Consider the following 122003-nt stretch of genomic DNA (forward strand, 5'->3'; position numbering starts at 1 on the left):
CTATTACTTGTACTCTTGATAATTGCCATTCCAACTGGAGTGAGATGGAATGACAGTGCAGTTTTAATTTGCATTTCTCTAATCTGTAGTGATATTGAACATTTATTTCATATATTTGTTGGCCATTTGCATTTCTTTTATGATGTGCCTGTTCATTTCCTTTGCCCATTAGGTGATTGGAATACTTGTTTGTACTGTGTTAAGTTTTATGATTTCTTTATATATCCTGGAGATGAACACTAAACCTGATGTGCAGGTGCAACAGTTTTTCTCCCAATGTAAGTTCTCTTCGTATGCTTGATTGTTTTCTTTTCTGTGAAGAAGATTTTTAGATGGGAAACTCATTTAACTCTTGAAGCAATTCAATGATAAGTGAAATATGGAAACCAAAATATAACTTACATGTGTGTCATGCTCATTTAAAGAGCCATAATACATTCAAGAGATAAAGGCAGTGATAATCCTATTTAAAATCATGAATGTAGGTTCACAAAATGTAGGCCCTTTAACCAAATCCCAGTGTCAGTAAGTCATAGAGTACAGATAGAAACCTAGTTCTCCTCTGTTATTTGTGTTTTCCCTGAGGCAATCTGCAGTAACAGGCCCAACAATCTAATAAATTCAGTTTGTTTGAATAGAGATAATAAGACATTCTTATTAAAACCCATCAGTCAAGATAATATGATGGTTTAACATTATGTCCTCTTTGCCAGTGTTAGATGTTGATGATTTAAAATATTGTTTAGCATTCATCACAGATTTTCTAAACACAGAAATGTGGGTGGATAAAGTAGGGGGAGAAGCTCTGCTAATGATCATATAAAACAACAAATTGATTCATTCAAAAGTTGACAGATGTTGCTGAAGGGTGTTAGAACAATCAGTGAAAGAAGCTCAAAAAACTCAGTGAAAAGTAAGCCTGTATTCTCATTTCAATTGATACATAATGTATAAATGTATTAATACAAACTGCCATTTGTTTTGCCTGCTTTATTTCCCCTTGTATTTCTTTACTTCAGAAGAAAAGATTAAAGGAGAAAATGCATAAAAGTACACAGGAACAGATAAGAGAAGCAAAATCCTTAGACAACAGGCATATGGAAAAGTAAGTAAAAAGGGTCTTCTTTCCTGTACCTTATACCTAGGAATAATTTTATTGTGCTTCAGAGTAACAGATTTATAACTAGACAGGGCTCTTCTGTGAATTTCTCCACTGATTAACTTTCTAAATGATCACTAAATTTAATAGAGCTCAATCATGGATACTTCAATAATAGTTTAGACACATGCAGTGCCTTCTAGATAAAAAAACATAAGAGCTTAGGAGATAGTTAAAGCACCACTATGTGAATTGGCCAAGATCATTAATTTAGATCACATGGTGAAAACAAAGCTTGTGTCCTGGAGGCACCTGACCTTTGTACAACAGCTGGCAAATAGTTTCCTCCTAAGAGTTGAAAGAATGTTGGGAGTTCATTTTGAAGTGTGAGGTTCCAGATTAGTTGGTATAATGATCTGTTGTTTCAAGAAGATAAAGATGGTCTGCTTCTGCACCCTGGAGGTGGTGCATCAAGAGTTATGTGGGCTCATGATTCTTTACACTCTTTACAAAACAGGTGAGCACTTTGTAAGCTTGTTGAAAACTTATGGCAGTAAATACCATGCCCTACTGTACCTTTTGATTACTAGCACCCTGCAGAGTTCCTACAGGTGTAAGCCCTCCATTATCAGTGTTTCTTCACAAACCACTATCTGTATAAAAAGGGTTACTCTGAAAATAGAATAATTTGTTGAAACAGAAGCCTTTAAACATGAGGTAACAGGCAGTTTTTTTTTAAAGAGTATTTGGAGTCATCATCAGTGATAGAGAAGACTTGCAGACTCCAGGTGTTACCAGACCCAAGTCCAGGCACCTCATCACTGGAAAACCAGTAGTCAAAAGATGTGAATTAGTGGGAAAGAAATCAGGTTTACTGAAGGTCCAGCACACTGGGGGATTATGGGGCTGTCATCTTCATAGTGCCCTCTTGGGGATCTCAGGGACACAAAGGGTTTTTATAAGGACAGAAAGATGGGACTGTGAGGTACTGAGAGGGAAGGTTTCTCTTAACAGGATTTTTGTCATCCAGGGTGTGTCTCCTTTTCTTCATTTTTAAATGGACCATCACAATGGAGCTTGACTTTCTGGGGCTAGTATCTGTACTTTCTTTAAATAGACAAATTTATTTCTGCATGTAAAAAGTCACAGAAATTTACTTGCTTTGTGTTGATATATAACTAAAGACTAAGAAGAGGCATGACACATTTGATTTTATCTGAGGATCACCAGATGTTCTGGGGTTTTTAAAGGTGGTTATTTAATTAGAGTGCCATGTGAGGGACAGATAAGCCTACTAGAGTGCAGGCGGTCATTGTTTGTGGTGATGGTAAGATCATCGATGTCTGCTCTTCACTTCTAAGGCTGACTGCTCAGCTAGAACCTTCCATCAAATACTCACTCTCCCTTCTTCTTCCTCCCTTTCTTCTTCCAGGAGAGAGATGCTAGTCTACATAGTAGAAAAGCAAAACAAAAAAAAAATTACAATAAAGATTGTCCTGAGTTTATGAAATGTATCATTTTGTTATCTTCTATTTGCAAATCACAGAAAATGCAATTAAAACAGGTTTAGACAAACAAGAAGGAATAATATTTTGTATAGCTGAAGTATTCAGGGGAAGAGTGGACTGCAGATCCAGTAGCATCTAGGGACTCATCAGGGTACAATTTCCCTTCACTTTCATTTTTGCTTTCTGCCCTGTGTGTCCCATGGTCAGACAGGCTCTTCCCTCATGGAAGCAGCTCGAGCCTCTGGGTTTAGAGCCAGAAGAACAGAACTTTCCTCAGGGAGTTATCCAGGCCTAGATGTGTTCTAATCTTATCCTGAGTGGAAGTGGAGGGGGCCTGGGTCTTCTGGACTCAGTCCTTCTTAGGCACTTATCTGCAGAAATGGCAGTGCACACAGTGGCAAGGTAACCAGCAAGTCCACTGCAGTACTCATGGACATGGGGGAGGCTGTCACTGCCAGCCTGGGAAGCAGCAGGTGAGAGGAGGAGGTGCTGTGTTCAACTGATGGCAGGTTTTTTATGTCTCCAGGAAACCATTCAGGGCTTTAGACTGATAGCACTGGGGAGAACAGAAACTTGGTGAAGCCTCTTACAAACCTTCAGGTGAACGAGCAGACCCAGCACAAAACCTACTCCTGCTGTGAACTTCACCTTCCATTAGATTTGTGCATGGCAGTGCCACTCTTCAGGACCACTGAGCTTATTTTCTGTGGGCTCTGAGGTCACATGGCCATTCCCCTAAAAACTCCTCTGGTTGGAATTGTGTGGCTGACTCACTACCTTTCTCCTCCTCAATACCCATGAAGCATTATGTACAGAGGATTTGCAAATGTGAAAATATGTGCAGACACCATGGAGAGCAGTGTGAAGGTTCTTTGGAAGAATAAAAATAGAACAACCATATGGCCCAGAAAGACCTCTTTTGTGTACATTTAAAAGAAATGAAATCAGCATGTGGAAGAGGTCTGTACTCATGGGTTTGCTGCAACACCCTTCACAATAGAAAGGGACATAATCCATCTTAATTTCCTGTGGGTGAATGGATGGATGGATAAGCAAATTGGCAGGTGGCCTGTGGAATATTATTCAACCCAAAAAGAAAGGAGATGCCAGCACTTTCAGAAACTTGAGTGATCCTAAAGGACCCTGTGCTGAATTACATATGCCAGGCACAGAGAAATCTGGCACAACCTCACTTACATGGGCAATCTAAAAATGTAAACTTACAGAGGCTGAGAATAAAGGGTGGTCAACAGGGGTGAGGGTGAAAAATAAGTGTTGGTCAAAGCTACGTGGGCACATGTATGCCAGGTGAGTGAGACTTAGAAATCTGCACCCTAAGTGCATGTAGTTAAGAATGTGGTCTTTTGCCCTTTAAAACCTGTTCAGAGGACAGCTCTCTGGTTCAGTATTTTTGCATTACAAAGCAAAGCTCACAGGGGAGCATGAGGAAATGGCAGGAGGACTTGTGGTCCCAGGGTGTTCCAGGTGTGTGTAGTGGCCAGCCCACTGAGGTGCCATTAGATAGAAGGAATTATTTGTTTTTCTTGTGCCTCCTACTAAGGAAGGGGTCACAAAGTGGCAGTGAAGGTGGCTTCTCCAGGGGCCAGGAGGCATCTCTTCCACCTGAGCTCCTAAGTGGACTCAGCTGCTCAGGCTGAACCCTCCTCACTGCCTGCATCTGTGGGAGATGTGCTGCATGTGCACATAGATCTTTGGCCAAGGGGCAAGGACTGGGAATGTAGCCCTGCCCTGCTCTTCAGTCCACAATGGAATTTGAAGGAGGGTCCCAGGACTGGCTGCTGCCCTCCTCTTCTTCTCTGCTTTTCTGCTCTGTTCTACTTGTTTTTATCATAAGTAGATTAGTAACAAATCCCCTGGCTTTTTGGTGTGTGTGTGTGTGTGTGTGTGTGTGTGTGTGTGTGTGTGTATGATAGGATGGCCTTAGGCCTGAGCTTAAGCTACTCCATTTTTAAAAACCTGCAGTTTCACCAGGCACACCCACAGATCCCTCCAGTATGGCCTCTAACAATTTCTTTCCCTTATCCTGATAAAAAGAGTGAAGCCCCTAGCAGGCTGTCCTCACCTGATAAGAGGGAAAGCAAGAAGATCAGGGTGGAGACCCAAAAAACAGATGTTTCTGACCCCAGGGCTAATGATGTCACTGAGAAATCTGGTGGTAGCTGATAAGGATTGAAAGGGAGATAAAAAAAAAATTAGTATAAGTGATAAAGCAAATGAACCGGGATTCAGCCAGCCAAAAACTGAAATCCCAGTGTCAATGGAGACCATCTGGATGTCTGGACTTTCCCCCTGTCTGGGGGTAACAAGGCTCTTTTTCCTTCCCAGTGAGTTGCTGCTAGATACAGCTAGTGGGGCAGGAGCAATATATCCCTGCTTAGAAATGACAACACCATCCCACAGCACAGCACCCCTGGGGACTTGTGAAGCTATAATGAGGCACCTCTGCCCCTCAGTTGAGCGTGTTTCTAGTGGAAGTGCAGTGGGCAGTTTGAACTCCACCCAAATCTATCAGTGATGAGCTTGCATTGAGAAAGCTGGACTTCCTCCTCCATTGGGTGAAAATGGAATGTGCCTCTCACCTCCCAAAGGAGTGGCACCAATGCGACCAATGAAAATAGGGGAAGTTGGTGCCTGCATCTTCATGATGGAGTGTTAACCCTCTGTTTTCTTCTAGAAGTTGCAAGGTTTCTATTCTAATTCCCAAGTTTTTGGTTCATTTAGACTTGACTTTTGTGCAGGGTTAGAGACAGGGGTCTAGTTTCATTCTTCTACATATGCACATCCAGTTTTCCCAGCACCATTTATTCACATGGACACAGAGGAATGGGCATGAGGGCTCACTGAAAGTGGAGTCCTCAGAACATGAGGTCCAGAGACAGCCCAGCCTCTGGAAGCACAGGCTGTAACTATAGCTTCAGGTGGGCACTGTACAGTGAGCCGGGAAGGATGGAGAGAGCAAACCTGTCACTGAGGGGCTTTCATAGCTCCTTATCCTGAAGAGCAAATCATGTATGAATTTTTGCAGAAAACCCTTATGTGTATGGTCAATATAATTATGTGCTGAGGTGTCCTGTCCAGCAGGACACATCAACCATGAGCAGCGAACCTGGATGGGGAGGAATGAAGGGACAAGAGACAGGAAAGGTGACAGCAAGACAAAAGTTCTGATCAAGCTGCAAACTTTTATTGTTCACACAGGGGTATTTATATGCTGGGAATGGGGAAGGTCTCTAATCAGCAATTGCTGGATGTGGGTGGTAAAACTGCCAGGTGCAAGATGTCTGATGATCCTGATAACCACAGGATGTTCCAGGGAGATAGGTAGCTGCAGGAAGCCTCCTGGGCAGGATGTCTCCCAGGGGGCTGTCAGGCTAATCTTTGAAGGAGAATTTCCTTGTAGTCCCTGACACTGAGGCATCACCAAGAATGAATGGGCATGTGAGAACAGAAAAGAATGGAGTCAGACTCCCTACATCACTTCATATACATCCATACACACACACACACACATACACACACACACACACACACACACACACCCTCAAAATATATCACAGAACTCAAAAATAGCAATCTGTTATTTTGGCCTTACATTTAGAAGTGGTTACTAATTTAAGGCACTAGCTATGCAACGAAAGAAGTAATAAATAAATTAAACTTTACTGAAAATTATAGCTTTTGAGCATCAAAGAATGCACTAAAAAATGAATTGACAACTCACAAAATGGAAGAAAATATTTGCAAATCATAGATCATAACTCAGAACTGATTGTTACCCCAAATATAGAAAGAACTGTTACAACTAAACAACAAAGAAAATCCAATAAAAAAGTATCCAAAGATTTGAATATGCACTTCTCTAAAGATCATTATGTTTGATAAGTAGTCATCATTTATCATTTATCATTAAGGAATTGCAAATCAAAGTTATAACAAGAGAACACTTTATGAGTAGAAGGATGGCAACAATCAATGACATGGACAATAGCATATGTTCTCAGGGACAAGGATACACTGTGACCTGGTGAAGAAATGTAAAAGATGTGCCTGCTTTCTAGCACAGTCTGGAAACTCCTTTCATGTTAAACACAGACTTACTAAATGACCCAGCAATACCACTCCTATGTGTACATCCAAGAGAAACAAAGTTATATGAGTGTTCACAGCAGCATTATTCAAATAGCCAAAAAGTACAAGTGACTAAGTCAACAAACAAAATAGTTTAATAAATAAGGCATATCCATCTAATGGAATGTTGTTCTGCAATAGAAAGGAATGGAGTACTGATGACATGCTATGACATGAATGAACCTTGAAAATATTATGCCAAGTCAAAGAAGCCAGTCACAAAAAGACAGGGTCTCACTAAGTTGCTTAAGGCACTGATTTTACCCTTGATGAAGGGAGGGTCACTTGGCACTTTGTCCCCCATGCAGACAGCCACACACCTCTCCAGGCACAGTTAGAAACATGCTTACTGAAAAGTTCCTGGGAGAAGCCAGGTTTCACAGCATGCTTTGCATGGTCCTCTCCCAAGTTCCTTGATGCCACAATTCCTTTCAACACCTGTTTCTCTACTAGGTCCTCCAGACAGAAGGCAGTATCTTCTGGAATATTCCTTGTCATGCTATGCCATTACCCTGCCTAGACTTTTCCATTCCTGCCTTCCTCCGGACCTCACCAGAGAGCCACTTTCAAGGTTGCTCAGGGCAGAGCACATTACTCTCAGGGAGCATGCCCTGCAGCCTCAGAAGATGCTCTCCTTAGAGGCATGGGATAATGGAAGAAAGGGGACTCAGGAAAAAGTGCATCATGTAATTTATATCAGAGAATTTTTCTATGGATACATAAAATATATTCATATTTTGAATAGAGGTTTACATGTTCCAAAGGAATTGTCACTTCTTATTTCCAGGAATCTGTCACTTTAAAACTCTAACAATAGGAGGCCACGTTTGTCATATTTTTGATCTTCATAAAGTTGTATGTTGAAAAAAAAAGTTGCATGTTGTCCTCTGACCCAATATTAATATAGCTAATGCCATAATGACTCATTCAACCAAAATTTCAGGCAAGGATTTATGAACAGCATGCCATCACCAACCAAGCCCTCCCAAATGAATCCTCAAATGGACGCCTCACCAGGCTGGGTATCCCGGGATGTGGAACCATCTAAAACACCTATTGAAATTAGGCCACCTGCCATCCTTACTGAGAACCCACCTGTCTATTTTCCTTTAGACCCACAGCTCCCTCACTGGTACCCCTGAGTTGTTTATTTCCCATTTTACATGTTTGATTGTGGTTAAAATATACATGACATGAAATTTGCTATGTTAACCATTTTAAAAAATATTTTTAGTTGTAGATAGACATAATACCTTTATCTTTTAATATGTGGTGCTGAGGCTTGAACCCAAGACCTCACATGTTCTAGTGAGTGCTCTATAACTGAGTTACAAACCCAGCCCTCATTTTTTTTAACATACAGTTCTTTTACTCAATATGAATACTCTCTAATCCATAGCATATTTGAGGAATATTGATATCCCTGAGTGTATAAATTTAATTCATTTCAACAAAATTCTACCATACCCATTTCCTCTATTGTAGAAAATTAGATGCTCACCAAGTGCAAGGAAATATTTCAGGCCTTTGGTAAAACCTCTATAGAATCAAAGAATCCCTGTAATGATTACAACATTAGAAAATAATTCAGGTCTAATTGTTATTGGTTATATATTTTTGGCTTGTATTTGTTTAATAATGGAGATATTCTCCTTTTCTTTTAGATTATTGTTAGTGGTTATTAAAATATGATCATGAGCTGGGATTGTGGCTCAGTGGCATAACTCCTGCCTAGCATGTGTGAGGCACTGGGTTTGATTCTCTTTATACATATAAATAAGTGAATAAAGTAAAGGTCTATCAACAACTAAAAAAAGTTTATAAATAAAACACTTAATCATATACCTATTAGTTTCATTCCCTTGTACTATATTTCTCCACATCAGTCATATCAAAAAGACTATTTCTTTAATTATGACAGTTCAAATATCAAGAGGATTCTTCTTAGTCATGGGAATTTTGATTTTTATAATAACAGCCCAATTATTTAGGTAAAGTACATATAAGTATGTACTGTATATATTTTTGTGATGCTCCATGAGTGTTTCCTGGAGGAGGTGGAGGAAGAAAAGGTCCTCTTCTCATGAACCGACACCTTGGATCCACAGAAAACAATGGACCTCTGATTGGAGGGTAAGATGAGAAAGAAAAGCCAGAGCCAGTTGCTTGGTTTTCAGCAGGGAGAGATGAATCAGGTACATCGGAATCACCTAGATCAACTTTAGTATCATTTCTACTAGATTCCCTTTCTGAATATGTAGGCCCATCCATTTTATCCAAAGGCAGCATAGTGGAACTTCTGAGTTCTGCTGATCCAGACGGTCTACCATATTTAGAATAACATCCATCTTGCCTTTGTAGAGGAAGATGTGGATCAGAATATGGTTGGCCTGGTGAAGGGATCATTATCCTATGGGCCTGTTCCCATGGATCTTCCAGGGGCCGTATGTCAGAAGGTGCTCTCTGAGGATAAGTTGACTTATCACAGTTTGATTCTCTTCTTTCATTGCTAGTTGGATGGTCCAGAGGATTCTCTGGGTCCCTTGAGCCTCTTTCTCCTCCTACTGGCACCAAAGTTGAGGGTATGAGTGTAGCCTTCTTTTCCAAATGAGAGGGTCTTATTTCACATGAAGGTTGACCCAATGGTGAGGGACCATTTGGAGAATTCTTTTTGCCAAAGGCTGTATTTGAAGCATCAACACAGAAGGATCTTTTTCTACAAGCTTAAATTATAACTCTATTTCAGTTAATTTTTGTATATTGTGAGCATTTTTTCCTTAAATTATTGAGGTATCTTTCAGCACTCCTAGCTGCCAACTCATTACCATGAGCTTTTTTCTCATAGTAAATAATGTGCCCCTGATAAAAACAAATGGTTCTCTCCAATTCTTCTTCAAGATCTTTTGATTGCTTTCTATTGGTCTCCAGCAGTTTAGTTGTATGGCTGATTTTTTCTTCCTCTTTGAAAAGTTTTTCTTATTGCTCTATCTGGTAATTTTTCTCTCCTATTTTCTTTGGAGTTTCATTACATTTTCTTGATATAATTCCATCACGACTTTTAAGTTTCTGCTGAAGATTCTGATTCTCACTTTCAAACTGTGTATTTTCTGTTTGCAAAGATGCTTGTTCTGTCTTAAGATTTCTAATATGTTCTATTAGGTCTTCCTTTGTTTCAATTACTTCAGATAATAAAGTAAAAATTTGATTTCTTTCTCTTTCTAAAGTTTTAAAAGAGGCCCTTAACTTCGCATCATAAACCAGTGTCTTCCAAGATCCTTTTGGCTGATCTTCTAAGTGAGCACTAATTTCTGATTAACTCTTCAATTCCAATTCCAAGTAACCATCATCTGTTAGGACTTTTTCAAGCATGGGAGCCAAATCTTTTATCTGCAGTAAGTGTTCAGTCAGAGAATTAATGTGATTTTGTCTCCTAGAATCTGTTCTGCATGTACTTTAGAGTGTTCAAATATAATTTTCTGTTTAGTAAGGCCATTCACTTTTTTTCCATTCTTCAACTTCTTGTAAAAGCTGTTTATGACTTTCCTGAAGTCATTCAAAGCCTCTTTTATTGCTACTATAGTTCTTTCTTTATTCATTTGAAATATTCTCAAGGTTGTTTTAGCTTCAGGTATTTGTGATTTAAGGGATTTTGATTCATCTTCTAGGAACTTAATCCTTTTTATATATCCATCATCAATTTATCCTGTTGAGAATATTTAGTTTTCTCTTCTTTTAGCTCATTTTCTAGAAAGAGTATTTCATCCTCAAGTTTAGATATGGACCTCTCCAGGATTTTATATATTGCCTCCAAGTTTTCTGTTTTTACTGACTCCTTCACCAAAATGATATCCTTTAAAGGTGACTCTAAGCCTTCCTATGCTTTTTGAACAAGGCTAACATTTTCAAGTAACTGACATTTTTCTTGAATTAGTCCAAAAAGTTTTAGAGCAAGTTTTTTTATCTTCTCATGTAATGCCTGCTTCTCACAGACTGATAACTTCTCCACAAAAACAAGAGAACAACAAAAAAATCCAATAGCTGTACATATCACCAACTCCCATGGACAGCCATAAGGACTAGGGTGTGTTTCCATGTCTTCAGTCAAGGTAGACCACAACCCTACTTACTTCTTCCAGGACCATCCCCAAGTATGGCTGAGAGATAGCTGTTGCCTCTCCATCGTGCTAAGGCTACTTTGGCTATTCCCTCCACAACCATACAATCCCCAGCCACACCAAAATAGGCTGCGAACACTCAGGCCTTTGGTCAGGAGAAAACCTGCACCAGGCAATGGAGCAGACCATTTTGTACCAGTGAGTGGTGGGGAGGGGCTGTGGGCATGGGCATGGGCATCCCTGGTCATGAGATCTCAGGGGCCTAGCACACTTACACTGTGTATCAGGGAAGTCTTGGTCCCTCAACTATGCTATAAATTCTGAACCAGTGAAGGTTCAAGACAGTCCAAATCAAGCCAGAGAGAAGTCCTCTCCAGGTCACCCACCCATTGATTTGGTTTAGGCCAGGCTAAGGCAGAACTTATTATGTGCCATTCTATATAGTCATAATATCACCCAGTTTGATGTAACTAAAATTCTACAGCTCTGTAAATTTTTTAAAGAGTTAGTACACCATATATTTATATTTATACCACTTGCCCTTTTGTTTTAATTACTCATTCTTTTCCCTCCCCTGCTGTCCCCTCTCTTTATCCTTCCTTCCTTTCTTCTTTTTCCCTTTCATTTCCTTTCAGTGTTGGGGGTTAAACTTCAAGGCCATGTACATGCTGGACAAGCTCTCTACCACTGAGCTACATCTTTAGCCTTGTTGACAATTTCTACAGAAGTCATCTGAATTATTCAATAGAAAAACTCTTGTGTTAGATATTTGAAAAATAATTTGAGAAGAGTTGCAAACATGGGAATAAATCAGTTTTGATAAGTTGTTTTAAAATAGTATATGATATGAAATGTTTCTAAAAATAAATTGAGTTGGTTTTCATGTCATTTTTTTGTAGACAACTATTTATTTAAGAGTCTTTGAAATCTTTTTTCATTGTGTCCCATAGATTCCGGTTTGTTGTATCTGTATTATCATTTGTCTCTAAGAATTTTTCATCTCCTCCTTTATGTCTTCTGTAACCCATTGATCATTCGGTAACATATTGTTCATTTTCCATGTGATGTAGGATTTTTCCTTCCTTCTTTTATCATTGATTTCCAATTTCATTCCATTATGATCAGATATGGTGCATGGTATTTCTCCATGCCTTTATATTTACTAAGAGTTGCCTTATGGCATAATATATGGTCTATCTTTGAGTAGGATCCATGTGCTGCTGAGAAGAACGTGTATCCACTTGATGATGGTTGATATATTCTATATATGTCAGTTAAGTCTAGGTTATGATTGTGCTGTTGAGTTCTATAGTTTCTTTATTCAGTTTTTGTCTAGAGGATACAAATCTGCAATAAACCAACAATGGAAACTGGAGAACAAGATGAGAAACAATCTCGAACAAGTAGCTCTTACAATACTCCATAGGTACTACTGCTAGAATCCTACTATGGTCTTAAAATGCTATTGTAAATTTCTGATATTAATGAACAGGTTATGGTAAATAACCCTACATTTTTACTACCTAATATAATAAAATAAAGTAAGAAACTTTTTACTGAAAACTTTTGATTTCAAAAATCTAGAAAGAGTAATATTTAGAATTCAAGAAATTTTCTTACAAGATTATTGTATAAAAGACTAGCTACGGTGAAAAATAAGCCAAATGTTTTTTTCTTTCTATTTTATGAAGGAAAGCTTCAGGGAATACTGCAAAGTCTAATATAGTGAAAAAGACAACAAGCTCTGAAGAAAAAAGGCCAGGCAGTGGCATATGTTCACTCACACATCATAAGCAACAACTTCTGTTTAGCTGATTAACACTGAAATGAAGAACAAGGCCACAGATAGATTCTGATGTAATTGGAGAATATGTGTAAGTTAAGGTAACCAAAAAGTCCACCAAGTTCACAGATTTGTTAGGAATCATCCTGATTGGAGGATCTGCAGTTCTGTCTCAATTGTTTTTGTTCTTTCAAATTAACAGGAATCTTTAAGTTACATAGTGATTTGGGCTCTCTCTTCTGTGTGCTGATTGCCATTGTTGATACTGGCTATAAGGAATTACTAAGCCAAGACAACCTTGTTTAGCATGTTTTTCCTCTCCCAGGGTGGTTGTGGAGGAAGACAGATTTCGTGGAAGTTCAGTGTGATGACTATGACTTTAAAAACAACTCCTAAGGGTTAGAGACAGAGGGTGCCTTAGTGCACAGTATTACAAAGGGCTGACATATACTGGTTTAATGCTAATCTGGCTCCTCTTCTTGGGATGGGGGCAGATGGTTTGCAGTTGATTAAATCACCCACTGAATTCCTCCCCACTGACGAGCCATCCAAATGACAGAGAAATAAAGGCTCTGATAAGGAAACATGGGTGACCATTGCTCTTGTATTCCATTAGGTAATTAGCCTCAGAGTGGTGTGTTCATTTATCACACTACCTGCCTTGGTGACTACTGGGTTTTGTTTTGTTCACTATAATCACAGCCTGAAAAATCATCTTTGTATTTTAAACGTATCTTGTGCTTACTTACAGCTAACACTTTACAAGTACTATATTATGTAGTACTTACTGCTTGGAAAACAAAGCAATTTCTAAAAAGTAGATTCTTCCCTTGTAATTTACACTTCTTGCTATTATTACAAGCTTTACTATGAAACCTAGAAGCTTGAAAAGTCTTGGTTATTATTAGAAATAAAACAATGTTTACTTGGGGGGAAAACCTAGGGGGCTGAAATTTCCCCTTTTAAAATCTTAGCAAGGCTATGGTCACAGATAGTCTCTGCTTACCACTATAAGGTGGATGTGCAGAGCACACAGGGCTGCATGGAGAATTCTGGACTGTGACCATAACTACTCAGATTCAAAGATCAAGTATAACACCCATGAAGAGAAAATAAAAATGAATGAAAAAATGAGAGCGAGAGAAATGCTATATCAAGTAATATTTTCCTATTTCATGGAAAACACTATTCATGTGGCAAAAGGATAGGAGAGGGCAACAAAAGACTTTTCCCTTCCTTTTTAAGACACTAATAGGTATGCCGGGAATGCTAAGGGCCAATGGTTGTCACTGCTTTGTCCTCTGCACGTGAACAGCTTTAACAAATGCTGGCATCAGCTGAGTATACATCAGCTTTCCACATTTAACTTTTTCCCTTTATATGTAGACCTTACAGTTCCATAACAATAAATAAAATTTGTAGTTACAATGCATTTGTCAATTCAGTTTAGGCACAAGGCAACTTCCACGGTGAGTGGAGGATCGAGACAGTTTCTGTGCAGAAGCGACATGCTGCTTGCAACAAAATGATATGCTGCAAACATCTCTTGGGCTGACATTCTATCCGATGAGCTTCCTATTTTCACTTCTGATGGAAGTGTTCACCAGTTGCTTTGAACATAGGATTACATTTGAGTTTCTTGCTTCAAGTGTTTTGTTTTATCTTCTCCCTCCTGTCAGGTCTGTGTCTTCAGATAATCTGAGTTGTCCAAGTCCTTATGAGGAGAGGTCACCTTCTATCTAGCCTACTGATAACTCTGGAACTGACTGATGTTTACATATGACCCATAGGGTTGGTAGATTCACTAAGCCCAGGATGGGTTCCTGGCAGCATGGTTGGCGGCTCTGCCGATAACGGCAGAAACTTTTTCTTCTTCCCTTCTCTTAAGGCAGGCTGCTTTAGGGTTCAAGTTCCTCTCTCTGACTTGCTGTTCTAGACTAAGGATGACTGCCACGGCCTGATGAAGAATAAGGAGTTTTGTTTGGGGTTTTTCACTCTTCAAATGAAGCTGACACATTCGGCCAAGCTCTTTGAATGCCTCATTAATATCCCACACACGCAAACGTTCCCTGGCATTGTTAGCCATCCTCCTTTCCTTCTCCCTTTCTATTTTCTGTTCTGGGTTCAAATCCTCATCTTCGTTAGTACTTCTTGTTCTGCCTCTAGATGAGACCTTGATATCTTTTTGGGAGGATTCATCATCTGATTTCATGTCATCTGATGAAGGAGGTTCATGAAGGTTTTCATCCTTTTCTTTGTTTTCAGTCTTGATTTCTGTTGGAACAACAGTTCCAGACTGACTTTGCAACCCACCTCTATAATTTACTTGTGTTTTATGGTTCAGGTCTGTGCTTGAAGCAGCAACGGTAGACAGGACTGAATGATTGCCATTGAGACTGACAGAATCTTCCCAGTGAGTTCCAACCATTGAAGTGGATCGATTGTTGGTAACAAGGCTTGATCCTCCATAGTTTGAATTGAGGCTTCCAATTGGTGCATTATGGGATGGTCCCAATAAACTGTAAATCACTGTGACCAGCAGGCAAACTGGTGGAAGGTCCCACAGCATGGTTCCGTAGCACATGAATAGCATCATCCAGTCTGTCTAAATGATCCTCCATTCGAGACTGCAGGAAGTGGAGTGAGTTTTTGTAGCTTGGGGATGAAGGAGCTTGCCCTCCAGGTCTGGGCCTCTGACTGGTACCTGTAAGAGGTGAAGGTGATCCAACCGGTGTTGATGGGTTTGATGGAAAACTACTGCTGGTATGATCAGGAGAATAAATAGATGCCAAAGCCTTTCCGAGTGCATCACCTGTCTGTGAGCTTCCAGCAGCATTCCCTCTAGTTCCTAGAATGTTGTCTGATCCATTGATGGGAGAGGTGTGTGAGGCAGCAACATAAGGTGAACTGCTGGTGCTGCCACGATAGAAGCTGGACATTGGTGGAAGACTTGTGTTTATGTCTGTTGGTGAAACTGAGTGTGGAGGATAACTCAAGCGGTCATGTGAATGAAGGCTGCCATAACTACTGGACTGAGACCTGTGAGAAGTGGAGGTCCCCAGAATTCCACCAAAACCAGGCTGGCTCATTTCATTTGATGAACTCCAAAGGTCAGAAGAATTGTGGGTCCCATCTTGCATAAAGAAAGTGCTAGCAAACATACTGGTTGGTGGCTTAGGAGACGGATAACTAGGAGATTCACGGTTGAAATCATCTGAATTTGGGGATGGTGCATACATAGAAGAAGGCAGCCGGGAGGCACCTTTCTGACTTTCTTTGCTTGCAAAGGATCAAGTGCTCCAGAGTCATGGAGTGGTCTTCTCCTAGAACTTGTGGTAGAGAATGAGTAGTAGGGTGTTCCAGGTTTTCCTGAAGAAGACAGCTGCACTGGACTCCCAAGTCCTAGATCTTGTCTCAGGAGACTAGATTGACAGCCTGGTAACCCGGTGTCTCTGCTGTACAGGGAAAATGAGCCTCTCTCTGATGTTTTCCCCATCAGATTTGAGTTCATGAAAGGTGTTGGGGACAAGCCTTCATGGGCCCCTAATCGACTGTCATTCAAGTGATCACTGTAATGAGGGCTGTCTGTAAAACCTCTAGATGGGTCATAGGAGGGGCTTGGTTGACCATCTGTTCCCCAAGATGTTGTACCTCCACGTTCATCCATACCTGATCCACTGAACTGACTGCTTCCCAGTGTTGTTGGTCTGGTTTTCCCACTATTAACAGGTGGGGAAAACATCGCACTGAAGTCCAGCAGGTGGCTCATTTCCTTGTCGGTCCCTATATCGGCCATGCACTGCTGCTGGGAATTCATCTTCGGCTAATTCTAGCAGGTTCTGCCACCCTGTCTCCACATCCAACCACCCGGATTAAAGTTCACTTTGGCCTGGAGAGCGGACTCGGGCTTCCCCTTGCACCACCCGGAGGCATGGCTCACTTTGGCCCACGTGAGCTCTCGGTCTGGGCGGGGGAGGCAGCTCTCGAGCCTGGCTGCCCCTTCCTGGGGGGGGGGTGCTGGCGGTCCCCCACCCCAATAGAACTTGTGGGTCTCCTCAGGCAGACATTTTTTTTTGCTGAGGCGGCCTCAGCACCGCGCTCCGCTCGTGAGGAAAAGGGTACACTTGTACACTGCTGGTGGGACTGCAAATTGGTGAGACCAATTTGGAAAGCAGTATGGAGATTCCTGGGAAAGCTGGGAATGGATCCATCATTTGACCTAGCTATCGCCCTTCTTGGACTATTCCCTGAGGACCTTAAAAGAGCGCACTATAGGGATAAGGCCACATCAATGATTATAGCGGCACAATTCACAATAGCTAGACTGTGGAACCAACCTAGATGCCCTTCAATAGATGAATGGATTAAAAAATGTGGCATCTATACACAATGGAGTATTATGCAGCACTAAGAAATGACAAAATCATAGAATTTGCAGGGAAATGGATGGCACTAGAGCAGATTATGCTAAGTGAAGCTAGCCAAGCCCTAAAAAACAAATGCCAAATGTCTTCTTTGATATAAAGAGAGCAACTAAGAACAGAACAGGAAGGAAGAGCATGAGGAAAAGACTAACAGTAAACAAAGTCGAATGGGGGGAGAGAAAGGGAAAGAGAAGGGAAAGCATATGGAAATGGTAGGAGACCTTCAATGATACACAAAATTATAAGAGGTTGTGAGGGGCAAGAGGGAGGGAAAAAAAGGGGAGAGAATTGAACAACAGCAGAGGAAGTAGAGAGGGAAGATGGAAGGGGAGGGGAGGGGAGGGGGGATAGTAGGGGATAGGAATGGTAGCAGAATACAACAGTCACTAATATGCCATTATGTAAAAATGTGAGTGTGTAACAGATATGATTCTGCAATCTGTATTTGGGGTAAAAATGGGAGTTCAAAACCCAATTGAGTCAAATGTATGAAAGATGATATATCATGAGCTCTGTAATGTTTTGAACAATCAATAAAAAAAAAGAAATCTTTTTTCAGATGTTCTTTTCACTTCTCACAGGATATAAACACTTCTAAGAAAGCTGGTCATTTTAAATACATATCAAAGAGAAGGATAAGATAAGTGAGATTCTGCCTCAAACAAAACAAAATAAAATGTTGTGTGGGATTCTCACACAGACAGGAGACACCAGAGTATTCAACAGGAAGCAGTGTTTATTTGTGTGCATCTAGCCTCAGTGGATTCTTATCTGAAGGCTGAAAATTTAGTGTAGAAAGTGATCTCTTATATATTCTAGTTAGTTTCCTTTTACATACTAGTCTTTGTCTTCATATGAGGTAATAGACATTCCTGATTGGACATTCTATTTCAATACTACAACGTAGCAAGAATGTTCAAGATTGATTTCTGGAGGGCTCACAATGATACAGATGGCATCATGTTCTTTTTCTTCTGAGATATCTCTACCATAAAATGTAGCTCAGTGGTAAAGCATCCCTGGTGTCTATTCCCAGTACCAAACCAAAGCAAACCAAATAAATGCATATGCACTTAATTTAGGGCAGAGAGTTTAGCATTATAATGAGTTATAGTGAGCAAAGTTTACTCTAGGTCACTTAAAAGAGCAGCTGTGTATCTTTGACTGGTTTAAGGCCTTTTCTAAAGAGCAGATTCTGAAACAAAGAAACAACTTCAAGTGAAGTTAGCTGTGAGCAACTCTCTGCCTGCAATCACAAGTGTTCCTAAGTTCCTGCATGTCAGCTGAACACTTTGTAGGCCATTTCCTAGTGGGGAGAAAAATCTGAAGGGGGAGAAAACTTGAATTCTTGGGTGATTCCCTTCTTATATGGTTATTCTAATCAATTTTCTGTCAGTACCTCCAGTATCTAACATGCAAAGAGGTTGAATAGCCTCCAAATCTGTAGCTTTGAGAACTGATCCTGGCCCTCACCTCACTCCACATTCCTTGGTTGTTTTCTGAAGCACCTCAATACCCGGGTTTTGGAGGATTTCATTTCCTTCCACCTCTATGGCCTCCAGTTCACTGAAATTCTATACAATTTCAGCACATTGTAGTACCTGAAATTGGGAAGGAGTTTCTCCAGGCAGGAGATTCAGCCTTTCTAGCAGACAATCTTGACCTTGAACCTACATAAGACAGTCACTTTAGGGCTACCCAGTAGACCACATTTGGGCTATTACTTTTGGGGTTGAGTGTTAGCAATTGTTGCCAGAAAGGCATTTCTCCCTTGTTCCTAGGATCTCCCTCACTGAGGTAGTACTTACTATTTAATGGAGGATGAAGGCTATCTAGGTGCTCACCACTCACTTTTCTTACCTCCTTTGCCAACTGGTATCAGAATCAGCTTTCTCTCACACAGCCCATTGCTCAAGGCCCCGATGACCCAGGAGGCTTTAGAGGCTAGTTCTGTAGGAGGGGTGAAGCCATTCTGCATTCTGCAAAGAGACACCTCTGTTCTTAGAGGCTGTAGTGATAGGAATCACCTGCATGTTTTCTTCTAGACCATCTTGACAGTGGGGTTTTGAGGGATGCAGTCAGGAATTCCTTTAAATCAGCTGTCAATTATAGCTAGAGATAGACCCAGGAGCCTGTAGTCTTGGGCTAGAGAGAAGAAAGCATATTGGTTCCTTCTATACAATTTCAGCACAACTTTTTATTTCTCTGGATGTACCCGATGTAACAAAGCACTATATGTGCATTCATATATGTACCTAGGTTAATGATGTCCATCTTATTCCACCATCTTTACTCTCCACATGCTCCCTTTCATCCCTCCCTCTCCTTTTCCTCATCATAGTTCCTCCATTACCCCCCCCATTATGGATCAGCATTCAGTTATCAGAGAGAACACTCAGCCTTTGGTTTTTGTTGTTGTTTGGAATTGGCTTACTTCACTTAGCATAATATTCTCCAGCTCCATCCATTTACCTACAAATGCCATAATTTTATTCTCTTTTAAAGCTGAGTAATATTCCATTGTGTATACATACCACAGTTTCATTATCATTTCATCTATTGAAGGGCATCTATGATGCTTCCACAGCTTAGTCATTGTAAATTGAGCTGCTATAAACATTGGCAGCATTACTAAGCCATAATCCCAGCCCACATTAACCATTTTTAAGTGCAAATAGACTTCAGAAGTGCTCAGTATATTCACTATCACTACCATCTATTGCTAGACTTCATCTTCATAACAGAAACTCTGCACCCATGAAATATTGCCACCCCATTGCCCATCATCCAGTCCCCTGTTTTCTGTTTCTGTGGGTTTGATGTCTCTATATACATCATCTAAGCAGAATTACATAGTAATTGTCCTTTTGTGTTTGTGTGACTACACTTAACATAGTGTGGGATGAATTATATTCCATTGTGTGGATGGACAACATGTTTATCCATTCCTCCATCAATGGATGCTTACATTGCTTCCACTCTTCAGTTTTGGGGAACTCCTACTTGGCATTTCTGGAAGCTTGAGCAGTAGAGGAGGTGGGGAATCTACAGGAAATGAGCTGTGGTTGGGATCTCATGAGTCCATTAATTCCACCTTGATGTAATCTGTAGGCAAGAGGAGACATGAGCTGATCCAGGTGAGGGAACCTGCAATTAGCACAGATGCTACAGGTAAGGCCAGAACAACCTCTTGACTCTTGACAGTGGGGTTGTGAGGGATTTACTCTTTCTTGACAACCCCACTGTCAAGAAAGAGTAAATTATGAAACTCAAAGACAGACTTGACAAGAGGGCCTACACCTAAGGAAATATGAACTTGTGCCACACAAAGAACACTAAAAAGAAATGAATGTGAGTGAAGGATGAGCAAAGCTCAGGTACACCCTTCTTCCCAACATCACAGGTTGCACTTGCCATCCTTTGTTGATCAGTTGGTAAGAAGAAAGCTTAGTGTCTACTAGGTTTGAGCACTCTAATTCCAAGATCAGTGTTACCTGCTCCATTTAACAGAAGGATACCATTTTACAGACTTTCCTTTTAAGGACTTAGAAGTTCCCTGAGTACAAGAGCTAAGTCTAATCTTTGCATGTTCCAAGGTGCCACATGCATAGTCAGCACTGGGCCTTTCTGCAGTGTCAGACTGAGGGCAGAGGTCAGGCCCAAGAAGCAAAATTTAGAAATCCATCAATTGAAAAAGATGCAAGTCACTGGGAATATTGGTCATCCATTATTTGGAGGTGGCAATAGCCTCTAACAAACCCCCAGGGGCATTTCAATATATCTTCTCAATATAAAGGCCAAACAAAGAAGGCACATTGCCAACAAGTTGGTGCATCCCCACAAGCAAAAGTTTGTGACCTTGATTATGAAGTTGCACCCCCTTTCTCCACAGAAAAGCCTTAACTGGTCTTCTCCAGAATCTTTACCATGGCTGATTTTAGGATCTCCAGCAAAAGAGTTCAATGTAGATAAACTATTTTTGTGTCACCTGTTTACTTGGCCACTGGCCAAGAAGATACCAGCACTTCAAGTGCTGGACACCCGCTTACTAGTTTTTCACAAACATATCCAATATAGCAGTTTGTAGAAATGTGCAAACAAAGCCTCTGGCCTTGAGCTGGGCTTCACAGAGATGTCTGCATTTTTAAGATAAGAGAAATTACTAATTGGGCTCTATAGTAACAGCTGGCAGGGGGAGGAAAGAAAGGGGAGAAGAAGAATCTCTCCACTTTTAAGGTGTTGTTCTTGAAGGGTTAACTTGCCCAAAACACTGAGAGAAAAAGCTGCTTTTATCTGAAGTTCTGTAGACTGCGAACTTCTAAGCCTCTTCCTTTACATGCTGGGTATAAAACTTTGAAACTACCTGAACTCAGGGTTTAGGGAATTGATTGATTACAGAAAAGCTGTGCCCTCTGAACCTGGCTGCAGCCAAATAAAACTGCTTCCTAATCTTTCCTGAAGATTCAGGGCCTCCATTCATCTGTTCCTACAACAATCCAGGCAGTCCTCTCTGTTTTGCTCTTGCAAATAAAACTCTTGTAGATAACTATAATAAGTCATATGTTGGATTATCTCTCACTGACCTTAGAGTATAGTTAATTCTACCTATAACCAGAGACTGCCCCATGGGAAATGCAAAAAACCCTTGCTACCAATGTACCCAACAATGCTTTTTGGAACATTCCCCTCTGATAATGATAACATCCCATAGAATTAATGTGTTACTGCCATACCTTCTCTGGGGAAGAACAACATCTATGTGTCTGGGCAAGTGCATCCCCCTGGAATGTAACTAATGTGCCCAAAAACCATATGGGCTACTTCAGTAACTGCTATGCAGAACAAGCCATTACCAATGGGTATGAAGAAAATCAGTATGGCATGATGAATATCACACCAATATTGCTAGCTGCTAGACCCATCAAATGGACAGCAGCCGGCTGGATAAATGGGTATATATTGAGTCCATACCCTGACCATGGATTTTGACAATTGCCTTGGTAAGGTTATGCATAGTCATAAAATAATTAGCATCCCAAACACCTTTAATATACTATATATTATATATACATGGATTTGTCTTTGTGCCAAATTATGCTTGTACCCACTATGCACTAGCTTGTGTTACACCACTCTTTGCCAGGCTAATAATCCATGATACTGATGGCATAAATATCACTAAGACATACATCCCTTATGCAGTAAATATATCCTGCTGGCTAACAAATTGTCTAACCAATGCTATGAAAGCTAAATGTCTATTTATTCTCAGAGTGTCCCCAGCAGTCTGGCTTCCAGTGAACCTGTCTGGAGAGTGAAGGAGTCCATGGGACATGGAGATGAAGAATCTTCTAAATGAGATACTACACTGGACAAGGTAGGCAATTAGACTTATCGTCACTGGGATTATTGCCCTGTTTGCCACCATTGCCGCCACAACCACTGCCGCCGCTTCACAAACTCAGAACATCTAGACTGCTCAGACTATAAACAATTTGTCTACTACAATGGCAGAAGCCTATACCATTCAAAATGACTAAATATATTGTCTCAAGCCACTATCTTAGTCATTCAGCAAGAACTAAACCTCTACCAGGAAAAACTAGATATTCTGTTTATGTTGCAAAGGCTCACTTGTGACTCTAAATTTTAGAGTATTTGTGTCACCCAATATGCTGTATCTGAAAATGTAACCTTACACTTCTCCAATTTTTCTTAGTATATTAACAGTGTTTGGGATGCTAACTATTTTATGACTATGCATAACCTTACCAAGACAATTGTCAAAATCAATGGACAAAGGTGTCTATCTTGAAAACCTTTTTTTGCTTCCATGAATTGACTGAACATTGGAAAAACCTCATAGCCGAATTAACTAATTTTTATAAAGCTATTACCCTGGCCCTACTGTTCATAATAGTGATAATATTTTCTCTTGTTGTGAGATGGTTATGTAACCATGTGAAGACAACACAACGAAAAACAGCAATGCTGGCTGAAATCTTTGCAGCAGAGGAAGAGTGGAAAGATGTGGGGAAAAGTGCATGGATTACTGCATACATGGCATGTGTTAACAGAGTCTGAGTGGCAGGCCACTCCCCTTGTGCTAGGCATGTGAGTTACAGGCCACTCCCTTCGTGCTAGGCTTGGCTTGTGAGAGGCACAGCCCCAGGCCATACGTTGCAGTTCCTGTGCTTGCTCCATGGCCCACTTATTGATTGGTTGCTGCAAGGAAAGTTAGCAGACATTGCATTGGTGGCTGCCTGTAATCTGCTTAGCTACTGCCTGAGTATAAATACATGGTAACTGTGCAATAAAATGAGACCTGTTTTCTGTTTGGTCTCTGGAGATCTTGATTATTGACTCTGAAGCCACACTCTCCTCGACCCTGTTCTGTGGACCTCCTTTTTGGATGAGGCCACACATAACAAAGAGAGTTAAACATTATTTTCAAAATCACACACTAGTAAATGGCTAGGATAAAACTTGCTTCTTGGTCTGTCATCAAAATAGAAAGAGCTACTTCTACTTGAAGCTATCTTGCTAAACTCTTGGTAGTCTCCCTAAAGATTAGGCAGTCTTTGAAAATAGACCTATACAGAGAGTTTGACATAGTAAAAACAAAAATAAAAAATAACAAAAAATTCAAAAAAAAAATTGCTGAGGGACCTGCCATTGTCCAGCATCGACTGGAAGCTTGAGGGCATGAAGAAACCACTTCAAAGACGGTTTCAGAGAACAACATCTGATTTATTGTACAGCAAAAAATAGCTTTTATAGTGGATATGTGCCAATTTACATATAACAGTCATGATAGACCAGAGATAATACATAACATATCATCTTATGGGAATCCAGACTAAGAGTCTAGAAATTGACATGTAGGCTGAACTTGCACCTACAGAGGAAATACTCCTTGTCAAAGAGGCAACAAAATTGGACTTGCCAATATTGTGACAGCATTTTGTCCCCAAACTTGGCATTCTATGTTAGCATTTCCCTGCTGATCAATGAGCAAGACCCCCAGGTAGGTCCAAGATCAGGGCCTGAAACAGTTCCCAACTCTAAATCTTGAACAACCTGAGTTGTTAAGACAATTTTTTGTTCAGCTTCAGGCATACAGTTAATAAGACTTTTGATAGCAAACAAGGTTAACAAGAGAAGTATACCTAATAGGTCATATGTTAACAGACTGTAGGGATTAAACCATGAAACTAACTTTTGTCATTGGTCAAGCAAGTATGTACCCCACCCTTAAAAGAAAGTGGAAACAATAGGCATCTTAATTTGAATAGAATTAGTTTTTACAATTTGGGCTGTCAGATTGAAGAGATTTTGTTGGAATTGATTGTCTCAAGTTCCATGAATATAATTTGACACAATAGTATAATTTTATAGAGAATCATTTCAGGAAAACTGAGTCCAATAAATGTGCATAAAATACACATCACAAAGCAGTCTTTAAGTTTGATGTAGAGATTTGATTTTTTTTTATTTATATATGACAGCAGAAAGCATTATAATTCTTACTACACATATATAGCACAATTTTCCATATCTCTGGTTGTATACAAAGTATATTCACACCAATTTTTGTCTTCATACATGTGCTTTGGATATTATTGATCATCACATTCCACCATTATTTATAGTCCCATGCCCCCTCCATTATCCTCCAAAATCTCTGCCTTATCTAGAGTCCAACTATTCCTCTCATGCACCCTCTCCCTATACCACTATGAATCAGCCTCCTTATATCAAAGAAAACCTTTGGCATTTGGTTATTTTGGATTGACTAACTTCACTTAGCATTATCTTCTTTCACTCCATCCATTTACCTGCAAATGCTGATTTTATTCTCTTTTATTGCTGAGTAAAATTTCATTGTGAATATATGCCATTTTTTAATACATTCATCTATTGAAGTGCATCTAGGTTGGTTCCACAATTTAGCTATTGTGAATTGTGCTGCTATAAACATTGATGTGGCTGTGTCCCTGTAGTATGCTGTGTTTAAGTCCTTTGGGTATATATCCAGGAGAATATAGCTGGGTCAAATGGTAGATCCCTTCCCAATTTTTTAAGAAATCTCCATACTGCTTTCCATACTAACTTCCAGATTGGCTACACCAATTTTAAGTCCCACTAGCAGTAAATAAGTGTACCTTTTCCCCCACATTCATGCCAACACTTAGTGTTGTTTGTCTTTATAATAGCTTGCATTCTTACTGGGGTGAGATGAAATATTAGATTGGTTTTGATTTGCATTTCTCTAATTGCTAGTGATGATGAACATTTTTTATGTATTGATTGTGATTGTACATAATCTTCTGAGAAGTGTCTTTCCAGATCCTTCATCCATTTATTGATTGTGTTATTTGAGTTTTTGGTGTTTAGCTTTTTGAGTTCTTTATTTACCCTAGAGGTGAGTGCTCTATCTGATATGAGAAGGGTAAAGACTTGCTCCCAAGATGTGGACTCTCTATTCACCTCACAGATTGTTTCCTTTGTTGAGAAGAAATTTTTTAATTTAAGTTCATTCCATCTATTGATTCTTGATTTTAATTCTTGTGCCACAGGAGTCTTATTAAGGAAGTTGAGGCCTGATTCCACATATGAAGATTAGGGCCTACTTTTTCTTCTATTAGTTGCAGGATCTCTGGTTTTATTCCTAAGTTCTTGATCAATTTTGATTTGAGTTTTGTGCATGGAGAGAGATAGGGGTTTAATTTTATTTTGTTGCATATAGATTTCCAGTTTTCCCAGCATCATTTGTTAAAAAGGCTATCTTTAATCCAATGCATCTTTTTGGCACCTTTGTCTAATATAAGATAATTGTAATTTTGTGGGTTAGACTCTGTGTCCTCTATTCTGTACCATTGATCTACCAGTCTGTTTTGGTGCCAATACCATGTTGTTTTTGTTACTATTGCTCTGTAGTATAGTTGAAGGTCTGGTATAGTGATGCCACCTGCTTCACTTTTTCTGCTAAGGATTGATTTAGTTATTTTGGGTCTCTTATTTTTCCAGATGTATTTAATGATTGCTTTTTATATTTCTGTGAGGAATACCATTGGAATTTTGACTGGAATTGCATTAAATATGTATATTGGTTTTGGAAGTATGGTCATTTTGATAATATTAATTCTGCCCATCCAAGAGAAAGATAGAACTTTCAGTTTTCTAAGGTCTTTTTTGACTTCCTTCTGTAGGGTTCTGTAATTTTCATTACATAGATCTCTCACATTCTTTTAAGTTTATTCTCAAGTATTTTATGTTTTATGAGCCTATTGTAAATGGGGTAGTTTTTCTTATTTCAGATTTCTGAGGATTTATCACTGGCATAGAGAAATGCTTTTGATATAGGGTTGTTGATATATATATATATATATATATATATATATATATATATATATATATATATATATATATATTACTTTGCTGAATTTATTTGCTAGTTCTAGAAATTTTCTGGTGCAACATTTAGGGTCTTCTAAGTATAGAATCATATCATCAGCAAATAGTGCCAATTGAATTTCTTTTTTTCCTATTTATATTTTTTCAATTTCTTTCATTTGTTTGATTGCTCTGACCAGTGTTTTAAGAACTGTGTTAAATAGAAGTGCTGAAAAAGGGTACCTCTGTCTTGTTCCAGTTTTTAGAGGGAATGCCTTCAATATTTTTCCATTTAGAATGACATTGGCCTGAGGCTTAGCATAGATAGTCTTTATGATTTTGAGATATATTTCTGTTACCCCAAGTTGCTCTAGTGTTTTGAATATAAAGGGGTACTGTATTTTGTCAAATGCCCTTTCTGCATCTATTGAGATGTTCATATGATTTTTATCTTTAAGCCTATTGATATAATGAATTACATTTATTGATTGTATATGTTGAACCAACATTGCATATCTGGGATAAATCCCACTTGATCATGGTGCACAATCTTTTTGATATGTTTTTTATTTGATTTGCCAGAATTTTATTGAGAATTTTTGCATCTATGTTTATTAGAGATAATGGCCTGAAGTTTTTTTTCTTTTTTTAATGTATCTTGGCCTAGTTTTGAAATAAGGATGATATTGGCCTCATAAAATGAGTTTGAAAGTTCTGCCTTTTTTTCTATTTCCTGAAATAAATCGAAGAGTATTGGTACTAGTTCTTCTTTAAAGGTCTTTTAGAACTTGGCTGTGTATCCATTCAGTCCTGGGCTTTTGTGACTTTAAAAATTATATTTTTATTTGGTATGCTGGACATTTTTATTATAATGTGCCTTGGTGTAGATGGGTTGTAATTTTGTATATTTGGTGTCCTGAATCCTCTCGTATTTGGTTTTCCAATTCATTCTTCATGCTTGAAAAATTATCTGATATTATCTCATTGAAAAGATTGTGCATTTCTTTGATTTGAAACTCTGTGCCTTCCTCTATACTAATAACTCTTAAATTTGGTCTTTTGATGCTGTCCCATTATTCTTGGATGTTCTGTTTATGATGTCTAACTATCTTCACTGTGTGATCAAATTTATTCTCTAGATTGTATACTTTGTCTTCATTATCTGACATTCTTTCTTCTAAGTGATATAGTCTATTCGTTATGCTCTCTGTTGAAATTTTTATTTGATTTATTGTATCCTTCATTTCAAGGACTTCTGTTTTTTTTTCTAGAGTCTCTATCTCTCTCTTAAAGTAATTTTGTGCTACCTATATTTTTTTCTCTTATTGTTGAAGTGATCAACTTCTGCCTGTATTTGCTCCTTTAGGTAATTTACAAATTCACAGATCATTTTAATTATAACATTTTGAACTCCTTCTCTGACATTTCATCAACTTCACTTTCCATGGGTTCTGTTATTATAGTGTCCTTGTTTGTTTGGGGCACTTTCCTCCATTAGTTTTTCAAGTTGTGTTTGTGTCTTCCTTTATTGCAGTGTGGATACGAGATATTACATTTTTACCTATATTCTTGTTGTACCTGTGCAGATTATCTGTACCTTGACTCGATGTTGGGCTTTCAGACTCTACTGGTATCCCTCAATGAATGCTTCTGCATACTGAATCTGGGTCCTGCATAAGTTGGCATGGGTAAATGTGGGCAGCCAGTCTGAATGTTTCACATTCTCCTCCCTGGAGCAGAGAGGCTCTCACCATCACTACATTATGAAGTGACCTGGACATTGCCCCAGTCCTGGAGGTTAAGGATGCATCTTCAGAAGTAGGCATGTCACCCCATAGATTGAGCTATGCTCACTTGTTCTTTTGTGATATTACCCCTTAGCTCAGTTTGGGATAGAATGTTCCATGGAAATGCCTTTGTGTGTCCATTTCTCTTGCTCTGGTTTTGGGTGTGGCCTTCTTATATGTTAGCCAACCTACTGACAGCAGGCTTCAGAAAAATAAACTCAATCCCTGAAACCAGATCCCTTGCCTCATTTGAATGGCTTCTCCTCAACAAAAAGGTTCAGTATGCACGTACTCTTTCTCTCTGAAGACACTTAAGGTCAGAGGAGGCATCACAGGACCCCCCCCCCAAAAAAAAGGTGTTTCTGTCTCTTGTGTGGTTATTTCATGAAGCCCAGTTGACCTGGAGTTACCCTTGGTGTTTTTATCATGAGAAACATGACAGGTGAATCTGGGCCACTGGGCTTGACCTCTCTTGGCAGTCAGGTGACTGTGGTAGTCTGGGCTGAAATTTGGCTCCCACAGTACTCTGCTGGTCAGAAGGGGTTGTCCTGCACCTGAGGCTAGGCTCTGGTGGGTGTCTGCCCCACCAGGGTAGGGTGGAATGGGATTGCTGTGAGCCTGGGACCACCAGGCCAGTGTTGATTTGTTCTTCTTCAAGTTTATTTTGTTTCAGGAGAACCAAGATGGCAGCATGTAATTTTTCATTGATTTTTTTAATCTCAAAAACAGTGCTTATTTGTTTTATTATGTTGTTTTGAGCAAAAAGTAAATAAAAACAACCATGCGCCAAACTTAACTCAAAATTGAACAAGGACCCAGGAATTAAACCAGAGACTCTGTGTCTAATAAGAGAAAAAGTAGGTTCTGATCTTCTTCATGTGGGATTAGGACACAACTTTCTTATAGCTCAAGAAGTTAAACCAAGAATCAATAAATGAGATGGAATCAAACTAAAAACTTTCTTCTCAGCAAAAGAAATAATCTGTGAAGTGAACAGAAAGCCTACACCTTTTTACTCCTCACACATCAGATAGAGCACTAATCTCTTGAGCATACAAAGAAATCAAAATGCTAAGCACCAAAAAAAAAAATAATAACCCAATCAACACATGGACTAAAAACTGGAACAGGTACATATAAGAAGAGGATACACAATCAATCAACAAATATATAAAAAAAAATGCTCATCATCTCTAGCAATTTGAGCAATGCAAATCAAATCTACTCTAAGATATTATCTCACATTAGTCAGATGGCAAGTATTATGAAGACAAACAACAATAAGTGTTGAAGAGGATGTGGGGGGGGGAAGGTACTCATCCTTTCCTGGTAGGACTACAAATTGTTGCAGCCCATATGGCAAATAGTATGGAGATTTCTTGAGAAGTTGGGAATGAAACCACCATGTAATCCACCTCTCCCTATCCTTGGTCTACACCCAAAGGACTCAAAAAGAGCATACTTCAGGGACACAGCTACATCGATGTTTATAGCAGCACAATTCACAATAGCTAAAGTGTGGAGCCAACCTAGATGCCCTTCAGTGGATGAATGGATAAAAAAAATGGCATATATACACAATGGAATTTTACTTAGCAATAAAAGTCAATAAAATCATGGCATTGGCGGGTATATGGATGGCATTGGAGAAGATAATGCTAAGTGAAGTTAGCCAATCCCCCATAAAACCAAATGGTTAATGTTTTCTCTGATATAAGGAGACCGACTCATAATGGGATAGGGAGGGGGTGCATGGAAGGAACAAATGAATTCTAAATATGACAGAGGGGTGGGAGGGAAGGGAAGGAGACAGGGAATTAGCAAGGATGATGGAATGTGATAGACATCATTATCCAAAATACATGTATGGAGATACAAATTGGTTTTCATCATACTTTATATAAGAACAGAGATATGAAAAATTGTGGTATATATGTGTAATAAAATTTTTTATGCATTCTGCTGTCATCTTTTATTTTAAATCAATTTAAACAAACAAACAAAACAACAACAACAAGAAAAAGAGCTCTGTCTGGCAAGGGAATGGAGAAGTTCCAGGGTACTTTGGAGAAACCTATTGGATAATCAATATCTGCAAACAGTTGAAAATTATTGCTAAAAATTTTAGGAAATGGTCCATCCCTTTCTACACCTATAAGGAAAGAAGCATGATCCATGAAGATCCACAAAGAAATAGTCTGTGTACTATTGATGATTAAATTAAGAATATAGAAGGCTGGGAGACATTTTGATGTGAATTTATCTCATCTGTTCAGATTGTTTGACCAACACTTTGACATCACCACAGGTTTTTGGATATTGTGGTTTATTGTCATTGATGATGCTTTCTCATCTTGAGAGTCAGTTTCTGCATCTGGGGAATCAGACATCAAGTGTTGCACAAGTCTTGCTGGGATCCATATTGGTCTACATATTCTGGAAAAAAAAAAAAGCAAAAGCTTTCACTAGGGTTAATAAAGAAGCTCGTGGTTGCCATTGTTGTTTTTGAGGATATTTCCAGACCACTTATGGTAACTTGAGGGACTTGTTAATGGCTCCTAGTATTTCTGTATTGGGTTATGGTTAACATCATCAAATTTCAAAAAACATAAGGTAAATAAAGCCATATTGGTTAACATATGAGGAATTGCATCAGTTAGCAAGGGATTCTAGCTCTAATTTTTGTGTTTTGAGCCATAAAATTTTGATGGGCTGTCTCAAAAATGGCTTGTGATTGGGGGGTTAAAAGGAATTCTTGGAAAATATTTAATGTTCTATTTTGCACAGAATACAGCAAACATTTTGAAAGTATAATCTGAACCATTGTGTGCTGTTACATTATGTGGAAAACATTTTGTCACAATGCATTTGAGCATATGTTGAATGAGATGATTAGTTTTTTCCCCAACCATAGGAGTAGCTGTAAGTAGTCCAGAAGATGTGTCAATTGTGACATATAAATAGTTTAATTTACCAAGCAAGGGTATGTGTATGACAACAATCTTCCATAAAGACAATGCCTTTAAACCCCATGAAATGACTCCTTGAGGTTATAAGACACCCCACCCCCCAAAAAAAGAAGCATAACTTTTACAAGTTTTCACTATCTGTTTAGTTTGTAGGATACTGAGTGTAGAAAAAAAACTGTTTAAGGGAGTGGAATGAATGATGGAATTAAGCTTGTAACTTTTGCAGATTCCCAATCAGTGCCATATTCACTTCACATGGCTTGATCTGTTAAATTATTAAACTTTGAGATAAATCCAGGTAAAACAGTATGTGATGAATCCAGCCTAATTCCATCTTAAGACTGGGAGCCATCTGTCACAAGGTCATGAAAAGTTCATTTCTGTTTTAATGTAAAGTACTAATATTTCTATTTGGCCTGATCACACTTTGGTGTTTTAAACTTGCTTGGAACTCCTGCCCAAGCTTTGAACTTACTTATACCTGGCTCTCCCTCACCAGGTAACAATGCTTCCTAAAAATCTCAGCTGCTCCTCATTAATTCTGATGGTGGAATCTGAGTTTACTCCCTACCTTGAGATGTTAAGATATGTGGATTATTAACCTGCTATCTGCCTTTGCAATATGCTTCCCAGGATCCTGTCAGCTGTAAGCTGCCTAGACATCTATCTTTGTAACTTTTTATGTTATAAAAAACTTCCCCGCTCTTAGACCAGGCATTGTCCTCTGGCCCTACTCTTGGGTGAGGCAATTCACTGATCAGCTCTCTTGTGAACTCAATATAAGCTTGTTTTAATTTGGTTTAGAATTAGCATCAGTGGGCTTTGCTTTGCGTTATGGGTTCAACATAAGAGCTCTGATATGAGTGATGAACAGTGAGTTAGTATATTTTTGGAGCACTCTTTGAGAAGAAAGAAGGAGTATATCCAAAGCTGATTTTGCTTTCCCTTTAATAAAGAAACAGGGAAACCTGGCTATAAGTTAGGCACAATAAACACTATCAGTGACTTAGCTTCAATGACCCAAGTGGTTGCCTGTAACTCTAATAATTGGGGTGAGGCAGGTAGCTCCTTGTAAGTTCAGGTTTTGTATTCATCCCTGGTAAGATTATAAATAAGAATTAATAGGCCACCAGAATAACTGGCATCAGTACTGATAAGGTCAGCTCCAGGAATTTGTTTATCACAAATTATCTTTAAAACATAAACTGTTTTATCAAATAAATCTTGGATAGGTTTGCAACAAGTAAATGATTAACCAATGAAAAAGTCATAATTGAATGTTGAAACAGGATATTATTTTTCAAATGGAGGTTTACTTCCTGTTTAATTAATGGCAAGACAAATTTATCAGGTTTTAGACCAAATAATTGAAGAATCCTAGTGTGTAGTTGTAATACCATTAGACAAAACATACTAATTTGGGGGTAATTTTGAAAGAAAAAGCAGCAGAAAGATGCACTGATTCTACTTTATTCCTGGAAAAGAAGACCAGTGGGAATAGGTGAGGTGTATAAACTATAGTAATAGTGTCCTTGTCAGGATCCCATTGGCTAAGATGCAAATCAGCAAGCTGATTATTAACCTCTTATAAGGCTTTGTAAGCTTCAGGAGTTAATCTTCTTAAAGACAAAGAAGATAGATCATTCTCCAAACATTGGAACAGAGGTAGAGCCCTTCAAAGAACCTGTTGAAATGTAAGCCAATTTCTGTTTCCTAAAATCTTTTGTAAATCATTTAATGTAATGAGAGATTTTATGTAAATGTTGAGAGCCTGTACTAAGATCTCTGCAAGAGTTAATAAATGATTCACAAAAAGTGAAACCATGGATTTGTAGCTAAAAATTTTTGCCACAAACTTTCTAATTCCTCATAGTTTACTTTTATACCCTGGGCATTTAAAAGCTGTTGTGTAATTAGCAGATGAGCATGTTTATGTTAACCAGGTAAATTACCCAATGCCCTGACCGCTTATGTTTTGAGCTTTGCGTTTCCTTATGGCCAGGGATCCCTCAGGCAAAATCATCTGATTATACAATGTTTGAGCATCAGAATGCTGAAGGGCCTACCCTTCCAACATCTACTGTGGGAGCTTGAGGGCATGGAGAAACCCCTCCAGAGATTGTTTCATAGAACAACATATGCTTTATTTCACAGCAAAAATAGCTTTAAGAGTGAGTATTTGCCAATTTACATATAATAGTCATGATATGCCAGAGGTGATTCACAACAGACCATCTTATGGATGTCCAGACATCAAGAGTCTAGAAACTGACATGTAGGCTGACCTTTCACCAACAGGGCAATAACTCCTTGTCAAAGGAACAAGGAAGTTGCACTTGACAGTGTTCTGACAGAAATTTGTCCCCAAACATAATATTCTATGTTAGAATTTCCTTGCTGAACAATGAGCAAGATAAGCATTCCTCCGTGTAGTTCCAAGGTCAGGTCCTGCAACAAAAACTGAAACTAAAAATCTATAAAGTCTTACTTAAAATTAAGGCCTGTTTATCTAAACCTTTATGCTAGTGTCTCTTGAGTACCTGGAATCGTTTCTTGTAACAAAATCAGTAATTCATGTATATTGGTCATGGCACACACTACCTTCAAATAGTTAAAAAGAAAATATGATTTGTAAAGGGTGAAAAGTACACTAGTGAATGAGAAAAACTATACTAACCTCCTATCTTGAACATCACTATACACATATTTGCATAATTTCAGTGCAAAGTCCTTTACTATATGCTGGAATACTTGTTCTTGACCTCTCTTGGCCTTCTACCTCTCTGTAATGACTTTTAAATGAGTGCCCTACCACTCTGTTCTGTCTAGTAAAACCTTATGCATCCCTTCCAGACCTGGAGTAGATTTTCAGACTTAACCCATTAAATTTCCAGAAACTCAATTCTATGACTATTTCAATGAAATTGATACAGGTGCATTAAAATAGGTTTGAACTTATCATTGAGAGCTTATATATTATCATGTTGCTGCTAATCAACATTATATTTATTTTAATGTACTTATAGTCTTATAACCATTACATATCACATAATTATGTCATATACTGTATTTAGGTTTTCATACGTGTTCCACATCTGGGACGATGGGACACAGTTTCTCTTCCCATGGCTGCATCTCACACAAAGAAAAAGGGCTAACATCAGCCATTTGAGTACATATGCATAAGACACCTCTTGGGTCACAAATAACATTCAGAAGTAGGTTCTGCACAGATCCACCTTGGCCAGAATAAAGGCATGGAATATGAGATCTCAGAGATGGCAATAGCCAGAGGTTCTGGAACATTGTGCTGAGTGAGAGGAAATGTCTGCTCAGTATCAGTGGCATCAGGAACTTCCCTAAGCAATATGCAGTATAACTTCATGGTTTCTCCCAATCGTATAGTTTCCAACCCAGATTCTCAGACCCCTTTAGAAAATCTGTAAGCTACCTAATGCCCTTTAATAAATGTTTAAGTCCTGCAACTAAGTATTTCTGGCAGATACATAAAGTTCAAAATTGGCATCTTATTCCAAGATATTTTAAGACCATTAGTGGATCATGCATAACTTGGTTCTTTTAGAATACACAGGGACTTACACATTATAGTGATAGTTTAAGACATCAAAATGTAATGAAGAGTGGAGTCACAGGGCTTTTTGATGTTTTAACAACTTTAGGCAGAGTGAGCAGTCTGTTTGACCACTTCTTACCTGCCCACTAAGAATTAGGTAGTGTGTTTTCTGTATTGAATATGGGCAGGACCATGACCAATTGCATCAGTGTTAAAGAAGCTTTGTGACTTCCAAGAATAAATCAAATGACACAATAGACAAGCCTCTGCCTTATATCCTGAGATACCCCAAGCCATCATAAAAAAGTCTGGCTACCCAAATACCACATGCTGAAGGTAGCTGAGACCATATTGATGAGCCATATTAGGTGATCTCACTGACAGACCCAGCTGAGGAATCAGTTGTGAGACACAGTCTGATGTTTTTTTTTGTTGTTGTTGTTGTTTTTAACTGATACTTCTATTGTCTGGTCTTCCCTTGACTTTCTTGCCAAGATTTGATTATTGGAGAAAGACTAACTCTTGCCTGGTCTTGCTTTATCTGGCCTTGCCTTGCCTCTTCGTGGCATGGCTGCTGAGAAGTTAAGACTTACTTGGCCTTGCCTAGCATGACCTTGACTTGTCCTTCCAGCTTTGTCATGGCTTGTGCATCAGGAGAAGCCAAAGCTTGCCCTAACTTGAGTTTGAATTGGTGGCTCTCTTCATTGGCCGACCATGGTTTAGCTATGAAGGGGAAAACCAGTCTTGCCTTGCATTATTATTTCTTTTTTCTTTGATATACCTTGCTGTGATTGAGCTATCTAAGAAAAGCCAAATCTTCCCTGGTCTGGCCCAAACTTTCATGGCTTGGTCATGAGGGAAGCCAGGCTTTGCCTGGCCTGACCTTGCCTTCTGTATCAGGAAAGCCAACCCTTGTTTGCTTTTCTTCCTCACCTTACCTTTCTTCTCTTGTATTGCTATGGCTTGGCTACTGAGGGGAAAACAAGCCTGGCCTTTCTGCATTTTTCCATGCATTGTCTTGAGATGGCTGTCATTGGGAAGCTAAATTTGTCTCATTGTTCCTGTCCTTGCCCTTAGCTTTGCTATGAAGAGGAAGCCAAGCCTTTACTTTCCTTGCTGTTTTGTCTTTTAAAGACTTGACTGTAGAGGGGAAGCTGAGCTCCCCTTGCCCCATGCTGCTTTGCTTTCACTTCACTGGGCTGTCAGAAGAAAGCCTCACCTTGCCTTCTTTTCCTTTCCAGGTCTAAGAAACCTCTGTATTGTCAGATATTAGTATGAAGGTTCTTATTCCAGCTGCCAAGAAGGGTAATAACATGGATGGTGGAAGGAGACAGACATCATTATACAAAATACATGTATGAAGATGTGAATTTGGTGTCAACATATCTTATATATAAACAGAGATATGACAATTTGTGTTATAAAGATGTATTAAAAATTGTAATGCAAAAAAGAGAGCTCATGTATAATGGCATAATTTGGCATGAACATGATTTATATACAGAATTATGAAAAATTGTTCTGTGAATGGGTAAATATGAATGTAATGAATTCCACTATTGTCATGTATGTAAGAAATAAATAAGTAGATAAATATATAAATAAAATAATACCATGTCACATTCATTCTTTTATGTTTTAATACTCAGGAAATACTCAGAAATATTCATTTGTGTTTTTTTTCTTTTATTGAGTGATTTCCTGCTTGCTTAAGACACCCCTATATTAACTAGCTCATAAAATATACATTATTTTAGAATCCATTAAAGATAATGTACCCATTTTTATAGTCTCTTCAGCATTGTTTTGGCCATACTGACCTCTACATTATTTGCAATGAATAATATATATATATAATATATTTAGCATTAAAAACATATATATATATATACACTATGGCTCATCAATATTTTATATATATATATATAATTTATATATGAAATATTTAAAATACTTTATATATAAATTATATATATATATGAAATACTGATGAGTCATATTATATTTGTTTATAACAGGATGATAGTGTAGTGTATATATAGCATTTTTTTTCTGGGTGCTACTAGGGACTGAACCCAAGATTGCATTACTTCTGAGCTGTACCCTGCAGCCTATTTATTTATTCTTATTTTGAAACAGGGTCTAAGTTTCTGATGTTCTTAATGAGTTGCTGAGGCTGGCTTTGATTTTGTAATCCTCCTGATTTATTTTCCCATTACTAGGATTTCAGGCCTGCACCATTATAGCCAGTCACTATTTTTTTTAAACATTATATGCATGTGGCCCAGAAACCACATTAGACCAAGATAGTAATAAATTCAAAAAGATATAAATTAACTAAAAGACCCCTTGAATATTTATTTTTTAAAGAGAGAGTGAGAGAGAGAGAGATGGAGAGAGAGAGAGAATTTTAATATTTATTTTTTAATTTTCGGCGGACACAACATCTTTATTTGTATGTGGTGCTGAGGATCGAACCCGGGCCGCAGGCTACTGCTTGAGCCACATCCCCAGCCCTTGAATATTTCTTAGTAATATATTATAAAAGCTAATTTTAAAATTTTGTTCATATGTGCACATAAAAGCTCCATGAAGAATAAATATTTCAAAGACAATATTTCTTTGTAAACACAAATTAGCTTATTCCAGGATATTCAAATATACAAATTGGTCATATGGATTAATTGAATTCAAAAACAGAAATAAAAGTGGAGAAAATTTTTAAGTAATGTCATTTAGAAATCTGAATTTTTGAAAATTTTACATAGTCACTTGAAAAATATTGTGTAAGCATATTGAGATATGCTTACAAAGGAGCAAGAGAGGTACATAAAGTACCTTTAAAGTGATTTGCTACATTAGCAGAAAATTGGATATTGCATGAAGACCATCAAATTAATGCCTGTAGACCAATCCACAGCATGTTCATATGTGTAAATAAAGGCACCTTTTTGACTCTTTTGTTTTATTTTATAGCTGCTAGGCATCAACCTCAGGAACTTTCATGCACACTCATAGTAGGCAATCACCCTGCCACTATTCTAGTAATAAACAGATTTGGAATGAGTCCACTCCCATTCATTTATTGTCTATTATAGATTTCAGACAATAGCAACAGAAATTTATTGCGTCCCAATTCCTAACATAAATAAAATTATTATTTTCCAAATTTATCTCTTATTCATATCTCATTGTGATTTTAAGATATTGAGGATTTTTTTACAATATATCAGGTTTTCTAAGTGAAAAATTATAAGATTAATAATAAAGAACTTTTAATCTTTCTTGTGTATATGTCATTTATCTCCTTTCTTTGCTTAAATGTTTCTATTTTCTATTTAAGTATATAAACAGCATTAGCTGGCATGCCTCAGGTTCAAGATTTTAATTGAAAAAATTAAGTGTTTTGCCATCTAAAAATGGCACTATCTCCTGATTTGCAAAATCACTTTCAGTGCTGTTTTAATTAGAAGTACTCACCAAGATGCATCTTTATCTGTACTCCTCAAAGTGTTGATCAGACATGAGAATAATCTCTTTAACTTATGGATTACTATATCTAGAATGTATTTTTCTTGTTTTATAGATTCTCTTTACAGATGTTCTAATTAGATTTTTCCACTTCCATTCATTTGTAGAACTTTTATGCCATTGAGTTTATATTCATGTTTTTTGATATTAATAAAACACCAAGATTTCCATGATAAAATTCTGCAGTCCAGAACATATTGAAGCACCTTAGAATCTAATGATCTGATCCTTAAATTTACCTAGAACTCAGTTATTAACCTATACTGTCTGCATGCCCACCTAATGGTAGCTTATAGTCCGCTTTCTGATATAATTTATCCATTCATATTTGTTACTTACTGAGTTATTTTTATTTGTTTGAAATTTATTTTAAAAATAATCCTCCTTCTTGATTCTCAAGTAAATTGCTATTAATTACCTGACATATTCTTTTGTGATTTTGATTAATTTATTCATTGGTATAGGAGATTGAACTCAGTGGTAGTCTTTCACCAAGCTCCATTCCAAACTTTTTCATATACTAATCTGACAGAGTCTCATTGTTGCTTAGGGCCTTGCTAAATTGTTGCAACTGGCCCTGAATTTGTGCTCTGATTTAGCCTCCCAAGTAAAATCATTTGGAAAAATGTACACTTCAATCTCCTGAACTTTTTGTTAAATTCTCTTTACTGGACTGTGGTTATTATTCTTTTTCAATACTAGTATTAAAGTTTCGCTTGCCTTATTTTTTCCCTTTATTTAAGGTTGAGAAGCTTGGTACAGTGCCTCATGCCCTTAATCCCAGCATGGTAGAGGTGGAAGGAAGCAGAGCATCCTAAATTGGAAGCCAGCCTGGGCACTTAGTGTCTCAAAATTAAAAGTGGTCATTTAAAAAGGATGGTGTGTACAGCTCAGTGGTGGAGTACCCCTGGGTTCCATCCCCAGTACTGGGGGTCAGGGAGATTGAGAACCACAAATTTAATGATCATTTGTATTTTCAATTATATATTTGATAGATTTTTTCCTAATATTTAATTTATTGTCATTTATTTTTTATTGTTTAGTATTTCTTAATACTTTTAAAACTGTAGTTTTTGACATTCTTGTTTCTTAACAGAAACACTAAGAAACTTAATTTTCTAGGCCCCATAGATTTTACAGGATAGCATGGCTCTGTGTTATGGCTTTTCTTGATGTGCTCCTTGAACTAGTTTGCCTTTGGTTGAGAATTTTAGTTTCAAACTTCTCTCTCCTGGTGGCTGCACACAGGGGAAGATCTTCACCAGCAAGCCCAGTTAAGTATTTCAGGGCTTTGTCACCCTTGCTGTGAATACACTCTCTCCAAACACTTAGCTTTCTAGGAAGAAAGCTGTGGAATTATATCAAAAGTACATAAACTTTTTTTCCACCTGGTTTCTGCACTGTAGGTTCTTTGATGTTCAACGGTGTTTCCTTTCTCAATGTGACTAATTATCAAAATATGCCACCAGATCTGTGTCACAGTAGACAGAAAACAGTTCCCTAAAAATCCAGAATATTGGAGCTATGTTCTCCTTTCTCTGACACCAAAAGGGGAAAACTGAGAATTGGGCAGTTTCTCCTGATCATACTGGTGTGTCAACTTGGGGGAAAAGCTGATCTGTGAGAAAGGCAAAAGTTTTCCTTTACCATTTAGTGAGGCTATTCTTGGTTTTGCCCTCTATCTCCAGTTCTTATTAGTTTTACTACAACTATTTGGCTGGGTATTGAGGCTGTTTATATACATTTATGTGTGGTTGTGGGAAAGAGAAATCATTTGTATAGCTGTTTTGGTGGAGTCTAAACTCCCTTCATCCACTTGGGAGTTCTTGTTATTAGAAGTGGAAATGTTCCATTGATGAATGAGTAATTGTAAAATTAAGTGCATGAAATTAAGTGTAGATGTGTTAAAAGTTAAATTCAATGGTAACTTTGGAAAAAGTAATTCTTGGAGTTATGCAGGAAGAGAAAAACACAAGAGTGAGATTCACAAATGAATGGAAGACTTGGGATATGGCTTAGGGTAGAGCATATTCTGGATTAGATTGGAATATCATCAATCAATCAATCAATCAATAAAATAAAAAAACGGATTTTAATTTAGTGTTTGCAGACCCTCCTTTTGAAAGACATTGTATCTAAGTGGAATAATGGAGAATAATCTTTGTTCTTCTTTAACTGTATTTTTCAATCTTTACATAATGATCATATGTAAAACTTTGAACATTTTAAAAATTACATATGTAACACCAAAAATGCTAAAAAATAAATTCATAAAAATTTAATCTACAGTCACCATGAAAATTTCTTCCTGATTTATTAAATAAACTGAGTATTAATTTTTCTCATTCTTAATGATAACACAGGGCTGGGGTTGTTTTTCAGTGTAAGAGAATTTTTCTAGCATGGATGAGGCATTGTTTTTGATACTCAGCACTACATATAAATAAATAAATAAAATAAAGGTCTATCAACAATTAATATTTTTAAAAGATAAGTTTCAAGGGCAGATATGCAAAGTGCTTATTAATATTGAAATGGTGAAATCAATAACAAAACCTGAGGGCAAATTCAGAAAATATTCTTATTTCATAAACTGAATTGTACAGGAAATCTGTAGAAGAATGATTATTATATTTGCAGATTTTAGGCTGTGACCACAGAGAACTTCTGGTCCACAAAGCCTAAAGTCTTCATGATGTGCTCCTCTAAGGAAATATTTGCAAATTCCATTGGTATTAATTTTAATATCACCAAATATATTGACATATTGATAGAACAGGGATCCCTATGTGCAATCTACCAGCAGCATTCAGGTTAACTTGAGAGTCAAATATTTGAGCATTTATCCACTGGTTATGAAAATTAAAATCTAATTATAAACTGAAGAAAAATCTATAGAACTACTACTGAAATACATCATTCAAAAATCAAAATCAAAGATATCATGAATAGCCCAGAAATGCTAAAGGAACCATCCCAGATTAAAAAAAAAAAAAAAAAAACAGAAGAAACAAGACCACTGGACACAGTGAATAATTGATATTAAAATTTCCCCAAATTGGATTTATTTTGGTTCAAAGACAATTGTTAAAATAATTGTCAAATTTTGAATAAGATTTGTAGAGTAGATATTCACAATATAGTTTACTTATTTTGATCATTGCACCATAGTTACAGAGATAATTTCTCATTTTTAGATAATGTGAGTTTTTTTATTTACAAATAAAAAGACATTGTGTGCATCTTGCAAATGTTTCAGAGATAAAAACTGTTATGTACGTAGACTTATCTAGAAATAAAGAATAACATTTAGGGAATGTTTCTTATGAATTCCTTTCACTGCTGTCTTAAATCTTCTATAAATCTGAGATTATCAAAATAGAACATTTCTGAAAGAAAAATAAATTCTTAAAATATTAACAAGTAACAGCAAACACAATAAAATAAACCATGAATCTGTATAGATATAATAAATGAACAAATTTAGTGGTGAATGATACACATTTATATTTATATTAATATGTATAGTCTCAAACTATCTTCACACAAATAATAATTACAAAGTAAAATCCTGCAAATACCACATTAATGACCAATATTAACATCAGCAGTAATGAGGATATTATAGGTCACAAGATGTGATTCAAAGTGAAAATCATAGAATTGATTTCTGTGGTACTCTTGCCAAAAATATGTAATCTAGCTCCAATCGATTTTAAGCACATTCTACAAGCTTTCCCTCTGAAAAATTTAAGGTCATGAAGGTTAAGAAAAGACTAAGGAATATTTAATTCAGAAGGCATCTATAAAATAAAACAATTAAGTTCATTTCATGTCTCTGAAGGAAATATTTTTTTATAAAGAACAATATTAGGCTACTAGAAAAACATGAAAATAATCTGAGGATTAAGTGGTCCAAGGCATTATGATAGAATGTATAAGTGTTGATTTGAGAAACAGCATTTTAATGTGTGGTGTTTTTTTTTTTTTTTTTTTTTTTTTTTGCTTTTTTTCTTTATACAATCTTGGAAAATATTAGTGAAGTTGCAGGTTCTAATGCAAAGTACTTTTTCCCACTGAAGCATTTTAAAATGAATTGTTAACTATGCCATCTTTCATGATAGGTTTAGTATTTCCTACAAGTCAGAACATGCTAGATAACAATATAACCTTTATAATGAAACTGATACAATTAACAACTATGCTGTTACCTGTTAATATTTGAAAAATATACTCATAATAAATGAATGTTGAATTGTAGTTATCTAGCATGTTCTGACTTGTACAAAATACTAAAAATATCATAAATGATAGCATTATGTAAGCAATTCAATTTAAAATGCTTCAGCAGACAAAAGTACTTTATATTAGAACCTGTAAATTTACTATTATTTCCCAAGATTGTATAAACAAAGAGAAAAGGAAAAAAAAGAAGATAAAACACTAAGCAAATATTCTTATTAGAAAAATTAATAAGTCAGTGCCTGAAATATAAATTTAAAGATGGCAGTATAATAATTGCAATACATTAATCCATTATGAATATAGTAACCAGCATGTAAAAATAATGTTGCCTAATTCTCTGGACCCATATTCACTGATATAATATAAATAATCCATCATTAATGTGATATTTAGATCTTCCAAATTAGTGTTGACTTGGTTGCTGAATTGAGCTTAAATGTTAACATTTAGATAGTCTGAAAACACATCTAATAAAAACTGGTTTGCACTTGCACTTCACATTTTCTTACAGATATAAACAATTTTCATATTTTGATAATTTCATTATATGTTACACACATCCATTTCAATAAAGTATTTACATCATACATTTCATAAATATGTAAATATTATATTAACAGTCTGAAAAACACAATATTAGCTTTCATATTTTTTTTCTTAAAATCTCTGTATATCTTTATGATGTTTCCAAAAGTAAATCTTGTCTTGTCTTATTAGTAATTCTTAAGGCAGAAGCTTCCATGGTCAGGATTCAAATCCTGCAGCAAGAGAAAAAGAATTATATTTTTTCTCAAACATTTTATAAGTATAAGTCAGTGAAGAAGTTTAGAACTTTTCATTGTTTATAAGAAGAAAAAAAGATATGTCCACAATACAAAATCACTATGGAATGCAGTACGCCCATATTTTCATACACAATTGTCATTATGACTGAGTATCAGAGCTTTGGGTTTTCCACCCCTTATGCATAAATTTGACAACCATATGCTAGGGTATTCTGGCAAGAACTGGGATGACAACATGGAGATGATAATGGACACCTCTCAACAGTCATATACAATAGCTTCAAAAGCAGACAATCGGGCAATTTCCATACAGAGTCATTGGCATTAGGACAAGGATAAAACAGGTTACCACTGGAACACTTAGAAGGGACTTCTGTCCCAAATTTGTGTCAGTGTTTGAGGTCCTTCAATGGAAGTGATACATGAGTTAACACCTGAAGTAAAAGGAGAAATTGTGAGAGAAAGGGAAGAGGTGCATGCAGACACTGCAGACACCGAGATGAGAAAGAACACTTGTGGAATCACAGTGGTCCAGTGTCACTATAATCTAGAGCAAAGTGCCATAAAGCAAGTGAGATGAGATAGCCTGAGTAACCTGACAAAAATCCAGTTGTTTGGATATTTTAATTTTTGGCTAAGAAATTTCATACTTTTATTGAGGCAAATGTAAACTAATGACAGAGTCATGAAAGGGTATTTTAAATGTGTGACTGTTACTTAGTCAGTCTGGGATTTTGGCCATAAACCACAGAAAATGGGTGATGCCATTTTTTCCCACAAAAGAATGTCAGTGTATAGGCTGACAGTTTCATAGTGGGGCAGAAGTGGGAAAAAAGCAGTTTCACACTTAAGGTCTTTAATTTGTTGATATTCAGAATTGGAAAAAATACATAGCTCTTTAATTGTAATTGATTTCAGAAGTTATGACCAGCAGTTTTTAAACATTTGGCTCATTATAGATGTGCACTTGATGAGTTATGTGGTAAATACTTCCAACTCTTATATAAATATCACCATGTAGAGTGTTCTTTGTATAAAACTCTTCTCTTACTAATTCCCCAAATAGGGTCTAAAATATATTATTGAACATAGTAAGTATGTTGTAGTGATAACAATAAGGTGGTGTCTAATGCCTTTACACATTTGATGTGAAAACAAATGATTTTGACTGACAGAATTCCCATTCCTGTCTTCATGTTCTATTTTTAAAGAAAATTATTTTAAACAAAAATTTTTACTGGTGGATTTGACTATATATAATAGAGGAATTGATTATGACATATTCACAGATGCACATAAAATAATTTGATCACTCTTCCTCTCTAGTAGTTTTTTCCCTCTCCTTCTCCCTTCACCTTTGAAGGCATTCTGCAGTGATTACGGAGACATATCTTTGAAACGTGATGAAAGAGTTTAAAAAACACTCTTCTATTCAGGCTAGCATGATATGGCAAACTAATGTTCCACAAGGAAATGTAGAACTATTACATTAAGTTTTAAATAAACTAGCTTAGGCATAAGTAAAAAAGAAACACCACTTTCTCCCAGAAATACATTGGAAAAAGAGTTGCCTCCCAAATCCCCTTTGCATTGTGTCTACATTCATACACAATTTATCATTGTTTTGTAAATGGTAAATTATCTCATTTTTTTTCTGGTAAGAACTAATAAGAACAACTTATACTTGCATCCTGCATAACAACTAACTTTCATTCTCTTTTTGTAAACAGTCATCCAATTTCATGACTCTGAAGCACTTCAAACCCCATTCTCTCATTTTTTTTCAGAAAGTTATTCATATAAGCTAAGAAACTGAAAAAAATATATCAGCTATTAAATTAAATTGTAATTTATATGTTAAAATTATTTCTTTCTGTCATAACTATTTAACTTCAGCATTGTTTTATAAAGCTTAGATTTGTTCTCCTGTGATTTTTTAGGTCAAAATGCCAAATAAAAGAATAAGGTTGAGGCCACATTTAATATAGATATGCATGGCTTTACTATGTGTTAAGAAGTTCATCAAAACACCATTGAAGCAGGGTGTGATGGCACATGCCTGTAATCACAGTGGCTTAAGAGGATGAGACAGGACAGTCTTGAATTCAAAGCTAGTTTCAGCAACCGTGAGGCCTAAGCAACTCACTGAGACCCTGTCTCTAAATAAAACATGAATAGGTTTGGGGATGTGGCTCAGTGGTCAAGTGTCCCTGAGTACAATCCCTGGTGCAAAGAAACAAACAACCAAAAATAAATAAATAAATAAATAAAACCATGGAAGCTCTAAACCAAGGTGCAATGAAAGCAAGATGGTATCTTTTATTTGTTCATTTTCAAGCAGATATTTCATTATTGTAATAATACCCCTGATAAAAAAAATTGTCAAATATTATAGAAATATCTTCAAATGGGTTCAAAATAGCTCGACATTGTTTTGCTTATTAGCTCTTAAAAATATAGCTCATCATTTTTGGACTAATATTTGACTCGCTCAAATGAAGTCTTAGTATGAAGGAAATCACTGGGTTATACTGAAGGGCTCCTGTTCTACAATGCAACTCTAACCCTAACCTAACCCTAACCCTCACCCAACCCACGCCAGGGAGTTGGGGACAGCACTCAGTGTGGAAAAGTGAAATGAATCTGATCAAATTTTTTTGTGAATCCATATGAAGATATCACAGTGGATTACACCTTCATGTATATTCATAATGCATAATTCAAAAAGAAACTTAAAAACTACAAATAAGTATAAGATCAGTATCGCAGAAGAAAGAGAACACAGGGAGGAAGAAGGGGAGATAAAGTGGAAGTACTGGTCACTGAATTAGAGCACATTATATTTCATGCTTGTTTAATTATTGCAAAATTAACCTCAATATTATTTATGTCTAAATGCACTTTCAAAATTTTCATCAAATAAAAGAATAATTTAAATTTTCCATAAGAGTAAGTGGAGGGATCCTTGCTCAGTGGTAGAGTAATTGCCTACACATGTGAGGCACTGGGTTCAATCCTCAGCACCACATAAAATAAAGAAAATATATAACTAAAAAAATATTTTAAAAAGAGAGTACTTAGAAATTCTCCATATGTGGGCACAACACTAAAAGAATCAGAACAGAGACAGTGTATGCAATTATGGGTTTGTAATTTCTCTAAAGAAGTGTACATATTTCTAGGGGGCTTCAAACTTCCAATTAAAGCAATGTTGGTGGAAGAGAGACAGAAATCAGCGATGTATGACTTTGCAGGTAACAATGCTGCCTTCTTGAAAGACTCTCCTTGGAAGATTCTTGAGGATGCCATTAGCAATATGGATATTTTAAAGATAAATATAGCAGATGATGTATACCTTAGTTATTTGACTACCAAAGCCATTTTACTATGTTGAAGTATATTAAATCATCATGGTTTCCTTAAACACATGCAACTAGAAAATTTTAGTAAAGCTAGAAAGATTCATATTTAGTGAACCAGTTCAAGGACTTAAAGAATGTTCCTTGAAGATATTGTCAAGCATTTATTACCATCATATGTATATTCTACCTATTACCTAGATAAATTAAGCATTTGACAATGAGACAATTCAGAGCAACAGCCACTGGTTCAGAACAAGACAGGTGAGTGGGTGATCTAGATAGATTAAAGCTGCTGCCTAGAAAGATGGCCCATGAATTTGTTACCAGGGCTTCAGGAGACTGCCCATTCATTCTGTCATTCACAGGCCCCAACACTTATCATCAGAATATTTTAACCACTTTGCAGGTTATACTTCCCATCATCACAAGTATGACAATGTAGAGGGGAAAAACTATATAGAACATTTTGTCTCTAGATACCATGTAAGGATAATATTTAAAAATTAAAATAAAAATCAGTTAATCTGTCAGGTGTCAGAATGTGCTCAGAGTGTAGTTACAGCAACACTGGACACTTAAGGTTTCAGTTATAATCTTTCAAAAATTGTGAAACTTGGTTCATGTTTCCATGTAGAAGCAGTTTTGTCACAATATAACTATGTGAATCACAAAACTTCAAAAATACTTAACTAAAAGTCTAATAGACCAGATTACATATAGGAGAACACTAAGGGAAGAAAGCTTAATAGTTTACCTTCAGATGTAAAATGCAAAGGTAAGTGAAAGATAAACTTCCTAGACTAATATTTCAAGAGTACATTCATTTCCTAACATTACTTCCACAAATTATAGGGTCTAGTTTGCTTTTGCATGCTACCGATCTCATCAACCTGTCTCAAAGTTATGCAGTAGACACAAATTAAGGAGACTAAGTTGCTCTCTTTCAATCTAGGTTTTGACATACTTGTGGAATCTGGATTGTTCTATATGGAAGTGCCTATATTCTCTCAGTTGCATTTCTTAGAATTTTCAGTTCAGATTCCAGATGGCTAATTCTGAGTTCCATCTGACTTCTTATTGAAGTAAAATTAGTCTTTCTGAACTGCTCTGTAATTTCCGGAGCTGCTTCTTGTGTCTAAAGAACATAAAAAGAATATATTTTAAAAATAATTAGAACCCAAATAATTATTATGTAGTTATTTTATTTACTTCTGAGTCAAAAATTCAGACAGCAATTTTAAAAGTGAAGAAAAAAATATTAGACTGTAAACTTCTGTCATCAGTATCAATTACATTAAATCTGAACCAATAATAATTGAGTTCTTCCTCTCCCCCTTTCCCCCCTCATTCCCTGCCCTCCTCCTCCTCTTTTCTACTGCAAATGGAACCCAGGGCGTTGCACAGGCTAGGCTATCTACCATTGATCTGTGCTCAAAGTAATGAATCATTCTCACATTAGCACTCAGATCATCCGATAATTTAAAGAATAATAGAATCAATTCAAAATATGAAAGTTGAAAATTTTAACTTAACAATTCAAAAGTATATTTCTGCATCATATTTTTTTCTCCTCATTGTCTTACTTATGCCCACTATTATCAAATATCCAACAGTTATCTGATGAAAATTATTACTCAGATCAAATTAGCTGAAAGGATGATGTAAATTGTGGTATTTGAAGGGGCATCAAATGTCTTTCCTCAAGAGATATAGAATACACCTATGATACGTATATCCAAAATAGTTTACAATGAAATGAATTAAAGCAAACTGCAGATAAGTAAGATAGCCTGTAAAATCAGAAATACTTGTTTTTGCTTCTCCTCTAAATCCCATCTTGCTCGATGTTCAATGTCACATTCCCACCGTACTCCTTGGCCTCGTTCTACTCGAGTGCTCCGTGTGTGCCTTGGAAAGTTTACTACATTTTCTTCCAACTTCTTTTGATTTCTTTCTATTTTTTCAAATGTATCTTGTATACTTCTTATAAAAAACAAGTTCTGCATAAAACATTCATAGTTTGTTCTCAAATGTAAGTGCTTTGAAGATGTATTTTTCATCTTTGCAGTGAGATCATCCATCTGCATGAATAAAAGAAGTATGAAAAAACACAATATGAAAATAAGATACTGAAAATATTCGACACAAACTCAACAAATTTTATATAAATTCAACTGCAACAAAACATAATCTATACCAGCATTATGAAGAGTAGATTGAGTTTCTATAACAAGGTATATTAGCTTTTCAGTTGGTAAGGATTTCACATCTATAAATCCCAATTCTGGCTACATAATAAATGTTGAGGAAATCTATATAGAAGATGATTTTTCCCATACTGAATTTACTATTGGGTTAAGTGAATTTAATTTTATATTTTGTCACTGAAATATAGTTAGAATAAAAGTCTTAACAGGCCAATCTACTAACAAAAAATATTGATTGATATCAAATAGTAATTTTGTTAAAACAACTATTAGGCATTAATATTTTCCATTCATTCTAGAATAGGTGTGGATATCAGATATTAATCTCACCTTGGGAGAATTTATATCTCAACAAGATAATCACCATGCAAACACTGTTGGTGACAGAAAAGTCAGAGAAAGTGCATGAAAAATAAAAATTCATTTTATGTGATCTCTGAATAAACATGATCAAGTGAATAAAAACAGTCAAATCAGAAAGTACAGCATGAATAAGGCAGAGATATGGTACAATCGGCACAATTCATGAAGACCACAAAGAGGCAGGGTAATAAAAGCATGTCCAAATATTAACTTGTAAATAGATGCCCCTAGTCATGTAGTACTGGAGTTGTCAAGAGGTGGAAGCATTTTATGGTTTAGCAACTGATAACTGGCTAAGTGATATGGTCATAAAACAAAATTCTACTAGACAACAGAAAGAAATAAAATAGTGATGCTTGCTACAACACAGAGGATCCCTGAAAAAAGTATTCTAAGTCAATGAAACTGGTAAAAAACAAAAGACCTACTGTTGTATCAATTCACTTGTATGAAATATCCATTACAGAGTAATTTTAGAGTTAGAACTATAAGCCAACTTCCAAACAAGATTTCCAAAAACCAAAAGTTAATATCAAGAATCAGAAAATGGTGGCTGGTAGTTCAGTGGTAGAGTGCTTGCTTAGCATGTGTGCAGCTCTTGGTTTGATCCTCAGCACCACACATGAATAAATAAAGATAATGTGTCCATCTACAAATAAAAATGTTTTTTAAAAGCATCAATATGGGGCTGGGGCTGGGGCTGTAGCTCAGTGGTAGAGTGCTTGCCTTCCATGTGTGAGGCATTGTGTTTGATCCTCACCACCACATAAAAATAAAGATATTGTGGTCTATGTACAACTGTTTTTAAAAAAATCAATAAATGGGTTGGTATCAAACTAAAAAACTTTCACAGCAAAGGAAACCATCAAGAATTATGAAAAGGGAATCTTCAAAACGTGAAAAAATCTTTGCCATGTGCACCTCCAATAGAACATAAATCACCAGGATGTACAAATAATTCAAATTTTTTAACACCAAAAGAACACCAACCAATAATCCAATCAATAAATGGGCAAAGGAACTGAAAAGGCACTTCCCAGAAGAACATATGCAAATGGTCAGAAAATATATGAAAAAAATTCAATTAGAGAAATGCAAATGCCACACTGAGATTCCATCTCACTCGGGTCAGAATGGCAACTGAAAAGAATAAAATAATGATAGATGTTGGTGGCAGTGTGGGGAAAATGTTCACTTACACATTGCTGATGGGACTGCAAATTGGTGCAATCATTCTGGAAAGCAGTATGGAGAGTCCTCAGAAATCTTGGAATGTAACCGCCATTTGACCCACTTATCCCACTCCTTGATTTACACACAAAATCCTTAAAATCATCATACTACAGAGACACAGCCACAACAATGTCTAAAGTGGCTCAAATCACAATATTCAAGCTATGAAACCTTCAATAGATGAACAGATTTTAAAAATGTCATGTACACAGGATGGAATATTAATAAGCTGTGAGAAAGAATGAAATTATGGCATTTGCCAGTAAATGGATGGAACTGGAGATTATCATCCTAAGTGAAATAAGCCAATTCTCCAAATCCAAAGGCTGGAAGTTCTCTTTCATAAGTGAATGCTAACACAGAGTAAGGAATGTGGGAAAAAAGAATAGAAGTTCACTGAATTAAGACAAAAGGAATGGGAATGACAATGGAAACAGAAAAGACAGTAGAATAAATCTGAAACAACTTTCCTATATTCACATGTGAATACATGACCAGTGTAACTCCACATTATGTACAAATATAAAAATGTGAAGTTATAATCTATGATGTAAATATTCAAATACAGTCTACTATCATATATATCTAAAAAGAACAATAAAGAAACAGTGTACTACAGGGACATAGCCACATTAATGTTTATCGCAGCACAATTCACAATAGCTAGACTGTGGAGCCAACCTAGATGCCCTTCAATGGATGAATGAATAAAAACATGTGGCATATATACTCAATGGAATATTACTCAGCACTAAAAATAATGAGACCATGGCATTTGCAGGGAAATGAATGGCATTAGAGCAGATTATGCTAAGTGAAGTTAACCAATCCCAAGAAAAACAAATGCCGAGTGTCTTCTCTGATATAAGGGGGGTGACTCAAAATGGGGAAGAGAGGAAGAGCATGGGGAGAAGATTATCTCTACACAGGGAAGAGGGGTGAGAGGAAAAAGGAGGGAGAAAGGGAATTGCAAGGATGGTGGAAGGAGACCTTCATTGTTATACAAAATACATGTATGAAGATGTGAGAAAAAAAATAATAGTGTTACCTTAGATTAGGTAGAGAGAAGTGATGGGAAGGGAGGGGGAGGCTGGGGAGATAGGAAGGATAGTAGAATAAAACGGACATTATTATTACCATGTGTATATATGTGAATGCATGACCAATGTGATTCTGCAACCTGTATACTCAGAAAAATGAGATATTTTATCCCATGTGATTCAAATGTATGATATATCAAGGTCATTGTATTGTCATGGGTAACTAAAACAAATTTAAAAATCACATAAAAATAAAATAGAGTCTTGCCTAAAGTTAAAAAATAAATAAATAAATAAAAAAAAGTACTATGGTTTACATTTGTAAATTACTAAAATAATATATTGGTAGTTTTCTAGGACTTTGGACGTGTAGGGATTAGAAAACTGACAGCTAAGAGGTTCCAGGTTTCTTTTCAAGAACATGAAAATGTTCTAAAATTGACTATGTAAATGGTTACATAACTCTGTTAATGTACTAAGAGACACTGTATTTTACATGTTATATGGGTGAATTCGATGTCAGGTGCATTACATATATCATAAAAATGCCTTTTAAGAGAGGTACTAAAAAAAAACTTAGCTAACATTTTTCATTGTCTAGTTTGGATAACAGTCCAGACATAATACAAATATTTATATGCTTCATAATATATCTAAATAAATGAAAAAATAAAGAAATAGCCTATGTTTTTCAATAATTAAACTAAAACCTAAACATATCTGTATTTTGAGAAAAGCATAAAAAATTTGTACACATTTTTAAAGTCAATTTAGTAATTACTTTCAGATTTTGAATCGATGCACAAAAATGAAGTAAAAATAAAAAAAATTTCCTGAAACATTCTATTAAATAGTACCTCTATTTAGTTTTCCTTGTTGTAGAGACAGCATGAAAAGCTGCTGGGTTATAGAAAAAAGTCTCAGCTTTTCTCAGACTAGATATTTTAATGAAAGATGCTGATTTTGTAAGAGAAAAATTCTAAAAGAAAATTTTAAGTGTAAGAAATAAGTGCAGTATAAAGATGCCCAAATATAATAAAATCAATTATAATGAAAATATAAAGAAAGCTGTTCATTGAAATTAGTATCCCAGAATAACTTTTATTACTTAAGCAGGTGTTGATTTACAGACGACATGTTCAATTTTCTACATACTTGACTTGTCATTTGTCTTAGTTTCTTCATTAAATCCTGTCTTTATATTTTAAATTTATGTGAAAATGTGCTAAATCTTCTAGAGAAGCCTCTGATACACATTGTAGTTTCAGGGTACCAGCTGGCTGTATTTCAAGACATCTTGCAACTACCTGATATTTCTGTTAATGATTTTGTTACTCAGCTCACTTTAAAATTTTATTATTATTATTGTTATTATTATTATTATTACTATTGTTATTACTATTATTATTATATAATGATGTTTACTCTGAAAAAATATCACTACATACAACAGTAAGCTGCTGTTTATTTCTGAATTCCCTTAAGAAAATAGAAGATTGTGTACTCCTGCTTAGTCACTATCACATTCCTTACACAAAAGGGTGAGCCCTGTATCTCTACATACTGCCCTTGATAAAGTTGCAATGTTTAACAAACTACTGAAATCTCAATCAAAAATGGTTACACAGGTCTCATTGGTAGTGGTGAATTCTATAGAGGTTATTATCCTTCTCTTATTAGAGACTCAAGTTAATACTCCACATCCTCACATCTTTAAAGCTTTGCTAAAATAATTCCAATATACTTTCACAAAGAATAAAGGAGATGCTAGGTAACCTGGTCTCCACCTCACTGCCTGTCCACATCTCTTAGATTTCTCACTGGTCTTCACACCACTCCTGCTTTACATAAACCCTGCCACCTTCATTAGTCTGGACATGGGGGTTCAGTGCCAAATTAATGAATTTTAGATGGCTACAATTATCTTTGTCACTATATAATAGGAATTAGGCCATGAAATGAAGAAAACTATTAGCAAGTTATCATGAATATATGCATCAAATTACAGATGAAATCAACTGTGGTTTTGCTGCAATTCATCACATTAGTCCCAATTTATGATAATGACAAATAGACGCTTTTAAAGAGGTGGACAAGACATGAATGAAAACAAAAAAAAATATATCAGGACAGTTATTTTCAGATTTATGATAAACTTAAATGACTAAAAATAAATTTACCAACTAGAAATATACAAAAATATACTGAAGAAAGTCTATTACAAAATACACCATCTACATTTCAGTTCAACTGTAAAATCTGGAATAAACTGTAAAAGTAACTAATTTATTTGAAACTAGGTATGAGCATTTCCATTATGTGTTTCATTGTGATCTTCAAGTATAGCAACAAGAAGACATTAAAATTGTTATTCAGTAATGGGATGTAGCTCATTGGTAGAACATGTGTTTAGCATGTGCAAACTTTGGGTTGAATTAATAGCACCAAAATTAGATATTGTTTCAGCATTATTGAGACCATATTACTAATGTCAGCATATAAACCTACAAAAAAATCTTAACTCAACCTCTTAAATCTTTATAAGAAACAATTTCTTAAATTGAAGGGTCAGGCCCAAGTTTTAAAAATTTCCTCCTTTTTAAATATTAAAATACATTTTAACTAAGTCTTTTGTGTTTAGTTGACACATGAGTATCTATAGTTATTTTAAAATATGTACACAGTGTGTAAGAATCAGAGCAGGGAAATTGGAATACTCAGCACTTCAAACACAGATTGGTTGTGCTGCAAATGAGGTCTAAGTTATTTTGGCTGGACAACAGGTTGTAGTTCTGTGTTGATACAGAAACACATTCATAATATCTACATTTTTATATTCATCAAGATTCAACATTTAGCCATAAGCAGATATCAATTTGAGTATTCCTTTGAAGACTCTTTATAAAGATATCTTGCTTGATACTTACTTCTTCTGCTTTCTCCTTTCCATATTGATCCAGTTGTTCTTTTAAATGATTAGTTTCATTGATTAATTCCAAATATTTGTTTTCCAGCACGAGACGATATCTGTCATTCCGAGCTTGAAGATTTTTTATAACATCATAAAATTGGGTTTGGACATTAATAATTCCATCTATTTTATTTTCACCTTTGTTCTGATACTCATGCAACTGGTCTTCATGCAATGTACTTTCTCTTTGTAGTTTAGATACCTTCTCTTTAGAAGCTTCCTGCTTTCTGAGACGTTCATTCCTTATTCTTTCTTCATTTTGATACCTGTGTTCCATCTCCTTCAGTTGGCACTGTCTTTGCGTTAGGTGTCTGTTTACTTGATCTGTAGCCAAAGTCATTACTCTTGTCTGATGCAGCTCGTTTTCTAGGTCACTAGTTTTTACTTCAGACTTTGCAATCTGTTGGGAAGGAATCTCACTACTACCGTTTAGGTTAGATACATCAATATTCTTTTTTTCCTGTAAACTATCTGTTTCTGGTCTTTCTGTGCTTTGTTTTTCACTCTCAGGTGTGAAATTTTCCAATGTATTCTCAACTTTACAAATATCCAACTGTTCATTGTCCTGAAATATTTCCATAAGTGTTTCCTCATTCAATTTTTGTGTCCATGGAAGGCTGGTATTCTTTTCTCTTAAAATTTCAGTATTCTCAAAGCACTTCTTTTCCTGGTTCTGATATTTTACTGTGTCCATTCCCAATCTCTTCATAGAGACCTCATCCTTCTTCTTGTGATATTTATGCAATAGCTTTTTCTCTGTCCCATCACTAGGAGAAACCTAAATAAAACCAAGGATACATTTAGCTAGCACTCAATAAAATGATGTTTCATAATTTTCACTGAAATTAAAGAAAAACCTGTTTATTTATATGGTGAAAGGGTTTCAATAAATAGATAACCACAGAAGAAAAATTAGATGCAAACTTCTGAGATTATAAAAATATGAATTCCCAAGAGTTCAAAAGTTAATTCAAGAAGATGGATCTATGAGAGTAAAAGAAAATTATAACTTAAAGAATGTAAGAACTGCCAGGTTCAGGGGTTCATGCTTGTAATACCAGTGTCTCAGGATACTGAGGCAGGAGGATCACAGGTTCAAAGCCAGTCTTCAGCAATTCAGTGAGACCCTGACTCATTCATAAATAAATAAATAAATAAATGGCTGGGATGCATCTCAGTGGTTGAGCACCCTGGTTCAATTCCTGGTTATATAAAAAAGAAAAAAAATAAAGATTGAAAAAATCTGCATTATACCAGAATGAAAGAACAGATTAAGTGATTAGTTAGTTTGCCAATGTAAAAAGAAAAAAAAACTTTGCAGAAGAGAAGCAACAGAGAAAACCTCACACATGTAGTTATCTAATACTAGACAAACACACTATAAAACATGCATTGGGGAAAGGATAGGTTCCTCAACCAATTGTGCTGGGAAAACTGAAAACCCATATGTCGTAGGAGAAATTTAACCCCTATTTCTCAAAAACAAAGTGGACCAAGAACCTACATAATAGATAAAAGACCCTAGACCTATTACAAGATTATACAGGCCCAGCACTCCATCTTGTCAGTGTAGGAAATGAATTCCTCAAAAAGTCACTTAAAGCACAAGAAGTAAAATAAAGAATCAATAAATGGGGTGGTATCTTTACAGCAAAGGAAACCATCAAGAATGTGAGTAGACAGCATACAGAATGGGAGAAAATCTTTGTCACTGACATGTCAGATAGAGCATTAATCTCCAGAATATATAAACAACTCGAAAAATAACTCACAAACAAAAAATAACCCAATCAATAAATGAACAAAAAACTGAGCAAGCACTTCAAAGAAAAATATGTATAAACAGTTAACAAGTATATGAAAAAAATGTTCAACATCTTTAGCGATTAGAAAAATGAAAATTAAAACTACACTGAGATATAAAGAATGCAAGTAACAATAAATGTTGGTGAGAATGTGGGGAAAAGATTGACTCATACATTGCACCAAGCAATTTTTCAGGAAAGCAGTATATAGATTTCTCACAAAACCTGGAATGGAACGACCATTTGACCCAGTTATTCTGCTCCTCAGTGTATACTCCAATGATACTATAGTGACACAGCCACATAAATATTTATAGCAGCTCTTCACAAAAGTTAAGCTGTGGAACCAATCTAGGTGCCTTTCAACACATGGAAGGATAAAGACAATGTGTTATATATACACAATGGATTCAGCCATGAAGAATGAAATTATGGCATTTGCTGGCAAATGAATGGAACTGGACACTGTCATGCCAAGTGAAATAATCCAGTCCTCCAAATCCAAAGTCTGAATATTCTCCTTAACATGTAGTTGGTAACACACATAAGGGTGGAGGATAAAAGAACAGAAGTTTGTTGGTTAGACAAAAGTGAATAAAGGGCTGAGAGGGGAGGGGATATAGTAGAATGAATCTGACATTACATTCCTATGTTCACATATGAATACATGACCAGAAAAACTCTACATAGATAGGAGAAGTTATATGCTATGTATGTGTAACACACCAAAAGAACTCTATTGTAATGTATACCTAAAAACAAATAAAAATTAGAATTCACTACTTCTTTGTTGATCCACTTTTAGGATCGTATGATCTATCCTTTAAACAGTTAAAAATTCCAAATATTTTATTATGTACCTATCTGTTGGGATGGCTTCAGTGGCAAATAAAAGGACACTTAACTTTAAGAAGAATAAGTTTGCAATCTGACACCTCATGTATTCAACCAATCCATAGTAAGAGCCTTAGCTCTACATCTACTGAGACATAACAAAAGTTCTCCAAGGTCTTTTCCTAAAAATATTCCTAGCATATTCTGTTTTCTAACATTTTGTAGCTGTGAATGAGAATTGCATCTATTGATAAATTATAAATGTCGGAACAGCATTAAACACATGATCTATATCAATGAACAATGTATCACAATTCTGAAAAGGAGCACAAGGCTAAAAACATAGGCAAATTGCATGATTTTTCTCCAAGTCTTTTGTCTCTGCTTCTAGTGCTCATCCACAAAGCCAGTTACTTCTGTCCTATGAATGGATAAACACCAAAGAAGGCCTGTGTTTCAAAATACAAATGACAAATAAGGCAAAATGTGTAAGGCTCTACTCAGAAAATCCTGAGATTTATACTCAGTAGCATTTGTTTCATCTCAGTGAACATTGAAACATGAGTCAATATAAAATAAAGGAAATAAATAGATCTTATGTATTAGGAACAAATACTTACCAGTAATTTATTTCTAAGAACATATTATGGTATGCCATTTTTTCCAAAGGTGTTTTGTACTGAAGTAGGAGATTACTTGAAGCAAAGTGTTTGTTTCTCTTCTTAAAAGTGAGAAAATGATTTACAAAACCAGAGTATTTGCTGGCCCCACTTTTCCTCCTTACTTAACAGTGGAAGTAGTAATGCACATTAATACAACAAGAGAGCAAAGTCACTTCCCCAAACTAGAAGATCTACTATTAGAAGCAAGGGTTTTGAGATCATAGAAAAATCAACTATTCCTCTGGAAAATATTAAAAGTCTTTTCTCTTTATAAGGCTACTCTGAAAGTCATCATGGAACTGCTGCGGAGAAATACAGTTGAATTAAGAACATTACTTAATTCAATGGGACAAAAATTGCATCCCTCACCTCCAAAATATGTACATTATGGTTATAAATATATGGATTTAAAACCCTCTATACTTTCCCATAATTAATAGATTTACTGTTTAACTATATTACACACACACTCTCTCTCTCTCTCTCAATCATTTGAAAACAGAAGAAAATAATTCAGGAAACATTTCCTTTTTGTTTGCAAAAAAATGTGTTACTGAAATTTCATATTGTAAATTCTGGCATTATGGTCTCATGGAAATTGTAGGTTTCATTTTGTTCTGCTAAAATCTACAAATTTATTTCAGCAAGGTTTTGGCTGTATATCAGCAGGTGACAGAAGTCTAAAAGATTAATTTAAGAGTGGGACCTTCAAGATTAAAAAATAATTCCAAAAGATAGATTTATTCTTTATGAGTAAATGTCTTACATTTCACTTGCACAAATGACAGATAAATTTGGGTGAGTGAAAACATTTCTTGGGGTGGGGATGTGGCTCAAGTGGTAGCGTGCTCGCCTGGCATGCGTGCAGCCCAGGTTCAATCCTCAGCACCACATACAAACAAAGATGTTGCATCCGCCGAAAACTAAAAAATAAATATTAAAATTCTATCTATCTTTAAAAAATTTAAAAATTAAAAAAAAACCATTTCTTAAATGCAAACAGAAATGTAATTGTCAAACATTTTTTTAAAAAATGATTTAAATAGGTACATAGATATTTAGTTTGTATTTTAACATAAAACACCTAAATTTATATTTATGTCAGTGATTAAACTAAACTTCTTCATTCAGAAAACAAATGCTGAACAACTACCAGATGCAAAGTTTTGCTGTAACTAGTTTTGTCATAAATATCATCATTTAAGAGTCAGATAACATTGTGGTATTTTTTTCTGGTTTGTTAGATCTTTTTTTAATTTTTTTATTGCCAAATAATGAACATTGTGTTTTAAATCAAAATAGTAGTTCACACCCCACATACCCATGCTTTGGGAAACAGCAGACTGCATATAAATGGAGGTCCTATAAGTCTGTGTTTCCTGACATTGTGGGAGATGTCTGAAGTGTGCAGAAGTACACACACATGATGACTGCATGTTGGTGAAATTGCCAAACAGCACATTCCTCAGACCACATTGCCATCATTAAGTGAAACATGGCCACATAAATAAGTTAAAGGGATTTTATAAATAATTCAAATGAAATACAGTAAAAATTTGAAACTTTACTGAACGTTCATTTACCTGATTAAAATGATTTCTTGCAGTCTCCAATTCTGTATCTATTGTACAAACAGAGATTTCAGCTTGCTTTCTCACTTGATCCTCTTTGTTAAATTCTGTTTCTTTTTCTTTTAGTGGGTTCTTATTTTTTTCATGTAACATATCATCATTTTTTCTCTTCACCTCATCTTCTTTTAAGGTATATCTGAAGGTAATATGGATGCCTTTTAATTGATTTTTGCCAAAAACCAAAAATGTCTTTTTATGTTCTGGCTCTTTGTATGCTGATTTAGTATCTTAATAAAAATTTTATGTTCTCTGAAGCTTTTCTAGTTTAACATTTTAAATTTCTCTTTTAATATTGTGTAAAACATACATAATTGAAAGTCAATAATAAAAGATTGTTTTGTTATTTGATAAGTTTCTGTTACTAGCAAATCTTTTAGATACCACGGAAAAGTAAATTAGAAATGATTTGGTAAATTGACAAGTTTAAGGTAATTTTTTTTGCACAATCATAGGTCCTCCCCAGTTAAAAAGATAATTTCATGTCAAATAAGCTTTAAAGTCATGTTTATATACAAACTTATGAATTCAGTAGTAATATCATTTATCTTCATAAAATATGTCAGACATACCTATAATTGGCTTACAATGTAACAGCATATTCAGACATTCTTTTTTCAATATGTGTCTTTTGGGGCTGGGGCTATAGCACAGTGGTAGAGTGTTTGCCTAGCATGAGTAAGGTGCTGGGTTTGATCCTTAGCACCATGTATAAATAAAATAAAGATATAAAAAATATGTATCTTTTGTATTACTATAACTCCGAACTGGGATAAATAATCTAATACCTGTTATTATGCTTTTTATGTTTCTTTTATGGTAACACTCTCAACTTACCTTTTTGATCATTATGTATTTTACAAAAAACTCAAAATCCATTTTTGAACAAGATGGGACCTAATATTTAAGACAATAATGAAGAGTAATGTTCTTCAACAGATGAAGGGATAAAAAAAATATGTGTGTGTGCACACACACAATGGAATATAAGACATAACAAAAATAAATTTATGTCAACATATAGTCTACTGTCATGTATACCTAAAAAACATAAAAAGTATATGTCCTTTCAATACAGAAATATGAACAAATTTATGAATGAGAATGAATTTGAATAAAAAAATAATCTGTTTTCATTTCATTTTTTAATGAATGTTAATGTTAGAAGTGTAGCCTAGTATCTAGCTCAGCACTAGCACATCACACTAGTAACACAAAACCCTGAGTTTGATCCCCAAAATCAACCTAAAAACTTTAAATGTATAACATGTTTCAGGGCAGTGAAAAATGCCTCGCTGGTGGAATACAAACTTTCTTGAGAGAAATTTAAAAATCCTGTCATCTTTTTAAAGTTTCCCAACTTTAACCAAATAACTCCATATTGAAATTTTTTTCAAAACTAAACAGAAATATAGAAAGTTATTTTTTTTCTTTTCTTCTCATCCCCAAATTTGGTACCAGAGATTGAACCTCCAGAAGCTAAATCCCTTAGTTACATCCCAAGGTCTTTTTCATTACTTTCTTTTGTTGTTGTTGTTGTTGTTGTTGTTGGAGACAGGGTCTCATTAATTTGCTTAGGACATTGCTGCCCATGTTAATGAGAAATACTTCGAACTTTTGATCCTCCTATCTTTGTCTCCCAAGCTGCTGGAATTATAGGCACATGCTATGGTATCTGAGTAGGAAATGATTTTTTTATAAATGATATTTCTTGAAATATTAATTGTAATAAAAAGTTAAAAATATAAACAAATAACAATCCCAAATTATGCTTGTTAAATAAATAGATTACTAGCAGATGGGGTTCCATAGAGACATTAAAATTGTGATGGGGAAAAATATGAACTTAGTTTTTAGAAGTAATCATATTTAATAATATGCTATCATATTTGTAATTATTTTATAATTTATTCACGTTTTCTCCTTTGCAAAGTGCTAACAGATGAGGCAGTAGTTAAAAAAATTTTTGTCCTTTCTTATTTTACTGGATTAAAGGAAAAGACTCCACTCCTTCTTTCAACCTAGGAAATAATACCTCAAATTGTGGAGTTGTTGTTTCAATTCTATATTTTCTTGCTTAAACTCTGATACACTCTTTTTTAGCTCATGAATCTCATTTTCCAGTTGTGCATTTTTTTCAAAATGTAGTGAACACTGTGTGCAGTGACTTTTTTTGCTTTTTATTATTCTTTGAAGTGATAGAACTGCTTTCTGGATTTTCGAAAGGCTAACAGAATCTGTTAGAAAAAAGAAGATAGAAATAAAATATGTGACTAATTTAAATATATGAATGCTGTATATTTCACATGCATTATTTATATACTAAAACAATGAGTGCATAAAACACATGACACAATATGCTGAACTCTGAAGATTATAGCAGATGAGATTAGACCCCTATTGTTCTTTAGCTTAAAATCTAATGGAGAAGACAGACACAAAAAAGATCATTATAATTTTAGACAGATGATATTAGAAAGAAGGTTTGTGATCTAATACATAGATCTGATCTTTAGAAAAGATTCCCTAAGGAAAATAAAAATACACTGAGAAATGAACAGAAATCAGGTAGAATGTGAAGAACATTATTCTTTCCAACATAAAAATTCAAGTTTTCCAACTCCCCTGTGGTCTATACTTGTCTTGAACAGAAACTAAGAGGGACACTCCCACTATAACCTGCTGCTGGACTTTGGTCTTGAGAGAGACAACTCTTTATCTTTCTTGCTTTTTCTTTATTCCCTGTTTACTAGGTTCATTTCTCCAACTATTAGAATATATCAGCACTCATGTTATAAATAAATATTCTATCCAAAAGAACTGTGTAGAATATGTTGTTCTTACCATGGACATGTCCATCGTCTTTCTCTTTTGCTTTATGATGTTTCTCTCCAGATGAGTGAGAAACACACATCTGTGGAGAATCCTCAGAAAATACCTGCAAAATAAAGGACCCCAATGAGCTGCATGAAGACTTCACCATCACTCTTTTAGACATCACCCAAATTTTGGTCTTGAAAGCAGCTAACTAACATGTAGATAACTGCAGACTGAGCAGTCATACTTTCCATAGCGTGTCTTAGCATTGTGCTCCAGATGAAGCTGAACACTTATCTTCCAATGGCTCCTGATTTGGTAAAAGCAGGGTGGATGTCATAGAAAAGGCATTCCTTGACAACATGCTAACAAAGGTGTATACACCCCAAAGGACGGGAGGAATGATATTCATTGTAACTCATCCGACTTTGCATTCACCATCAAATGTGAGAAGGCTTTCAAGTCTTATTTTAAAGAATTTTGAGGAGTATGTTTCATATTAAATAGGATTACACTTTTTAAACAATGAACTAACAAAGTTTTTGTTTGAAAATATGAGACTTAGGTGTTCAGTTGGGGATTTGACACTGAGATATGGCTCCTGCCCAGGATACACCCCAAAGGGAAAGCTGTAAACCCAAGGACCTACATATGCCAGCCAAATAAAATAAATCTAGATGTGTGCTAAATCTCACACCAGGAATGTTGGCAATGTGAGAAAAAAGATGAGATAGCATCTCTAAATTCCATCATCCCCCCATTAATGCACACAAATACATTTCTTTAATATACTAAGACATTTTGATAAAATTATTCAACATATTGACTGAATTTTCTGCAAGGATGAGAAACAAAATGAAAAGGTCACCACAGAAAAATTGTTTAATACATGTAAGAAGACAGAAATTGCGTCAACATACTTTATACACAAACAGAGATATAAAAAATGTGCTATATATGTGTAATAAGAATTATAATGCAGGGCTGGGGATGTGGCTCAAGCGGTAGCGTGCTCGCCTGGCATGCGTGCGGCCCGGGTTCGATCCTCAGCACCACATACCAACAAAGATGTTGTGTCCGCTGAGAACTAAAAAATAAATATTAAAAATTCTCTCTCTCTCTCTCTCTCTCTCTCCTCTCTCACTCTCTTTTTTTTTAAAAAAAGAATTATAATGCATTCTGCTGTCATTTATTTTTTAAAAAATCAATAAAAAATAAACAAAAAATAACAAATAAACATTAACCAGGATTTAAAGTTTATAAATATATATATATTTCAACTTGTAGCAAATAACTACTGATTTTCACTAGTATTTTGAGCCTTTGACAACATCACCCTTTCACATGAATGCAGTCAGTGACCATTATTACCATTCATAACCCAGGTGGTTATTCGTCAGTCTCAAATTTAATCTCAACTTTTTATTTTTCAAAATGTTTATGCAAGTGGAAGCACAAGCAACATTTAGAATTTTTTTGCCTCCATTACATAGTAAATTTAGCTATAAGTTGACAGGACTACTAATGCTATTTTCAGATTCTAACCAGTTCAGAGTGGTTTTAGATGTAATTAGTAATATATAATGCCTGGATTCCAAAAGACTATTTAAAAGGTATTTTCATTTGGCCTCCTTTACTTTCCTCAAGAAAGAAAAACAAGAAGGAACAGGAAGAAATGCTTTATATGTTGACAAACCTGAGACTGGGTGCATTGAGCGTCATCAGAACTTTTGTGCTCTTCTTCTGAAGTCATGTCAAAATGGGTCTCTGCTGATAAATGAATACATTTACTCACATTCCTTAGAACTGCATTAGAAAGCGTGAACATCAATCCAAATAGAAAAGGATGATTGTAACACCAAAACAACTTAATATTCCCAAATGTGATTTCCAATTAAGTTTAATGTTTGGTAAATAATTACTGGTTTCAACTTTCCACAGTTTTTCTTTTTTCTTTTTCTTTCTTTGTGTATACACCTTGGGAGTGGACCCACAAACTTATGCATTCTTGTCAAATACTCTAACATTTAGTTCTATCCCATGGACACTTTAATTGGCAACTGGAGTCCTCTGAGTGGACTGAATACAGCCATCCTTCAAGGCTTCGACTTCCAAGTAGTTGTGAATAAAGATGTACCCATTTGCACCCAACAAACATTGAGTTCTCAGGGAGTATTTTTTCTTGATCCAAATCCTCAACACACATCTTATAGAGACATACAGGATACAAGGTTCAGTGCAAACCATATTGCCAAGATTTGTCTACTCAAGATCAATGAAATTTGCTCAGAAACAAGCTTGAAAATACACATGGAAAGAAGGGCTGATTCTGGGAAAATGTTAGTATAGAGTAAGCTGCATTCTAAGCTGCACTATTGCATGGAGACCAAAGAGTTGGTGAAGAGCTTCTCAGCAAAGTGAGTGAAAGAGGGATTTTATTCAAATCCCTAAAATTTCTGAACACTGAAAAAGTCCTGAGATTCAGTAAAATGTGTACCATAAACAAAAAAAGCCTACAACCTGCATGCAGATCTGCCTCAGACAAAGGGGGAGAGAGAAGAGGAAGTTGCATTCTAAGTTGTACCATGATGTGCCCTGCTAAGGAGAAACCTGAGATCAAAAATATTGCCTTAACTGATCTGACCAAAAGGTGCACTATGCACTGGTGCTTAAAAAGCATGCTCTTCTCTCAATGAGTGATGGGAGTGCTGAAGCCATAGCCATCCTCGGAAAGAGTGCAACAGTAATTTCTTTGATTCAGTTCCTCTAAACAACACACACACACACACACACACACACACACACACACACGCACACACACACATGAGGATCCTGGAAGTGCCTATCAAGGGACCTAGGTTGTGCCTCATGGAAGGTAGAAAAAACTGGTGCAGGCTAGACTATATCCATGTGACTCCAGTGAGAAGGGCAAAGGGGAACCTATGTGTCTGGAAGCTAATGTGACCAGCTGAAGTGTCAGAGAAAATGACCTAAGAAGGAAGAGAAAATGTGCCCCCAGGGATGGTGTTTTTTCTGGCTACTCACCCCTCAAAAAGACAGGTGAGAGGTGAGTAGCCAGAGAGCAGGAGATGGCGAGAGCATGAAATTCTGTAGGCCCACACAGAGAAAAGTATGAAATAGGTCAGGATTTGTCTCAGAATAAAGGGATAGGTGAGGCCTAATGCCAGAGGACAGTTGAGGCAGAAGAAAGGTATAAAGATACAGAATGAGGCTTGGCTTATGTCAGGAAATATTTCTAAGAAATTTCAGAAGGTTGACCTTTCACATTCTAAAGAGATGCTTATGGTGACATTTGCATGGTAGCTAGTTCACTCCAAAGGCTGGAAATAGGGAGAATGTAATAGTATGATATGTAGGGGAAACAACTCAGAATTGAGGGGATATTCCCAGAAACAGAGGAGAGATCATTTTCTATGACTACTGATGACATTGTGAGGAAAATCCTCCCACCTCTTTGGGAAAACCACCTTACATGTGAGAACACTGGTAGCATTTCAAGTGTTTTAACATTGTGTTCCCTGGAGTGTTGTAATGTAAAACTTACCCAATTCGACTGTCTTTTCTTTCACCTTGCCTAATCCTTTCCGTGGAAGCGCCTTTTTTATTGTGATGGGATCGGTACGCTTAGAAAGAAGATAGTACATAAAGAGTGTATTTTTCATTGACTACAAAGTTAATAATTTAGAATAAATATAGAAATTTCATTACCTTTCTGAAATCAGATGAATCCCTAGAGGCTGAAAAACAAAAGGGGTATATAATCAAGCAAAGTTGAAGAGGACAAAACAACTCATACATTACAGATGCCTCCACATACATCTGAGGTCCATGGTTCAGCTGTGCTAAAAATTATGCTATCTCCTGGGTTTCTGTGCTGGCTGGTTTGGCTGACAACAATCATGTGACTAAAGGAATTTTGTGAATAAGTTTTGTGAAACATGCTGTTCATTTCACAAACCTGAGATTATTTGTCCAAGGACCATAAATAAAACAGACAAGGAAACATATACCAATGCAGAGATACAGATTGATGGAGAATCCAACAATCCTCTAGTGGAGAAGCAAAGAAGGTCCCTAAGAGCATCAATGGCAAAGGTGAAGTCAAAACAAAAACAAGCCATAGAACCTATCTTACTGAAATACTATTGAAAAGATTTAATCTTTATAATTTTAAGTATGTATATTTTTACTGCCTTTGTCCTTTCATTTTTGCTTAGTAAGGCCAAAGTTGTGTTCAGATCCCAGGGAAATGTTAGGTTCATTTCTCAACAAAGATATCTGAAGGAGTCAGTTGATATACATATTTTGACACTGAAAGCTATGACATCTATTATTTGTTTCTTATATTCAGGTGGGATGCTGGTTCCTCTTGTGCATCCTCTATTCCTGTATTCTCTGGTTTAAACAGATTAGATTTTCATGATCCCCTTGTGTGAGAACAGATAGTTTCTACATCTAAGAAATAAGGGTTAATTGGTTTAAACTTTTGAGACATAAAAATTTAAAGGGAAAGTTGAAATGGAAGAGCACAGCTTTATCTGATAACAATAATATATTATTACACACACAAACACACTCATATATGACAAAGATTTTGGGTATTCAAAGAGTAAACTGTATAAAGAGTTCTGTTTGCAAATGAATTTGGTTTGGTGTGACTTGCCAGTGTTTTAAGTGTATTCACAAAAGGCCAGGCCTATATAATATATAATTATAATTAGCTTTTGAAGGATGAGGATGTACCTCAGTAATGAAGTGAATTTCTAGAATTCCCATGATCAAAATTTTATTTTCAGGCAAATAGGAAAGAAATACAGAAAGTAATTATGTAAGGAAAAAAGAGAGGGAGGTAAGGGAGAAGGAAGGAAGGAAGGAAGGAAGGAAGGAAGGAGAGAGGGAGGGAGGGAAGGAAGGAAGGAAGGAAGGAAGGAAGAGAGAAAAGAAGAGAAAGAGTAGAGCTGTCATTAAAAATCACTAATGATTCTGAAATGTAATTTTGCTCCTCAGAATGACTCAATTTAAACCACAGCAAGCAGTATGTCTGAGAGGTATGGAGAAAAGATGGTCATGGCTGGAATCTTTCCCCAACTTACAAGCCCCTCATGATTCAAATGATGGACAAGTTACAGTCTCTCACATATTGTGAAAGATAGATATACTGATAGCCCCTGAATTGCAAGCTCTCAGTTTCCCCTTCATTCCCTCCAAGATTACCCAGCTAACTTATTTTGTTTCTTCCACATTTCTCCTTCCCAGGCACTTTTCAAATGCAACATCTTGATCTCTGGTCTTGATTCTTTATATTTTCCATTTTGTCAATGAATTATCCCCACTCTTTCTTTTTCTTTACTTTTTTTTTAGTTGAGGATGGACACAATGTCTTCATTTTATCTATCTATCTATCTATCTATCTATTTATTTATTTATTTATATGTGTTGCTGAGGATAAACCCAGTGCCTCAGGCATGCAAGGCAAGCACTCTACCACTGAGCTACAACCCAAGTCCACCACTCTTTCTTAATTCCCAATTTAAAGATTAGACCTAAGAAATATAAATTCTATACTTTGAGTTCTTATCACTTGCCAAGAGACAAGATCAGAATAAAAACTAGATGTATGTAATAACTTTATTATATTTGATGTTCCAGTGGCTCTGCATTTAGTTTTGCTAAAAGGAAATCCTCTCCTGGCCTCTTTACATGGTGGCCGGCAGATAGTGATCATTGGAGTCACTTTACATGAAAGAAAACATAGATGTGCAGGCCAGGTAAGTCAGAGTATACATTTTGAATAGGGATCGCCACAGATGATCTATTAGAGTCTGAGAGTCTGGGTCTGCACTTAGTCTGCTTCTCATTTCCCTGCCTTCAAATGCCTTACAGTAATACAGCCAGTTTTCCACCCAATGATGTTCCCAAACCTGAACGATGAGAAGAAGTCCTTTCTCCTTCATTTACTCACTGTATTCTCTCTGCTTTTCTCAGTGTCTATTCTCCCTTCTCCTTTCCAAATTGTCCAAAGAATATTTTAAAAACCTATGAATTTAGGTGTCAGTCCATAACAATTTGCACATTTTTCCACTTCCCATACTTTTGTGTCTGCCATCTGTGCTTCATCCCAGGTAGTGGCAAGAATGTCTATGATATAGGTATTTTTATTTTTTATTTGTTTTAATTACAATATTGTTTTACATAAATTTATGACCAGACACATGGATTTATGAACATTTCACTTAAACAGAAAAAAACCTTCCTTTCTTCATGATCAGTTCTTCACATGTCAATTGCTTTCTAATGACAACTCAGAAATGAGTGGTGAGAAAAAATATTCTCACCTTGAGTCATTTGCACAACTGGAAACTCTCACTTTCCTTCCACATTTTGAACAGGTGGTCTTTTTATTCTGGTACATGACTGAAATTTAGCAGCCTTCATGGCTTCTTTTTCCTTCATTTACTCGCTGCACTCACTCTCTCTGCCTTTCTCAATGTGTATTCACCCTTATCCTCTCTACTTCACAATTTCCAACTCCCCTATGATCTATGCCTGTCTTGTATAGAAACTAAGAGGGACACTCCCACTATAACCTGCTGCTGGACTTTGGTCTTGAGAGAGACAACTCTTTATCTTTCTTGCTTTTTCTTTATTCCCTGTTTGCTAGGTTCATTTCTCCAAGTATTAGAATATATCAGCACTCATATTATAAATAAATATTCTATCCAAAAGAACTGTGTAGAATATGTTGTTCTTACCATGGACATGTCCATCTTCTTTCTCTTTTGCTTTATGATGTTTCTCTCCAGATGAGTGAGAAACACACATCTGTGGAGAATCCTCAGAAAATACCTGCAAAATAAAGGACCCCAATGAGCTGCATGACGACTTCACCATCACTCTTTTAGACATCACCCAAATTTTGGTCTTGAAAGCAGCTAACTAACATGTAGATAACTGCAGACTGAGCAGTCATACTTTCCATAGCGTGTCTTAGCATTGTGCTCCAGATGAAGCTGAACACTTATCTTCCAATGGCTCCTGATTTGGTAAAAGCAGGGAGGATGTCATAGAAAAGGCATTCCTTGACAACATGCTAACAAAGGTGTATACACCCCAAAGGACGGGAGGAATGATATTCATTGTAACTCATCCGACTTTGCATTCACCATCAAATGTGAGAAGGCTTTCAAGTCTTATTTTAAAGAATTTTGAGGAGTATGTTTCATATTAAATAGGATTACACTTTTTAAACAATGAACTAACAAAGTTTTTGTTTGAAAATATGAGACTTAGGTGTTCAGTTGGGGATTTGACACTGAGATATGGCTCCTGCCCAGGATACACCCCAAAGGGAAAGCTGTAAACCCAAGGACCTACATATGCCAGCCAAATAAAATAAATCTAGATGTGTGCTAAATCTCACACCAGGAATGTTGGCAATGTGAGAAAAAAGATGAGATAGCATCTCTAAATTCCATCATCCCCCCATTAATGCACACAAATACATTTCTTTAATATACTAAGACATTTTGATAAAATTATTCAACATATTGACTGAATTTTCTGCAAGGATGAGAAATAAAATGAAAAGGTCACCACAGAAAAATTGTTTAATACATGTAAGAAGACAGAAATTGCGTCAACATACTTTATACACAAACAGAGATATAAAAAATGTGCTATATATGTGTAATAAGAATTATAATGCAGGGCTGGGGATGTGGCTCAAGCGGTAGCGTGCTCGCCTGGCATGCGTGCGGCCCGGGTTCGATCCTCAGCACCACATACCAACAAAGATGTTGTGTCCGCTGAGAACTAAAAAATAAATATTAAAAATTCTCTCTCTCTCTCTCTCTCTCCTCTCTCACTCTCTTTTTTTTAAAAAAAAGAATTATAATGCATTCTGCTGTCATTTATTTTTTAAAAAATCAATAAAAAATAAACAAAAAATAACAAATAAACATTAACCAGGATTTAAAGTTTATAAATATATATATATTTCAACTTGTAGCAAATAACTACTGATTTTCACTAGTATTTTGAGCCTTTGACAACATCACCCTTTCACATGAATGCAGTCAGTGACCATTATTACCATTCATAACCCAGGTGGTTATTCGTCAGTCTCAAATTTAATCTCAACTTTTTATTTTTCAAAATGTTTATGCAAGTGGAAGCACAAGCAACATTTAGAATTTTTTTGCCTCCATTACATAGTAAATTTAGCTATAAGTTGACAGGACTACTAATGCTATTTTCAGATTCTAACCAGTTCAGAGTGGTTTTAGATGTAATTAGTAATATATAATGCCTGGATTCCAAAAGACTATTTAAAAGGTATTTTCATTTGGCCTCCTTTACTTTCCTCAAGAAAGAAAAACAAGAAGGAACAGGAAGAAATGCTTTATATGTTGACAAACCTGAGACTGGGTGCATTGAGCGTCATCAGAACTTTTGTGCTCTTCTTCTGAAGTCATGTCAAAATGGGTCTCTGCTGATAAATGAATACATTTACTCACATTCCTTAGAACTGCATTAGAAAGTGTGAACATCAATCCAAATAGAAAAGGATGATTGTAACACCAAAACAACTTAATATTCCCAAATGTGATTTCCAATTAAGTTTAATGTTTGGTAAATAATTACTGGTTTCAACTTTCCACAGTTTTTCTTTTTTCTTTTTCTTTCTTTGTGTATACACCTTGGGAGTGGACCCACAAACTTATGCATTCTTGTCAAATACTCTAACATTTAGTTCTATCCCATGGACACTTTAATTGGCAACTGGAGTCCTCTGAGTGGACTGAATACAGCCATCCTTCAAGGCTTCGACTTCCAAGTAGTTGTGAATAAAGATGTACCCATTTGCACCCAACAAACATTGAGTTCTCAGGGAGTATTTTTTCTTGATCCAAATCCTCAACACACATCTTATAGAGACATACAGGATACAAGGTTCAGTGCAAACCATATTGCCAAGATTTGTCTACTCAAGATCAATGAAATTTGCTCAGAAACAAGCTTGAAAATACACATGGAAAGAAGGGCTGATTCTGGGAAAATGTTAGTATAGAGTAAGCTGCATTCTAAGCTGCACTATTGCATGGAGACCAAAGAGTTGGTGAAGAGCTTCTCAGCAAAGTGAGTGAAAGAGGGATTTTATTCAAATCCCTAAAATTTCTGAACACTGAAAAAGTCCTGAGATTCAGTAAAATGTGTACCATAAACAAAAAAAGCCTACAACCTGCATGCAGATCTGCCTCAGACAAAGGGGGAGAGAGAAGAGGAAGTTGCATTCTAAGTTGTACCATGATGTGCCCTGCTAAGGAGAAACCTGAGATCAAAAATATTGCCTTAACTGATCTGACCAAAAGGTGCACTATGCACTGGTGCTTAAAAAGCATGCTCTTCTCTCAATGAGTGATGGGAGTGCTGAAGCCATAGCCATCCTCGGAAAGAGTGCAACAGTAATTTCTTTGATTCAGTTCCTCTAAACAACACACACACACACACACACACACACACACACACACACGCACACACACACATGAGGATCCTGGAAGTGCCTATCAAGGGACCTAGGTTGTGCCTCATGGAAGGTAGAAAAAACTGGTGCAGGCTAGACTATATCCATGTGACTCCAGTGAGAAGGGCAAAGGGGAACCTATGTGTCTGGAAGCTAATGTGACCAGCTGAAGTGTCAGAGAAAATGACCTAAGAAGGAAGAGAAAATGTGCCCCCAGGGATGGTGTTTTTTCTGGCTACTCACCCCTCAAAAAGACAGGTGAGAGGTGAGTAGCCAGAGAGCAGGAGATGGCGAGAGCATGAAATTCTGTAGGCCCACACAGAGAAAAGTATGAAATAGGTCAGGATTTGTCTCAGAATAAAGGGATAGGTGAGGCCTAATGCCAGAGGACAGTTGAGGCAGAAGAAAGGTATAAAGATACAGAATGAGGCTTGGCTTATGTCAGGAAATATTTCTAAGAAATTTCAGAAGGTTGACCTTTCACATTCTAAAGAGATGCTTATGGTGACATTTGCATGGTAGCTAGTTCACTCCAAAGGCTGGAAATAGGGAGAATGTAATAGTATGATATGTAGGGGAAACAACTCAGAATTGAGGGGATATTCCCAGAAACAGAGGAGAGATCATTTTCTATGACTACTGATGACATTGTGAGGAAAATCCTCCCACCTCTTTGGGAAAACCACCTTACATGTGAGAACACTGGTAGCATTTCAAGTGTTTTAACATTGTGTTCCCTGGAGTGTTGTAATGTAAAACTTACCCAATTCGACTGTCTTTTCTTTCACCTTGCCTAATCCTTTCCGTGGAAGCGCCTTTTTTATTGTGATGGGATCGGTACGCTTAGAAAGAAGATAGTACATAAAGAGTGTATTTTTCATTGACTACAAAGTTAATAATTTAGAATAAATATAGAAATTTCATTACCTTTCTGAAATCAGATGAATCCCTAGAGGCTGAAAAACAAAAGGGGTATATAATCAAGCAAAGTTGAAGAGGACAAAACAACTCATACATTACAGATGCCTCCACATACATCTGAGGTCCATGGTTCAGCTGTGCTAAAAATTATGCTATCTCCTGGGTTTCTGTGCTGGCTGGTTTGGCTGACAACAATCATGTGACTAAAGGAATTTTGTGAATAAGTTTTGTGAAACATGCTGTTCATTTCACAAACCTGAGATTATTTGTCCAAGGACCATAAATAAAACAGACAAGGAAACATATACCAATGCAGAGATACAGATTGATGGAGAATCCAACAATCCTCTAGTGGAGAAGCAAAGAAGGTCCCTAAGAGCATCAATGGCAAAGGTGAAGTCAAAACAAAAACAAGCCATAGAACCTATCTTACTGAAATACTATTGAAAAGATTTAATCTTTATAATTTTAAGTATGTATATTTTTACTGCCTTTGTCCTTTCATTTTTGCTTAGTAAGGCCAAAGTTGTGTTCAGATCCCAGGGAAATGTTAGGTTCATTTCTCAACAAAGATATCTGAAGGAGTCAGTTGATATACATATTTTGACACTGAAAGCTATGACATCTATTATTTGTTTCTTATATTCAGGTGGGATGCTGGTTCCTCTTGTGCATCCTCTATTCCTGTATTCTCTGGTTTAAACAGATTAGATTTTCATGATCCCCTTGTGTGAGAACAGATAGTTTCTACATCTAAGAAATAAGGGTTAATTGGTTTAAACTTTTGAGACATAAAAATTTAAAGGGAAAGTTGAAATGGAAGAGCACAGCTTTATCTGATAACAATAATATATTATTACACACACAAACACACTCATATATGACAAAGATTTTGGGTATTCAAAGAGTAAACTGTATAAAGAGTTCTGTTTGCAAATGAATTTGGTTTGGTGTGACTTGCCAGTGTTTTAAGTGTATTCACAAAAGGCCAGGCCTATATAATATATAATTATAATTAGCTTTTGAAGGATGAGGATGTAGGTCAGTAATGAAGTGAATTTCTAGAATTCCCATGATCAAAATTTTATTTTCAGGCAAATAGGAAAGAAATACAGAAAGTAATTATGTAAGGAAAAAAGAGAGGGAGGTAAGGGAGAAGGAAGGAAGGAAGGAAGGAAGGAAGGAAGGAAGGAGAGAGGGAGGGAGGGAAGGAAGGAAGGAAGGAAGGAAGGAAGAGAGAAAAGAAGAGAAAGAGTAGAGCTGTCATTAAAAATCACTAATGATTCTGAAATGTAATTTTGCTCCTCAGAATGACTCAATTTAAACCACAGCAAGCAGTATGTCTGAGAGGTATGGAGAAAAGATGGTCATGGCTGGAATCTTTCCCCAACTTACAAGCCCCTCATGATTCAAATGATGGACAAGTTACAGTCTCTCACATATTGTGAAAGATAGATATACTGATAGCCCCTGAATTGCAAGCTCTCAGTTTCCCCTTCATTCCCTCCAAGATTACCCAGCTAACTTATTTTGTTTCTTCCACATTTCTCCTTCCCAGGCACTTTTCAAATGCAACATCTTGATCTCTGGTCTTGATTCTTTATATTTTCCATTTTGTCAATGAATTATCCCCACTCTTTCTTTTTCTTTACTTTTTTTTTAGTTGAGGATGGACACAATGTCTTCATTTTATCTATCTATCTATCTATCTATCTATTTATTTATTTATTTATATGTGTTGCTGAGGATAAACCCAGTGCCTCAGGCATGCAAGGCAAGCACTCTACCACTGAGCTACAACCCAAGTCCACCACTCTTTCTTAATTCCCAATTTAAAGATTAGACCTAAGAAATATAAATTCTATACTTTGAGTTCTTATCACTTGCCAAGAGACAAGATCAGAATAAAAACTAGATGTATGTAATAACTTTATTATATTTGATGTTCCAGTGGCTCTGCATTTAGTTTTGCTAAAAGGAAATCCTCTCCTGGCCTCTTTACATGGTGGCCGGCAGATAGTGATCATTGGAGTCACTTTACATGAAAGAAAACATAGATGTGCAGGCCAGGTAAGTCAGAGTATACATTTTGAATAGGGATCGCCACAGATGATCTATTAGAGTCTGAGAGTCTGGGTCTGCACTTAGTCTGCTTCTCATTTCCCTGCCTTCAAATGCCTTACAGTAATACAGCCAGTTTTCCACCCAATGATGTTCCCAAACCTGAACGATGAGAAGAAGTCCTTTCTCCTTCATTTACTCACTGTATTCTCTCTGCTTTTCTCAGTGTCTATTCTCCCTTCTCCTTTCCAAATTGTCCAAAGAATATTTTAAAAACCTATGAATTTAGGTGTCAGTCCATAACAATTTGCACATTTTTCCACTTCCCATACTTTTGTGTCTGCCATCTGTGCTTCATCCCAGGTAGTGGCAAGAATGTCTATGATATAGGTATTTTTATTTTTTATTTGTTTTAATTACAATATTGTTTTACATAAATTTATGACCAGACACATGGATTTATGAACATTTCACTTAAACAGAAAAAAACCTTCCTTTCTTCATGATCAGTTCTTCACATGTCAATTGCTTTCTAATGACAACTCAGAAATGAGTGGTGAGAAAAAATATTCTCACCTTGAGTCATTTGCACAACTGGAAACTCTCACTTTCCTTCCACATTTTGAACAGGTGGTCTTTTTATTCTGGTACATGACTGAAATTTAGCAGCCTTCATGGCTTCTTTTTCCTTCATTTACTCGCTGCACTCACTCTCTCTGCCTTTCTCAATGTGTATTCACCCTTATCCTCTCTACTTCACAATTTCCAACTCCCCTATGATCTATGCCTATCTTGTATAGAAACTAAGAGGGACACTCCCACTATAACCTGCTGCTGGACTTTGGTCTTAAGAGAGACAACTCATTATCTTTCTTACTTTTTCATTATTACCTGTTTACTAGGTTCATTTTTCCAAGTATTAGAATAAATTAGCACTCATGTTAGAAATCAATATTCTGTCCAAAGAACTGTGTAGAGTATGTAGTTCTTACCATGGACATGTCCATCTGCTTTCTCTTTTGGTATATAATGTTTCTCTCCAGATGAGTGAGAAATGCACATGTGTGGACCACCCTCAGAAAATACCTGCAAAATAAAGGACCCCAATGAGCTACATGAAAACTTCACTATCACTCTTTTAGACATCAACCCAAATTTTGGTCTTGAAAGCAGCTAACTAAAATGTAGATAAGTACAGTCATATTTTCCACAGGGAAACCTAGAATTTGTACTTCAGATGAAGCTGAACTCTTGTCTTCCAATGGCTCCTGATTTGGTAAAGCAGGATGGATATCATAGAAAAGGTATTCCCTGAAAATTTAATAACATAAATGCATGTATTCTAAGAGTTTAAACAACCATGTATCACAACCCCACAAGATGAGAATGCATTAAATACTTAATTAAACATTATTGAGAAATATAATTAATATTATGTTGCATTACATGTTTTAAATAACAGACTTATGAGACTCAGTGTGATAAAGAGATTTGGAATTATGTGATGTTGAGCAGGAATAAGACTTTATTGGACTTGCCTCATTTTGGTCATCAGAGTCTCACAGGATCTAAAGAGCTTATAGTAAGTGTTTCACAGAGAGAAAATTCAGTTTAATAAAATGACAAAGTAGGGTGAAGAAATGTTTCTATGGTACTGTTAGAAAGCAACACACAGGATCTGGGTAGAGTAAACAACATGTTCCTCTGAGAGAGAACTAAAAAGTACACCAATGAAGAAAAATGGCAGCACAAAAATGTACAGCACTTCCTGACTATTTTTCAGAGCTTGAGTCATATTGGCTCCTGTATGCATTCTGGATAAAAAAAGAGCAGCTATGGAAAAAAAGAAAACCTGGAGAGGCACCGTATAGAGCCTCAGACCAAATGAAACCCAGAATTTTGGCTTTTAGAATAGTAAATGAATTCAAGGATTTCACCAGGCATCCATGGGCTGGGTGTGTGAGCTATGCACATTTGAGTGTATGAGAAAAACTGGTCTGAAATTACTGTTTGATTAGGATCTGCATGTATGTGTGTCTTTTCACTCACTCTGCCTGTGATACCCACAGAGCACCTGAGATGGGTGTGATTTTCCATGTTTATAATGTAACAAACTGAGCCACTGGGAAGGACCATCTTTTACCATAAATGTACTCAATGACCATCACCACTATATATGTTCATCAATTAAAATGGTTATTACCAAAACCACTAATTTTAACTTCTTCATCATTTTCAGGGGTTAAAAAAACAGAAACCCAAATAATATTCAGAAAAAAAATCTGCCCGAATCACAAGGATAATATTTATCTATATGTTATCCTGAATTTTAATGCTATTTTCAGATTCATAACCAGTTAAATTCTATTAGGTTTCAATATTAAATTATCATCTTTAGATTTCAAACCACTGTTATGAAAGATAATCAAATTTGTCCATATTGACTTTCTTAAAACAAGGAATACAGTAAGAAATCAGAAGTTTTAAAAAATATATCTGAGTGAACACACCTGTGGCTGCTTATTTTTGGTGTCATCAAGACCTTCCTCCTCTTCTTCAGATGATGAGAACCAAAGTGGTTCAGCTGAAAAATGTATGTAGATTTACGTAAACAACTTAGAACATTTAGAGAGAATGATAGTCTGCCAAAAATAAAAAGTAATAATAAGCTTGAATTTTAGGTGCTATTACCTCTTTAACTGTTTATTGGTGGGGTATACTTGTGTGTACTCAGTGATTTAAACCTAGAACATTGCAACATTGGCAAGAGCTCTGCCAGAGTTGTATATTTGTTTATTTTTGGAAACTGGGTCTCTCTAAAGTGTTTGTTTTGGCCTGAGACTGCCATTCTCTTGTCTCAGTCTCCCAATAGCTGTGTTTAGAGGTGATCCACTGTACCCAGCAGAGAATTTTTTTTCAGGGAATGTTTTTAGTGGTATAAAACTTCAATAGTCTACCTGAGGAGACACTATGTATCACCAGGTTTAAGAAACCAGAATATCTCAAAGGTATATCCACTCAAGATGAATGAAAATTTGCCAGAATTAAATTTTAAGAACACTAAAGAAATGTGGGGATACACACAATTTGGTATTCTCTTCCCCATAACAGTAACTTTTAAAAACAACTATTCATCAATAGTCATTTCCACAGTGACTTAGACTCTACTGTTATCAATGAACATCTTGCATATGCAATATTTTCCTACATTACTCTAAACAAATGTGTTCTTCTGTAAGACTTAGTCTGTTCAGTCCTGCATGATTATCAATCTCCTTGTCATAAACTGCTTTTTACCCCCTTGAGGTGTCTCAGCATTTCAGCCACTGTTCAACTGGATAGCTACCAGTTGACTTGTAAATTACTCCTTCCCCTGTCTAGCCCTTTGGCTCCTGAACTTGAGAAGACCTCTTTTATATCACCTTAGCATCAACAGTTTATTTGAACCGAGAATTATTATGTTCCCTATGAGAATAGAGTAAAAAGGTGCCAGGAATAATGGCTTTCCTAGAGCTAGGATTCAGCAGAGACTAAAGGAATGAGGTTACCAGTAAGAGGCAGAAAATGGGGAAAGCTTAAAAGGCTGCAGCTAGATACAGAGTGAAGCATTAAATGGGTCAGTATTTGTCTGAAAATATAGGGATTGGTGAGGAGCCATCAAGATGACTGTAAAATTAAGGGAAAGGATAAAGTGTTAGGCTGAACGCATGAAAGATTTCTGGGTAATTTTAAAAGCTGGCCTTTTATCTTCTAGAGAGGTTCATAGTCACATTTGCGTTGTAGCTAGATGGCTCCAAATGCTGACAATAGGATGAGTGTGGAGAGCATATGCATGAGCAGAAATGAATAAGAAGGTGGCAGGAATGCCAAATAGAGGGAAGTAGGCCAGAATGGAAAAAATGTTCCATGAAAAATAGAGGATATATCATTTTCTGGGACCAGTGTAGAATGAAGTTCCATTAAGTAATAAAGGACAAAGCTGGGTCTCTGGAATAAGAGGCTCTGTACTGTTACACAAGGTTTCAAATGGCATGTAGAATAAAACACACCAACTGTTTAAGTTCTTCGGGTTTAGCATGTAATATTTGAATTTCTCATTTTTGTATGTTAAGGGACTCATTTTAGTGCTTGGGGGTCAGTTTCCTGAATCTTGGATTTACCCAGCCTTCCAATGAATAAGAGAAAAAGCTTTGTGGCAGAGCCACTGCTTAGCATGCCAAAGTATCTGTGTTCAGTCCCCACCATTGAAAAGTAAACTAAAACAAAAGCAAACCAAAAAAGAAAGAAAAGCATGAAGAGGGAATATATAAAGTGGTTTGTGTAAGTAGTTTTGAATTTACAACTCTGGGTCAATAAAAATCATAAAAGAGTAATTTCCTAAAAATACTCTATTAGTTTTACAGAAAATGAATAATATAAAGAATACACAATAATACGTATGGTTTAATACAGAGATAATCACAACTGATGAAGGACATAGAATCCACAGCTGCATAAAGTACAATGTAATTGTTCAATAAAGTGGGTATTATATTAGAATTGAAATTAAATTTTGATTGGGTCTTGTTTCACACACTATACTTAATCTCTGGGTTCAGACACATATTTTTATGTTCATCTCCCAAGATTTGGAAATTATTGGCAGCTATGCAATAAGTTTTTATAAAATTTTGGAGGAAAATAGAGCCTCATAATTCACCTAACAGGTATAAGAATTCCGGGAAATTTAATTTTAAAAATGTCTGAGATAAAGATTTTTTTAGAAATCATTTTGTTGTGACTTTAAAGATACAATTTTAAACTTGTATGCCAATATAGACACTGGAATGTGTATGTATGTGTGTATGTATGTATATGTATATATATTTTTTACCTGATTTGCATATCCTTTCTTCTGTTGTCCCCACTGTATTCTTTTGAAGAAAATACCTCCTGTCTAAGATAGGCTGTATGGGTTTGGAAAGTAGATATTAAATATGTGTTGTACATTTTATACTATACACGGTTAATAATTCAAGACAAACATAGAAGTTTATAATTACCTGCACAACAGGATGTGTGAAATTCTGGAATACTGAAAAGCAAAGGGGATACACAATTCACAAAACATGAATATGACAAAATCACCCACACCTTCCTGCTGAATTGACATGGAGTCAAGTTCCAAGGGTTAGCTTTGATAAATAATATTTTAACATTTGGACTTCTGTGTTTGCTGGTTTTTGTTGAGTACAGCAGCATGATTCAAATATATTGAAGAAAAACATCCAATATTAGTTTAATCAAGCATAGAGTTAAGTTTTCAAAAGTGAGATTACATTTCCGATTACCACAAATATAATAGGGAATGCACACATGCCAAGTAAAGGTGCGAATTGATTGAGGGAATGGGGATATCTAATCAGAGGAGCAAAGGAGAAACTTTGGGGCATAAATATATAAAATAAAGAAAATAATTTAACAGCAGGTATGTTTAATGTAGCCTATCACAATCATTTCATTAACTTTATTACAGGTATGTATCCTGTTCCTCCATTTGTCCTACAATATAGTAAGTCCAAAGTTGTGATAACCATCAAGTGGAAAGTATAATTCATTTGCATTGAGGAAAGTTCTGAGAAATGATCAGCTTTGGTATACACTTATTAAAATAATCATTTTTCCATACCCATGGAGGACAGTGGTGTATCTTCTTTTAATATATCCTCTGGTCTGACCCACTGAAAGTTTCTTGATTCATTCATTTGAGAAGACATAGGAACTGTATCTAATAAATAATTTTAATAATCATAAAATATTAATATATGGTAATCCAAAGGGGAAAAGTGAACTGAAATGCAGACATGAAAAACCTTTTATATTTCAAATTCATTAGCATATATACAAAAAATAACAGCTTTGGTATTCAACAAATTAACCTAAAGAGTCTGCTGTTTACAAAATGAGCCTTGTTTGATATAACTTCTTAGACTTTCAAAGATTTTCATAAAATATCTGTCATATCAGAATACTAGCTATTTAGAGAAAAGGACTTGGCAGAGTAATTGAGTGCATTCCTAGCATGCCTAAAGCCATGGTTTCATTAAAGAAAAAAACTGTCTTTTTAAATGCCCCATATTTCTTAAATGCTATGTTTCTGATCTCAAATACTGATATCAATACATCCCTATACTTGGTGGTTATGCAGCAAAGGAATTAAAGTGTCTGGTTGCCCCAATTCTAACAGTTTCCCCTGCTTAAAACCATCTCTGGACTAGTAATTCTCACTTTTGTTTGAAGGCAAATATAGTGAAACCAGCTGAAATGCATTACCTCAGTCTCTTTATTATTACCTTCAAAATTACCTACCTAATTTTATTCCCTCCTCACTACCCCCTCCCTTTGATTTTCAAAAGCTATCTCTAGACCTCTAGTCTTGATTCTTTTTTGGTTGTTGTTGTTTAGATTATTCCCACTACTTTTTCTTCCCAATGCAGTAACTGTATCTTAAAAATACAATTTCTAGGAGCTGGGTTTTGGCTCAGTCTTAGGGCGCTTGTCTAACACATGTGAAGTACTGGGTTGAATCCTCAGCACTATATAAAATAAATAATATAAAGGTATTGTGTCAATTTACAACTCAAAAAATCTTTAAAAAAATACAATTTGGGGGCTTGGGTTATGGCTCAGCGGTAGAGTGTTTGCCTTGCATGTGCAAGGCTCTGGGTTCGATCCTCAGCACCACATAAAAATAAATAAATAAATAAATAAATAAATAAATAAATAAATAAATAAATAAATAGAGTTATTGTGTACAACTACAAAAAATATTTTAAAAAATACAATTTCTATGTTTCATCCATTTGTTCTTCCCCTTTGCCAACAGACATAATCAAAAACAAAGCAAGATTTATTCTCTAATTTAATATAGTTATGCCATGAACTAAGACACAATGGCTCTTAATTTAGATTTTCTAAAGGGCAATTCATTCAACTGCTCTTGCAAATCAGAATGTAGTCTGAGAATCAAGGAGCATTGGAAGCATCTTTGAATGTATTCAGGAGGTAGAACCAAAGACCTGCTGAGTCAGAACATACATTTTGTACAAGGTCCCCAACATATGATTCAATAAAATTTAGAGTTCTTAGGCATGCTTAATCTTCTACCAATTCCTCTAAATTAACATGCCTATTTGATGTTTCTTTTTGCTTTGTTATTTTGTTATTGGTACTGGGGATTGAACCCATGGGTGTCTAACTACTGAGCAACATCCACATCCCTTTTTATATTTTATTTAGAGAAAAGGTTTTGCTGAATATCTGAGGGCCTCATTCAGTTACTGAGCTGGCTTTAAAATAAAAATTATTTCTCCGTCTTCAGCCTCCAGAGCCACTGGGAATAGAGGCATGCACCATGTGCCTGGCCATTTATTTCACCTATTTAAAATTCTCCCTATTTTGTACTCTAATTTATAGATGTATTAGAAGTCATAATCTTTCCAAGGAATGTTTCATCAGGCCATCATCAATGTGCATCTGCTTATTTTTTCTTTTTCTTTCTTTCTTTTTTCTTTTGGTTGTTGTTGTCTATAGTCTTTTCTCATTCTTCATTTCCGAATTCTTCTCTCCCCTTTCTTATGTCCCAACTTTTCTCTAATTTCAGCAGGTCTGGACTTAATAACTCAGCTCCTCTAGGACCACTCCAACTTACCCTGTGGTTGCAACTTGATAAGATACACTATTTCAACTCCCATACTATTTATTATTTTCATTTCTTCCACTATTAAATCATACTAGTGCTCATGTTTTAAACATGCATTATATCCAATGATTTTATAATGAGTGGTTCTTACCTTCTGTATGTCCATTTATACCATCTTTTTCTCTTTGATGTGCATCACCAAATGAATGACCAACATTATTCTGAGGAAGAATCTGAGAGAGAGTCGTCTGGTAAAATTAAACAACTAATGAATTATATGAAGATTGCCTAATCAGTATTCTAAGGAGACACCTAATTTTCCAGATTTGAAATAAATTAGATGAAAAACTAGAGAAGTACACATTAAAAATTGAAATATTTTATATCACAGTGTTATATATACTCTGCAAATCAGCCAAATATTATATTCATTTGTCTACTAACTCTATAAAACCAGGATAGAATGACAATAGAGAACTATCAACACGAGGGCTAGGGTTGTGGAATATATATATATATATATATATATATATATATATATAAAATAATGGGTTCATTATATCTCTCCACTAATCCACCAAAAGCAGTTGTACGAGGACAGTTTATACTAAGGGCTACCTCCATTTGAAAATCTAAGATATTTCAATTTAAAAACCTCATAATGCATCCCAAGGTCTAAGAAAAACCTCAGTAAATGAATTCTAAAACCAATACAAGAAAAGAATTCATTAAAGTCAGAGCCAAAATTATAAAAGATAATTTTTTTTAAAAAAAAACATAGTAATAATGGAACAAATAGTTTGTTTTTAAAATGGTAAATAAACTTGATAAACCCTTGGCCAAGGGAACTAAAAGAAAAAAGGAGATACAGATGAATAAAGCTAGAAACAAAAAGTGAAATATTAAAACAGATACCACTGAAATCCAGAAGATCTCTAGAGACTACTAGAGAACTTATTCAATGAATGGGAAAAAATTTAGACTATTTTAAAGAATAAAATCGAAAGATAAATAAATCTAAGTGATATTAATGAAATATGTCATAAAATGTTGAATCAAATAGATAGAGAAAACCGTAGCTCAATAACAAGCAATTAGGTTGAAGCAATAATAAAAAGCCTTATGGATCAGAGGTTCAGAGGTGAATACATGGCTAAATTTTATCAGATATTTAAAGAAGAACTGATATTAATCCCCCATTACATTTAAGAGCAAAGGAAAGATGCTTCCAAAGCAATTTCCTGAGTGGAAAAGTGAAGATTGGACAGAACAAGAAAAAACTAGATATCAATATCCTTGAGGAACATAGTATAAAAATTCTCATAAAATCTTTGCAAACCACATTCAACAACACATTACAAAATAACATACATATCAGGCATAGTGCTGTAGGTCTATACTCTCAGAAAAGCATCAGGTTGTTTGAGGAACACGGTAATTTCAAAGCCAGCCTGGGAAATTTAGTGAGACCTGTTATCAAAGTGAACAATAAAAGGTGCTGGGGATGTGGTTCCTTCGTACCATGCTCCTGGTATGAGACTCTAGTCACATACAAAAAAAAAATCCATAAAAGCTGATTTTGATCCAGGATGATTCAATACATGCAAATCAATAAAACTAATACATCACATATAGAATCAAGACAAAATTACATGATCTTTTAAGAAGCAGCAGGAAAAGCCTTTGACAAATTCAATGGCCCTCATGACAAAGCCCTGAGAGATTAGAAACAGGAGAATTTTATTAAAATAAAGACCAAGTATACCAAATCCAAAGCCAATAGTAAAATGAAGAAGAATATTTTCTCTAAAATCAGGAAATACACAAGGATGTTCATTGCTGCCAATCTCACTAATCACAGTACTTAAAATTTTAGAAAAAGTGGGGCTGGGGATGTGGCTCAAGCGGTAGCGCGCTCGTCGGGCGTGCGTGCGGCCCGGGTTCGATCCTCAGCACCACATACCAACAACGATGTTGTGTCCGCCAATAACTAAAAAATAAATATTTAAAAAATTCTCTCTCTCTCTCCCTCTATCACTCTCTCTTTAAAAAAAAAATTTAGAAAAAGAGAAAGAAATAAAAGGGATTCAAATAGGAAAGTTAAAATGTTAAATTATTTCTATATGCAGATGATTTAGTCCTATTCTTAGAAGAACATAAATAATATATTATGAAAATTCTACTTTGATGAATGAATTCATCAGAGTAACAGGATACAAAATAAACATATAAAAATAAACTGTTTGTCTATATACCATAGCAAACCTAGAGAGAATAAAGCAAGAGTAATAGCTCATTCAAATAACTTTAAAAATAGCTAGGAATAACCCTAAACAAGAAAGTGAATGACCTCTTCAAGAAAAATTACACATTGAAGAAAAAAATAAGAAAACAATAGGAAGTAAAAAGATCTGCTATGTTCATAGAGAAGCAGAATTAATATTGTGAAAATGGGCATAGTACCATAAATGAATTATAGATTCCATGTATTCCCATTCAAATTCAAATGATACTGTTTGCAGAAATGGGGGGAAAATAACTACTTCTAAATTTGTATGGAAGAAAAACAAACAAAAAAATACTAGGACAAAGTGATACTGATCATAAGAGAAACAATGGATAAACCACAATGCCCAATTTCAAAATAAAACAGAGCCATAGTAATAAAAAACATGGTCCTGGTGTAAAGAAAGACCCATAGACCAATGGATAGAAAAGAAGTCAGAGAGCAAACCCAGGGGTACAGTCATGTGATACTAGGCAAAGACACCAAAAACATATTTTGGAGAAAAGACAAACAACATTTTAGAAATAGTGTTGGAAAAATTAGATATCTATATGTAAAAGAAGAAACCTAGATGCCTATTTTCTAACACTGTACAAGAGTTTATTCAGAAAGGACTAAAGACATATGTACCAGACTAGAAGGTTTACAAATACTAAAAGAAAATATATGGAAAACACTTCAGTATGTAGGCAATAACTTCCTGAATAGAGCCCCCTACAGCTCAGAAAATAAGAGCAACAATGGATAAGAGAGGGTGCATCAGAGATCCTCATTGTTATACAAAATTACATACAAGAGGTTGTGAGGGGAATGGGATAATAAACAAGGAGGGAAATGAATTACAGTGGATGGGGTAGAGAGAGAAGATGGGAGGGGAGGGGAGGGGGGATAGTAGAGGATAGGAAAGGTAGCAGAATACAACAGTCACTAATATGGCAGTATGTAACAGTGTGAATGTGTAACTGATGTGATTCTGCAATCTGTATTTGGGGTAAAAATGGGAGTTCATAACCCACTTGATTCTAATGTATGAAATATGATATGTCAAGAGCTTTGTAATGTTGTGAACAACCAATAAAAAAAAGAGAGGGTGCATCAAACTGAAAAATTCCTGCATAGTAAGTGAAACACAAAACAGTAAGAAATGGGAGCCTCCAGAAATGGAGAAAAGCTTTGCCAGCTATTCTTCTGACAGAGGATTAATATCCTAAAAATATTAATGCAAATATCTTCCTACCAGAAAAACAAAAACCTTTTCAATAAATGAGCAAATGCACAGCTAGTTCTCAAAATAAGAGATACAATGGCCAACACTTCAGGGGAAAAAATAAAAACCATAACATCTTTATCAATTGGGAATATGCAAATCAGAACAACATCAAGCTCCCATTTTCCACCATTCAAAAAAGCAATCATCAAGAAGGCAAATAATACTGGGAAGATGAGGAGAAAAATCTCTTACATGTGAATGGCAGGAACATAAATTACTATATCACTATGGAAATTCATATGAAGGCTACTCAAAAACTGAACATAGAACTACTTTATTATTCAAATATACTACTCAGTACTTACCAGAAAATATTAAAGTCAGCTTATTTTAGAAATATACATATGCCCATCTTGCCATGACACTATTAATAATAGGCAAGTCATAGAATCAGGCTAGATGCTAGTTAATAAAAGAATGGATAAAGAAAATGTGGTATATATAAACAAGGAAGATTTCTATGCATAGAGAACAACAAAACTAAGTTAATTTTAGGAAAATGAATAAAACAGGGAAGCATAATGTTAAATAATATAAGCCAGACTCAGGAAACAAATATCATATATTTCTCTCACATGGAAAACTAGAGGTGGAAATGTTCAACATAAAAATAGATGAATAATAAATTTTATCCATTAGCTCTTCATAACTGAAATAAAATTAAAGTAATTTCAAAAACAAAAGATATCGTTTACATTTAACCTTATTTTAGCTTCTTCAGGATATTTGCAAATATATTTCCTAACCTGGAATAGATCATAAAAATAGTAGTGTTTTACAATAAACATTAAAGTAAGTAAATACAGAAACATCTAAAATTTGAAATTTCAAAATTTGACATAGAATCTATATATTTTAAGAAACTATAATGGAAAAACAACAATTCTGAAACTAAAGTATTACCATACAATTATTGAGTGTTTCTGCTTCTAGAACTGGTTATTACTTTGCACACACCATTTATTCTTTGATTAGATGAAGAGTAAATTTTTAGAAAATTTCATTACCTCAAATTTCTTTAGAATTTTTATTGGTTCTTTTCAGTTATACGTCAAAATAGAAGTTATATACTAGAATATAATTATAAAAGCAAAGAATATAATTTGTTCTAATTCAGGACCTAGTACTTCCTTCTGTTCTTCTAATCTTTCTGCTATTTACTTAGAGTTTTTTTTTTAATTACTGTCACTTTTAGTGGAAAGACTCAAAGTATGGATATGCAAGCCATTTTAATACAAGTATTAAGATACAGATTCTAGATTTCTGGGTTGCCATAATTCCCAATATTACTTTAGTATAAACATGGAGCCACGGAAAGAAATAGAGAATATAGGTCTCCTCAAATGCTATGATACCAAAATATCAAGGGTCCAAGTAAAAAAAGAAAAGTTATGTGCAATGTATATTATATATTCCAAACTAAAGGCACCAGGGAAATTCCACAATTTTGTAAAAATTAATTTAGGCATGAGTATTGTAAGTCATGTAAGAATGATTTAAAAACCACAGTAATGAAAACTGATACAAAAAATCCTTGAATAAATATTATGTTTCCTCTACAGTTAGAAAGCTGTTTCTAATGCAATTTTTCTTTCACTATGCATTTCACAGCCCATTGTTACTTCCAGCCCCCATGATCCCCAAGTACTTGAGAGAACAGTGATACAAAAAGCATTTTTTTTAAAAAAATCAAATAATTAAATAATTTAATCAAATAATTAAATTAAAAAATTAAATAATTCTTTAAAATGGATTCTTAGCAAATATTCATATAAAATATAAGAAAAAATATAGCTAAATTTTCAGCATTAACATCTTAAAACACAAAATTCAGAGCAAGAACATGAGGTTTTTTACAAAAAAATCACTTTACCTTAATAGGAGCTTCATAGCTGTCCTGAACCATTGCAAACAAGGAATCATCTGAGTGTGATTTTTTGATAGATCTTTAAAGCAAAAATGTATAACAAAAATGGTGAATAGTTTTATTTTTAAAATAAACTCTGTTTAATTTAAGGTATAACTTATTAAATGGTGTTTCTTGATTGATTACTTAAAATATGACCTCCAATCAAAAAAAATAGCTTGTGTTCACCTCTTTCTGACTCTACTGCTGTGAATCTATAAAATATTCAATATAGATATTAAGGCACTCTTAGTTCCAATTCAGAGCAATATCCAGTACATGAGCAGAAACAGATAATAATTTTTTCTTGCAAATTGCCTGACTTGAAGGCTGAATTTAAAAACCCAATTAATGGCTGACTTTTTTTTTTTTTCACTTGAACTGAAACAAACCTCTGGAAACACAAGACAAGATAACAAGAGGCACAGTTCTCTCTCGTGAATATCCGGGAGTCAAATACTAAGCAATATTGTTCTTCAGCATAGAAATCACCAATAATAATACACTATTTATTCCCTCTACCCATAAATAATGCACAGAGTTCTCTGGAACTTTAAAAATTATTGAAAGTTAAAAAGTGAATATATGTTATTTAGAATACCTTTGTCAGAAACATTGAAATAAATTATAAAATTGATTTTTCCTGTATAGGTCTCACTTTATTCAGGTCCTCATAAACTAGCAAGCCCTTTAAAACCTTTACAAGCACTCAGACACCCAGGGGAAAAGACTGCCAGAAAAGCAGAGTCTTGGTATTTGTACCTCTGTTTCCCTAGCAATTATGTAAATACCCTCCTTCCTCTGGGAATCCATTTCCCAGTCACTCATCTGCAAAACTCAGTGGCAGTCTCTAAACTTGAAATCTACATCCCTTGAATATTCAGATTTCTGACACAAGGTTAAACTAAATGGAGTCTCAATCATTGGCCTGTCTGAATACCTTTCCAACTACTCAACTGAAGCTTTATAATAACTTTCCCTGCCAATCACTCCTTTGCCCAGCACTACATGTACATTTTAAGGACAACAGCAATTGGGAAAGAAAGTGAAGGTGAATGAAAACCTGTTTTGTGCCACAGATTCATGTATTCTAACAATTTCCACAGTCTGTTTCACTAGTCTCTAATCCATTCTTGCATCGCAGAGATGAAAACAGGCAAAATACAAGCTATTAAGACTTCCTCTAAATTTTGTATTAATATGCCTTTATAGAGAGCTTTTAATATTCTGTGTCCTTCATTCCTGTTTTGTGCTCATCAAACTAATCATAAACCCTAAGATTTTGGTCTCTTTTTTAAAATGCTTATTCCTACCCAACACAGTGTTGTTACTCTGGGTGAATACTTTTATAGCCCTTTCCTTCACTAGTTAAATTTTGATCCTCTACCACTGTGTTCACTTAAAAATTCTAGTCTTGTCCTCTTTAGTTGGGTTCCTATAGTCAATCTTCAATCTATTATTTAAAAAAAATCACCTTAAAAATGATAACCAGAAAATGTACTGAGCTCAGAATTAAGAAACTGGAGTTTAAATCTCATTGTTGTCATTGTTTGTACCCAGAAAACTCCCTTTAATATATTTAAGTTCCAGGTACATCCTCAAAACTATCATTTGGCTGGCATGTAGAACACATGCTGAAAGACTAGAAGGTTTCTAAAATTCCTTAAAATTCTGAAATTTCTAAACTTTTGATCTGTCAAAAGAAAAAAATATTCAATTGACAAAATAAAGCAGAAACTCAAAAGAGAACAAAACAGAAAATACAAATAGAAATTAAATAAAAGGTTATAGTCATAAAAAAGGAAAAAAACATAAAAGTAAAAGTCTTCATAAAATTGTTAGGGGTAGTAATTGAAGAGAAACTAACTGGAAAATCAGGAGGTAGAGAAATTAGAATGTCCTCTAAGGATTAATATAAGTAATACAACATTGTCTAAATAATGTTATTCATAACTTTCAGTAAAATAATTTCTCTACAACACTTGCCTGATCTTCTTGTTTATTAGAAACCATGAGGCCATAGCTCTGTGAGATTTTCCATAAAAGCTTTTGATACATTAAGAAAAAATCCTGATTACTAGTGGAACTGTCAATATCAGGACAAAATCTTGAACTACAACCTGGCTTATCAGGTAAAATATAAATCAGAATTAACACACAACTGCCTTTGACTTTCTAAATTGATGATACACAATATGAAAGTTAAAATGTGAATATATATGTTATTTAGAATACATTTGTCAGACACATTGAAATAAATTGTAAAATTGATTTTTTCCTGTATAGGTCCCACTTGGTATCAACCTTTACAGTGGAACAACACAATGGAGTAGTCAGCCAGGTAAGACTACAGTCTAAACACAGGCCTGAAACTTATTAATTACACAAATATGGGACAAAAAGTCAACCTCTATGAATAACAGCTCTTTATTCGTAATTAACAGATTATAATAGCACAGATACTTTCAAAGTGCTTATAAGATACCTTTAGGAAACAAGTGTTAACTGAATGTGGTGTCTATCCCACACTAGAGTACTCAACAAATCCTTCAATACTCAACAAATCCTTCTACCTTAACTCTCCACTTAGTTAATAGACATTTTTTATTTAGAATCTATAAATTCATACCTTCTTAATGAGTCATCTTTAGGACTTTCTTTCACTATTAAATAAAACAGTAAAATATATAATTAATCAAAACAGAAATATAAAATATATAAATTTATGACTCTGATGTTTTGTTATAAAATGTTCCTCCAAACCCATACTCGGAGAAATTTTTAGAATTCATATTAATTGTATTTATGACAGGTAAGTAATGAATGCATTAACAACTCCTATGTTTCCCACTTTGTACTTATCAAATGCAAGGAAGAAACAACAGGAATTATAAAAGTTTGATACTTAAAAGTAAATCATTGGTCCCATAATCAAAATCCTTATTAAAAGTTGTAAAAATGAAAGAAAACCTTATCATTGTCAAATAAAGTAGCATAAATATATAAGTGTCAAACAAGGGGAGACATGATGGTGAATTAGCAGGAAGTGGATTTTCTCACAGCTCCACCATATGGGACTCAGAGAGTGAGAAAACTGCTTCTCTGTGAGGCGGGAGATAAAAGCATGCCACTGATTCTCAATATTGGACAGAGACCTTGAAAACTGGGGAATTTGGGGTATATCAGACAAAGATGAGAAACAGAGCTGGAGCTTAGGATCTGATGTGATTGGGGGAAATCAGTGCATTAGGACAAAAAAAAGACTGAAAAGTGATGCAGACAAGGGGCTAGGGTTGTGGCTCAGTGGTAGAGTGTTTGCCTAGCATGCATGAGGCATTGGTTTCAATCCATGTAAAATAAAATAAAGATACTGTGTCTACCTAAAACTAATTATATATATGAAAAGTGCAGCAGACAGTCTTGAAATGCAGAATGTGGGACCACAGGGTCAAGCTATTCTACTCATTAAACTGTGGCAGGAAAGTCACCACCATTCTGCCTGGAATGTACACAGAGTTGAAGCTGGAGACATATTTAAACATGTGCACTGCAATGGCACCAACTCAGACTGGGAATTTATATCCATGTGTTGGGGCTCAGTCCGATATATAAATCTGGCAGACACCATCCACAAGACATAAACTGAGCCTAGCAAATCAGGAGAATTTCTGGCATGGACATTATTTCTCCTGGGGGTAACACTAGTCAGAGAGGCCAAAGAGAGCCTGTCCTCCTCTCCTCCCTTGACACAGCTGTGCCCAAGACCAGTGGCAGTTACTTCAAAATCTCAATGAGCAGGAGTGATGGACCTTGGTGCTTGAGGGCAGACCTAAGGAGGTAAGAAAGAACAGTACCCTGAAAAAACAGAACTGGTAAAGGACTGGCATCCCTGTCCCATGAATGTAGCCCTGAGGAGAAGAGTAAAGTAGAGTCCTAGGTGTGCACCGATTTATTTATGCCCAGTAACTCCCCATGAAGTGAAACATCTGGGGCAAAGACAGGACCTCACTGCCTCCCCTGAGAACATATTGTAGAACCTAGCATGACCTATTCCCTGGGGGTGGAGCTGACAGCACCTTTCACAGCTCCCCATACCATCCCATGGAGAATGGAAACTGAGAGATGGAAAGACACTTTGGAAGAGACAGAAAGCACATACTCTCAGTAACAATCCTTTTTGTTTTTCTTTTTAGTTTTTGTATGTGTAGTGATAGATACATGAAGGACATTCATACACTTGTACATATTTGTTTATGCTTTCTCATTTGTACTATTCTAAAACATAGTTATTTTTCCTTACTCTGTTGTTAAGGGTTAAAGTTTTCAATTAGCCTATTTTGGATTGCGTTTGTGTTCTGTTTCAAACCTTTTATTTCTTTTGTTTCTATTTCTTTTCTCTTACAAACAGTCAAATTCCATTATTCTCACTTTACTCTTTATTTCTTTTACTTGTTTTTCCTTCTTCCTCATAAACAATACATCGTATATCACTTTGCTTCTGCCCTACTCATATCTTGAAACTGCTAATCCTTTTCTATCACCATTGCTTTTTTCTTCATAGTGAACTCTATTTTTAATTTCTCCCAGAACTCTTGGTTTATAAAACTCCACACACCACCACTAATGCTAAAGCAACAATTAATACAATTGAAGCTATAGAAAACACCTATTCTTTTATTTTATGAAAGATATAACTCATGATTACTTACTGTCGTTACTGATATAAGTTGATACATTTCTGTTTATTGTGCCAACTAACTTTGTGTGAAAATAAAAATTAAGTATGCAATTTAGTTCTATTTTTTTATACACAGTTGGGTTGCAATTACTTGGCTCCCCGCCTCCCGCAATCTGTGAGCCACAATTTATCTACAGGATCACTAGAAATGCACAGAATAGAAGTTCTGTTGTTAGAGATCCATTTTGACACATGAATAGACACACAAACAATATGAACAAGCAAGGGAACAAAGCATGCCAAACAAACCAGAATGACTCAAAAGCAGATTCCACAAAAACCACAGTGAAGAAAATATCAGAGAAGGAATTTTGAAAGTTTATATTTCAACTGATCTATGAGATAAAAGATAATGTAAAAAGTAAAATCACAGAGAAGACACAAGGAGTAAAAAATCAATAAGGAAATAGAAGTTCTAAAGAAAAATCAATCAGGAATTTTCAAAATTCAGAAATCAATAAACCAAATTAAAAATGCAATGCAAAGCATCACCAATACACTAGATGACTTAAAGAACAAATATTCAGGTAATAAAGAAGTAGTGCATAATCTTGAAAATAAAGTTCATCATGGAGAAAAGATGTTACCAGACCATGAACAGAATTGAAAAAAAATATATATATGGGATAATAAGAAAAGGCCAAATTTAAGATACACTGTGATAGATGAAGGTATTGAATTTCAAAACAAAAAATGAACAATCTTTTCAATGAAATAACTGAAAATTTCCAAAATCTTAAGGATGAAATGAAAAATTAAACACAGGAGGTATATACAACTCCAAATATATAGAATTACAACACTCCTAGCCACAATAGTATGAAAATGCCTAACATACAGAATAAGTATAGAATTTTACTTATAATAGAATTTTAAAACCTGATAGTGAAAAATGATTAGTCATTTTCAGAGACAAACCGATCCAGATCTCAGCTGATTTTTCAAAGACCCTAAAAGCTAGGAGGTCTTGAAATAATATATACTAAGCTCTGAAAGAAAACGGATTCTGCATAGAATACTAAATTATATCAGATTTTAATATGAGATAATAACATCCATAATAAACAAAAGTTAAAAAAATCACAACTAGAAAGCTGGCATTATAAAACACACTCAATAAATATTTTATTAAGAAAAAACAGGCAGGCGCGGCAGCCCAGCCGGAGTGCGGAGGGGGCTCGGAGAGGAGCTGATGCCGCTGGCCAGGATGGTACTTGAGAGCGTGGCCCGCATTGTGAAGGTGCAGCTCCCGGCTTATCTTAAGCGGCTCCCAGTCCCAGAGAGCATTACCGGTTTCGCCCGGCTCACAGTTTCAGAATGGCTTCGGTTATTGCCTTTCCTTGGTGCACTTGCACTACTTGGCTACCTTGCAGTCCGTCCATTCTTCCCGAAGAAAAAACAACAGAAGGATAGCTTGATAAATCTTAAAATACAAAAGGAAAACCCTAAAGTGGTGAATGAAATAAACATTGAAGATTTGTGTCTTACTAAAGCAGCTTATTGTAGGTGTTGGCGTTCAAAGACGTTTCCTGCCTGTGATGGTTCCCACAATAAACATAATGAATTGACAGGAGATAATGTGGGTCCACTCATACTGAAGAAGAAAGAAGTGTAATAGTAATGATTTAGGATTGTCAATTGTGTGCTGTAAAATCTTCCAACAACATTTTCTCATTCTTTGTGTATAGAAAATCTTTGAAATGGTGGTTTTAATTATTACCACTGGCTGAATAATTATTTCTGCCAATTTATTTTCTTGCTACACTACTGTCTATATTTGATATTTAGTATATTCAAAGTCATTTATGTAGAAGTTATCTGTCAAGCCTCATTCTGACTTCAAGGAATTAATGTATATTTCGGCAATAAAATCCATACTTCTGGTTTTAATTAATTTAGAAATTAAAATTTTGGCAATGTGTCCAAACTGTTTCTTTTGATGATTAATAATTCAACAGAATCTGTACTTTAAAATTTCACTACACTGTTAAATATTTTTTATATTGCTTTGTTTTGATCCTTTGAAATGATTTTATCTTCCTTTGGCCTTCACACTCTGATTTTTTAGGTGAATTAAGAAAAATATTACCATCAAGAATTACTTAAGGTTACAGAGATAAGCTTTTTTACTTTATAGAAATTGTTGTTTCATTAATATAAATACCCCAATTTCAAAAAAGAAGTAAACTGGATATAAAAAGTTCCAATGAGGAATAGTTATTTACATTATAAAAGATTTGTTTACTTTACAAAAGGCACGTTGTGTGTGTATGTATTGTGTGTCTGAGCTAGTGACAGCTGGGGGTAGGGTGGCAAGAACATTTAATATCTAAATGTACCTGCTGCTGCAATTTGAGGTCAGTTAGAAATAAAAGCATATCTTAATTCAGATTAAAATGTTAAGTAGTTCAAACATTTTTCTCTTAATAGTATAAATCATTAAAACAAAACATTAAAATATTTTCAAAATAAATTTAATGAACAATCTTCAAAATATTTACAAATATTTTCTTTTTAACATACACTGAGCCATATCCCCAGCCCTTTTTTGTATTTTATTTAGAGACAGGGTCTCACTAAATTGCCGAGGCTGGCTTTGAACTAGCGATCCTCTCGCCTTAGCTTCCCAATCTGCCAGGATTACAGGCAGTACCAGCATGTACAGTACAGTTCTTATAATAATAGCTGCTTAAGTTAGGCTTTTTCTTTTCTTTTTGGTATTGGGAATTGAACTTAGGGGTGCTTTACCGTTGAGCTACATCCCCAGTCCTTTTCATTTTTATTTTGAGAAAGGTTTCACTAAGTTGCTTACTACCTTGTTGTGTTATTGAGGCTGGCTTCAGACTTGTGATCCTTCTGCCTCAGCCTCCCAAGTAGTTAGGATTATAGGCATGTGTCTGTTTATTAAAGGTACAATCCATTCAGTTCACTGTTTTCTTTTTTATATGTAGAGGTGCCAGGAGTCAGGCATTTAATTCTTCCAGTAATAAATCTAATAATTATTGAGCATTTATATGTATCTGGCACTTCACTAACATGGTACTTGGATTTTGAATTACATGTAATGTCAAAAGGCTGTACTGCCTGATCTTAACTTTCTTGTGATTAATAGAAAATTTTAGTTAGAAATCTAGTCTGTAGTTTCTAAGAAGTCCAAAATTATTGTTCTTTCCTCTTCCTATTTATCAGTGAAGGAAAAATACAACATTGCTCTTTTTTTTTTCCCTATGACTTTTATTCAATACCCTTAAGGGCTTCACTGTCAAGACTAATCAATTATTTTTTCTAAGGTTGGTCCCAAGACTTGGAGAAAGTCCTCCTTACCAAAAGTTTATATATTCTTGTCTGTGTTTGTGGTCATGAAATGTTGGGTTTTTTTTTTTGTAAACCCATTCACTGTAACTCAGCAACATGTCTCTAAACATGTTCTAGTGTTTTCCATACTTAGATTTCACAGAAGATAAATTTTCTGAGAATATGTAGTCTAAAATGAAATTGTCAACTTTTAATTTTGTCAAATAAATAAGAGCACTTAAAATATTTGAAAGTGAATTCTGTCATAGAAAGGTAATTCTAATGCACAAAAAGTAAAATGGTTAAACTCTCACAATAAAGGGTTTCTCCCCCTCCACATTTTCCATTTTAAAAATATGTTTAAAGAGCTATGCCAAATATTTTCCTGCCTGTGCAAATTTTTCAGAAGCCTGAACTGGTAGCAAGCTGTTATTTTCATAATTCTTTTACATAAGTAGTATTGTCAGTTGCCACCACTTCCCAGAATACTGTTATGTGTATCTTAAGAAACAGACATTAAATGCCTCTGAATTGATACAATAAAAGTAACTTAGCTCTTGAAAAAAAAAAAAGAAAAAATAAAATATGCAAATAAAAACATACAGAAACTAAAACTAAAAGAGTAGTTAATCAAAGTAGAATCTATTTCAACTTGATAACTAGAAATGAACCAAAATAACAGGAAGCATAAATCATCTCTCAATAATAACACTGAATGTTAATGGACTCAAGTCATCAACACAAATACACTGGCAGATTGATTTGGAAAAAAAAGAACCCAACAATAGCCTGTCTCCAAAAGACTCACCTCTTAGACAAATATATACACAGACTAACTGTGAAAGGATGAGAAAAACATATCATTCACATGGATCTTATAAACAAGGTTATCTATTTTAATATCTGATATAATGGACTTTGAGCAAAAGTTCATCAGAACAGATTAAAAATTCCATTTTCATACTGCTTAGTAGAGTAATACAACAGAAAGAAATAATAGTGGTAAATATATATGCTCCAAACTATGAAGCATCTAAGTAATCAAAGAGCTCCTTCTCAATATAGAGAATCAAACATATCACAACACAATAATATTGGGAACTTTAAGATGTGTCTCTCATCACTAGAAAGATCATACCAACAAGAGATAAATATAAAATTAAAATTACAATAAATAATTTAGACTTAACAGAAATGCATAGAATATTTTACTCGTCAATGACTGAATACATTTTCTTCTTAGCTGCACAGGGAACATTTACCAAAATAGACCATATTTTAGTACATAAAGCAACATTTCACAAATACCAAAAATAGAGCTAATACCTTAAACTCTGTCAGACCATAATGGAATAAAACTAGAAATCTACAAGATGAAAATTAAAAAAAAAAAACTAACACTAGGAGACTAAATTCACTATTGAATAATGAACAGATAGATGAACAAATCAGAGTTTAAATAAAATTAAATGTAAATGAGAAGAGTGATACAATATATAAAAACCTTTGGGACACTATGAAGGTAGTTCTAAGAGAAATGTTTATAGCATTGAGCCCATACATTAAAAGAATAGAAAGTTACTGAGTAAAATAATCTAACATTATATCTTAAAGACCTAGAGAAAAACACTAAAATAAGCAAATAAAAAAAAATCAAAGATGAAATTGATAAAATCAAGATGTAAAAACTGAAAAAGAAATGAATCAAAAATTTTTAAATGAACAAAATATATAAAAATTAACCAAGCTATCAGAGAAAAATGAAAAGTACCAAAACCTATGGTGAAAATGGAAATATCAGCACAGAGCATAAATTGAGGCTATTTTTTCAAAATCTATACTCCAATAAGGTAGAAAATCTAAAAGACATCAATAAATTCCAGGAGACATGAGCTACCCAAATTTAACCAGAAGTATATAGAAAATTTAAAGAGATTAATTTCAAATAATGAGAATAAAAAAGTCATCAAGACTCTACCAACAAAAAAAAGCCTAGGGCCAGATGGATGCTCAGCCAATTTCTACCAAACCTTTAAATTATTTCATGAAATTGAAAACGAGGGAATTCTTCAAATTCATTAAATGAAGCCTATCTCACACTGATACTAAGTCCAGACAAAGATACATCAAGAAAGGAAAAATTCAGACTAATATCCTTGATGAACATAGATGCAAAAATCCTCAATAAAATACTGCTAAATCTCATACAAAAATATATTTTAAAAAATAGTGCACATGACCAAGTGGGTTTCATCCCAGGAATGCAACACTGATTCAACAAATGGAAATCAATAAATGTAATTCATCACACAAATAGATACAGAGATGAGAACACTTGATTATCAAAATAGATGCAGCATCTATTTTTTGCATAAAACCCCATCTTTTCATGCTTTAAACACTAGAAAAAATAGGAACGAAGGGATCATACCTCAACATTGTAAAAGCTATACATGACACACCCAAGGACAACATAATTATGAAGGGAGAACAACGACAGAATTTCTTCTAAAAATTGCAATGAGACAGGGATACCCACTTTCACGACTTCTATTAGTACACAATGCAACTCTTAGCAAATACAAAATGTAGAGATAATACTCTGCAATCTATCAGATCATAAGTGAATAAAACACCAGAAGACCAAATTCACAACTGAATGATAAATAGAGAGCTGAACAAATCAGGTCCTTTTATCTCTTGCCAGAGCAATTTGGCAAAGGAATGTAATTAAAGGGATATGAATAGGAAAGGAAGGGCTAAAACGAGCACTGTTTGAAGAAAACGTGATTCTATATTAAGAAGATCCCCTCAAAAAAAAAATACTCACTAGAAAGCTTCTAGAACACAAATGAATTCATCAAATTTCAGGATACAAAAGTAACATTCATAAATCAACTTTGTTTCTAAACTCCACTAAAAGATGAAGTAAACGAGAAATTAGGAAAATTATCCTATTCAAAACAGCATTAAAAAAACACTTGGGAAACAATCTAACAAAAAATAGACCTCTACAATGAAAATTACAGAACACTCAAGAAATAAATTGAGGAAGGTTCTAGGAATGGAAAGACTTCCCATGTTCTTGGATAGGCAGAATTAATATCGTCAAAATTACCATACTACCAAAAGTGCAATAAAATTTCAATGCAACTCCCTTCCAGAGCCCAAAGAAATGCTCTCCCTTCCAGAGCCCACAGAAAGAGATAAACAAGAGACTCAGAATACCCAAAACAATACCTAGCAAGAAAAATGAAGCAGGAGGTATCACAATATCAGACTTCAAATTACACTACAGAGCTATAAAGACAAAACCAATATGGTATTGGCAACAAAACAGGTAAGACCACCAATGAAACAGAAGACAGAGACAAACCCACATAAATACAATTACCTCATTCTAGACAAAGGCACAAATATCATATACTGGTGCAAAGATAGCCTCTTCTACAAATGGTGCTGAGAAAATTTGAAATCAATATGTAGTAGAATTAAACTGAACCCTAATCCTCCCACCATGCACAAAAACTCAACTCAAAGTGGATCAATTACTTAGGTATTAGACCAGAATCCCTGCACTGGATAGAAGAATACTTAGGCCCAAAACTCCAACATATCAGCTCAGGAACTGACTTATTAATAAAATCTCTAAAGCAAAAGAAGTTGTTGGTGGGCCTGACCTTGGATCTACATGGAGGAATGCTCATCTTTCCCATTGTGCAGCAGGGATGTCCTAACATACAACACTATGTTTTGGAACAGAGTGTTGTCAGAACACTGGCAAGTACCATTTACCTGCTCCTTTGACAAGAAATTACTCCCCAGTTGGTACAAGGCAGTTGCTAGACTCTTGGTGGCAGGACTCCCATAATATTATATGTTGTGTATCCCCTCTGGCCTCTCATGACTGCTATATGTAAATTGGAACATAGCCACTATGAAAGCTAGTTTTGCTGCATAATATAGCAAAAGCAATTATCTGAATCTGTTTTTGGAGGGGTTTCTGTATGCCCTCAAGCTCCCAAGAGTAGATGCTGAAAGGGCAGGCCCCTCAACACAAAGTGAAATCAATTTTAAATAAATGGTGCTCCATCAAATTAAGAAGCTTCTTCACAGCAAAGACAAAAAACCAGAACATGAAAAGTGAGCCAACACAATAGGAAAAAATACCTTTGCCACCTGCACCTCAGAAAATGCATTAACTTCCAGGATAAATAATAATAATAATAATAATAATAATAATAATAATAATAATAATAAGCTTAAAACTAATAATAACACCATCACCCATCTCTACCCATTTAATAAATGAGCAAAGAAATTCAACAGGCACTTCACAGAAGAAATACAGATGGTCAACAAATGTATGGAAAAAAACATCTACAGAAATTAGAGAAAAGCAATAAACAGATCAGGAACAGAAAGCTTACAAAGACATTCCAGTGTAGGAGACAGCAAATATGCTCATCTCTTACTTCCAGCTACTTTTTCTATCTTATGTGTGGTACAAACAAAACTTTACTTCCCCTAGGGACAAAAGTGTTGAAAGATAACAACCTTCAGAGTTTATACACTCTTATCTATCCATACCACATGGTCATAGGGAAATACAGAAAGAAGCACTACAGAGGTAGCAGCAAGTTGTTATGTAGTAATAGTTGATATTTAAATAGGCTATGAACTCACTCATCTTTCAGAATGAGCCAAACACTGTTTCTCCATATAGAACAAATTCTTTCCCACTTCATTAAAACTATAAAACAAAACAACAACAACAAACGAATAAGACATTTACTCTGTGAGAATCTACTGGTAGGGCAGAGGAAAGAGCTAAGTGGTAATGTATTGCATAGAATGAAGGAGCTCTGGCTTCAATCTCAACAGTGAAATAAATAATGATGATGATGCTGACAATGATGGTGATGATGTGAAGGAGGAGGAGTAAAAAAGACTTGTACTATTAAAACTATATAAACTGAGTTTATATTCACCACTCAAAAGGAGTATTTCATTTCATGCATGCTATTCACATTCTAGTCTTATTTCACATGGCAAGGTAGATGTAAAAGACCATTTGATGACAATTTTATAAACTATAACTTTTTTAAAAAATATTTTTTAGTTGTAGTTGGACACAATTTCTTTATTTTATTTATTTTTATGTGGTGCTGAGGATCGAATCCAGTGTTTATCATGTGCTAAGTGAGCATTATACTACTGAGTCACAACCTCAGCCCAAACTATGATTTTTTGAGACTTTTAAATTCCATAACGAAGAGTTTATCTGGTCCCAGGGGAGCGGGATGGTCCATTTAGTACTGTGTTATACAATATGATGTCAATTTTCTCAATCCTCCTCATAAGTGGAAGATGTTTATAGACTTCACACTTCTTCAGCATGCAATCTATATGTCCTCATGTCCTATACTGATGTAAAAAAGTACTGAAAGTGGAAGACAACAGCTTTAAATGTAGCCCACTCACAGAGAATGTGCCTCAATTTCATGATGTTATGGGTTCAATCACTGGCACCACAAAAGCACTGAGATCTATTTTTTTTTTGAAATATATTTTTCCCTTTCCTGTTTAATTGTTACCTGAATGATTCATGGACATTTATACATATTCATAATTCTTTTTCTCATTTGTAGTTTTTTTTTTTGGTACTGGGGATTGAACTTGGGGATATTCAACAACTGAGCCACATCCCATCCCTGCTTTGTATTTTATTGAGAGAAAGGGTCTCACTGTGTTGATTAGCACCTAGCCATTGCTGAGGCTGGCTTTGAACTCACAATTCTCCTGTCTCAGCCACCCAAGCTGTTGGAATTATAGGTTTGTACCACTGAACCCAGAGATTTCTAGCATTATTGAAGCAACTTATTTTTAATAGATCGATATTTTGACCTACCAATAAAGAAAAGTCCACAACTAGATAAATTCTCTGGCAATTCCTACGAAACCCTTAAAGAAGAACTAACACCAATACTCCTAAAATTATTCCATGAAATAGAAAACGAAATAGAAAAGGATGAAACCAAGGAAGAAAAGGAGTACAAACAATGCGGGACAGCCTAAATATTCAGGAGGACCTAGAGGCATCAGAAAAATGGTCAAATAAAGAACTCAAAAAATACCTTAGACAGATGGAATAGAACCTTAAAGAGGATATGAGACAGCAGATTCAAACAGTAAAAGAACACATTGAAAATGAATTACATAAAGAGATAAAAGAAGAAATTAAGCATCTTTATCAGGAGATAGAGATTATAAAGAAAATCAAATTCTAGAAGTGAAGGAAACTATAAACCAAATTAAAAACTCAAATGAGAGTATCACTAACAGAGTGGAGCAAGTAGAAGCCAGAACATCAGATAATGAAGACAAAATATATCGTCTTGAAAAGAGTCTAGCCAACTCAGAAAGGCTGGTAAAAAATCACGAGAAAAACATCCAAGTGATATGGGATAACATAAAAAAACCAAACTTAAGAGTCATCAGGATAGAGGAAGGTATAGAGGTTCAAACCAAGGGAATGAGCAATCTGCTGGATGAAATAATTATAGAAAACTTTCCAGAAATAAAAAAGGAAATGGATATACAAATTGTAGATGCATACAGGACACCGAGCATACAAAATCACAGTACACCAATGCCAAGACACATTGTTATGAAGATATCCAATATACAGAACAAAGAGAAAATATTAAAAGCTAGAAGAGAATGGAATCAGATTACATTCAGGGGTAAAGCAATAAGGTTAACAATAGATTTGTTCATAACAGATGCTGAAAGCGAGAAGATCCTGGAACAACATATTTCAAACACTGAAACACAATGGATGACAACCAAGAATTTTGTATCCAGCAAAATTAAGCTTCAGGTACGACAACGAAATAAAAATCTTTCATGATAAACAAAAGTTAAAAGAATTTGCAGCCAGAAATCCAGCATTGCAAAGCATCTTGAGCAAAACACTACACAAGGAAGAAATGAAAAACAATAACCAAAACCAACAGTGGGAAGTGCCTCAGTAAAGACAGAGGGCAGGGGAAAGCTTATCATGGAGAAACAAACTAAATTTTTTAAAAAAGACAAATAATCAAACATGGCTAGAAGTACAAACCATATATCACTAGTAACTCTAAACGTTAATGGCTTAAACTCTCCAATAAAGCGACATAGGCTGGTAACATGGATTTAAAAAACAAATCCAACAATATGCTGCCTCCAGCAAACACAGCTTATTGGAAAAGACACACACAGGCTGAAGGTGAAAGGTTGGGAAAAAATATACAACGCACACGGTCCTTATAAGCAAGCAGGGGTGGCCATCCTCATATCGAATAAAATTGACTTCAAGATTAAGTTAATCAAAAGGGATAAGGAAGGACATTACATACTCTTAAAAGGAACCATTCGCCACAAGATATAACAATTATCAATATTTATGCACCAAATAATGGTGCTGCGACGTTCATAAAACAAATTCTCCTCAAGTTCAAGAATCAAATAGACCACAAAACAATAATTATGGGTGACTTCAACACACCTCTCTCACCATTGGACAGATCCTTGGGAATCAACCTAACAAAAGAGGTGAAAATACTTGGGAATCAACCTAACAAAAGAGGTGAAAGATTTATACAATGAAAACTACAGAACTCTAAAGAGAGAAATAAAAGAAGATCTTAGAAGATATAAAAATATACCCTGTTCATGGATAGGCAGAACTAACATCATCAAAATGGTGATATTACCCAATGTTCTCTATAGGTTTAATGCAATGCCAATCAAAATCCCAATGGCATTTCTTGTACAAATAGATAAAGCAATCATGAAATTCATATGGAAAAATAAAAGACCCAGAATAGCAAAAGCAACTCTAAGCAGGAAGTGTGAATCAGGTGGTATAGCGATACCAGATTTCAAACTATATTACAGAGCAATAGTAACAAAAACAGCATGGTACTGGTACCAAAACAGGCCGGTGACCAATGGTACAGAATAGAGGACCCAGAGACTAATCCATAAAGTTACAACTATCTTATATTTGATAAAGGGGATAAAAGCATGCAATGGGGGAAGGATAGCATCTTCAACAAATGGTGCTGGGAAAACTGGAAATCCATATGCAACAAAATGAAACTGAATCCCCTCCTCTCGCCATGCACAAAAGTTAACTCAAAATGGATCAAGAAGCTTGATATCAAATCAGAGACTCTGCGTCTGATAGAAGAAAAAGTTGGCTCTGATCTACATATTGTGGGGTCCGGCTCCAAATTCCTTAATAGGACACCCATAGCACAAGAGTTAATAACAAGAATCAACAAATGGGACTTACTTAAACTAAAAAGTTTTTTCTCAGCAAGAGAAACAATAACAGAGGTAAATAGGGAGCCTACATCCTGGGAACAAATTTTTACTCCTCACACTTCAGATAGAGCCCTAATACCCAGAATGTACAAAGAACTCAAAAAATTAAACAATAAGATAATAACCCAATCAACAAATGGGCCAAGGACCTGAACAGACACTTCTCAGAGGAGGACATATAATCAATCAACAAGTACATGAAAAAATGCTCACCATCTCTAGCAGTCAGAGAAATGCAAATCAAAACCACCCTAAGATACCATCTCACTCCAGTAAGATTGGCAGCCATTATGAAGTCAAACAACAACAAGTGCTGGTGAGGATGTGGGGAAAAGGGTACTCTTGTACATTGCTGGTGGGACTGCAAATTGGTGCGGCCAATTTGGAAAGCCGTATGGAGATTCCTGGGAAAGCTGGGAATGGAACTACCATTTGACCCAGCTATTGCCCTTCTCGGACTATTCACTGAAGACCTTAAAAGAGCATACTACAGGGATAGTGCCACATCAATGTTCATAGCAGCACAATTCACAATAGCTAGACTGTGGAACCAACCCAGATGCCCTTCAATAGATGAATGGATAAAAAAATGAGGCATTTATACACAATGGAGTATTATGCAGCACAAAAATTACAAAATCATGGAATGTGCAGGGAAATGGATGGCACTAGAGAAGATTATGCTACGTGAAGCTAGCCAATCCCTAAGAAACAAATGCCAAATGTCTTCTTTGATATAATGAGAGCAACTAAGAACACAACAGGGAGGAAGAGCAGGAGGAAAAGATTAACATTTAACAGAGACATGAGGTGGGAAGGAAAGGGAGAGAAAAGGGAAATTGCATGGAAATGGAAGAAGACCCTCATTGTTATAGAAAATTACATATAAGAGGTTGTGAGGGGAATGGGAAAAAAAACAAGGAGAGAAATGAATTACAGTAGATGGGGTAGAGAGAGAAGATGGGAGGGGAGGGGAGAAGGGAGAGTAGAGGATAGGAAAGGTAGCAGAATACAACAATTACTAATATGGCATTATGTAAAAATGTGGATGGTTCAACCTATGGAAATCAACACAGGATTCATTAATAGACTTAAAAACATGACATAATTATCTCAATAGTTGAAGAAAGAGAATTTGACAGAATACAGCATCCATTCATGTTCAAAATGGTAGAAAATATAGGGATAATATGAATGTAACTGAACATTTTAAAAGCTCTATACCAAAAACCCCAAGACTAACATGATTCCAAATGGAAAAAAATGAAACATTCTTTCTAAAAACTAGAAAAAGACAAGGGTGCCCTCTTTCACCACTTCTATTCAACATATGAACTTTGAAATTCTAATCAGAACAGTTTGGAAAGAGAGATTAAAGGGATATGAATATGAAAAGAAGAGCTCAAAATATCCCTATTTGCTGACAACAATATTGTATACGTAGAAGACACAAAACTACACCACAAAATTTTTAAAACTCATAACCACACTCAGCATAGTAGCAGGATATAGAATTAACACTCATAAATCAATTATGATCCTGTACACAAATTGTGCATCAGCTGATGAATCACAATGGATTCAAAACAATTTAAAAAATAAAATAATCAGGAAACAATCTAAGAAGTGAAAGACCTCTATTATGAAAATTACCAAACACTAAAGAAAGAAATTGAAGAAGACCGTAGAAGATGAAATATTTCAAATGTTCATGGACTGGCAGAATTAATGTTACCAAAATTGACATACTACCAAAATGCTATAGTTTTAATGCAACTCCTATTAAAATGTCAATGATATTTCACAAAGAAATAGAAAAAGCAATCATAAAATTCACTTGGAAAAACAAAAAGCCCAGAATATTCAAAACAATCCTTAGTGAAAAAAAGTGAAGGAGACAGCAGACATCACAAGATCTGCTCTCAAATTATACTATAGTGCTACAAAAATGGCATGGGATTGGCACCAAAACAGGCAAAATGTCCAATGGAACAGAAAAGACATCACAAAGACAAAAATCACATACATTCTGTCTTGTTAATCTAGACAAAGGCACCAACAACATACATTAAAAGAAAAGACAGCCTCTTAAACAAATGGTACTGAGAAAACTGGAAATATGCATGTGGCAGAATCAAATTGAACCCCTACCCCTATCCCTGCACAAAACTCAACTCAAAGTACATCAAGGAACTAGGCATTAAACCAGACATCCTGTACCCACTAGAAGAAAACATAGGCCCAACTTTCCATCATCTTGGCTTAGGAACTGACTTCCTCAACAAGACTTCTAAATTGCATCAAATAAAATCAAGAATCGATAAATGGGAAGGAAACAAAGTAAAAAGCTTTCTCACAGGAAAGAAAATTATCAAGAACATGAACAGAGAACCTACAAACTGGGAGAAAATCTTTACCACCTGCACCTCAGAACATTAGTCTTCTGGATATATAAAGAATTCAAAACAAACCAGCACAGGAGGCTGAAAGAGGAGGATCAAGAGTTCAGATCCATCCAGCTTCAGCAATGGTGAGGCACTGAGCAACTCTATGTCTAAATAAAATGCAAAACAGAGCTGGGTATGGGGCTCAGTGTTATAGAACTAGCCTTGCAGGTGTAATACCCCGTGTTTGATCTTCAGCATTACATAAAAATAAATAAATAAATAATAAACAAGTAAATAAGTAAATTGTGTCCATCTACAACAAAAATAATAAAAATAAAATAAAACACAGGGCTGGGGATGTGGCTCAGTGGTTGAGTGCCCCTGAGTTGAATCCCCACTACTTGCCCCCATGAAAAAAAAAATAAAAAAACTTAACACACACACACACACACACACACACACACAACCCAATATAGTTAATATTCTCTTCTAGTGGTCATAGGATGTCAATAAATGTGCAAAGGATCTGAAACTGGTTGTTCACAGAACAAGAAATACAATTGGTGAGCAAATATATTTTTTAAATGCTCAATACCCAACCAGCAGTGTATGAGGGTACCCTTTTCCGGCATCCTCACCAGCATTTGTTGTTGTTTGTCTTCATCATGGCTGCCATTCTTACTGAAGTGAGATAGTATCATAGGGTAGTTTTAATTTCCCTTTCTATGATTGCTAGAGATGGTGAGCATTTTTTCATATATTTATTGATTGATTGTATATCCTCTTCTGCGAAGTGTCTGTTCCGGTCCTTGGCCCATTTGTTGATTGGATTATTTGTGTGTGTGTGTGTGTGTGTGTGTGTGTGTGTTTAGCGTTTTGAGTTCTTTGCATACCCTAGAGATTAGAGCTCTATCTGATGTGTGAGGGGTAAAAATTTGTTCCCAGGATGTAGGCTCCCTATTCACCTCACATATTATTTCTCTTGCTGAGAAAAAACTTTTTAGTTTGAATTCATCCCATTTGTTAATTCTTGGTTTTAACTCTTGTGCTACAGGCATCTTATTAAGGAAGTTGGGGCCTAGCTCCACATGAGGAAGTTAGGGCCTACTTTTTCTTCCATTAGATGCAGAGTCTCTTGTTTAATTCCTAGACCCTTGATCCATTTTGAGTTAACTTTTGTGCATGGTGAGAGAGAGGGATTCAATTTCATTTTGTTGCATATGGATTTCCAGTTTTCCCAACACCATTTGTTGAGGATGCTATATTTTCTCCAGTGCATACTTTTAGTACCTTTGTCTAATATAAGGTAGTTGTACTTTTGTGGGTTAATCTCTGTGTCCTCTATCCTATACCATTGGTCCACCAGCCTGTTTTGGTGCCAGTACCATGCTGTTTTTGTTACTATTGCTCTGTAGTATAGTTTAAGATCTGGTATAGTGACACCATCTGTTTCACTCTTCCTGCTTAGAATTTCTTTTGCTATTCTGGGTCTCTTATATTTCCAGATGAAATTCATAATTGCTTTTTCTATTCATGTGAGGAATGTCATTGGGATTTTGATCAGAATTGCACTGCTGGTGAGATTGTAAATTGGTGCAGCCAATTTGGAAAGCAGTATGGAGATTCCTTGGAAAACTGGGCATGTAACCACCATTTGACCCAGCTATTCCTCTTCTAGGACTATACCCAAAAGACCTAAAAGGAGCATACTACAGGTACTCAGCCACATCAATGATTATAGTAGCACAATTCACAATAACTAGACTGTAGAGCCAACCTAGATGCCCTTCAATAGATGAATGGATAAAAATATGTGGCATATATACACAATGGAATATTACTCAGCACTAAAAAATAATAAGATCATGGCATTTGCAGGGAAAAGGATGGCATTAGAGCAGATTATGCTAAGTGAATTTAGCCAGTCCCCAAAAAACAAATGCCAAATGTCTTCTCTGATATAAGGGGGTAACTCAAAATGGGGAAGAGAGAAAAAAGCATGGGAAGAAGATTACCTATACACAGGAAAGAGGGGTGGGAGGAAAGGAAGGGAGAAAGGGAATTGCACGGATGGTGGAAGGAGAGCCTCACTGTTATACAAACCACATGTATGAAGATGTGAGAAAAAAAAGGAATAGTGCTACCTTAGATTAAGAAGAGAGAAGTGATGGGAGGGGAGAGGAGAGGTTGGAAAGATTGTAAGGATAGTAGAATGGAATAGACATTATTATTATTGGTGTATATATGTGAATGCATGATCAATGTGAATCTACAACCTGTATACTCAAAAAAATGAGATATTGTATCTCATGTGGTTCAAATGTATGATATGTCAAGGTCATTGTACTGTCATGTGTAACTAACTGAAACAAATAAAAATAAAAAACGAATTGTAGTGCAAAAAAGTACATGTAAAATGGCATAAATTGACATAAACATACTTTATATTCAGAGGTAAAATTGTGCTTTATATGTGTAATAAAGATTGTAGTGCATTCCACTGTTATCGTGCACTTAAAAAATTATAAAATCAATAAAAAGTAGAAAAAATGCTAAATTTCTCTAGAAATTAGAAAATGCAAATCAACACTACATTGATATTCCATTCTTGGTCCAGTCAAAATAGGAATTATCAAGAATACAAGGAACAATAAATGCTGGAGAGAATGTGAGAAAAAAGTTACACTCATACTTTGCTAGTGAGACTGCAAATTGGTGCAAGTACTCTGGAAAACAGTATGGAGATTCCTCTAAGAATTTGGAATGGAAACACCATTCAACGCGTTATCACCCCAGTTGAATCTTGATTTTATTTGTTGCAATTTAGAAGTCTTGTTGAGGAAATCAGTTCCTAAGTTGACATGATGGAGAGTTGGGCATGTATGTATATTATACACACACACACACACACACACACACATATACACACACATACACACACATACACACACACACACACACACACATATATATATATCCAAAGGACTTTAAATCAATATACTACAGTGACACAGCCACATCAATGTCTACTGCAGCCCAATTCACAATAGTTAAGCTAAGGAAACAACCTAGGTGAGCTTCAACAGATGAAAGGTTAGAGAAAATGGGGTACATATACACAATGGAGTATTTCTTATCCATAAAGAAGAATGAAATTTATGGCACTTGCTGGTAAATGGATGGAACTTGAGACTATTATACTTAGTGAAATAAGCCAATACCAAAAAAACCAAAGGCCAAAAGTTCTCTCTGATCCTAAATAGAATCAGATGTAGCCCATGTATGTAAAAAATACACTCTACTGTCATATCTAAAAAAATAAAATAAAACCTGGTGCTGAAAAAAATTAAAAATAAGAACAGCGATAAAAAGCTTTAACCTAACACACACATTTAGTAATGGAAAGAGATGACTAAAATTCAGTGGTCTGGACACACTAAAGGAAGACTAGAAATAAATGAAGAAACTCTTACAGAATTTTGCAAGTTTGAGATCTTCATTTATGCAGGTTCTCAGCCTAGGTATCTCCCATATATTTGCAGACACCATATTATTGACAAGTATGGAGGAACCACCACAGAAAATGCATTTCAGATACTCTACTGCCTATATCACTATTTCACTAACATGACTCCACTCTCACAACACTGACAAAGAAAGTTGTTACTTAACAGTGCAAGCTATCACCATTCAGGAGTCACAGATTGGACATAGGAAATTACAACAGAGACACCATTTGGAAAATAATTCAACATCACACATTTAATCGATAGCATAAGACACATCATCCAGGGAAAACAGTTTCCTAAGCAGACACTCAAATAAATGTGGAAAAGATATATATCCTTGAAGATGTACAAATTTCAATATAGAAAAATAAGAAAGATAAAAAGCAAAGTAGCATGACTGTTTTATAGTTAATTACCCTAGAAACTATTTCTAAAGATAATGCAATATAAAAAATGCCAGAATAAAATTCAAAAAAAATGTTAAAATAGTGAATTATTTCAAAGATGAAGCAAAGAAAAACTGAGTAGATTAAGGAAAACAATGCATGGCATGAGAAAACAATTCAATACAGATTCTGAAAAAGAATCAATTAGAAATCTTGAAAATAAAGAGCTCAATACCTCAAATAAATATATCCAGTTGAAGTTAGACCCATAGACTAGATCAAGTGAAAGAAAAAATATCAGAGATTGAAGTTGATGATGAAATAGCACATTCAGACAATATCAACAACAATCAAAATAATTGTAAACAAATTACAAAACCACTAGATACAATTCAGACTACTTTTATGAATCACTGGTACACATAATGGAGAAGAGGTACAGGCTACAGGCAATGCAAGCTTTCTCAGTGAATAAAAGAAACTATTTCTTATCTCTTGTGAAAGTTATGGACATCCAGGTATAGGATTTTAGAATACCAAATGGACATGGCCCAAAAAGTATTTCTCCAAATCATAGTCTATAAAATTACCAAAGGTAAACTGAAATCTATAATAAGTGCCAAAGCAATTATAAACAGATCAGAAAAATATTAGACTTCTGAGTAGAAATTTTAAGGCCCAGGAAATGGTATATTTCAAACCCCAAATAAAAATGTTAAAAAAGAAACAAAGACAATAATTGTAAAATGGATGGAAAAGGTGATCATCGTGTTAAGGTGAAAAAATCAGAAACAAAACCCCAATTATCACATTCTCTTCCTAACGTGGAATCTGGGAAAAAAATAAGAATGACTAGAAAATGATGGAGGGAACATTAAGGAAGAGGGAAGGTAACTGGGGATGAAAAAGGGAGTAGAGGGGAAAATGGAAGTAAGGAGAGTGATCAGGATTCAAGTATTGTATATGTGTGTATAGAAATATCACTGTGAAATGCACTAATGTAGGCACTCAATAGGAACTGATATTAACAGTTGACATTATAACAAGTCCAATCTGCTATCATGTGACCATATATGAAACAGAATGTATAATTTAAAAATATTCTTACTTCTGCAAAGACATAAAATTTCAGGGTCAAAATTAATGTAAAATTTCTTCAGACAATATCATTTAGATGATAAATTTCTTATAGTTAATTATTAAGATATCCTGGATTCTATATGAGCAAGAAAGATATAAAAATATGAATGGAATTTGAACATTTATTTTTTCCACTCTTCTTTTGTGATCAAACATTCTTACTCTTATTTACACAGGGCATGAACACCAAGAGTAACTCATTTTTTTAAGTCTTACCTGGATTGAAATTTACTGATGTTCTAGATTGTTCTTTCATGTATTGAAGAATTAAATCCCTGTTTCTGTATTTGAAAAAAGTAATAAAATTGGTATTTTAACACTCATATGAAAACACTGACCAAATATAATTCAATACTTTATAATGTTTTAGATCTAGTATCAGAACTTTTTCATATGCTCTCCTAATCTGTATGCCCTATAAACATTTTGTTAACTTGAAAATTATTTGTACAATGTTTTTTTCTGTTTTGTGAGATGGTATTTCATGATGATGGTCAGGCTGATCTTAAATACCTGGGCTCAAGCAATTGTCCTGCCTCAGGCTCTTAAGTAGCTGGGGTAAATGTATGTGTCACTGCACACACAGCGTGAAGTTAAAGAAGAAAAAAGATGAAATGATCATTAATTGAGAACAGGACAGGTAAATATATTAACTAGTGTAGCTTGAACTCAGAAAATGCCCTGTCTCTGTAAAAAATAGTTTTTTGTTCTTGCACAACTTCTTTCTCTTAGGCTTAAGGCCTTTTAAAAAATAAGGGTAGTATCACTTTAGTTCACCAGGTTGTTATGGAGATTTACTAAGATAATATTGAAACATGTTAAGCAAAATAGTAAAATAATGGCATACTTAACTACTTACAATCTCAGCTAGAACTAATGTGCATTTTTCATAGGTTCTAATATTCAAAAGTTAAAATTATTTTTAAAAATGCTTGTGTCCTAATTTTCATGATCAATTGGGCTTTTCTTTGTGCTTTGTAACTCAAAGCAAATCAACAATTAATTTATAACTATTTATAAATATCTCCTTAAATTAGAGAATATAATCATCCCCTCTGTGAGACTAATCAATAATAACAAAGGCAAGAAATTAACAAATGCCAAAAACTTGGACTACTACTATTTCTTCTCTACCTAGTTGAACAGAATCAGCAGATAAGTGTAGCTACATTTCCATGTTGATCTCCAACTGACTTGGAACACATTTTCTTTAACACAATGGATACTGAGGAGTCATGATAGGGCTCAGCTCTCTTAGATTCAATGAATCTGCTTCATATATTCCTTTTGAGGCAGACCTTAATAAATGCTGAAAACTTTAGGCAGCAATTCCAACAGCTTGGAAATTTCCATTACTTGGGAAAACTACTAGAAGTGCCAATCTAAATTGGCACTCACCATGGAAAACAGTGATGTGGAACCCGCTGCAGTCAAAGGAAATCTATTTCAAGGGATGGAAGGATTTGGGGCACAGATCTGTTAGCCAGGATGACAGAAAACTCTGATTTCTTCCAGAGATTACTTGAAGCTTTACTTGAAGTTTTCTAATAGATTTGAATGATTTTAATTTTATGACAGAAAAGACAAAGTCCTAAAAGGATAATGCACCAGAAAGGGCAAGGCTAATATGGGGATTCCACATAAGGTTCCTAAAAGGGTGAAAGGGTCAGAGTGCTTAGTATTTGTTGGCCAAAGCTAGAGGCCAAGCTGTCAAAGCAGAGTGCTTCTGCTGGAAACAACTGTTGAATAAAAAAGCGTAAGTGCATGAGAAATAAAAAGAGTGTTGAGTCTAAGTATGGGTTACCGTGAAGACTCAGGGATTGGATCAGTCAGGATATTTTGAAATAAAAGCTCTTCATTACCAGACTGCAGGGCCAGGTCTGGCAGAAACACCACAGCAACAGAACTGACAAAGGAACAATTTAAAAATCTATTTATTCCCCTCCATCTGACTACAGAATTATCTTCCTTACACTTCAAGGATATCATTAGGTCCCTGATAAATTAAAGGGGGATGGTAGAATAGCTAACTTCAGCTAAACAGGGAATTTCAAGACTCAAATAGCAAATTATAAAATCATAGGTGTGATACTATCTCTCCCTGTGAGGAGGGGTTATGCTTGAAATGAATTCGATAATGCTGGAAACCCTAAGGATAAAGGTTTACAAAGTCCTAAGATATTAGCTAGTGGTATATCTCAGTGGTAGGAAAATTTCCCAGCATGCATGAGAAGAAAAAGAAAGGAGAGGGGAAGATAGAGGAGAGAACAAACCTTGAAGGTGACTCATGCACACATCACTACTTATTTTTTTTTAAATAACTAATCCATTTTAATTATGTATATATGACAGTAGAGTGCAATTTGATTCATTGGACACAACTGCAACAACTTTCATTTCTGATTTCACAGGATGTACCATTGTATCATATATGCAGTCATACCTGTACCAAGGTAATAATGTCTATCTCACTCCACCATCTTTCTTGCCTCCATTACCCCTCCCCATCTTTCTCTTTTCCCAATCAAAGTATCATCACTGCTTCTTGGCTAGACTTTGAAGTGTTTCTGACTAATGAACTGTCCTAACTCACTAAGGTTCCATACATAGTAATGCTATGAAATCTCACCTCATATATAAGATGCAACAGGTGTAACTATTGTGTATGTACATCTAATATTGATTAGTATTGTAATGTAAATACTTACGCAGTATTTCCACTAGCAATGGCATAAGACAAGGCAATCTCTCCACAATTATCTGAAGCAGACACATTAACACCACATTGAAGCAGCAGCTCAGCTATGTATGTTGATTTATGTTCCACAGCCAACATGAGGGCTGTTCTAAAATAAGAGAGATAACTTCAAATTTAGATATTTTAATAAGTTTATTTAAAAAGCCATTGTAATACATTTTACCAATTTGACATCTAGCTTTACATACACTAACAGACATATACATCTTGGAAGATCAAATCTTTATCTTTCTAAATCATTTGTAAATCTAAAAGGAAAACAAACACATAAAAAAATAAATCACGTGTCCCAAAAGGGGAGAGTTACAAACTTAAAATCCTTCAATGAACATTAATTATGATGAGGTCATTCATCTGGAGTTGGCAAAGATTTCAATGAATAAAGCTCCATTTCTTTCTTAGAGTGATGTAATATATTGTAACTCACAGTCAGCCAAAGGTCAAGGAGTAAAAAAGGTATTTGCAGGTATAACATAATAACAGTAGCACTGGTGATACTAATAATAATTGTTGCTTCAGTCATTCACTCTGAGAAGCATATGCCAGGCATTGAAATCAATGCTACATGTATAATCTTGCAACCAGATTTCAAGCATATGTTACACTCTTTTTCATTATAAATGTTCAAAATTTGTTAAGACTAATTAGACGTCACTTAGGAAAAATCTGAAATCAATATTCTACAAATTAAGTAATTTAAAGCAAATAGTCATATAAAGGAAAAAATAATTCTCAATGTCCATCTGTACTCAACACAGCATTTCCAAAAGAAAACTATACCAGAAGATGAAATATTGCAGAGAATTTAAAAAGTTCAATACTGAATAAAAGCACAAACTAAAAGTCTATATTTTACAAAACTAACATGAAAACTCTAGCTAACACAAGATTATGTGATCAACAAAATCAAATAGTAATCATCAGCCAATAATTCTAAGGGCATGTGAATCATACTACATACTCTTATTTGTGTTGCTCAGTTTGAATAATTGCTTTTCTCCTTAATTTTAGTGTATGTTCATAAATTTCACTCTATTCCAATGATTATGTCATTCCCATTAATTTAATATTTTTAACTTGAGTGATTTTACTACAATATTAACCTTTTTCCAAAAAATATAAAGTACTATACCTTCCCTTATCATCAACTTCATGTATGTTTGCTTTATTCTTAATAAAAAATTCAACCATCATCTTTCTGTTTTTCTTTATGGCGAGTAAAAGTGGTGTTTGGCCACTCTGAAAAACAACAAATATAGTTTATTCACAAAATTACTATTTTTCAACTGAAGTTAACCTTACAAAATACTGTATGAACATCAGCATATAATAATAATGTAAATTAAGAGTAGCCACTCTCTTCTCTTCCCATTCTGCTTCCGTACATGCTGCTCTTTCATTTTGAGATGCCTCTCCTCTGCCTAGAGTGGCCACATGAACTCCAGCATTTCTAAAACTGCTTCATACATTTACTGTTTCCATGGATCTTTGCTGCTGTCAACCATTCATCCTGGCATCTTGGAGTTATGTAACATGAACCCTCCTCAACCAAGAGCATCTTTAGAACATAAACTGTATTTTATACCCCAATAGACCCATTCCCTAATACATATTAGTAAAGGACGTAAGTATTATATTTCACTAACAAGCCAAATTCTCAACTCACTAGTAGGGTGTATAAATCATATTCTGAAGAACGTCTACTTTTCCAGTAATACCAAGCCTCATAGAAAAGATTCCTTGTTTTACTGTTCGAGAAAATTTACACAACTGTGCATTGTATGTCCAGTAGTACAGAAATATCTTTTCCATTGCTTAACACCTACTTGACACTGATTTTTTATTGGAGATATTCACATGTGAACAATTGAAGTTACAGGAATATATTTCTGAGAGCTTTTCCAGCAACATGGAAGTTTTCTCCATGTTATACAAGTCCACTTGATTCTTTTTTATTTATGAAATCAGAATCCCAGATTCCAATGTAAGGAATTTCTGCTTAAAATTGATAGAGTCTGAGTAAACTATGTTGCTTTTTCATAATTGTTCCTGTGTCTTCTCTTATTATAAGTTGAAAGATATTTATCTTACATGTCAGAAAGTTCAATACAAAAACATATTATTTTTATGCAATTGGAGAAAATTTTTCCAACTAATCCACTGAGAGGGGATTAACAAAAAGAAATAACCAACTCAAAAAAAATTAACACAGAGCTGGGATTATGGCTCAGTGGTAGAGCATTCACCTAGCACATGTGAGGCCCTGGGTTTGATCCTCAGCAGCACATAAAATAAATAAAATCAATGTATTGTCTCCAATAAGAATTAAAATATAAATATTTTTTTAAAACTCCAAACAAACAAAAAAACCACCCAGTCAATAACTGAGCAAAAGAACTAAACAGAAATTTCTCAGAAGAAACACAAATTTCCCAACTATATATAAAAAAAGTCTTCTACATCTCTAGCAATTACGTTAATGCAAATAAAAACTACACTAAGACTTTATCTTACTCCAGCCACAATGGTAATTATCAAGAACACAAACAGTAATATATACTGGTAAGAATGTGGGGCTGGGGATGTGGCTCAAGCGGTAGCACGCTTGCCAGGCATGTGTGTGGCCCAGGTTCGATCCTCAGGACCACATACAAAGATGTTGTGTCTGCTGAAAATGAAAAAATTAATAATAATAAATATATTCTCTCTCTCTCTCTCTCTCCCTCCCTCCCTCTGCCTCTCCTTCTCTCTCTCCCTCTCCCTGGTTAAAAAAAAAAAGAATGTGGGGGTAAGGCACACGTTTACACTGTTGGTGGGACTACATACTAGTACAACTACCCTGGAAAACAGTTTGGAGATCTCCCAAAATCTAAGAAGGGAACCACAACATGAAACAGCTATCCCATGACTCAGTATTTTCCCAAAATTAGTAAAACAAAATTTTACGTGTAACTGTATATTAATACAGTCACATGTGTGTTTACAGTAGCACAATTCACAACAGGTAAATTATGAAATTAACCCAAGTACCTGTGAATGGATGAAAGGATTAAGAAATTCTGGTGCACATACATACAATGGAGTTATAATTCAGCCATAAAAATACATTATGTCATTTGTTGGTAAATGAGTTGGTATCCAAGAATATCATGCTAAGTGAAATAAGTCAAATAAGAAACTCAAAGGTAAAATGTTTCATATGTGGAAGCTGGAGTTAATTAAAGAAAAAGAAATGAAGAACAGAATATCAAAAGATGTAAAGAAGATCATTAGTGTAGAAAAAGAAGATTGAGAGGCACAGAGATAATGAAAAAGGGAAGGCAATGAAGAAGGAAATCTTTAAAATTCATGTTATATGCATATATAAATATGCCACAGGTAATTGCACCCTTATGTATAAGTAAAAAGAATCAACCAAATATAAATAAATAGACAGGTGAAAGGAGGTCCAGGAGAATAGGAGGGGGAGAATGGAGGAGGAGGGGTAGACAGATGGAAAAGAGGGAATCAATGACTCAACTGGAATTCCATGCATGTAAGATTTGGGGGGAATGAATTTAACTACTATGTAAAACTATAAACTCTAATAAAAATAACATTGAAAATGTATTCTCACTTGTAACGACAATCCTGGTAACATAATGCTTGGTTATTTTCCAAAATTCTTTTTATTCTCATCCACTTTAATTGCTACTTAAAGTTACTTATAATTTTAGGAAAAATTTAATTCAGAAATTTTGTGTATCATCAAGATTAATGCTGATCTACACAGATTACTTGTAGCATCATGAAAGGCACTAAACATTTGCATTTTTAAGGAACAAAGCGGAAGACTGATACATAGTACAGCTGGCAAAATCCATGAGTTATCTACTTCTAGTAATAATTTATCCATTCTAGCAATGAGTGACCTAATCAGCCTTTCAAAAATTCCAATGGGAACATGATTTTTATAGTATATATAGAGAAAACTATTTAACTTCCAAATTCTAAATTCAAACAATTAATCCCATATGAAAGACATTCATAATATATTATGTAGTCCATATTCTTGTATATCAGTAGAAAACACCATGAAATCTTTATCACACTATATTAAAAAAGAGGAGTTGTAACCTCATTTATAGAGGCAAAGTAGGTGATTGGAGTAAGTGCTGCAGTTGCCAGAAGCAAACTGAAGAACATGCGTGCCCAGCATGTGGGAGGCAAACCCTGCACACCACACCACACAGTACTATGGCTCAAAGGGACCGCATCAGATTCCTTCACAGAAGCTTGAAGTTCAGATTTCTGCATGAGTCTCTTGAATTCTAAGTGTGGATTCAACTGATGGAGGCAAACTAAATACACACGTGAGCTACAAAAGGAGGAGGAAGAATATGAGGAGAACTTCCAACATTTGCTAGTATTTTAATAAAAAGAAAATTTGCTTATGATCAGTATTTTTTAACATGCATTACTGTTAATTTTAAGAAAAATTTTAAATATTTTGAAAATAACAGTGATTGATGTATATACCGTGTTTTTGGCTTCAATATCTGCGTTGTATGAAAGCAGTTTTGCTGGTATTAATGTGTTCCTATAAAAGATAACATAGTGGAGCGGAGTTTGACCCTTGTTGTTGTGAACATTTGGATTGGCACCATGTTCTAGAAGAATAATTGCACATTCCTCTTCCTCATATTGTAGAGCCTGTTGGTTTTAACCAAGAAATAGATTGTAAATTTTGGAAATCCAAGAAAAATATTTCACGTTTTGTTCATTAGTTATAACTAAATGGCATTAACCAATTTTTCTTCTAAGCATTTCATCAAATTCATTTCCTGCAAAACCACTGGTATATCTACCTTCATCAATGGTGTGTTGCCATCACTGTCACACAAATCGACATTACATTTCCTCTTCACTAGAAGAGCCACCACTGCTGGTCTGCCATAGGCACAGGCATAATGTAGAGGGGTTCTGTGCAAGTAAGAAGCTTTATTAGGAATTCATAAGGTACCTTTTGAAATATACAACTATTAATGCAATTATAAACATTAAGTAGCTCATAATTCCTCTATTTTCTTATGAAGAAGGTACAATATTTAGTAGCTGTCATTACTTATTTTATTAATGAATGATCAGCCTAAGGCACTGACATTTTCTTCTTATTTCTTGTTTCTGATACTGCTGAGGATTGTACCCTGGATTACTCAACTAATGAGTCATATCCTAAGCACATTTTTATTATATAAACAATTTTGATGCAGGGTCTCACTAAATTGCCCACTGTGGTCTTAAACTTCCAATGCTCTTGCCTCAGCATCCTAAGTCACTGGAATCATGGGTATGTGCGACTGTGCCTGGTTCCATTGAATTTACTTATTTTTGTTTGCTTTGTTTTCATATTGCTGGGGATAGAACCCAGGCCTGAAGCATTCTAGGTAAGGAAGGGCTCTACCACAGAACCACATCCCCAGAGCAGAGCAGCCCACTTGCCTAGAAAGAAGATGGACTTGAGATTTAGCTCATCTTCAGTATGAATTCTACTTTAGACTCTGTGATGTACTAGTTATCCCACAGTCTTACTCTCCCTTAATTTCCTAAAAAAGTAAGGATTAAAATGAGTATCTCCCTGGATACTACCAGGATGCTTAATGGAGAATCTCTGTAAAACATCTGAAGGTTTTGTAGCACCAGCAACAGCTCCATAATTGGTAGCTATTGTAATCAATATTATTGCTTTTTATCAACTAAGAGTATTTCAATTAATAAGTTAGTAGTATTGTAGTGATTTTTTAAAAATATATATTTAAAACTATGTATTTCAATGAGTCTAAGATGATTTTTTTTCTTATCATTTTAACAAGACTGACAATGGAATCCCACTAATAATTCGGGCTGCATTACAACTATAATTGGCAGCATTTAATTTTTTCTTCATAAACAAAATAAAGAACCATCATAATTCATGGTGCCTTACCTTAAGTGAAATGTGAGACAAACAATAGATTTATGGCAGTTCTCATGACATGGATGGCATTTAAATTCAGTTTTAGAAGTATGATAGGTAAAGTAGGCTGAATAATGACCGTAAAAGGCCAAACCGAAAGCAAACTTAATGCCAAAGGAAAAAGAACCCAAATGAATTAGTATGGTTAAATTAATTCAGTATTTATATATATGGGATTTATATATGAATCAGGCATTTTCAATGTTCAGTATTTAATACTGTCTTAATTTTTCACAAGGGACGTTTACAATTTCTTACCTCCATGAATGCATGATTGAAAAGGAGGAAGAACCGTTTCATTTGAAATTGAGTCCTATCACGTCAGTTTTAATTAACTGGTCACACCTAGAAAGTTTTTATGTAAGAGTTCTCTGAGATAGTAGAATATGTCAAATACAAAATAAGTAGCTGTGCAGTTCTTGCACATTAAAAACGTATTCATTTTATGAGTACAAATGAATAGAATTAAAGAATAATTCTTTAATGCTTTACTTTATAAAAGTTTCACTTAAAAATACTAAAGTTGAGAAGTTTAGTATTTTTATGGGAAACTTTTATAAAGTAAAGCAATATTTTTTAGGAGTAATAATCTTTTATACTTGCTCTCTTCTATTCTCACCAAAACAAAATTATTAACCTATAATTGCATATGTAAAATAAAATATACATATATAAGAAATGTATGTATAGTAATATCTACAATAGATGAAATGCACTATAGGACATCTATATAGAAATGTACTAGAAGAAAACATAAATGCTTTCTTCATGTTGGCAAAGGCGTTCTAAGAAATAATGAATTTGAAAGAAGACTTCTTTTTTTTCCTACCTCTCTTTTTAAAATTTATTATGTTGATGATGATGACAATGTTGTTGTTGTTGTTTTGCTGGGGATTGCACCCTTACCCTTTGCTTTGACAGGCAAGAAGTGCTCTAACATTGAGCTACATTTCCAACCTTGGAATTCTAATTTAATCAGATAAAATACTCTAATTTTACAGATGCTCAAGTGACAGTGACATATGAACATAGAAAAAATATTTATGTCCTTGGCAATAGAAGGAATTTAAGTCTAACAAATGAAATAAATTTCGCAGCTACAATATTTTGAAGATGAAGAGTAGTGGTATTGGGCTGTTGATTATGGCTTGAGCTGTTTATTGCTCCTCAAATAGATGATTTACTGACAACTGCTGTGCCACATTTAAAACTGTGCATGCCACTACCTACCAATTCCATTTTACTCTCCCTTCCAGATATTTGAGTATTCTTTTTATCCTGTTCCAGTCACTAATCTTTTGGCCATTGGCAAACAAGTAATTTGTGAAAGTTAATAATGTATTTTGATACACAGAATGGCAAGTCTTTGTTCATTGCAAACATTTTCTTAGTGTCATCATGACCCTAAATGACTGCGTGTGGAACTAAAAAATGTACAGATATTTTTATTTGTTTTTTGTGAA

At 35.2% G+C, this 122003-nt stretch overlaps 1 protein-coding gene, 1 long non-coding RNA gene and 2 pseudogenes across 4 annotated transcripts; 1 reads left to right on the forward strand and 3 right to left on the reverse strand.

Annotated features, from left to right (window-relative positions):
• Positions 1 to 14305: 14305 nt before the first annotated feature.
• On the reverse strand, positions 14306 to 16492 carry LOC101974830 (transcription factor 12 pseudogene; annotated as a pseudogene).
• Positions 16493 to 41383: 24891 nt separating this feature from the next.
• On the reverse strand, positions 41384 to 88018 carry LOC144364854 (ankyrin repeat domain-containing protein 26-like). Of its 3 annotated transcripts, none has more exons than XM_078014834.1 (21): positions 87925 to 88018; positions 82646 to 82727; positions 80482 to 80580; positions 79856 to 79887; positions 79687 to 79759; positions 77324 to 77397; positions 75806 to 75899; positions 72759 to 72787; positions 72595 to 72673; positions 70726 to 70796; positions 69061 to 69154; positions 66017 to 66045; positions 65853 to 65931; positions 63984 to 64057; positions 62315 to 62408; positions 61506 to 61707; positions 59426 to 59609; positions 54498 to 55319; positions 48536 to 48808; positions 47692 to 47862; positions 41384 to 43338 (listed from the first exon to the last, which is right to left on the reverse strand). In XM_078014834.1, exons 1-20 carry the CDS (start codon positions 87955 to 87957, stop codon positions 47725 to 47727), a joined length of 2655 nt encoding a protein of 884 aa, XP_077870960.1. In that variant the 5' UTR covers positions 87958 to 88018; the 3' UTR covers positions 41384 to 43338; positions 47692 to 47724. The 3 variants fall into 3 exon arrangements, with proteins under 3 accessions (XP_077870960.1, XP_077870953.1, XP_077870949.1); XM_078014827.1 differs by having other exon boundaries at positions 63984 to 64054; positions 70726 to 70799; XM_078014823.1 differs by having other exon boundaries at positions 70726 to 70799.
• Positions 88019 to 90586: 2568 nt separating this feature from the next.
• On the reverse strand, positions 90587 to 119527 carry LOC144364859 (uncharacterized). The gene is made up of 6 exons (XR_013422959.1): positions 119393 to 119527; positions 119064 to 119237; positions 115678 to 115784; positions 114496 to 114633; positions 112004 to 112068; positions 90587 to 90620 (listed from the first exon to the last, which is right to left on the reverse strand). It is a non-coding gene; the product is annotated as an uncharacterized LOC144364859 (long non-coding RNA).
• LOC144366716 (CDGSH iron-sulfur domain-containing protein 2 pseudogene) lies at positions 93846 to 94622 on the forward strand (annotated as a pseudogene).
• Positions 119528 to 122003: the final 2476 nt, after the last annotated feature.

The sequence above is a fragment of the Ictidomys tridecemlineatus genome, chromosome 1 (assembly GCF_052094955.1).
Source record: "Ictidomys tridecemlineatus isolate mIctTri1 chromosome 1, mIctTri1.hap1, whole genome shotgun sequence".
Classification (NCBI taxonomy): Eukaryota; Metazoa; Chordata; class Mammalia; order Rodentia; family Sciuridae; genus Ictidomys; species Ictidomys tridecemlineatus.

Bases quoted from the DNA above. Each gene is read 5' to 3' on its own strand.
- LOC144364854 (XM_078014823.1), bottom strand. From the start codon at position 87,957: ATGGTTCAGGACAGCTATGAAGCTCCTATTAAG. The intron at 64,058-65,852 runs GTAAGTTTTACA...TTCATTTATCAG, and splicing joins AGAAAAGACAGTCGAATTGG to CAGAGACCCATTTTGACATG. The intron at 61,708-62,314 runs GTAAGAACAACA...TTTTTCTAACAG, and splicing joins AGACGATGGACATGTCCATG to ATTCTGTTAGCCTTTCGAAA.